Consider the following 144179-nt stretch of genomic DNA (forward strand, 5'->3'; position numbering starts at 1 on the left):
ATTTTGGAAATTGTAACCCTCAGTGAATTAATCTATAGGAGCAGTGACTACTTTGACTCCACATTCTCTTACTATAAATTAGCATACAGTGGATGTTGGAGAGTGAAAATTGCACATTTGCCATTTTACTGCCCAACACATAGTGCCCAGATTGTGCTCCAGGAGACACACAGCGTAAATTAAGTGGGATCTCCTCACTGTACAACCCCTGGCAAAAATTATGGAATCACCGTGCTCGGAGGATGTTCATTCAGTTGTTTAATGTTTTTTGAAAAAAAGCAGATCACAGACATGGCACAAAACTAAAGTCATTTCAAATGGCAACTTTAGAGCTTTAAGATACATTAAAAGAAATCAAGATTAAAAATGTGGTACTCAGTAAGGGTAATTTTTTTCAGACCAAGCAGAGGGAAAAAATTATGGAATCACTCAATTCTGAGGAAAAAAATCTGGAATCATGAAAAACTAACACACAAAAAAGCACTCCAATACATCACTAGTATTTTATTGCACCACCTCTGGCTTTAATAACAGCTTGCAGTCTCTGAGGCATGGACTTAATGAGTGACAAACAGTACTCTTCATCAATCTGGCTCCAACTTTCTCTGATTGCTGTTGCCAGATCAGCTTTGCAGGTTGGAGCCTTGTCATGGACTATTTTCTTCAACTTCCACCAAAGATTTTCAATTGGATTGAGATCCGGACTATTTGCAGGCCATGACATTGACCTTATGTGTCTTCTTTCAAGGAATGTTTTCACAGTTTTTGCTCTATGGCAGGATGCATTATCATCTTGCAAAATGATGTCATCATCCCCAAACATTCTTTCAATTGATGAGATAAGAAAACTGTCCAAAATATCAATGTAAACTTGGGCATTTATTGAAGCTGTAATGACAGCCATCTCCCCAGTGCCTTTACCTGACATGCAGCCCCATATCATCAATGACAAACAACAACCTTGCACAGGCACCTCCATTTTGGAGGAGGTGCCTTATATAGGGGAAGTCCTCCGGCCATTGGCCGGGGACTCTTTAGGACTGCGCGCGAGGCCCCTTTAAGAGAGATGGAGCGTGCGCGCCCTAAGCTCAGTGCCCAGGAAGCTGCGCGCACCAGCAGCAGCAGGGGAGCAGGAGGACGCCGGACCGGGACCGCGGCGGTAAGGGGGTGCTACAATCACCTTGCCCAATGCAGATTCGTGATTCATCACTGAATATGACTGTCATCCAGTCATCTACAGTCCACGATTGCTTTTCCTTACCCCATTGTAACCTTGTTTTTTTCTTTTTAGGTGTTAATGATGGCTTATGTTTAGCTTTTCTGTATGTAAATCCCATTTCCTTTAGGCAGTTTCTTACAGTTCGGTCACAGACATTGACTCCAGTTTCCTCCCATTCGTACCTCATTTGTTTTGTTGTGCATTTCCTGTTTTGGAGAAATATTGCTTTAAGTTTCTGGTCTTGACGCTTTGATGTCTTCCTTGGTCTACCAGTATGTTTGCCTTAACAACCTTCCCATGTTTGTATTTCGTCCAGATTTTAGACACAGCTGACTGTGAGCAACCAACATCTTTTGCAACATTGCGTGATGATTTAACTTCTTTTAAGAGTTTGATAATCCTCTCCTTTATTTTAATTGACATCTCTCATGTTGGAGCCATGATTCATGTCAGTCCACTTGGTGCAACAGCTCTCCAAGGTGTGATCACTCCTTTTTAGATGCAAACTAACGAGCAGATCTAATTTGATGCAGGTGTTAGTTTTGGAAATGGAAATTGACAGCGTGATTCCATAATTTTTTCCTCAGAATTGAGTGATTCCATAATTTTTTCCCTCTGCTTGGTCTGAAAAAAATTACCCTTACTGAGTACCACATTTTTAATCTTGATTTCTTTTAGTGTTTCTTAAAGCCCTAAAGTTGCCATTTGAAATGACTTTAGTTTTGTGCCATGTCTGTGATCTGCTTTTTTTCAACAACATTAAACAACTGAATGAACATCCTCCGAGCCCGGTGATTCCATAATTTTTGCCAGGGGTTGTAGTAATGCCAAATACATGGATGCTAAATGTGGTTTGGGCACACTGCAAGGCTCAGAAGTGAGAGGGAGATTTGACTTTGGGAGGGTGGATATTACTGTATTGGTTTATGGAAGCCATGTTGCTTTTCAAGAGCCTTTGAGACACTAATAATGTGGAAACCTCTGTTTTTCCACTGACAGATGATGGACCTGAGTGGGGGCTTGTTTTTTTGTGAGAGGAGTAGAAGTTTTTATTGGTATTATTTTCACCTACATAACATTGTTTGGTGACTTTTTATTCCATATTTGGGAGGCAGAATGAACAAACAGTTGGACACCATGCTCTACTGGTTCATCCTATGAGGTTTTATTAGACTGTGACCTGTCATTGTCTTGGTGAATAGTTCAGTTTTTTACATACTGTAGCTTACAATTTTTACAGACAGTTTAAGTAGAAATGCTCAAAAATATAAAACTCAAGGATATTTTATTCAAAAGTAATAATTGGTTTTATTCTTAGCAGATGACTGTACCAGGAAATCAGAGGGACAGCTGACATCTTCAATTTTTAAATCAGATGATCTTGAGATCCCACAGGATACAATTGAAATGAATGCCATTACTCCAGATATACCATCATCCCTTCACAGCAAAGATCTGTCATCTGATCCTTTGAAACAGGTCCTGTCTTCTGATTCATTACCGACTACTAAGGAAAATCAAAGTCACAAAATAAGCATTAAAAAGCGAACTGCTTCTAAAGCAAAGAAGCCATTATCACATTCAGAATATGGAAATAGTTTTCCCCTTGAAAAATCTTTTCTTAAACATCAAAAAATCCACACAGAAGAGAATAGATTTTCTTTTTCCAAGTGTAGGAAAAGTCTTAACCAGAAATCAGATCTTGTTAGTCACCAGAGAACTCACACAGTGGAGAAGCCATTTTCATGTTCAGAATGTGGGAAATGTTTTAACCGGAAAGCGCATCTTGATAGCCACCAGAGAACCCACACAGGGGAGAAGCCTTTTTCCTGTTCAGAATGTGGGAAATGTTTTAACCGGAAAGCGCATCTTGATAGCCACCAGAGAACCCACAGAGGGGAGAAGCCTTTTTCCTGTTCAGAATGTGGGAAACGTTTTAAACAGAAATCCGATCTTGCTATTCACCAGAGAACGCACACAGGGGAGAAGCCTTTTTCTTGTTCAGAATGTGGGAAATGTTTTAACCGGAAATCAGTTTTTGTTAGTCACCAGAGAACCCACACAGGGGAGAAGCCTTTTTCCTGTTCAGAATGTGGGAAACGTTTTAAACAGAAATCAGATCTTGCTATTCACCAGGTAACGCACACAGGGGAGAAGCCTTTTTCTTGTTCAGAATGTGGTAAATATTTTAACCATAAATGGAATCTTATGATACACCAAAGAACTCACACAGGGGAGAAGCCTTTTTCCTGTTCAGAATGTGGGAAATATTTTAACCATAAATGGAATCTTATGATACACCAAAGAACTCACACAGGGGAGAAGCCGTATTCATGTTCAGAATGTGGGAAATGTTTTAACCAGAAATCAGATTTGGTTAAGCACCAGAGAACCCACACAGAGACGAAGCCTTTTTCCTGTTCAGAATGTGGGAAATATTTTAACCATAAATGGAATCTTATGATACACCAAAGAAGTCACACAGGGGAGAAGCCTTTTTCCTGTTCAGAATGTGGGAAATGTTTTAACCAGAAATCAGATTTGGTTAAGCACCAGAGAACTCACACAGGGGAGAAGCCTTTTTCATGTTCAGAATGTGCAAAATGTTTTAACCAGAAATCAGATTTGGTTACGCACCAGAGAAACCACACAGGGGAGAAGCCTTTTTCCTGTTCAGAATGTGGGAAATATTTTAACCATAAATGGAATCTTATGATACACCAAAGAACTCACACTGGGGAGAAGCCATATTCATGTTCAGAATGTGGGAAATGTTTTAGCCAGAAATCAGATTTGGTTAAGCACAAGAGAACTCACACAGGGGAGAAGCCTTTTTCCTGTTCAGAATGTGGAAAATGTTTTGTGAAGAGATCCTCTCTTCTTAGTCACCAGAGCAGTCACGCAGGAGAGAAGCCTTTTTCATGTTCTTAATGTGGGAAATGTTTTACACTATAATCAACTCTTAATAAACATCAGCTTAATAAACATCAGAGTGTCTTGGATGCTGTGACTGACACCTCAGTCGTCCATTCTGGTGCAGGGGTGTGCTCAGCTGTCGATGCTTTGATGGACAGCTCAGCTGTCCAATCTGGGTCTGAGAGGTGCTGAGCTTCTTTCAGGTGTTCCCTGTTCCAGGTGATTACCCAGTTACTTAGCTGAGCTGTTATTCTCAGACCTCTGCCAGACTTACCATCTGCTCAGTGGTTTGTCTTGTATTTCAATGCTCTGATTGTTTATCCTTTGCTGTCTGACCTTGGACGTAGTTCTGACAATTTCTTTGTCTAGCCTATTTGCTCTGATCCGCTATCTTCCTGGTATTATGACCTCAGATCATGACTTGACTTCACCTTTGTCTTTTCACTTTAGTTTTCTATGTGCTTTCTTGGTATCTGACCTCAGAATGTTTGACTACCGTGTCTCACTGCCTGTCCATGAGTGACATTACGTCTGGCCGATACTTTTTTTTCCCCACCAATGGATCCAGTTTGTACACTCTGTGATCACGTGGCAAATTTGACCCAGATGGTCCAGGATCTGGCCCAAACCAGTAGTATGTGGAAAGGAAAGAAAAGTGGAAAATCCGTGCTGCTAGTAGATAACAGTAAATCCAGTTCCACACTAGAATAATATATATATTTTTTTATTGTCTAAGCGTTTTGAAGTAGCATACTAGCGACTCATGACAAATAAACATATGCCAAGTGACAGAACGCAGCCATATACAGTATATACACTGGTGAATTTGAAAAAATGTGGAGCCAAAAAAGAACACATGATATGTGAAAGTTCATCTTGGGCAGTTTAACATTGTAAATAATTTAAGACGAAATGATAAAAGATTTCAAAATATATAATTACATATTGTTTATAAGATGAATGAAGTTGAGAAAATAATAATAAAATGCATGTGATAAGTTTCATCCAAAAATAAATATAGCATGATGTAAAAATATCAGTAAGTAAGTCGGACTAGAAGTCACAGAATCAAAGTATCAAAATTTGTGTGAGTGATGTGATGTTGGCGTGCCACGGAGAAGAGTGAATGAACCAGAGGATTAAAAAAGAAGGGGGGTTGGGATGTATAGAACCTATTGATGAGCGAGCAATAAAATGGACGGGTGCTCATTGCTTGGGTCAGGCAAATCATAATGCTTGGGCGCTCGACCCGAGCAACGAGCCCAATGTAAGTCAATGGGAAACTCGAGTATTTTTCTGGCGGTCCCCCCCCCTCCCCCAGAGGTCTGGAGGGGGCCTAAAAATTGGTCAAATCGATGGGAACAGTGCTCAAATGATATGGGAACAGCATGAGCATCTCTGACTCCCGGGCTACTGCTGTGAACAATGTTGTCAGAGTATTGCGTCACTTTTACAGACTCACAATAAAACATACAAAAATGAAGCCAAAATGGATTTTCCTGGAAAAAATGTAAAGGAACATTCTTTCTAGGGTAATGACTTGTATATAAGGCAAAATAAATAACCAAAAACAAAAATGCTCCTCGACACCTTGGGCTATGTTTACACGTACTGTTTTTGATGCGTTTTTCACTTTTTGCCTTCAACGGTGAAAAATATATTCACCGGTAAATGTAATTTTAACATTTTACTACCTTATCTGGTCATGTAGTGTGTGAGACATGATCAGACACATCCTGTTTCATTTATGAAGGAGGGACTGTGAAAGTCACAAAGCCTATTTTCACAAGGCCATCAGCCGGCCTTTACTATTGTTAGAGGGCCAGCAGTCGTCCCTCACTATTGTTAGAGGGCCATCAGCCAGCTATGCTTTGTTGTTCCCATTATTAAGGAGTGGGTCTGCTATAGTGGTAATGCCCATGCTGTGACTGCAAGGGCTGCCAAAAATTGGACGCACTCAAATACCCCTTTAAAGAGACGTAGAGGAGGTCTTCATTAAAAAAATTGTTCCTATGGGCATCATAAACAACACCCTTAAGAAAAATTATGTGGGTGTTGCATCACGTTCAACCTGGTGATATGGTGGTGGAGAAGGAGGAGGACAACAGAAAATGGACAAAATCAGGAAGCGAATACCCATGTCTGGGTGTGTAGAGGTGCATGGGAGTAGACCTCAAAAAAACACTGCTATCATCCGGTGGTGTTGAGAAGTCCGTCCCAATCCAGCTTTTGTTCATTTTTATAAGAGGTAGCCTGTCAGCATTTTCAGTTGAAAAACAGATGTGCCTATCAGTTATAATGCCTCCGGCGGCACTAAAAACCCGCTCTGACAAAACGTTAGCGGCAGGGCAGGCCAAGACCTCCAAGGCGTAGAGAGCAAGTTCATGCCACGTGTCCAGCTTGGATACCCAATAATTATAAGGCACAGAGGAATCAAGGAGTAGGTTGGTACGTTCGGCAAGGTACTCCTTAAGCATCTTCCAAAAATGTTTCCTCCTTTGTCAGAGTACCCCGCGCATCAGGACTTGGGCGCTGGGAGGGTCTGAGAAAACTGTCCCACCCCTTTGACATTGTTCCCCTGCCTCTGCTGGATTGGATTTGTGTCTCTCTCTCCTGTACTCCTTGGATGTCCAACGAACTGTGACGTCTGCCCCCAGCGTTTTCAGATAGCAATTTTTTTAATAATTCCTCAACAAGGGCCTTCTGGTACTGCAACATTCTATTACACCTCTCCGCCACAGGAAGGAGAGTTAGAAAGTTCTCCTTGTAGCGTGGGCCTTGAAGTGTGGCCAACCTGTAATTACTGTCATCCAAAATGCATACAACGTAAAGGGTCACGGGAAAGGCAGCGGAACATAAACTCAGCCATGTGTGCCAGACTGCCAACAGGCAAGACTTCACTGTCCTGACCAAAAGGACGACTGTCCATGTTCTCCGCCTCCTCCTGGTCCTCCTCCTCATTCTCCCTCTCCTCAGGCCATCCACGCTGAACAGACTATATGAATGTTGTGTGGGTATTACCATCTGTAGCGCAAGAAACCAGCTCCTGTTCCGCCTCCTTTTCCTCCTCATTATCACCCAATCTGCACTGAGATGAGGCTGGTTGTGTGGCATCACCCTGCACAGTTCCTTGCTCCATCTCATCGTGCTCCGCCTGCAATGCCTCCTTTTTAATTGTGAGCAGCGAGCGTTTCAGTAGACAGAGAAGCGGGATGGTGATGCTAATTATGGCATCATCGCCGCTCACCATCTTGGTGGAGTCCTCAAAGTTTTGGAGGATGGCACAGATGTCAGACATCCATGTCCACTCATCAGCTCTTATGTGCGGAGGCTGACCTGAATATCGACGGGCGTGTTGAAGCTGGTACTCAGCAACTGCCCTCTGCAGCTCACAAATCCTTCTCCACATATGCAAGGTTGAGTGAGTATGTTCTATTAACCCTTTCGCCAAGTATGCTTGGGCCGAGCTCCGAGTATTTACAGTTGCTCGGTGATGTGTTTGAATCGCTCTCGTGTGCATGATTTGCAACTGTTTGACAGTTTTACTACATGTAAGGAATGTCTATTTCTTACACATTCTTCACATGTAATAAAGCTGTCAAACAGTTGCAAATCATGCACACGGGAGCGATTCAAACATATCACCGAGCAGCTGTAAATACTCGGAGCTCGGCCTGAGAATACTCGGAACAGAACATACTCAACACTAGTGGTGACATCGCACACCAGTTGGGTGAGCTGGAAGCTGCAACGCTGCTGAAGCACGTTCCCGCCATTGCAGTGCTCACTGCTTATCCACAACGTTAGTTTATACGGTTTATTTTGTGCAATCTGTTGTACTGATGAAGGTCTCTTGACTGAAATGTCTTCACTTGTTGGATTGCAGCACTTTAAATAAATATATTCATAATATTCTTTGATTCACTACGAGTGAAAAGTCTTTTTCTACAGTTTTCAAGGGATTGGATCCTACTTGTGCACCATACATAGGAGTGCCATGGTACCACTTTACTGCCAATAGAAGGCTGACATGAACCCCAACCCTATTATCCCACTTGCCATCGCTACATGGCAGTGGGAACAGCGGAGGCTAAGTGCCAGATTTGGCGCATCTTGTGGATGCGCCTTTTCTGGGGCAGATGAGAGCTGATGTTATTAGCCTCGGGGGGGGGCTAGTATCCATCGCCCCTTCCCTGGCTATTAATATCGGCCCACAGCTGTCTGTTTTGCCTTTACTGGTTAGATTTTATAGCGGGAGCCTACCTCAATTTTTTTTCTGGGGTCCCCCTGTAAACTATGTATCTATTATCCATTTATCTATTAATCTATTATCTATCTAGCAGTCTATCTATCATCTATATATCTATTACTTATCTATCTATATAACTATCTATCCATCTACTGATAGACTGATAGATAATAGATAGATAGATATATGGATAGATAGATATCTAGATGGATATATGGATGGATAGATAGATATCCAAAAAGAGAATGGAGGCAGCACACAAACGGATGATGAAAAAATTGTCTTTTAATAGCCCATGTGGCTGTAGCAACATTTTGGTCCAAAGATGTGGACCTTTCTCAAGCAATGTGAAAGTACAATGTGCAGAGTATTTAAGCCTGCTTAATCACACAAATTGATTGGCAGTAATTAATATAGCATATACATTTTAGATATGATACAAATACCATCAATACATCATTTATCATGATTCATATAATATGTGCAATATATAAAGTGCATAAGTGCTAAAGAGACAAAAAAAGTTCAGATCATCATTATAAAAACCATTTCTACTAGTAATTGATCACCAGCTGTACATATTTAAAAAGCCACATGACTCACTCCATAATGTAAACATGAGAAGCGCCGAAATCTCGGCGTCCCCGCTATCTCTATTGCGCATGTCTGGAAGTAATATAATGGTTCTGGAGTGCAATTGCGTTCCAAAGACCGGAAATGCCGGCGCCGTGATAGAAACCCATACAAAACTGACCACGCATACGCGAGAAGGCGCAGACACGTCCCACTCTGCGGTCAAAGGCAGACTCATAACCTGGGCATCCATGTTTATTAAGGGCAGCTCGCCCACATCTTGCTACATCAGAGCGCAATACGCATATATATACATTATACAGCTGTAGGGGACACAGCACTACAGTGCTCATTGTGACAGAGTCTTACACTCATTTAAAGGTAGGAGTTACAGATATTTATGCCTGAGAGGCATGGGAACGCCCCTCATTAGCTGGGGATGGCAACCCAGTGGCCTTACTGGGATGGGAGAAAGGTACCCATAAGGCAGTGGTGGGCAATTAATTTTCCCGAGGGGCCACATGAGAGACCGTGACTGTTGGGGAGGGCCGAACCAATAGGCTGAAATTAATTCTGCTCAATATTAATATTAACATGAGCATGAGCCCCACACAGCCTCCCCATGTCCAGCATGAGCCCCACAAAGCCCCCCATGTCCAGCATGAGCCCCACACAGCCCCCCCATGTCCAGCATGAGCCCCACACAGCCCCCAAGTCCAGCATGAGCCCCACACAGCCCCCCCATGTCCAGCATGAGCCCCACACAGCCCCCCCCATGTCCAGTATGAGCCACACACAGTCCTCCCGTGTCCAGCATGAGCACCACACAGCTCTCCTGTGTCCACCATGAGCTCCACACAGCTCTCCTGTGTCCACCATGAGCTCCACACAGCCCCCCCATGTCCAGCATGAGCCCCACACAGCCCTCCGGTGTCCAGCATGAGCCATACACAGCCCCCCATGTCTAGCATCAGCCCCACACAGCCTCCCATGTCCAGCATGAGCCCCACACAGCCCTCCCATGTCCAGTATGTGCCCCAGAGAGTCCTCCCGTGTCCAGCATGAGCACCACACAGCTCTCCTGTGTCCACCATGAGCCCCACACAGCCCCCTATGTCCAGCATGAGCCCCACACAGCCCTCCCGTGTCCAGCATGAGCCATACACAGCCCCCCATGTCCAGCATGAGCCCCACACAGCCCTCCCAAGTCCAGCATGTGCACCACCCACCCCCCCATGTCCAGTATGAGAGCTCGAGAGCCTCCTCATGTCCAGCATGACAGTCCTTCCAAGTGTCCAGCATGACAGACCCCCAGTGTCCAGCATTAAAGCCCCCCAGTGTCTAGCATTAAAGCCCCCCATGTCCAGCATGAGAGCCCCCCCTGTGTCCAGCCTGACAGCCCTCCCTAGTGTCCAGCATGAGAGCCCCTCTGTGTCCAGCATGACAACCCTCCCTAGTGTCCAGCATGAGAGCCCCTCTGTGTCCAGCATGACAACCCTCCCTAGTGTCCAGCATGAGAGCCCCCATGTGTCCAGCATGACAGCCCTCCCTAGTGTCCAGCATGAGAGCCCCCCCTGTGTCCAGCATGAGAGCCCCCCTGCGTCCAGCATGAGAGCCCCCCTGTGTCCAGCATGAGACCCCCCCTGTGTCCAGCATGAGAGACCCCCCTGTGTCCAGCATGAGAGCCCCCCCTGTGTCCAGCATGAGAGCCCCCCCTGTGTCCAGCATGAGAGCCCCCCCTGTGTCCAGCATGAGAGCCCCACTATGTACAGCATGAGAGCCCCCCTGTGTCCAGCATGAGAGCCCCCCCTGTGTCCAGCATTAAAGCATCTCTTGTGTCCAGCATTAAAGCCCCCGTGTCCAGCATCAAAGCAAAGCCGTCCCTGTGTCCAGCATTAAAGCCCCCCCTGTGTCCAGCATATACTTACTTCACTCCCCGTTTCCCTACGCTCCTGTCTCTGATGCACTGACTCTCCACAGTGTGCAGGCTGATGCCATTGTGTCAGCTGTTTCTAACGCTGATTGGTGGAAGAGGGAAGTGGCGGCCCCTCCTCCACCAATGCATTCACCGCGGATTGAGACCACGGATTGAGACAGCGGTGACGGTGTGCAGGCGGGCAGTGACGGCGAGCGGTGACGGCGTGCGGTGCAGTGTGGCCCGTGGGCCACTGTTATCAGCCCTTCGGCTGTCTCGGTCCGCGGGCCGGACTGGAACAGCCAGAGGGCCAGATGTGGCCCGCGGGCCGCACGTTGCCCAGATCTGCCATAAGGGCACCAGTCTCAACCCCCCCATTACACAGGCTACCTCATAGACTGTAAGCTTGATAGCAGGGCCCTCACTCCTTTCGATATGAGATATGCTTATTCTGTATTGTCTGTATAAGTCCCCCCTAAAATTTGTAAAGTGCTGCAGAATATGTTGGCGCTATAAAAATAAAAAATTATTACTATTATTACCTACTGGTCCATATACTCCCATAGATAATTGTGTAGCAACCCCTCGGTACATTGTAAATAAAGGATTTATCACATGGAGCCCAATTCATATCTTTTATCATCATATTCGTATACAAACATTGCGCCATTTTAGATGAAAACTATCAATTTTAATAAGGATGAATCATGTTCTCAAACATAAGACAGTGGTGGTAGATCTATAAAGAAAAATAAGGAAAAAATATAGGTATTAATAAGAATTCTAAAAAATAACCACATCATGTATGACTAAGAAACAATCACAAGGAGGAAATGGGCAAGCAAGCATCCCTAAACAGTTACATTCAACTTATAATCAACATTTAATCCATTAGGTTTAAAGTTCTAAGTCTCTTAATCCATTACATAGTAGTTACATAGTTACATAGTTAGTAAAGCCGAATAAAGACTTGCGTCCATCAAGTTCGACCTGTTAGTTCTGTAATTGCTAAAGTTGATCCAGAGGAGGGCAAAAACCGCAAATGATTTAGCCAATCTTCACCTGAGGAAAAATTCCCTCCCGACTCTGAAACCAGCAGTCAGAATAAATCCCTGTATCAACCTACTATTTTATTCTATTTTTAAGTATATGCAGAAATCTGCCTGGTATCTAGAAAAGCATCCAGTCCCCGCTTGAACTGGTGTAGTGAATCCGACATTACCGTCTCCTCACTCAGTGAATTCCATATTCTCACTGCTCTTACCGTAAAGAACCCCTTCCTATGCTGGTGCTGAAACCTTTTCTCTTTCAGTCTTAGTGAATGCCCTCTTGTTACCGTAATATCCCTCCTTTTGAACAAATCCCGGGCAAGGTCTCTATACTGTCCCCTAACATATTTGTACACATTTATTATGTCCCCCCTCAACCTTCTCTTTTCCAGGCTGAATAGTCCTAGTTTTGCCAACCTCTCTGGGTATTGCAGTCCCTCCATTCCCTTTATTAATTTTGTTGCCCTCCTTTGTACCTTTTCAAGCTCATTTATATCCTTTCTATATATTGGGGCCCATAACTGAGCACAGTATTCCAAGTGTGGTCTGACCAGTGCTTTGTACAGTGGAAGAACAATGTTCTCATCCTTTGCAGCTATACCTCTTCTGATACATCCCATTACCCTGTTTGCCCTTACAGCAGCCACCTGACTTTGGGCACTCCAATTTAGTTTGCTATCAATCAAGATGCCCAAGTCCTTCTCCATCTCTGAATTCCCCAATGGTTTCCCATTCAGTGAGTACTGGTGACTTCCATTTTTCCTTCCCATATGTATGACCTAACATTTCTCCTCGTTAAACCTCATTTGCCATTTAATGCTCCACCTACCCAGCTTATCCAAATCCCTCTGTAGGTCTTCACTAGCCTCTTTTGTATTAATTGTTTTACATAACTTTGTGTCATCTGCAAATATTGATATTTTACTATTTATCCCGTTGACTATGTCGTTAATAAAGATATTAAATAACATTGGGCCTAGTACAGACCCCTGTGGTACCCCACTAGTGACGCTTACCCAATCTGAGTATATTCCATTTATAACCACCCTCTGCCTTCTATCCTTTAGCCAGTTAGCTACCCACTTGCAGACATTTCCCCCAGCCCCATCATTCTCATTTTGTATACCAACCTATTATGTGGCACGCTATCGAACGCTTTTGAGAAGTCGAGATACACGACATCCACTGGTTCCCCCTGATCTACTCGAGAGCTAACCTCCTCGTAGAAGTCAATTCGGGAGCCAATATCTGCCCGAATCAACCTATCCTTGATGTTTTTGGCATGTTTGTAAGACATCAGGGGAGGCAATTGAAATTCTTTGATTTCGGGTAGACATTTATTTAGCATTGGCCAATGGCGTTTAACAATATTAGCCACCATCTTACTTTCCTCACAAAAAGACATTACCATCGGTATTCTATTCAAATTTCCATGTTTTTTCACTGGTTTATTCAGCAGGCAATTGCGGTCCACTCCCTTCACTTTATCCTTCCATTTATCTAGGAGTTTGCATGGGTAATTCCTCACCTTAAATTTATCAATCATTGAATCCAAAGAAGCCTCCAACATACTATCCTCACTTACAACCTCCTAACTCTCAACATCTGGCTATAGGGAAGCGACTCAACCATTTTGCGTGGATGGTGACTATCATATTTCAATAAATTATTTCTATCCGTAGGCTTAATAAATAGTTCTGTACTCAATCTATTGTTATTATATTTAATCAATACATTAATAAATTGTATCTCTCTATCCGAATGCACCAAAGTAAACCCAATGCCCTCAATCAGATCATTAAGAAAGACATGAAAATCCAACAGTTCCTCCAAGGAATCGGACCATAGGAGGAGGACATCATCTATGTATCTCCACCACCCACATACATGACGGAAGTGGTGGGACACATAGATAAGGTCCTCCTCCATGATTCTCATCACCAAATTTGCATAAGCGGGCGCCATCCTGGTGCCCATCGCTGTTCCTCTGCACTGCATGTAATATTTGTCACCTTATCTATGTGTCCCACCACTTCCGTCATCTATGTGGGTGGTGTGGGCACCCTTACTGAGCAAGTTTCTGGATGCGTAGAGGGTGTTCTTAAACCCCTGTTAAATAATACACCCAGCTACATTCAGGACACAACGGACCTGAATAAACTAGCAGCAATAGGTCCTCTTCCAGAAGGAACCATCTTGGCTACCATGAATGTGGAATCTTTGTACTCTAATATCCCACACCAGGAGGGATTAAATGCCTGCAAAATCTTCATGGTAAATACAGGAATTGATGCTTATTTTGTGGTGAAACCTACAAAATTCATCCTCACCCACAATTATTTGAATTTGATAACAACATATATCTACAGGAAAATGGTACAGCGATGGGAAGTAAAATGGTTCCACAGTACACAAATCTCTTCATGGCCAAGCCTCTGGCCTACTATGGTTACATTGACAATATTTTAATCATCTGGACGGAATCCGAGGAACAGCACCATGAACACTTTAATCAATTTCATCCCACCATCAATCTAACACTCAACTACTCCTGCACTGAAATTAACTTTTTGGACACCGCCATCAAGCTACAGAACAATGAAATAGAGACATCCCTGTACCGGAAGCCAATCGACTGTCCATTATACCTTAAATGGGACAGTTTCCATCCAAAACACATAAAAAACTCTATTGTCTACAGCCAAGCCATCAGATACAACCAGATATGTTCCAACCCTATGGATAGAGACAAACACCTTGATGGCCTCAGAAAGACCTTTTTGAATCAGGGCTACCATCCAAGAACAGTTGAGAACCAGATTACAAGAGCCAACACAATATCAAGGAATCATCTCCTACATTACAAAACCAAACAAGAAAGCAACCGGGTGCCTCTAGTAGTCACCTACAATCCTAAATCTGGAGGCGCTAAGGGGAGCTGCACGGAAACTACAACATTTACTACAAAAAGATGCCTGATTACAATCCATATTTCCAGACCCCCCACTTCTGTGTTTCAGGCAGCCCCCAAATCTAAGAAGCATCATTGTCAGAAGCTCCCTGTCATCTCCACCAGCTACAGGAACCTTTCCCTGCAACCAGAAAAAATGTAAAACCTGTCCATTTATAATGACCACAGACAAGATGAAGATACCCAACTCACATCAGGACCACAAGATCCCAGGTACTTTTCAGCTGCATCACATCTAATGTGGTGTGCTTAATTATATGTACCAAATATCCAGCTGTGGGTCTGTAGGGGAGACAGGGCAAAAACTTAGAACTTAGCATCAAGGACATGAAATTACTCGTATTAAAAGGTAATTTCAAATCTCAGAGAGACAGAAAAGTTTGGGAATATAGAGTCATCATGACCTTTGACACCTTCAGAGCTGGAATGAATGTGTTGCATTGATTTATGTCATTCTACATCAATTAAGGAATGTGCTCCTCAGACTTGTGGGGTCATCACAACCCTGGACCAGACCTCAATCACAAGATAATAAAACTTTCACACTCCTTATCTATGAACTATTCTAATATTTATGGCCACAACTGTTTATCCCTCTCCTATAGTAATACTTCTGCTTTACGTCATTTGTCTCATCTATTGCATTATTTCTGTGTCTTGCTGGGTATAAATATGTGACTCTTCAAATTCTGTTATACTATGCTTGCAATTTGTTACCATCTTTTCAGTTAGCCATTAAAAGGTATCAACCACTGAGGACTCTTAAACCTAAATATTCTTCATACTTAACCAGTAGTGATGAGCGAGCACTAAAATGCTCGGGTACTCGTTGCTCGGGTCGAGCAAATTGGAATACTCGGGTGCTTGACACGAGCAACAAGAACAATGTAAGTCTATGGGAAACTCGAGTATTTTCCAGGTGGCTCCCCCCGGCAGTCTGCAGAGGGTCTAAAAATTGCCCAAATCGACGGGAACAGTGCTCAAATGACATGGGAACAGCATAGGGAAGACCCCTGGAAACATTTCTGACTCCCAGGTCACTGCTGTCAACAATGTTGTTAGAGTATTACGCCAGTTTTATGGACTCACAATAAAACATACAAAACCAAAACCAAAATGGATTTTCCTGGGAAATATGTTAAGGAACATCCTTTCCAGGGTAATGACTTGTATATAAGGCAAAATAAATAACCAAAACCAAAAATACTCCTCCACACCTTGGGCTATGTTCACACGTAGTGCTTTTGATATGTTTTTGCACTTTTGCATTGCTTTCAACCAAGACAAAAGCATTCACTGGGAAATATAATTTTAACATTTTACAACCTTATCTGGCCATGTGGTGTGTGACACATCATCAGACACATGCATACAGTGCTGAAAAGACACGAGAACAGCATGGGGAAGACCTCTGGAAGCATTTCTGACTCCCAGGTCACTGCCTAAAAGTGTGCGCATCATAAGTGATCCTTGGCGCATGCGAAGATACCTCCCGCCATGCACCTGTCATTGCAGACTTGCAACAATCACAGTCCACGTCCTTGTCCCAGTGCAGCGTTCAGTTGTCCCTACCCCATTCCTTGGAATGCAAGCGCAAGTATGCAGCCAGCCACCCACCCTCCCACAGGTTGCAATACTATACTGCCAAATTTTTGACAGCTGCTTGCACTTGAAATGTGGCCTTTTAGGCTCGTGGAGGTGGAAGCTGTCCACAATTTTATGAGTATCCATACTCGGTCCCCAGCCACCACTATTTTTCCTGGTATCATCTCTGCCTTCCACAAGCACGGGTCCCACAACATTACCCCAGTGCACTTACTGGGAAGGAACACATGGACAGGTAAATGTGGCCAGGGACGGTACAGTGCCAGTCCACAACTTTTTTTTCTGAGTTGTATTTCACCACAGCCATATTCTGTAACTTGGTGAAAGGACTTGGGAAACCATATCTACCCAGCTGTCATTTCTCCCAGGAAGTCCACTAAAGCTGCTTTCACTTGAAATGTGGCCTTTTAGGTTCATGGAGGCGGAAGCTTTTCATAACCTCATGACGGCGGCGGCCGGGTGTCCATACTCGGTCCCCAGCCGCCACTATTTCTCCCGGTATCGTCTCCGCCTTCCACAAGCACGGGTCCCACAACATTAAAATTGCCCTCCCCAGTGCACTTACTGGGAAGGACCACCTAACCACAAACACGTGGACAGGTGAATGTGGCCAGGGACGGTACGGAGCCAGTCCACAGCTTTTTTTGCTGAGTTGTATTTCACCACAGCCATATTCTTTAGCTTGGTGAAAGGACTTGGGAAACCATATCTACCCAGCTGTCATTTCTCCCAGGACGTCCTCTAAAGCTGCTTTCACTTGAAATGTGGCCTTTTAGGCTCGTGGAGGCGGAAGCTTTTCATAACCTCATGCCGGCGGCAGCCGGGTGTCCATACTCGGTCCCCAGCCGCCACTATTCCTCCTAGTATCATCTCCGCTTTCCACAAGCATGGGTTCCACAACATTACCCATGCCCTCCCCAGTAGTGCACTTAACAACCTAACCACAAAACACATGGACAGGTGAATGTGGCCAGGAACGGTACGGAGCCAGTCCACGGCTTTTTTTGCTGTGTTGTATTTAGCTCGGTGAAAGGACTGGCATAGAGGGAAACCGTATCTACTCTGGGTGTCATTTCTCCCAGGAAGTCCTCTAATGCAGCTTGTTGCAGAAGCAATGGCAGCACGTCCAACATCAACTCGCACTTGTCGGTGGTGCTTTGACACACAAACATCTTTCTTTGCGCATTTAATTTCATGACTACAGAGTTGGGCAATGGCCTGATCTGCAATGCGGTTTGAGAAATAACATGCATAAGCACGTCCGATCCACATTAAAAAAGCAGCCATAGAGTGTCCGGGAACCTTCCCCCACACTTTTCTTAGCCAGGGCTGCTTCACGGCAGGGATGGATGGGCCCACCAGAAAACCAGAGACTCCTTCGGTGGGCCCTGGCTTCTCCTTCAGGAAAGTTCATAGTGCTGAGGTGAGGCCATGATGATGATAGAGACCACCATCTGCTTAGTTTTCTGTTACTTGGAATGCAAGCGCAAGTATGCAGCCAGCCACAATCCTCTGGTGTGTCCTGGCTTCTACCTCAGGAGAGTTCATGATAGCGCTAACTTTGCAGCAGCTCTTGAGCGGGGGAGAAAGGTGAGCCCTCAGCATCAAATCCTCTGGTGGGCACAATGTTTTTCAACCTGAAACAGCTTCTCAGTGGGAGTTGTATTTCACCACAGCCATATTCTTTAACTCAGTGAAAGGACCGGCATAGAGGGAAACCGTATCTACTCTGGCTGTCATTTCTCTGTCAACATGTTCCGCCCATTGTCACACATGACCATGCCTGGCTGTATGTTCAGCAGTGAGAGCCACAGATCAGGCTGTTGTGTTACAGCTTTCAACAACTCTGCAGCGCTGGGCGGTTTCTCACCTAACCATTAAGCATGTTATATTCAGCACAGCCTGTTGCCGCTTGGCCAAGGCAGTGCTGCCAGCTTGTGACTGATGTGGTCATTTCGGAGATGGAGGAGGAGGTGCAGGAGCTGAACAATGTGATTACATTGAGGTTAAATTGGCGACGCTGTTTTTTATACTAAAGAAAGATCCTATTGTTTTGGGGCTTTTTTACGTTATTTTTTAAGACAAATGCATTCACCGGGAAATGTCATTTTAACATTTTACAACCTTATCTGGCCATGTGGTGTGTGACACATCATCAGACACATCCTGTTTTATTTATGATGGAGGGACCCTGAAAGTCATAAAGCCTATTTTTATAGGCCCATCAGACGGCCCTTACTATTTTTAAAAGGCCAGCAGTCGGCCCTCGCTAGCGAGCCATCAGCCGGCTATGATTTGTTGTTCCCATTATTAACAATTGGGTCTCCTATACTGTTATTGCGTATGCAGTGACTGCAAGGGCTGCCAAAAATTTGGACACAACTCAATACTCCTTTGAAGAGACATAGAGGAGGTAAAAAAAATGTTCCCATTATAAAGGAGCGGGTCTCCTATAGTGGTAATTCCCAAGGGCTGCCAGGGCCCTTGGAAGGGCTGCCAAAATTTGGGAAAAGCCCCACTAAGAATTTAAAGACACATAGAGCAGGGCCACAGTAACGACAAATTCCCATTAGAAAAGAGAGGGTCTCCCATAGTGTTGGCCTATACAGTGAATGCAAGGGCTGCCAAAAATTGGGAGACACTCCAATTCCCCTTGGAAGAGACTTAGAGGGCCTCATAAAAAAATGTTCCCATTAGAAAGGAGTGGGTCTCCTATACTTGTAATGCCCATGCACTAAGTGTATGGGCTGACAAACATTTACCCCTGGGGGGTATACATGAACATACTGTATAATTTTTTTTTTAAGGGCATCATAAACACCCTTTAAAAAAATTATGTGGGTGTTGCATTATGGACCACGGTCACTCTGGTGATATGGTGGTGGAGGATGAGGATTAGGATAAGGAGGAGGACAAGAGCAAATAGCCAAAATCAGGAAGCGTATACCCATGTGTGGGTGTGAAGAGGTGCATGGGAATACACCTCCCAAAAAAAGACACTGGATTTGAGTTTATGTTACGCTGCTATCATTCGGTGGTGTTGAGAAGTCTGGCCCAATCCAGCCCTTGTTCATTTTTATAAGAGTCAGCCTGTCAGCATTTTCAGTTGATAGGCAGATGCGCTTATCAGTTATAATTCCATCAGCGGCACTAAAAACCCGATCTGATTAAAACGCTAGCGGCAAGGCAGCCCAGAACCTCCAAGGCATAGAGAGCCAGTTCATTCCACGTATCCAGCTTGGATACCCAATAATTAAAAGGCACAGAGGAATCACGGAGTACATTGGTACGGTTGGCAAAGTACTCCCTCAGCATCTTACCAAACTTTGCACTCCTTGTGAGAGTACCCCGCACCTCAGGGCCTGTGCGATGGGAGGGTCTCAGAAAACTGTCCCAGAACTTTGACAGTGTTCACCTGCCTCTGCTGGATTGCATTTGTGCCTCTCTCGCCTGTACTCCTTGGTTGTACAACAAACTGTGACCTCTGCCGCCAGCGTTTTCAGATGGGAATTTTTTTAATAGTTCCGCAACAAGGGCCTTCTGGTACTGCCCCATTTTTGTAGACCTGTCCGTCACAGGAATAAGACATATGAAGTTCTCCTTGTAGCGTGGGTCTAGAAGTGTCACCAACCAGTAATGACTGTCACACAAAATTTTGGGAAAGGCAGCGTAACATAAACTCAGCTATGCGTGCCAGACTGCTAACAGGCAAGACTTCCGTGTCCTCATCAAGAGGATGACTGACCATGCTCTCCTCCTCCTCTGTCCTCTGGCCATCCACACTGAACAGACGGTATGACAGTTGTGCAGGTAGTACCGTCTACAGCGCATGAAACTAGATCCTGTTCTTCCTCCTCCTCCTCTTCCTCATTGTCACCCAATCCACGTTGGGATGAGATGAGGCTGGGTTGTGTGTAATCACCCTGTATGGTTCCTTGCTCCATCTTATCGTGCTCCGCCTGCAATGCATCCTCTTTGATTGTGAGCAGAGAGAATTTCAGAAGACAGAGAAGCGGGATGGTGACCCTAATTATGGCGTCATCGCCACTCACCATCTTGGTGGAGTCCTCAAAGTTTTGGAGGATGATATATATGTCTGACATCCATGTCCACTCCTGAGGTCTTATGTGTGGAGTCTGAACTGAATACCGACGGCCTTGTTGATGCTGGTACTCAACAACTGCCATCTTCTGCTCACAAATCCTTCCCAACATCTGCAGTGTAGAGTTCCAACAAGTGGGGACATCACATATCCGTCTGTGAGCCGGAACCAACAAACACTGCTGAAACACGACAAGGGCGGCGGAAGCTGTAGGTGACTTTCTAAAATGGGCATATAGGCGGCGTACTTTACCAAGCAGATCTGGCAGCTCCGGATAGGATTTGAGAAACCGCTGAACAACGAGGTTAAGCACATGGGCCAGGCATGGTACATGTGTGAGCTCGCCTCGCCTCAGAGCCGCCACTAGGTTCCGGCCATTGTCACACACGACCATGCCTGGCTGTAGATTCAGCGGTGTGAGCCACAGATCTGCCTGCTCTTTCAGAGCTGTCCACAACTCTTCAGCATGTCCATGGCTAGGTGGACTTTCCCGGTAACTGAGTTGTTGAGGGCACAGCTAATGTTTTGGGACACGTGCTTGTGTAATGCGGGGACGGCACACCAGGAGAAATAGTGGCGGCTGGGGACAGAGTACAAGGGACGGCCGCCGCCATCAGGTTGCGGAATGCTTCCGTCTCCACGATATTTCGAGTGCAGGCAGTCGTGAAATGTGGAAATTTAGTACTGTGGCCTGTGGGGCGTTGGCTGCGTATTTGCGCTTGCATTCCAAGGACTGGGGTATGGACAACTGAACGCTGCGCTGGGACAAGGATGTGCTCCCTGATGCTGCTACTTGAGAGTGTGCAACGACAGGTGCAAGGCAGGAGGCATCTTCGCATGCACCATGGACAGGGGATTGGCTTTCATGTACAACAGCGGAAGAAGCAATGGTGCCACCCGCAGACACTGTTCCTGGACCCTGGGGTTCGGCCCACAAAGTCGGGTGCTTTGCTGCCATGTGCCTGATCATGCTGGTGGTGGTCAGGCTGGTCGTTTTGCCACCCCTGCTGATGCTGGCCTGGTAGGTGGTGCAAATGGCATTTTTGGGGTTATCGGCAGAGTCTTTAAAAAACAACCAGACTCGGGAAGACCTAACAGTTGTACTGGCAACTTCCTTCGTGTTGGTGTTACGGGGAATGGTTGCCTGCCTTTTTCTGCGGCCAACACACTGCTTCTTCCTGCCTGTTGGGGTGCTCTGCCTCCCTACCCGTGTGCTGCTGTCCTCGCTCTGCATGTCTTCCTGCCAGGTTGGGTCAGTTACTGTATCATCCACCACCTCGTCTTCCACTTACGCACTCTGGTCCTCCTCCTGACTTTCTGGCAATTGTGTCTTATCATCGTCCACCTCTTGTGATACTTTCCCACCGTCGCCTTCGTGTGACTGTGGCTTCTCAAATATTTGGGCATTGCTACATCTCCTCTTGCCCCGCTTCAATTGGATCGGGCGAGAGGCCCGAATCTATAAATGGGAAAGTGAACAGCTCTTCGGAGTGTCCAAGCGTGGGATCAGTTGTCTCTGGGCACTCTGAATGGTGGGACGAATGAGGTTCAGGGTGAGGAATATGCAGTCCAGACTCACAGCTATTGACACTTGACCGTGTGGAAGACAAGGTGGTGGTGGTGGCTAAGTGACTGGAAGCATTATCTGCTATGCAACCAATAACCTTTTCACACCGCTCTCTGTTCAATAGTGGTGTTCTGCGGTCCCCTATTAATTGGGACAGGAAGGTCGAACGAGAAGATGTGGGTAGTTTGTTGTGGAACAATTTCAGCTTGCCCACGGCCTCGGCCTCTGAATGTACCTTCATCACCATCATGTCCAGTTCCCCGTCCCTTGCCCATTTTAAATGGAGGACAATATCTTCCACGCTCACAACAAATGACTGAATTTGGAGCGAACTTACAGTACAGACCAAAAGTTTGGACACACCTTCTCATTTTAAAGATTTTTCTGTATTTTCTTGACTATGAAAATTGTACATTCGCACTGAAGGCATCAAAACTATGAAATAACACATGTGGAATTATATACTTAACAAAAAAGTGTGAAACAACTGAAAATATGTCTTATATTCTAGGTTCTTCAAAGTAGCCACCTTTTGCTTTGGTGACTGCTTTGCACGCTCTTGGCATTCTCTTGATGAGCTTCAAGTGGTAGTCACCGGAAATGGTCTTCCAACAATCTTGAAGGAGTTCCCAGAGATACTTAGCACTTGTTGGCCCTTTTGCCTTCACTCTGAGGTCCAGCTCACCCCAAACCATCTCGATTGGGTTCAGGTCTGGCGACTGTGGAGGCCAGGTCATCTGGCGTAGCAGCCCATCACTCTCCTCCTTGGTCAAATAGCCCTTACACAGCCTGGAGGTGTGTTTGGGGTCATTGTCCTGTTGAAAAATAAATGATGGTCCAACTAAACGCAAACCGGATGGAATAGCATGCCGCTGCAAGATGCTGTGGTAGCCATGCTGGTTCAGTATGCCTTCAATTTTGAATAAATCCCCAACAATGTCACCAGCACCCCCACACCATCACACCTCCTCCTCCATGCTTCACGGTGGGAACCAGGCATGTAGAGTCCATCCGTTCACCTTTTCTGCGTCGCACAAAGACACGGTGGTTGGAACCAAAGATCTCAAATTTGGACCCATCAGACCAAAGCACAGATTTCCACTGGTCTAATGTCCATTCCTTGTGTTCTTTAGCCCAAACAAGTCTCTTCTGCTTGTTGCCTGTCCTTAGCAGTGGTTTCCTAGCAGCTATTTTACCATGAAGGCCTGCTGCACAAAGTCTCCTCTTAACAGTTGTTGAAGAGATGTGTCTGCTGCTAGAACTCTGTGTGGCATTGACCTGGTCTCTAATCTGAGCTGCTGTTAACCTGCGATTTCTGAGGCTGGTGACTTGGATAAACTTATCCTCAGAAGCAGAGGTGACTCTTGGTCTTCCTTTCCTGGGGCGGTCCTCATGTGAGCTAGTTTCTTTGTAGCGCTTGATGGTTTTTGCAACTGCACTTGGGGACACATTCAAAGTTTTCCCAATTTTTCGGACTGACTGACCTTCATTTCTTAAAGTAATGATGGCCACTCGTTTTTCTTTACTTAGCTGCTTTTTTCTTGTCATAATACAAATTCTAACAGTCTATTCAGTAGGACTATCAGCTGTGTATCCACCAGACTTCTGCACAACACAACTGATGGTCCCAACCCCATTTATAAGGCAAGAAATCCCACTTATTAAACCTGACAGGACACACCTATGAAGTGAAAACCATTTCTGGTGACTACCTCTTGAAGCTCATCAAGAGTGTGCAAAGCAGTCATCAAAGCAAAAGGTGGCTACTTTGAAGAACCTAGAATATAAGACATATTTTCAGTTGTTTCACACTTTTTTGTTAAGCATATAATTCCACATGTGTTATTTCATAGTTTTGATGCCTTCAGTGTGAATGTACAATTTTCATAGTCATGAAAATACAGAAAAATCTTTAAATGAGAAGGTGTGTCCAAACTTTTAGTCTGTACTGTATATGTGATCCGTGTGACAGAGAAAAGACAGTTTTAAATACCTGGCCTGTAGGCAACTATTTTGAACAGCAATCTGGTGTCAATTGCATCACTGACACACTGCAACAAACCTTTAATGGAGGTCAGAAATGGCAGTATTTTCTGAAAACGCATGTGTGATCCGTGTGATGGAGAAAATACAGTTTTAACCCCTTAACAACATTAGACGTACTAATACGCGTCTGTGCCCTGGGACTTAAGAGCCAGACCCGTATTAGTACGTCATATCTTTAATGCGGCACCACGACTTAAGTCGCGGTGACAGCATTAATGTTACAGTGCCATCTTACCTCTTGGTAGATGGCGTCATCATCCCGGGGAGTGTCGCCGCCCCCCCGCACCAGCTATCGCTGTGATTGGCTGTTCAAATCTGAACAGCCAATCACAGCATTTCTCACTGTTTCCGGCAATGTGATAGCCGGAAACAGTGATCTGCAGCCTAGGATCGGTGCTCCTAAGAGCACCGATCCTAGGCTGTTGCTAGGACACCCCAGCCCTGGCCCCAGACTGCTATGATCGGTGCGATCGCCGATCACATCGATCGCACCGATCGTAGCGCGACCGCGCGGTGACAGGGCGGTCATGGGGTGGTGACCGGCTCGTGACCTGCCTGTCACCGCCCCATGACCCCCTGTAATGTGATTCAAGCCCCCAGACTGCTGTGATTGGAGCGATCGATAATGACATTGATCGCTCCAATCAGAGTACCTGAATACAGCCATGTCTGATTGGTGCAATCAGTGTCACCAATCAGATGGCTGGGGCACAGCATGCACCACAGGGGGTCACAGAGAGGTGACACCTCCCTGTGACCGCCTGGTCACCTGTATTCAGGAACTCTGATTGGAGCAATCAATGTCATCAATGATTGCTCCAATCAAATTACCTCCACCTGTCACCACCCCATCATCACCCTGTGACCACCCTGCAGACCCTCACACTTGGTGAGGATTTCTACAGAGTGGTCACATCTGATGTGTCTGTGCTGGGCCTTGTAGTGCCACAGAATATTCTGTGACACCACAAGACCATCTTCTCACCCATTCCAGTCGCTGCTGCTGCTGCCGCTGCTCCTGAATCTTCTGCTCCAGCGTCCTGGATCTTCTGCTCCTGACCTGCTGTGGTTCCTGCTCCAGAGCCTGCTGCTGATCCTGCTGCTGATCCTGCTGCTGATCCTGCAGAGAAGACTTTGGTAAGTCTGTTCTCCCCTCATCCACCCCAATCCCCCCTTACCTTTTTTTCTGCGTCCTGCACCGGTCTCCAGCTCTAGTCCGAGTCTCCAGCTCCGCTCCCGGTCACCAGCTTCAGGCTCCTGGTCACCAGCGCCGGGCTCCTGGTCACCAGCGCCGGGCTCCCGGGCTCCTGCTCCGGTCTCCTGCTCTGGGTCTTCTGTTCCAGTCCTGCTGACTCTTTGGTAAGTCCATCTCTGATCTCCCCTCATCCACCCCAATCCCCCTCTTCCCACTCCCCTGTCTTTTTACCCCTCTTCCCACTCCCCTGTCTTTTTACCCCACTTCCCACCCCAATCCGCCTCACCCCAGTGTCCCTGTTAATTCTTTTGGTTCTGATCTCCAGCTCCAGTACCGGTCTCCTGCTCCGGGCTCCTGGTCTCCTGCTCCGGCCTCCTGGTCTCCTGCTCCGGGCTCCCGGTCTCCTGCTCCGGGCTCCTGGTCTCCTGCTCCGGGCTCCTGGTCTCCTGCTCCGGGCTCCCGGTCACCAGCGCCGGGCTCCCGGTCTCCTGCTCCGGGCTCCCGGTCTCCTTTTCCGGGCTCCTGGTTTCCTGCTCCGGGCTTCCGGTCTCCTGCTCCAGGCTCCCGGTCTCCTGCTCCGGGCTCCTGGTCTCCTGCTCCGGGCTCCTGGTCTCCTGCTCCGGGCTCCCGGTCACCAGCGCCGGGCTCCCGGTCCTGAAAGAAGAACAGAGAGGACTTTGGTAAGTAATCTCTGATTTGCCCTCATCCAACCCAATTCCCCTCTTCCCATTCCCCACACATCTGTGCGCACATCCAGCAGCTGCCGAGTATTGATCGGTGACATAGTTCACCAATCCACACTCGTGCTCGCTGTTTGCACCACATACAGTATTTCCTTTTTCCACACACTCTAAATAAAGTACTGACACACACGCACCACATACATAACAAACAATGTCCTGCTCATCCCAAACTCAGTATTCAGCGGAGGAGGCATACGCTATTCTTGCCTCCGACACTGACAGCGAGGATGAGGATCCCACATTTCTTTGCTTTTCCGACTCCTCGTCGTCTTCCTCCTTCTCTTCTTCCTCCTCTTCCTCAGGTTCTGCTGGCCCGCCCCGCCATCGTCGCAGGAGAGATGTTCCAGAGCCCCCCACTACTGAGCCTATATGGACTTCGCCCCCCGAAAATTATGAGCCGCTGATTCCTGATTTCGTGGCGGAATCAGGAATCAAGTTTGACACCACCGGCCTCACAGAAATAGACTTTTTCATATAAACCTCATGGTGGGCCAAACTAATTTATACGCTCATCAATTTTTAGAACAAAACCTCTCTTCATCATTTTCTAACTGGTCTCCTGTAGACGTAGTAGAAATGATGAAGTTTTGGAGCCTGGTCCTTCTTATGGGGATCTTGAAGAAGCCCGAGCTTCGGCAATACTGGAGTGTTGACTAGAGATGAGCGTTGTTCTACTCGAACTGTTCGCCAATCTCAAATTCGAGCTGTTTTGGGCGGTGTTCGAGCCGTTCGGCGAACACGAACAATTTGAGAAAAATTCGGCTGTTCGAGGTTATGTTCGATAACTGTTCGTGCACCAAAATCATAACTGGATTTTTTCTCAGTAATGATGAAAATTAATGTTAATACGCAGTTTGAGTGTACAGCGGGGTGGGGGGAGGGGCAGGGGATGGATCTCTGCAGGAACAATGAAGATCTCCATTTTTTTTTCTCTTTCCCGCATTTACAGTGGGGAGGTGCAATCTGTCAGCCTATCAGCAGCGCACACACGGAGCGAACTGCTGTTTTTCACACAAGCAAGGGCATGTGTCATTGGCAGTGTATGTCACATGTCCTTGCCCTATAAGACCAAGCCATTTTCCCCGTCGCCACCATTTTCTCACTGCTGCAGCTGCGTGTTAGACGGCACCGCTGTTGCTGTGTGCGCTATACCTTGTTAATTTCAAGCCAATTTTCGCACAAATCTACAGATAGCTTGGGAGTAGGGAATAGTTGTGATTGCAGTCCTTTTAAGGACTAGGTTACAGCATTTCCTACGACTTTTATCAGGCAGGTCTGTGCTCTTAAATAGATAGGTTGTGGGAGTAAAGACTAATTGTAATTGGAGTCCTTTTCAGGACTAGGTTACATCAGTTCCTATCAGTTTTTGCCAGGCAGGTCTGTGCCAGTGCTGTGCAAGTTTTTTTCACAGCATTTGGCTGAATCTAGCAAAGCTAATCCTTTTTGTCCTATTGCAGAGTGTGTTAGTCAGTGGAGTAGCCTATCTGTGTTGCAAGATATACCACCTGTGTATAGAATACCAATTTTTTTACTGCACCTAGTGAAGTAAAATCTTTTGGGCATAGCATCATTCTATTAGTCCATCTATACTGACCTCCATCAGGTTGCAAATTGAATATAATTTTTTTCTGCATCTAGCTCTGAAAAAATATTGGGCTTCTAGCTTTGTGTGGGACTTGTTCTATTAATCCATCTATACTGACCTCCATCAGGTTGCAAACTGAATATATTTTTTTCTGCATCTAGCTCTGAAAAAATATTTGGCCTTCTAGCAGTGTGTGGGACTTTCTCTATTAGTCCATCTATACTGACCTCCATCAGGTTGCAAATTAAAAATAATTTTTATCTGCATCTACCTCTGAAAAAATATTTGGGCTTCTAGCTGTGTGTGGGACTTGTTCTATTAATCCATCTATACAGACCTCCATCAGGTTGCAAACTGAATATATTTTTTTCTGCATCTACCTCTGAAAAAATATGTGGCCTTCTAGCAGTGTGTGGGACTTTCTCTATTAGTCCATCTATACTGACCTCCATCAGGTTGCAAACTGAATATAATTTTTTTCTGCATCTAGCTCTGAAAAAATATTTGGCCTTCTAGCAGTGTGTGGGACTTTCTCTATTAGTCCATCTATACTGACCTCCATCAGGTTGCAAATTCAAAATAATTTTTTGTCTGCATCTAGCTTTGAAAAAATATTGGGCTTCTAGCTGTGTGTGGGACTTGTTGTATTAGTCCATCTATACTGACCTCCATCAGGTTGCAAATTAAAAATAATTTTTATCTGCATCTACCTCTGAAAAAATATTTGGGCTTCTAGCTGTGTGTGGGACTTGTTGTATTAGTCCATCTATACTGACCTCCATCAGGTTGCAAACTGAATATATTTTTTTCTGCATCTACCTCTGAAAAAATATTGGGCTTCTAGCTGTGTGTGGGTCTTGTTCTATTAATCCATCTATACAGACCTCCATCAGGTTGCAAACTGAATATATTTTTTTCTGCATCTACCTCTGAAAAAATATGTGGCCTTCTAGCAGTGTGTGGGACTTTCTCTATTAGTCCATCTATACTGACCTCCATCAGGTTGCAAATTCAAAATAATTTTTTGTCTGCATCTAGCTCTGAAAAAATATTGGGCTTCTAGCTGTGTGTGGGACTTGTTGTATTAGTCCATCTATACTGACCTCCATCAGGTTGCAAACTGAATATATTTTTTTCTGCATCTACCTCTGAAAAAATATTGGGCTTCTAGCTGTGTGTGGGACTTGTTCTATTAATCCATCTATACAGACCTCCATCAGGTTGCAAACTGAATATATTTTTTTCTGCATCTACCTCTGAAAAAATATTGGGCTTCTAGCTGTGTGTGGGACTTGTTCTATTAATCCATCTATACAGACCTCCATCAGGTTGCAAACTGAATATATTTTTTTCTGCATCTACCTCTGAAAAAATATTGGGCTTCTAGCTGTGTGTGGGACTTGTTCTATTAATCCATCTATACAGACCTCCATCAGGTTGCAAACTGAATATATTTTTTTCTGCATCTACCTCTGAAAAAATATTGGGCTTCTAGCTGTGTGTGGGACTTGTTGTATTAGTCCATCTATACTGACCTCCATCAGGTTGCAAACTGAATATATTTTTTTCTGCATCTACCTCTGAAAAAATATTGGGCTTCTAGCTGTGTGTGGGACTTGTTGTATTAATCCATCTATACAGACCTCCATCAGGTTGCAAACTGAATATATTTTTTTCTGCATCTACCTCTGAAAAAATATGTGGCCTTCTAGCAGTGTGTGGGACTTTCTCTATTAGTCCATCTATACTGACCTCCATCAGGTTGCAAACTGAATATAATTTTTTTCTGCATCTAGCTCTGAAAAAATATTTGGCCTTCTAGCAGTGTGTGGGACTTTCTCTATTAGTCCATCTATACTGACCTCCATCAGGTTGCAAATTCAAAATATTTTTTTGTCTGCATCTAGCTTTGAAAAAATATTGGGCTTCTAGCTGTGTGTGGGACTTGTTGTATTAGTCCATCTATACTGACCTCCATCAGGTTGCAAATTAAAAATAATTTTTATCTGCATCTACAGTACCTCTGAAAAAATATTTGGGCTTCTAGCTGTGTGTGGGACTTGTTCTATTAGTCCATCTATACTGACCTCCATCAGGTTGGAAACTGAATATAATTTTTATCTGCATCTAGCTCTGAAAAAATATTTGGCCTTCTAGCAGTGTGTGGGACTTTCTCTATTAGTCCATCTATACTGACCTCCATCAGGTTGCAAATTAAAAATAATTTTTATCTGCATCTACCTCTGAAAAAATATTTGGGCTTCTAGCTGTGTGTGGGACTTGTTCTATTAGTCCATCTATACTGACCTCCATCAGGTTGCAAATTGAATATAATTTTTATCTGCATCTAGCTCTGAAAAAATAATTGGCCTTCTAGCAGTGTGTGGGACTTTCTCTATTAGTCCATCTATACTGACCTCCATCAGGTTGCAAATTAAAAATAATTTTTATCTGCATCTACCTCTGAAAAAATATTTGGGCTTCTAGCTGTGTGTGGGACTTGTTCTATTAATCCATCTATACAGACCTCCATCAGGTTGCAAACTGAATATATTTTTTTCTGCATCTACCTCTGAAAAAATATTGGGCTTCTAGCTGTGTGTGGGACTTGTTGTATTAGTCCATCTATACTGACCTCCATCAGGTTGCAAACTGAATATATTTTTTTCTGCATCTACCTCTGAAAAAATATTGGGCTTCTAGCTGTGTGTGGGTCTTGTTCTATTAATCCATCTATACAGACCTCCATCAGGTTGCAAACTGAATATATTTTTTTCTGCATCTACCTCTGAAAAAATATGTGGCCTTCTAGCAGTGTGTGGGACTTTCTCTATTAGTCCATCTATACTGACCTCCATCAGGTTGCAAATTCAAAATAATTTTTTGTCTGCATCTAGCTCTGAAAAAATATTGGGCTTCTAGCTGTGTGTGGGACTTGTTGTATTAGTCCATCTATACTGACCTCCATCAGGTTGCAAACTGAATATATTTTTTTCTGCATCTACCTCTGAAAAAATATTGGGCTTCTAGCTGTGTGTGGGACTTGTTCTATTAATCCATCTATACAGACCTCCATCAGGTTGCAAACTGAATATATTTTTTTCTGCATCTACCTCTGAAAAAAAATTGGGCTTCTAGCTGTGTGTGGGACTTGTTCTATTAATCCATCTATACAGACCTCCATCAGGTTGCAAACTGAATATATTTTTTTCTGCATCTACCTCTGAAAAAATATTGGGCTTCTAGCTGTGTGTGGGACTTGTTGTATTAGTCCATCTATACTGACCTCCATCAGGTTGCAAACTGAATATATTTTTTTCTGCATCTACCTCTGAAAAAATATTGGGCCTTCTAGCAGTGTGTGGGACTTTCTCTATTAGTCCATCTATACTGACCTCCATCAGGTTGCAAGTTCAAAATAATTTTTTGTCTGCATCTAGTTCTGAAAAAATATTGGGCTTCTAGCTGTGTGTGGGACTTGTTGTATTAGTCCATCTATACTGACCTTCATCAGGTTGCAAACTGAATATATTTTTTTCTGCATCGACCTCTGAAAAAATATTGGGCTTCTAGCTGTGTGTGGGACTTGTTCTATTAATCCATCTATACAGACCTCCATCAGGTTGCAAACTGAATATATTTTTTTCTGCATCTACCTCTGAAAAAATATTGGGCTTCTAGCTGTGTGTGGGACTTGTTCTATTAATCCATCTATACAGACCTCCATCAGGTTGCAAACTGAATATATTTTTTTCTGCATCTACCTCTGAAAAAATATTGGGCTTCTAGCTGTGTGTGGGACTTGTTCTATTAATCCATCTATACAGACCTCCATCAGGTTGCAAACTGAATATATTTTTTTCTGCATCTACCTCTGAAAAAATATTGGGCTTCTAGCTGTGTGTGGGACTTGTTGTATTAGTCCATCTATACTGACCTCCATCAGGTTGCAAACTGAATATATTTTTTTCTGCATCTACCTCTGAAAAAATATTGGGCTTCTAGCTGTGTGTGGGACTTGTTCTATTAATCCATCTATACAGACCTCCATCAGGTTGCAAACTGAATATAATTTTTTTCTGCATCTAGCTCTGAAAAAATATTTGGCCTTCTAGCAGTGTGTGGGACTTTCTCTATTAGTCCATCTATACTGACCTCCATCAGGTTGCAAATTCAAAATAATTTTTTGTTTGCATCTAGCTTTGAAAAAATATTGGGCTTCTAGCTGTGTGTGGGACTTGTTGTATTAGTCCATCTATACTGACCTCCATCAGGTTGCAAATTAAAAATAATTTTTATCTGCATCTACAGTACCTCTGAAAAAATATTTGGGCTTCTAGCTGTGTGTGGGACTTGTTCTATTAGTCCATCTATACTGACCTCCATCAGGTTGCAAATTGAATATAATTTTTATCTGCATCTAGCTCTGAAAAAATAATTGGCCTTCTAGCAGTGTGTGGGACTTTCTCTATTAGTCCATCTATACTGACCTCCATCAGGTTGCAAATTAAAAATAATTTTTATCTGCATCTACCTCTGAAAAAATATTTGGGCTTCTAGCTGTGTGTGGGACTTGTTCTATTAATCCATCTATACAGACCTCCATCAGGTTGCAAACTGAATATATTTTTTTCTGCATCTACCTCTGAAAAAATATTGGGCTTCTAGCTGTGTGTGGGACTTGTTGTATTAGTCCATCTATACTGACCTCCATCAGGTTGCAAACTGAATATATTTTTTTCTGCATCTACCTCTGAAAAAATATTGGGCTTCTAGCTGTGTGTGGGTCTTGTTCTATTAATCCATCTATACAGACCTCCATCAGGTTGCAAACTGAATATATTTTTTTCTGCATCTACCTCTGAAAAAATATGTGGCCTTCTAGCAGTGTGTGGGACTTTCTCTATTAGTCCATCTATACTGACCTCCATCAGGTTGCAAATTCAAAATAATTTTTTGTCTGCATCTAGCTCTGAAAGAATATTGGGCTTCTAGCTGTGTGTGGGACTTGTTGTATTAGTCCATCTATACTGACCTCCATCAGGTTGCAAATTAAAAATAATTTTTATCTGCATCTACCTCTGAAAAAATATTTGGGCTTCTAGCTGTGTGTGGGACTTGTTGTATTAGTCCATCTATACTGACCTCCATCAGGTTGCAAACTGAATATAATTTTTATCTGCATCTAGCTCTGAAAAAATATTTGGCCTTCTAGCAGTGTGTGGGACTTTCTCTATTAGTCCATCTATACTGACCTCCATCAGGTTGCAAATTGAATATAATTTTTATCTGCATCTAGCTCTGAAAAAATATTTGGCCTTCTAGCAGTGTGTGGGACTTTCTCTATTAGTCCATCTATACTGACCTCCATCAGGTTGCAAATTAAAAATAATTTTTATCTGCATCTACCTCTGAAAAAATATTTGGGCTTCTAGCAGTGTGTGGGACTCATTGTAATAGGCCATCTATACCAAGCTCCACCAGCTTTGAAATTAATAATAATTTTTAGCTGCATCTAGCACTGAAAATAATTTTTCCCAATAGTGGTAGCAATAGAAATATGGGGCGCGCGCCTGGCTAACAAAAATATACGCTTCATAACACAAAACACCAGCCTAGCGCACTGCATTAATAAGATGGCATCATCGTCTCTCCCAGTGCTAGGCCTACTACGCAGGCTAGCATTCCTGTGCCTAAAACACAATGTATGGGTCCGCGCTAGCCACTATGCTGAGGGGTATAAAGCTGCTGCTAACGCTTTATAACAATTCAATTGGCAGATTTTCACAGAGCTCTTCCACAACGCCCACCCATCGGGCAACAGTTGCCCACCCTCCCTATGGGATCTAGTGGCGAATAGTTGATGCCATTAATCAGAGCGTCAGTTACACCGTCAACGTGGCAAGCATACGGTAAGGCATGGGAAGAGTGGACACGACTAGTAGCAGGCAGACGGGTTGACTAATGTGAACAAGCCAGATCACAAGTCACCATAGAATTTCTCCACCAGCTAATGATGAGGGGCATATCAGGGGCGTCAGCGCAGCGGTGTCTGACCGGAGTAGCATTTCACTTCCAACTACTGAATTGGGGAGATGTGACAAAGATTCTTCATCAGACAATCCATAAAAGGGTGGAAAAGGGGTCAGCCAAGTCAGGAATGTAGACGTCCCGTCCCGTGTCACTAAAACTGATTTCTCACATCTTATCCCTAACACCATTAACATGACACTCACAATTTGAAGCAACACTAATGTCTACTGCATTTGTGATCGCCTTCTTCGGGGCGCTATGTATAAGCGAATTAGTCCCTCAATCCAAAATTACCACCAGTGGACGCTTATTACACCAGGAAGTAGTCATAGCCAATAATGCAATACGTGTACGCATACACCAATCGAAAACGGTTCCAGCGGGCAGGGGTACTTGGGTACTTCTACAACCCACAAACGGTACACTGAGTCGGGTAACAATAGTAAAAACATATCTAACCATCAGATCACAAAGTAATTTCTTCGTATCACACATTGATGGAACGCCATTATCAAGATACCTGTTCCAAGCTATATTTAATAAATGCATAACATCGGCAGGGAACCACCCCAAAGATTACGGGACACACTCATTCCGCATAGGTGCGGCCACGGAAGCAGCAAGAGCAGGACTGGCAGAAACGGAAGTTCAGAGGATAGGGAGATGGCGATCCACGTGTTTGGCGAGATACATAAGACCGGACTTGTTATCCTAACGTGGTTTGTTTCTTTTACAGGTGACGCTAAGCCAACAGTGTGAGTGATAGGCCACTCGTATATATATTGGGCACAAAAAAGGGCGAAAATCCGCCCAGGCGGGAGGAAGTTAGAGTTTCATAACACATATTTCAACTGGAGAGGTATTAGAGGCCTGCTATGGCCACAGGTACTAATGGAGGTAATCAAGGTAGGGAGAGAGGCAAGAGGTCCGGTCATCTTAGTTATACAGGCCGGGGGAAACAACCTAGGTCATCACAAGAGTGCATAACTAATGGCAATAATGAAACTAGACACTGAGCGCTTCAGAGAATTTTTCACAAAATTAGCTATAGTATGGTCAGAGATTGTGCCGATAGCGGTATGGCAAGGTGCGCGAGAAATCACGGCCATCGAATGGACAAGGCGGGTAATAAATATTCGGATGGCAAAATTTAGAAGAGACAGAGGCGGTGTAGTGATACGACACCGACAACTGGAAGGAGATAAAGCAGGCCTCATACGGCCCGACGGTGTTCACTTAATAGATATTCGACTGGACATATTCCTGTCAGGACTCCAGGACGGAGTGGAACAAGCGTTAAGAGTGATGGGTGGGGGTCAGAGTCCTGCATACGAGTACGCTGGATCCTCCGTGGCCTGGAAATAGAAAGGACATGTTGGAGAGTTACACTTGTTGGCCAACTTGCCGGAGTGGGGACCCAGGGCATGCTGCAACAAGCTGAATTATTTTAGAAATAAAATGCCTTTCTAATGGAATGAGTATAAAGAGTTAATAAAGCTGTGACCGATCCTCACCCATCCAGTTGTAAGAGTTACATTATTGGGTTGTCCATGAAAGGGGGGCGGTAGGGGGGCTGAGCATCTGGGTTTGGTTGGGGGTCCCCACAGTCTGCCTAGGCTAGATTAATTTAAAAATTCTTATTAGATACACAGGCGGTGCAGCTTGCTTCGCAGCTGGGCTACTACACCCAAAGTATTGCCTAGGCTAGATGCAGTTAAAAATTCTACGCTGACTAGCAGACACTGAAGATTTGGAGCAGACCTCTGAGTAAACAGCTCTTCAGACTCAACCATCTGTGTTACCCCAAGCCATAGTGTATGTAGTTTCTTACAGTTAAAAGGGGGGGGTGCAACCCAACCCACCTGGAATTGACGATGCCAACGTCACGTAAGACACAGCAAGGGGACTCCCAAAATTGTGGCACAGACACCACTTAACCCTAGAACGCATACCTGTGGCCTTGCAGGCCCGCCCAGTTAATTGTTTTCTATTTTCTGCAAGATTGCTTTAGTTAGAATTTTGAAACTCTAGGTATTCTTCATGTATATAGTTGTTTGTCATTTGAGTTTGAGTTATTCCATGTTATTTGCACACGGGCCTAAAGGGCCCCAGGTATGTGAAAGTGTAGATTTTTATGGTCATGCGTTCTAGGGTTAAGTGGCATCAATTGCCCCACTGTTGCTTAAAACGGTTGGTGAGGTGATTTTACCAAATCCCCAAGCTTTTAGTCTCCCAAGGATGACACAGGGGTAGAAATGTCCTTGCGAATCCATGATTTGATCATCTTTATGAACGTGAGTCTGTCTACATTCTCAGTGGACAGCCGCGTGCGCTTATCTGTCAGCACACCACCAGCAGCGCTGAACACACGTTCAGAGAGAACGCTGGCTGCATGGCATGACAAGATCTCCAAGGCGTGAGTGGCGAGCTCCGGCGATTTTTCAAGATTGGAATACCAAAATGAGCAAGGGTCCAGTGACACAGTCATGGCTTCGATGTTCACTTGGAGATTCTCCTGTACCATCCTCTCTAGGCATTGACTATGTGTCAGACTTCTTGTCTCCTGTGGCCTTGCAAAGGATGGTCTAAAAAAGTGGTGAAACGATTCCACAAAATTGCTGTTACCAGCAGATACTGTGTTACTGTTACTGTTTGAGTGATGAAGACTCGACAGTCCCACCGTTGGCAAGTTAGAACTGTGAGATTCACTACGTGCACCACTGGTGTTTTGTGGAAAAGCACATGTAAGATTCTGCAACAGATACTCCTGCATTCGTCAATACCTTTTTATGGCAGGAATTATTTCGGCAAATATACTTTTGTACCGGGGATCTAAGAGTGTGGCAACCCAGTAGTCGGGATTACTTCGAATTCTGACAATCCGGGGGTCATGTTGCAGGTAGTGCAGCAAGAAGGCACTCATGTGTCTTGCGCATCCAGAAGGACCAAGTCTTTGTTGTGTTGGTAGCGAGGTAAGAATCATGCTTCCTTCCTCTGCCCTCTCCCTCCAACCTCGCACAACAGAAATGTGATCAAGGTCTCCCTCATCTGATGAGTCTTCCATGCCCATTGCCACTTCGTCCTCCACTTCTTCCTCGGCTCCTGCACCTTCCTCAACAGTTTGGCTGCTACCATGCGCCCTGGTTAATCCCTCTCCCCCACCCTCCCATGCCTGCCGCCTTGGTGCTGCCAACCGTCTGGACCTTGGAGATGTTATCCCTTCCGCATACGACTCCTCCTCTACTTCCTCCACCTCCTCTTGTCCCACCACCTGACTCCGAATTCTGTTTAACATGTGCTCCAGCATGTAAATCACCGTAATAGTCATGCTGATAATGGCATCGTCAACACTAAACATCTTCGTCGCCATTTCAAGACTGTGCAGAAGGGTGCATAGGTCCCTGATCTGAGACCACTCCTCCAGCGTGATTTGCCCCACCTCTGGATCTCGTTGGCCCAGGCTATACGTCAGAACGTATTGCACCAGGGCTTGTCGGTGCTGCCACAGTCGCTGCAACATGTGCAGAGTTGAATTCCACCGTGTCGGCACATCGCATTTCAGCCGGTGAACTGGCAGGCCCAACGACTTCTGTAGAGATGTAAGTCGTTGAACTGCGGGATGCGAACGGCGGAAGTGAGCACACAGCGACCGTGCACTCTGCAGAAGGCCATCTAGTCCGGGATAGTGGGCTAAAAATTGCTGGACAACCAGGTTCAACACGTGAGCCATACAAGGCACGTGTGTGACATTGCCCCGGCGAAGTGCCGCACCCAGGTTTGCAGCATTGTTGCACATGGCCTTCCCTGGTTGCAGGTCCAGTGGAGACAACCTTTCATGAAACTGGGTCTCCAGAGCTGACCAAAACTCCTCAGCTGTGTGACTCACATTTCCCAGACATTTCAAAGTAAACACTGATGCGTTGAGCCCTGCTGCCAGCATAGTAAGGAGGTGTGCAGGATTCCTTCTGCGCAGTTAGAAAGCAGGTGGCATTACCAGACAGGCTTTGGGTGCAGGTGGAGGACCGAGAGGAGGTTGAGGAGGCAGAAGCAGTGGAGGAAGTTCGAGATAAAGAGGATTAACACACAACTCGTGGGGACAGTAAGACTTGGACAGCAGCCCCTTGTCCTGCTGTCACCATAGTTACCCAGTGCCCAGTCAGCGACATGTAACGCCCCTGTCCATGCCTTCTCGTCCAAGTGTCTGTGGTGAAGTGCACCCTGTCACACACAGAGTTTCTCAAAGAAGCGGTGATGTTGTGTGCGACATGCTAGTGGAGCGCAGGCACACCTTTCTTTGAGAAGTAGTGCCGACTGGGCATCTGGTACTGGGGCACTGTGACGGACATAAGGTCTTGAAAATCCTCTGTGTCCTCCAGGTGGAAAGGCAGCATTTCTGTAGCCAACAGCTTGCAGATGGTGAAATTCAACCTCTTAGCTTTCTCATGGCTAGGAGGAAATGGTCTTTTACTTTTCCACATCTGAGGGACCGAGGGCTGGCTGTTGTGCTTAGACGGTGTTGAGTAGGATGTCCCCGGCAACTGCCGGTCTGTGAGGAAGATGCAGGCGGACATGTTAGGTTGCCTTGATCCAAAGGTGGTGCTCTCGATGTCGGAGAGCGCTCAACACTAGCAGGTGTTTCCACTTCCCAATGAACTGACGACCTGCCAATCACACTGGCTGTTGCGGGTAAAGAGATGGCAGGTCTGCGTCCAAAAACATGTGTGACTGCTGTCCCCCCAGTCACAGAGGATGAAGAGGCTGCGGATGCACAAGATGGGGCAGACGGTGGTTGGCCCAGCCTGCTAGGCCGCATTGTAGCACAGTGAGCTTCCCACTGCAACTTATGCTTCATATCCATGTGACGGTACATGCATGAAGTACTCAAACTATGTATTTTTTGGCCTCTACTTAGCTTTTGCTGACAAATATTACAGATAACACGAGTTTGGTCATCCTTATCGATCTGAATAAATTCCCAGGCTATGCAAGGCTTAGAGCCCATGTGACCTGAAGAGCCACTACGACTTGTGGTCAGAGGCAGAGTTGTGGTTGAGGATGCAGTTGTTGACGTGCTTCCAGTACTCCGTCTCTGTTCAGGAAGGCGCAACCTAACCTCGTCGTCAATAGCATCTGTGATGCCCCGCTGCGCTTGGTATCACAGATCCTACAAGAGTGCATTGATGGAATCCTCCGCAAGAGGCCCCCATAAACATTCACACATCTCCACCTTCCACCTCAGACCAGCAGAGGGAGCCCGTTAGGGATATAAATAGGGAAGGTGGAGCTAGGCAGTTCAGTTCCTCTGAAGAGTTCCTGCAGTAGAGAAGCCTAATAGAGGTCAGTCTGCAGTAGAGCTCAGTCTAGTCTAGAGAACGCAGTTAATAGTTCAGCAGTGGAGCACGAGGCTCCTGCTTGCTAGATTCAGGGAGCCCAGATAGAGCTTAAGGTGTGCCGGTGCCGTAAGATCAGTGAAGCGCGGCAAGCTGCCGTTAGTGTGTATAGCCTAGTGAGGGCCCGAGTAGGCCGAAGGCGAGTGGCGAGTTAGTACATAAGGGGCAGAGGAGCTTAACCAGCTCACCCCGAAGCATTTACCGGACACAGGATCCGAGCTTACCGGTATCTCTATGACCCAGTAAGGCATAACCGGAATCCCTGGAGAACTACAAGTCCCAGGATCGCTAAGGTGCTGATATGTAACAGAGCCAGGAGACGCTTAGGCCCCGCATACTGGGAGCGTGAACTCCAAGAGAAGGCCCTACCACAAGGTCAGCCAGCGCAGGACAGAGACAAAGTTAGGCCTAGCTCCAGGCAGGTCAGAAACTTACTACGCAGAGGCAAGAAACAGGAGGCCCTACACCCGCTCATTGGGGAGGATCCTGATATGCACCCTTCACCCTACAGTGCTCCGGGATGTGCCTGAATTTCCACCAGTAAAAGGTACTGAAGTGACTACCGTGTCCGTTCCCGTTCTTGCTCTGACCCAGCTGGGTCTCGCCTGTCCTGCATTCCCCCTGCATACGCTGCCCTGAGACCTAGCTCCACCTGTGGGGAGCTATACCATCGAGCTGCCTTATCACCGGCCTCAGTGGACTGCTGCAGCGCTGGTGCTTGTCACCAGATACCACAGGTGGCGTCATGAACTCTTATAAAATTAACAATTATCCACCCTTTTAAAGAGAGACCCCAGGGTACGGGCCAGGGAGCCGACCACCGCGACATCCCCAAGGCCAGGCAAATGCCCGGGTACCGAGTCATCCCCATCCCCAGGGCTAGTCACATCCTCCTCCACCTCCTCTGTTGACCTCATCGACTGTCTGACTGTGGGTTGACAGTAAGTGGGATCTCCAACCTCGTCATCATCACCCTGTGTGTTATCACACCCGTCGCCCTCAGAGCCAACCTCTTCCTGCCCTGACCGAAAAGTCAAGTTGTCGCTCCAATCAGGTATTTGAGTCTCATCATCGTCTTCATCATTGTCTCCACCAACAGGAGTTACAGTTTGGGAACAAGGGTCTACATTATGCTCAGAACCTTCTTCATCTGGTCCTGGATCCAACTTATAAAGATTCTGGGCATCGGATCAGATCATTTCCTCATCTGGATTAACAGAAGCTCTGGAGCAGACCTCCTTTTCCCAGGCTATAGTATGAGTAAACAGCTGGGCAGACTCAGCCATCTGTGTTACCCCATAGTCAGACGGGCAGCTGGAGACTTGGGAGCTGTGAGGAAGCAAGTGCGATTGGGGTGACACCTCTGAGGACTGGAGTATTTGTGATGTTGAAATTGAGGTGATGGAGAGCCCACTTGAAGGAGCACTTGATATCCGTTGAAGCACCTGCTGTTTTTGTGCCTCATCTAGAATTTGTAGCGATGGGCGTGTCCGTAAGAATGGGATCGTATCACATTGTCCACGAAAAGAAGTCGACATCTTAGTTTGGCTGGAAGATGGTCTTTCTTCTGCAGATGTTACTCCCCCCCCCCCCACCGTGGGGGGCCTCGACCCACCGGCGGACAGGCACCAGTATTGGGATAGGGGGGCTGGCCGTCAGGGTCCACCGCGGCTCTGGCACAAACCCGGCGACACAGAGGTGGCACAGGCAGGAACGGACTGGCCGTGTCGGCTTCTCACTTTTTGGATTTTAGAAGGGCATGACATGCCTATATCTGTGTCTCCCCCTCCTTTTACTCCTCCACCTCTTTTCTTTTCGCATGACTATATGTACTTGTCACTTTTCCATGTGTTAGTTGTGTCTTCTGAGCAGTTTGTCAGCTTTTGGACACCTTTGAAGGTGTTTTCTATGTGTTTCTATGTGTTTTTGTTTGCCTGCCATTGGTTTTAACGGTGTTCGAAGGTGTTCGACGAACAGTTCGACGAACAGTTCGGCGAACACACGGGTGTTCGACGAACCGAACCGAACTCGAACACTACGGGGGTGGCTCAACACTAGTGTTGACGTTTTGTATAACACTCCAGTGTTCCGAATGGTCATGCCCCGGACACGCTTTCAGGCCATCTACAAGTTCTTGCATTACCAAGATAATGCAAGGTGTCCTGCACGCGATGACCCGAACTTTGATCGTCTTTTCAAAGTTCGGCCGGTCATCGAACACTTCAACAACAAGTGTGGTGAAGTGTACGTGCCCCAAAGGGACATCTGTGTGGATGAGTCCTTAATTTCTTTTAAGGGGCGGCTTGGATTCCGGCAGTACCTGCCCAGTAAGAGGGCAAGGTACGGGATCAAGCTGTATAAACTTTGTGAGAGTACCTCAGGATACACTCACAAGTTTATGAAGGGAAGGACTCCCGGATTGAACCCCCTGAATGCCCCCCTGTTCTGGGAGTGAGTGGGAAAATTGTGTGGGACTTGGTGCACCCACTGCTTGATAAAGCTAATCACCTCTACGTGGATAACTTTTATACAAGTATCCCGCTCTTCAAGTCCCTCTCTGCGCGACGTACCGCAGCCTGCGGTACTGTCCGCAAAAATCAGAAAGGCCTCCCAAAGACGCTAATTGGGCAGCTGCTCAGAAGGGGTGAGAGCAGAGCCCAATGTAGCGACCACCTGTTGATCGTCAAGTACAAGGACAAGAGGGATGTCCTTTTCTTGACCACCATACATGGTGATGGCAGCACCCTCAGCACTGTACGAGGTTCCACTACAAAGGTCGCCAAACCAGACTGTGTAGTGGGGTACAACAAGTACATGGGGGGAGTTGATCTCTCCGATCAAGTCCTCCAGCTGTACAGTGCTTTGAGAAAGGCCAGAGTGTGGTACAAGAAGCTGGCCGTGCACATTGTACAGATGGCAATGCACAACACTTTCCTTCTGTCACGATGTGCTGGCCAGACTTCTGCGTCGTATCTTCAGTTTCAGGAAACAGTTATCAAGGCCCTGATATTTGGCAGTGGTGACGGAGCGGGCCCCAGTACTTCTGGAATTGAAGGACCGAGAATTGTACCAGGCCAGCATTTCCCAGGGCAGATCCCTCACAGCGGAAAAAAAGGAAAGTCACAAAAGAGGTGCCGAGTGTGTTATAAAAGTGGAATACGCAAGGACACCATTTATCAATGTGACACCTGCCCTGACAAACCTGGCCTGTGTATGAAAGACTGCTTCAAAAGGTACCATACTTCGATGGACTATTGAATTAATTTCTGACGTATGACAACCTGACGAACACTACACAGCTGACGTAGTGTTCATCAGGTTGTCATACTTCAGTTGTGTAGTGTTCGTCAGGTTGTCCTACACAACTGACGTATAACACTACATGATAACATTCAAAAATCAACTACCACTACCAAAAAGGGGGCACTTGATGGGCATTTCCACTGTTTAGGCACATCAGGGGCAATTTCTCCTGGTACTCTTGTGAAAATATTTTTTTTTTGCATTTTTGTGGAAAAAATGTTTTTTTTTTATTTTTACAAGTCAACATTATAATTTTCTGTGACGCACCTGGGGGTTCAATGGGCTCACCACATATCTAGATAAATTCATTGGGGGGTCTAGTTTCCAAAAAGGGGGCACTTGTTGGGCATTTCCACTGTTTAGGCACATCAGGGGTTCTGAGAACATGACATGACGCCCGCAGACCATTCCATCAAAGTCTGCATTCAAAAGCGTCACTCCTTCCCTTCCGAGCCCTGCCGAGCGCCCAAACAATGGTTTACCCCCACATATGAGGTATCAGCATACTCAGTAGAAATTGCACAACAACTTTTGGAGTCCAATTTCTCCTAGTACCCTCGTGAAAATAAAAATATTGCGGCTAAAAGATCATTTTTGTGGAAATTTTTTTTTTTTTTTTCACGCCTCTAGGTCATAAACCTTTGCAAAACATTTGGGGGTTCAAAGTGCTCACCACACATCTAAATAAGTTTCCTGAGGGGTCTAGTTTCCAAAATGGGGTCATTTGTGGGGGGTTTCCACTGTTTAGGCACATCAGGGGCTCTCCAAACGCAACATGGGGTCCGCTGGCAATTCCAGCGAGTTTTACATTGAAAACGTCAATTGGCGCTCCTTCCCTTCCGAGCCCTGCCGTGTGCCCAAACAATGGTTTACCCCCACATATGAGGTATCAGCATACTCAGGAGAAATTGGAGTACAACTTTTGATGTCCAATTTGTCCTAGTGCCCTTGTGAAAATAAAAATATTGTGGCTAAAAGATCGTTTTTGTGGAAAAAAAATGATTTTGGCTCTACATCATAAACTTTTGCAAAACACTTGGGGGTTCAAAGTGCTCACCACACATCTAAATAAGTTCCTTAAGGGGTCTAGTTTCCAAAATGGGGTCACTTGTGGGGGGTTTCCACTGCTTAGGCACATCAGGGGCTCTCCAAACGCAACATGGGGTCTGCTGTCAATTCCAGCAAGTTTTACATTGAAAACGTCAATTGGCGCTCCTTCCCTTCTGAGCCCTGCCGTGTGCCCAAACAATGGTTTACCCCCACATATGAGGTATCAGCATACTCAGTAGAAATTGCACAACAACTTTTAGAGTCCAATTTCTCCTAGTACTCTCGTGAAAATAAAAATATTGCGGCTAAAAGATCGTTTTTGTGGAAAAAAATTTTTATTTTTTTTTCACGCCTCTACGTCTTAAACCTTTGCAAAACACTTGGGGGTTCAAAGTGCTCACCACACATCTAAATAAGTTCCCTGAGGGGTCTAGTTTCCAAAATGGGGTCATTTGTGGGGGGTTTCCACTGTTTAGGCACATCAGGGGCTCTCCAAATGCAACATGGGGTCCGCTGGCAATTCCAGCGAGTTGAAAACGTCAATTGGCGCTCCTTCCCTTCCGAGCCCTGCCGTGTGCTCAAACAATGGTTTACCCCCACATATGAGGTATCAGCATACTCAGAAGAAATTGGAGAACATCTTTTGATGTCCAATTTGTCCTAGTGCCCTTGTGAAAATAAAAATATTGTGGCTAAAAGATCGTTTTTGTGGAAAAAAATGATTTTGGCTCTACATCATAAACTTTTGCAAAACACTTGGGGGTTCAAAGTGCTCACCACACATCTAAATAAGTTCCTTAAGGGGTCTAGTTTCCAAAATGGGGTCACTTGTGGGGGGTTTCCACTGCTTGGGCACATCAGGGGCTCTCCAAACGCAACATGGGGTCTGCTGTCAATTCCAGCAAGTTTTACATTGAAAACGTCAATTGGCGCTCCTTCCCTTCCGAGCCCTGCCCTGTGCCCAAACAATGGTTTACCCACAAATATGAGGTATCGGCGTACTCAGTAGAAATTGCACAACAACTTTTGATGTCCAATTTCTTCTACTACCCTCGTGAAAATAAAAATATTGTGGCTAAAATATCATTTTTGTGGAAAAAAAATGATTTTGGCTCTACATCATAAACTTTTGCAAAATACCTGGGGGTTCAAAGTGCTCACTACACATCTAAATAAGTTCTTTAAGGAGTCTAGTTTCCAAAATGGGGTCACTTGTGGGGGGTTTCCACTGTTTAGTCACATCAGGGGCTCTCCAAACGCGACATGGGGTCCGCTGGCAATTCCAGCAAGTTTTACATTGAAAACGTCAATTGGCGCTCCTTCCCTTTCGAGCCCTGCCGTGCGCCCAAACAATGGCTTACCCCCACATATGAGATATCTGCGTACTCAGGAGAAATTGCACAACAACTTTTGGGGTCCAATTTCTCCTAGTACCCTTGTGAAAATAAAAAAAATGGGGTCTAAAATAAAATGTTAGTGAAAAAAAGTTAAATGTTCCTTTTTTCCTTTCACGTTCAATTAATTGGTGTGAAGCACCTGAAGGGTTAATAAAGTTCTTGAATATGGTTTTGAGCACCTTGAGGGGTGAAGTTTTTAGAATGGTGTCACTTTTGGGTATTTTCTGTCATAAAGGCCCCTCAAAGTCACTTCAAATGTGATGTGATCCCTAAAAAAAATGGTTTTGTAAATTTTGTTGTAAAAATGTGAAAGTAGACATGTGGGAAATGTTATTCATTAACTATTTTGTGTTTCATATCTCTCTGATTTAAGGGAATAAAAATTGCAAAATTTTCAAAAATTTTTTCACAAATAAACGCAAGTGATATCGAAGAAATTTTACCACAATCATGAAGTACAATATGTCACAAAAAAACAATCTCAGAATCAGGGGGATCCGTTGAAGCGTTCCAGAGTAATTACCTCATAAAGTGACAGTGGTCAGAATTGTAAAAATTGGCCTGGTCATTAACGTGCAAACCACCTTGGGTTGTAAAGGGGTTAATATGATCATTTTATGGATATGACGTCAAAGAAACTAATGAAGTGATTTGCAAAGTGCCATAATTTTCACAATTCTGAAAATAAATTGTAAGTTTAGTTCCACTATAAGTGATGTTAATTCTGTTATGAGAGCTAACCTTCTGAGACAGTTTATCAATGCGGTGTGTGAATTGTCACATGAAGCTTTGCTACATCTATACATAGTGAAGTTCAGGATCAAAATGCTGCAGGTTCCATCTCTTCTACAGAACAATCCCATGGAAATAAAGCTGATCATTTTATCAGACGGGATCATTAGAACTTACCTGGTTGGATCCTTTGTTTCTGGTGGTTTCTTTCCCAGGTCGTCATTAAGACCCTTTACAATAAGCTCCAAAAACTCATCGGACTTTCTGAATCTTTCAAGCGTTTTCTCCATCACAGAAAGGACAGAAAGGAGGCGCTTATCCTGGCAGAAGAGAATCACAGATATATTGTTCTACATCTTCCAGATGTTTGGATTTATCTACAGACTAATGATTAATCTCGCATGAAGAATGAGAATATTATAAGACATCACAATTTTGGGGTAAAATTATTCAATTTTAAAAAAATATATATATATAGCAATTACATTATTCTGACAAGACCAATTTTTTGTTTTTTTCCTCCCCTTTTTCCCAAAAAATATAACTTTGTTTTTTCATTCACATAGACGGAGGGCTTGTGTTTTGTGGGACTAGTTGTTGTTTGGAATGACAACATTCAATTTACCACATAAAGTATTGAAAAATGGGGAAAATCAAAATTATTTTTGTTTGTTTGGTTTTTTTTACGAACATTTAATAAAAAAATGTAGTTTGTGAGACCATTTTCATCTTGCGAAGACCTAATTGTATAAAATGATCCCATTAATGGAGTTGTCGGCCTTTTCTTGTGGAGAGATCAGTAGTTACAAGTTTCTGATTGCATTTTTGGGAGGGAAGTAGAGTCACCCAAAAACCACAACCACAACCCTGGCACTTTACTGTCCTTTACAGCATTGACCCGACGTGTAATAGATTTATATATAATGAAAGATTGTACTTATGTCAATGCAGCAGAAACAAATATTGTTTTACGCTTTTTCTTTTTTATAGTTGGCCAGAAAACCGCAGAACCTTAAGCAGAAAATGACATGAACTAGAACATCTGCCCGGCTTGTACCGGATCCAGGGGTGTTACGTACAAGGCGAAGGTCCCAGAATAAGGATTTGCTTCATTTTGGTGCAGAGTTTCTAGTAGTTTCTGGTTACTACTGTTACAGGCAGATGCCGTCTACATAATACAGCCAGCACCGCCTCAACCCCCTCCATGCATGTGGACCCCGGCACAAACACTCAGGTACATCCTTTTATGCTAAGACATTAATAATTCTACAATTATCACACACAACTTATATACAGAAACCTCCCAACCGTCCCCGATCCAATGGGACTGTCCGGCTGTCGCTGGAGGTCGGGGCCATGTCCTGATGAGCTGTGTTCTGTCAGGACAGTCTGTGTAGTACAAGAATGTCTCATGCCGTGCTGCTGTGATCGCTCCTGGAGAGGGGCAGCATCCGCTCCGCACGCCTCATACACGCGCGGCTCCGCTCCGTACGCCTCGTACACGCGCGGCTCCGCTCCGTACGCCTCGTACACGCGCGGCTCCGCTCCGTACGCCTCGTACACGCGCGGCTCAGCTCCGCACGCCTCGTACACGCGCGGCTCCGCACCGCACATCTCGTACACACGCGGCTCCGCTCCGTACACCTCGTACGCGCGGCTCCGCTCCGTACACCTTGTACACACGCGGCTCTGCCCCGTACACCTCGTAGACACACGGCTCTGCTCCGTACACCTCGTACATGCGCGGCTCTGCTCCGTACACCTCGTACACCCACGGATTTGCTCTGGACACTTCGTACACGCACAGCTCCACTCCGGACACCTCGTACACACACGGCTCCGCTCCGGACAGGTCATACACACGCGGCTCCGCTCAGTACGCCTCGTAAACACGCAGCTCTGCTCCGTATGCCTCGTAAACACACAGCTCTGCTCCATACACCTCGTACACGCGCGGCTCCGCTCCGTACGCCTCGTACACGCGCTGCTCCGCTCCGTACGCCTCGTACACGCGCTGCTCCGCTCCGTACGCCTCGTACACGCGCGGCTTCGCTCCGTACGCCTAGTACACGCGCGGCTCCGCTCCGTTCGCCTCATACACGCGCGGCTCCGCTCCGTACACCTCGTACACCCACGGATTTGCTCTGGACACTTCGTACACGCACAGCTCCACTCCGGACACCTCGTACACACACGGCTCCGCTCCGGACAGGTCATACACACGCGGCTCCGCTCAGTACGCCTCGTAAACACGCAGCTCTGCTCCGTATGCCTCGTAAACACAAAGCTCTGCTCCATACACCTCGTACACGCGCGGCTCCACTCCGTACGCCTCGTACACGCGCTGCTCCGCTCCGTACGCCTCGTACACGCGCTGCTCCGCTTCGTACGCCTCGTACACGCGCGGCTTCGCTCCGTACGCCTAGTACACGCGCGGCTCCGCTCCGTTCGCCTCGTACACGCGCGGCTCCGCTCCGTACGCCTCGTACACGCACTGCTCTGCTCCGTACGCCTCGTACACGCGCGGCTCCGCTCCATACACCTCGTACACACGCGGCTCCGCTCCGTACACTTCGTACACACGCGGCTCCGCTCCGTACAACTCGTACACGCGCGGCTCCGCTCCGTACACCTCGTACACGCGCGGCTCCGCTCCGTACACCTCGTACACGCCCGGCTCCGCTCCGTACACCTCGTACACATGCGGCTCCGCTCCGTATACATCGTACACACGCGGCTCTGCTCCGTACACCTCGTACACACGCGGCTCCGCTCCGTACACCTCGCACACACGCGGCTCCGCTCCGTACACCTCGTACACACGTGGCTCCGCTTCGTACACATGCGGCTCCCCTCCGTACACCTCGCACACATGCGGTTCCGCTCCGTACACCTCGCACACACGCGGATCCGCACACCTTGTACACGCGCGGCTCCGCTCCGTATGCCTCGTACACGCGCAGCTCCGCTCCGTACACCTTGTACACATGTGGCTCCGCTCCGTAGACATCGTACACACGCGGTTCCGCTCCGTACATCTCGCACACATGCGGCTCCGCTCCGTACACCTTGTACACACGCGGCTCCGCTCCGTATACCTCGTACACACGAGGCTCCGCTTCGTACACATGCGGCTCCGCTCCGTACACCTCGCACACATGCGGTTCCGCTCCGTAGACATCGTACACACGCGGCTCGGCTCCGTACACCTTGTACACGCGCGGCTCCGCTCTGTACGTCTCGTACTAGCGCAGCGCAGCTCCGTACGCCTGGTACACGCGCGCCTCCGCTCCGTACGCCTGGTACACGCCCGGCTCCGCTCCGTACGCCTGGTACACGCGTGGCTCCACTCCGTACGGCTGGTACACGCGCGACTCCGCTCCGTACGCCTCGTACACGCGCGGCTCCGCTCCGTACGCCTCGTACACGCGCTGCTCCGCTCCGTACGCTTCGTACACGCGTGGCTCCGTTCGCCTCGTACACGCCCGGCTCTGCTCCATCCGCCTGGTACACACGCGGCTCCGCTTCGTACACACGCGGCTCCGCTCCGTACACCTCGTACACATGCGGCTCCGCTCCGTAGACATCGTACACACGCGGCTCCGCTCCGTACACCTCGCACACACGCGGCTCCGCTCCGTACACCTTGTACACACGCGGCTCCGCTCCGTATACCTCGTACACACGGGGCTCCGCTTCGTACACATGCGGCTCCGCTCCGTACACCTCGCACACATGCGGTTCCGCTCCGTAGACATCGTACACACGCGGTTCGGCTCCGTACACCTCGTACACGCGCGGCTCCGCACACCTTGTACACGCGCGGCTCCGCTCTGTACACCTCGTACACGCGCAGCTCCGCTCCGTACGCGTCGTACACGCGCGGCTCCGCTCCGTACGCCTCGTAAACGCGTGGCTCCGCTCCGTACGCCTCGTACACTCGCGGCTCCGCTCCGTACGCCTGGTACACGCCCGGCTACGCTCCGTACGGCTGGTACACGCGCGACTCCGCTCCGTACGGCTGGTACACGCGCGGCTCCGCTCCGTACGCCTCGTACACACAGCTCTGCTCCGTACACCTCGTACACGCGCGGCTCCGCTCCATACGCCTCGTACACGCGCTGCTCCGCTCCGTACGCCTCGTACACGCGCGGCTACGCTTCGTACACACGCGGCTCTGCTCCGTCCTCCTCGTACACGCGCGGCTCCGCTCCATACTCCTGGTACACGCCCGGCTCCGCTCCGTACGCCTCGTACACACGGCTCTGCTCCGTACACCTCGTACACGCGCAGCTCCGCTCCGTACGCCTCGTACACGCGCGGCTCCGCTCCGTACGCCTCGTACACGCGCGGCTCCGCTCCGTACGCCTCGTACACGCTCGTCTCCGCTCCGTACACCTCGTACACATGCGGCTCCGCTCCGTACACCTCGTACATGCCCGGCTCCGCTCCGTACACCTCGTACACGCCCGGCTCCGCTCCGTACACCTCGTACACATGCGGCTCCGCTCCGTACACCTTGTACACACGCGGCTCCGCTTCGTACACACGCGGCTCAGCTCCGTACACCTCGTACACACGCAGCTCCGCTCCGTACACATCGTACACACGCGGCTCCGCTCCGTACACCTCGTACACACGCGGCTCCGCTCCGTACACCTCGTACACACGCGGCTCCGCGCCGTACGCCTGGTACACGCCCGGCTCCGCGCCGTACGCCTGGTACACGCCCGGCTCCGCTCCGTACGTCTCGTACACGCGCGGCTCCGCTCCGTACGTCTCGTACACGCGCGGCTCCGCTCCGTACGTCTCGTACACGCGCGGCTCCGCTCCGTACGTCTCGTACACGCGCGGCTCCGCTCCGTACACCTCGTACACGCGCGGCTCCGCTCCGTACACCTCGTACACGCGCGGCTCCGCTCCGTACACCTCGTACATGCGCGGCTCCGCTCCGTACACCTCGTACACACGCGGCTCCGCTTCGTACACATGCGGCTCCCCTCCGTACACCTCGCACACATGCGGTTCCGCTCCGTACACCTCGCACACACGCGGATCCGCACACCTTGTACATGCGCGGCTCCGCTCCGTATGCCTCGTACACGCGCAGCTCCGCTCCGTACACCTCGTACACATGCGGCTCCGCTCCGTAGACATCGTACACACGCGGCTCCGCTCCGTACATCTCGCACACATGCGGCTCCGCTCCGTACACCTTGTACACACGCGGCTCCGCTCCGTATACCTCGTACACACGAGGCTCCGCTCCGTATACCTCGTACACACGGGGCTCCGCTTCGTACACATGCGGCTCCGCTCCGTACACCTCGCACACATGCGGTTCCGCTCCGTAGACATCGTACACACGCGGTTCGGCTCCGTACACCTCGTACACGCGCGGCTCCGCACACCTTGTACACGCGCGGCTCCGCTCTGTACACCTCGTACACGCGCAGCTCCGCTCCGTACGCCTCGTACACGCGCGGCTCTGCTCCGTACGCCTCGTAAACGCGTGGCTCCGCTCCGTACGCCTCGTACACTCGCGGCTCCGCTCCGTACGCCTGGTACACGCCCTGCTACGCTCCGTACGGCTGGTACACGCGCGACTCCGCTCCGTACGGCTCGTACACGCGCGGCTCCGCTCCGTACGCCTCGTACACACAGCTCTGCTCCGTACACCTCGTACACGCGCGGCTCCGCTCCGTACGCCTCGTACACGCGCTGCTCCGCTCCGTACGCCTCGTACACGCGCGGCTACGCTTCGTACACGCGCGGCTCCGCTCCATACTCCTGGTACACGCCCGGCTCCGCTCCGTACGCCTCGTACACACGGCTCTGCTCCGTACACCTCGTACACGCGCAGCTCCGCTCCGTACGCCTCGTACACGCCCGGCTCCGCTCCGTACGCCTCGTACACGCGCGGCTCCGCTCCGTACACCTCGTACACGCGCGGCTCCGCTCCGTACACCTCGTACACGCGCGGCTCCGCTCCGTACACCTCGTACACGCGCGGCTCCGCTCCGTACACCTCGTACACATGCGGCTCCGCTCCGTACACCTCGTACACGCGCGGCTCCGCTCCGTACACCTCGTACACGCGCGGCTCCGCTCCGTACACCTCGTACACGCGCGGCTCCGCTCCGTACACCTCGTACACGCGCGGCTCCGCTCCGTACACCTCGTACACATGCGGCTCCGCTCCGTACACCTTGTACACACGCGGCTCCGCTTCGTACACACGTGGCTCCGCTCCGTACACCTCGTACACACGCGGCTCCGCTCCGTACACCTCGTACACACGCGGCTCCGCTCCGTACACCTCGTACACACGCGGCTCCGCTCCGTACACCTCATACACATGCGGCTCCGCTCTGTACACCTTGTACACACGCGGCTCCGCTCCGTACACCTCGTACACATGAGGCTCCGCTCCGTACACCTCGTACACACGCGGCTCCGCTCCGTACACCTTGTACACACGCGGCTCCGCTCCGTACACCTCGTACACACGCGGCTCCGATCCGTACACCTCGTACACACGCGGCTCCACTCCGTACACCTCGTACACACGCGGCTCCGCTTCGTACACACGCGGCTCCGCTCCGTACACCTCGTACACATGCGGCTCCGCTCCGTAGACATCGTACACACGCGGCTCCGCTCCGTACACCTCGCACACACGCGGCTCCACTCCGTACACCTTGTACACACGCGGCTCCGCTCCGTATACCTCCTACACACGGGGCTCCGCTTCGTACACATGCGGCTCCGTTCCGTACACCTCGCACACATGCGGTTCCGCTCTGTAGACATCGTACACGCCCGGCTCCGCTCCGTACGCCTCGTACACACGCGGCTCCGCTCCGTACACATGCGGCTCCGCTCCGTAGACATCGTACACACGCGGCTCCGCTCCGTACACCTCGCACACACGCGGCTCCGCTCCGTACACCTTGTACACACGCGGCTCCGCTCCGTATACCTCGTACACACGGGGCTCCGCTTCGTACACATGCGGCTCCCCTCCGTACACCTCGCACACATGCGGTTCCGCTCCGTAGACATCATACACACGCGGCTCCGCTCCGTACACCTCGCACACACGCGGCTCCGCACACCTTGTACACGCGCGGCTCCGCTCCGTACGCCTGGTACACGCGTGGCTCCGCTTCGTACGCCTGGTACACGCGCGGCTCCGCTCCGTACTCCTCGTACACACGCGGCTCCACTCCGTACGCCTCGTACACGCGCGGCTCCACTCCGTACGCCTCGTACACGCGCGGCTCCACTCCGTACCCCTCGTACACACGCGGCTCCGCTCCGTACACCTTGTACACACGCGGCTCCGCTCCGTATACCTCGTACACACGGGGCTCCGCTTCGTACACATGCGGCTCCCCTCCGTACACCTCGCACACATGCGGTTCCGCTCCGTAGACATCATACACACGCGGCTCCGCTCCGTACACCTCGCACACACGCGGCTCCGCACACCTTGTACACGCGCGGCTCCGCTCCGTACGCCTGGTACACGCGCGGCTCCGCTCCGTACTCCTCGTACACACACGGCTCCACTCCGTACGCCTCGTACACGCGCGGCTCCGCTCCGTACACCTCTTACACGCGCGGCTCCGCTCCGTACACCTCTTACACGCGCGGCTCCGCTCCGTACACCTCTTACACGCGCGGCTCCGCTCCGTACACCTCTTACACGCGCGGCTCCGCTCCGTACACCTCGTACACGCGCAGCTCCGCTCCGTACGCCTCGTACACGCGCGGCTCCGCGCCGTACGCCTGGTACACGTCCGGCTCCGCTCCGTACACCTCGTACACGCGCGGCTCCGCTCCGTACGCCTCGTACACACGCGGCTCCGCTCCGTACACCTCGTACACGCGCGGCTCCGCTCCGTACACCTCGTACACACGCGGCTCCGCTCCGTACACCTCGTACACGCGCGGCTCCGCTCCGTACACCTCGTACACACGCGGCTCTGCTACATCCACACTGTAAACCCCTCCTGACCCCACACATAAACTTCAGCTCATCCAGCAGCATGACAACCAGCACAGCAGAGTCCTGCATCCACTGAGGCCCCTGATCATGTGACCCCTGACTCCTCCCCTCCTGTGACCTCATCACAGCTCCTGTGCGCACAGAGCAGCCATATATGTGGTGGCGGCTCTGCAGGTGGAGGTATGTGGAGACCCCATTACTGGGCGCAGGGGGCATTAACCCCTTCAGCACGGAGACTCTTTTGGGGTCTTGTGTTGCCTCTTTATAAGAATCATAAGGTTTATATGGAGACAGGAAGGGAGGAAACGTATTGTTCTCATAGTACAGGACCCCTTTACTGGCCCCACAGTGTAATGCCCCCATTATGCCCCTTATGCAGGATGTATGATGCCCACACAGTGTAATGCCCCCATTATGCCCCTTATGCAGGATGTATGATGCCCCCACACAGTGTAATGCCCACATCATGCCCCTTCTGCAGGATGTATGATGCCCCCCACACAGTGTAATGTCCCCATTATGCCCCTTATGCAGGATGTATGATGCCCCCACACAGTGTAATGCCCCTTATGCAGGATGTATGGTGCCCCCCATAGTGTAATGCCCCCATTATGCCCCTTATGCAGTATGTATGATGCCCCCACAGTGTAATGCCCCCATTATGCCCCTTATGCAGGATGTATGATGCCCCCCACAGTGTAATGCCCCCATTATGCCCCTTATGCAGTATGTATGATGCCCCACACAGTGTAATGCCCCCATTATGCCCCTTATACAGGATGTATGATGCCCCCATTATGCCACTTATGCAGGATGTATGATGCCCCCACACAGTGTAATGCCCCCATTATGCCCCTTATGCAGGATGTATGATGCCCCCACACAGTGTAATGCCCTCATTATACCCCTTATGTAGTATATATGATGCTCCCCACACAATGTAATGCCCCCATTATACCCCTTATGCAGGATGTATGATGCCTCACACAGTGTAATGCCCCCATTATGTCCCTTATACAGGATGTATGATACCCCACACAGTGTAATGCCCCCATTATGCCCCTTATGCAGGATGTATGATGCCTCCACACAGTGTAATGCCCCCATTATGCCCCTTATGCAGGATGTATGATGCCCCCACACAGTGTAATGCCCCCATTATGCCCCTTATGGAGGATGTATGATGCCCCCACACAGTGTAATGCCCCCATTATGCCCCTTATGCAGTACGTATGATGCCCCCCACACAGTGTAATGCCCCCATTATGCCCCTTATGCAGGATGTATGATGCCCCCACACAGTATAATGCCCCCATTATGCCCCTTATGCAGGATGTATGATGCCCCCACACAGTGTAAGGCCCCCATTATGTCCCTTATGCAGTATGTATGATGCCCCCACACAGTATAATGTTCCCCCAGTAGCGTCTGAGGTCCTGCAGTTGGAATAATCCCTCTGGAGTTGGTTTTCCCTTTGCCTGCTCCCCTACATGTATACCCTCGAGCATGTATACAGGCATGTAGGGGAGCAGGCCTTACTAGATATCGAGGCTTTGTACAGTAATATTCCGCATGAGGATGGTATCAAAGGAGTAAGACATTTCTTGAAATCGAGATCAGTAGAGTGTAGCAGACATAATGACTTCATGGAGGATCTTCTAAAATTCACTCTTACTCATAACTTCTTTCTTTTTGACAGGAAGTACTTCCACCAGCTCAGGGGTACTGCGATGGGGAGCCCCTGTGCCCCCTCGTATGTTAACCTTTTCCTATGCTGGTGGGAGGAATCCACAATATTCAGGGATGATCATAAGTGGTGGCATCCATATATTGGGGTATGGTACAAATATATAGACTACATTTTAATCATCTGGTCAGGGACGAGTGAACAATCTTTTGAGTTTGTCAGGGAACTCAACATCAATAGAGTGGGCCTTAGATTTACATCAGAGTTTAATTATAACCAGTTGACTTTCCTGGATGTACTAATCTAGATAGAATGGGATGGGACCCTAGGAACACTCAACTACCATAAACCTACTAGCACTAATAAACTATTGAAGTGGAATAGCCACCACCCCATCCCCATAAAAAGAGGAATACCCAAGGGTCAATTTTTATGGTTGAGAAGGTACTGCCATAATGTCACAGATTTTAATATACAGGCAATAGACCTGAACACCAGATTAAGGGATTATAGGGTACTCCTGGTACATTTTGGATTCCGCATCATCGTTTGCAGATAAATGGGAGAGACAGACACTCCTCCATACCTAATCAAGAGACCAAGAAAAAGATGGGATAACACAAGTAAGAAAAACTTATGACAATCAGAGTGACCTGGGATATACTTGTGGCCGACCCGGACCTGAGGGTGCTGTGTGATCTACTCCCACAATAACTTTCAGAAAGGGTTTGTCAATTAGGGACCGTTTAGTGCATAGTTTCTACAAAAAACCTGCACCCAAGGGGACTTGGCTAGATAGAAGAATCTGTGGTTTCTTTAGATGTGGAGAATGTTGTACATGTAATTGGATGAGACCATGTAAATCTTTCTCGAGTTCCTCCACGAATAAAAACTTTTTTCAGAGGGGTTATTCCAACTGTAAAACCTCAGGACTTGTATATATGGCCACATGCACCTGCCCCCTAGATTATGTAGGCAACATGTAAGCAAATAAGAAGAAAGGATAGCACTCACCGGTCAGTAAAACGTACTCCTTTATTGTATCACTTTAAAAGCAACATGCGGGCTAGACAGCGGTACACTATTCCTGGACCAATTTTCTTCCCCGTACAAAGGTGCCGGTTCTTGTTTTCTTTTTTGTGTTTGGACAGATTATGCAGGCAAGACTAAGAGGGAGTCTAGGAGAAGTGTGGGGGGGGCATTTGGGCGAAATACGCCATGGTCAGGACACCCGATTAGCGAGACACATGAATAGTGTACATCGAGGTGAAACCAGAGACATCTCCTTTTGTATCATTGATGTGGTTAAACCCAATGTGATAGGAGGTGATCACAATAGATGTATCCTCCAAAAAGGAAAGTGAGTGGATTTCCATACTGGATTCACGAGCCCCTAAGGGACTGAATGAGCTAATTTCCTATGCTTGTTTTGTGTGAATACAGCCCCATTCTGGATTACATTTTTGGATTTTATACTCTACCCATTGCTACTCAGTTCCCAGTGATTGGGGTTCACATATTATTGCACTTCATCGAGATATCTGAGCTTCTATATCAGAATTATTTCTTATCAGTTATATCCTACATATACTATTTAGTAACTAACAAGTCTGGTGATCCTTGTGTATCTCTATGCAATAGGGGACAAATTTGATCATTTCGGAATATACTGTGGGCCACCATCCCATATTTTATGTAGTGATAAAGTAGATCTACATGCCTATTGCATGATGGGAGGATGTTCAATACTTGTTTTTAGTCTCCCATAATGCTGATCTCAGAGCTAGGATTTTTCTATGTTGGTGGTATACAATCCAATATCATATGCGTGAAACACATGCTTCCGGACATGCGCATTCGCAGATAGGAGACTGTGATGCACTCCGGCATGGAACGCACATGTCCGGGCACATTTGAGATTCTTCCGGCCTGTTGTTTTGTGCTGAATTATGGGGAATACTTGAGAATTTATTTTTGTTCCATCTGTCATTAGTCGATCCCACTGATACATCAGATAAGTCCTCAGAGAATTATAATTAGAGGAACCCATGGACACATTGGGATTTGTGAAGCTGACCTCCACTCTCCTCTATTTCCTTTGCTCTTGGTAGCTCTTGGTTTGTTTCATTTCCATGTGTAAATTGAATTTGACTCGTTGTCTTTGATATCTCTTTCAAACTTAGTTTTTTTGATGTCTGAGATCCATCCTCCAGACTTTGTAAATTCTTTTGCATATTTTGTTTGAGTTTTGTATCCAAAAAGGCTTCTACACCAGATGTGGGCAACGTGCGGCCCGCGGGCCACATCTGGCCCTCTGGCTGTTCCAGTCCGGCCCGCGGACCGAGACAGCCGAAGGGCTGATAACAGTGGCCCACGGGCCGCACTGCACCGCACGCCGTCACTGCCCGCCTGCACACCGTCACCGCTGTCTCAATCCGTGGTCTCAATCCGCGGTGAATGCATTGGTGGAGGAGGGGCCGCCACTTCCCTCTTCCACCAATCAGCGTTAGAAACAGCTGACACAATGGCATCAGCCTGCACACTGTGGAGAGTCAGTGCATCAGAGACAGGAGCGTAGGGAAACGGGGAGTGAAGTAAGTATATGCTGGACACAGGGGGGGCTTTAATGCTGGACACAGGGACGGCTTTGCTTTGATGCTGGACACAGGGGGGCTTTAATGCTGGACACAGGGGGGGCTCTCATGCTGGACACGGGGGCTCTCATGCTGTACATAGTGGGGCTCTCATGCTGGACATAGTGGGGGGCTGTCATGCTGGACACAGGGAGGGCTGTCATGCTGGACACAGGGAGGGCTGTCATGCTGGACACAGGGAGGGCTGTCATGCTGGACACAGGGAGGGCTGTCATGCTGGACACAGGGAGGGCTGTCATGCTGGACACAGGGAGGGCTGTCATGCTGGACACAGGGAGGGCTGTCATGCTGGACACAGGGGGGGCTCTCATGCTGGACACTAGGGAGGGCTCTCATGCTGGACACTAGGGAGGGCTCTCATGCTGGACACAGAGGGGCTCTCATGCTGGACACAGGGGGGGCTCTCATGCTGGACACAGGGGGGGCTCTCATGCTGGACACAGGGGGGGCTCTCATGCTGGACACTAGGGAGGGCTGTCAGGCTGGACACAGGGGGGGCTCTCATGCTGGACATGGGGGGCTCTCATGCTGGACATGGGGGGCTTTAATGCTGGACACTGGGGGGCTTTAATGCTGGACACTGGGGGGCTGTCATGCTGGACACTGGGGGGCTGTCATGCTGGACACTGGGGGGCTGTCATGCTGGACACTGGGGGGCTGTCATGCTGGACACTGGGGGGCTGTCATGCTGGACACTTGGAAGGGCTGTCATGCTGGACATGAGGAGGCTCTCGAGCTCTCATACTGGACATGGGGGGCTGTGTGGAGCTCATGGTGGACACAGGAGAGCTGTGTGGTGCTCATGCTGGACACGGGAGGACTGTGTGTGGCTCATACTGGACATGGGGGGGGCTGTGTGGGGCTCATGTTGGACATGGGGGGGCTGTGTGGGGCTCATGCTGGACATGGGGGGGCTGTGTGGGGCTCATGCTGGACTTGGGGGCTGTGTGGGGCTCATGCTGGACATGGGGGGGCTGTGTGGGGCTCATGCTGGACATGGGGGGGCTGTGTGGGGCTCATGCTGGACATGGGGAGGCTGTGTGGGGCTCATGCTCATGTTAATATTAATATTGAGCAGAATTAATTTCAGCCTATTGGTTCGGCCCTCCCCAACAGTCACGGTCTCTCATGTGGCCCCTCGGGAAAATTAATTGCCCACCCCTGTTCTACACTCTGCGGAAAACTTTCCCTAGTTTTTTTTCAAGAAACAAATATCAAACGCAATGTGACTTGATTATCCTTTATAAATTTATCTTTATTAAGTTTTGAACAGGAAATACAAATACAAACACCAGGTACTAGTTGTGCAACAAGTAGTAGGTCAAACATGACCCCATAACAATAACCAGTATTTCCAAAACATTTGAAAACAAAATGAAAGAAGTTAACACAATCCAAAGTAGAGTCGCTGGTAGAACATTGGTTCAATGTGTTTTAGGATATACCAGCGTGGTGACTCAGACTTAAACATTAAGTCATTACATATTCATGTGGTTTAACAAATAAGGGCTATAAAAGAAAAAATGAGTAGTTAAAACCAAAAACACAAATACACACAAAGACAAAGGGAAGTGGGGGAAGGTATGTATGGGTAAAAGGGTTAGGGTAACTTCAGAGAGGCTCCTGAAGTATAGACTTAGCTTTCCCCTATGAGGTCAAGGTAATCAGCGGAAGATTTAAACTCCAGTAGAACCATGTTTTATAAAATTTATCATGGAAGTTACTGATCGTGGAGGTGAGCTCCTCGGTTAACATAATCTCATTTATTTTGGAGAACCATAGTGAGATTGTCGGATAGTGTTACTTTTCCATAGAGAGGGAATACATGCTTTAGCAGACGTGATCAAGAGTCTCAGTATCAAATTTTTATATGTTTTTAAAGGGATGTTGCTGTGATGGAGAAGGACGAAAGCTGGGTCATGTCTTGCTCCATCCACGTCACGTTACAACACAAACTGTCCAGGAGTTTGCGGAACCTCATCAGTAGCATGCCCAGGCGTTGTAGGGAGGTTATACAGGCACGTGGAGGCCACACACAATACTGAGTCTCATTTTTGACTTGTTTTAAGGACATTACATCAAAGTTGGATCTGTTATGAACTGCTACAAACACTAAGGAAAAGAAAGGAAAACTGTCCCTACAATAGGACTAAGCTGATTCCCTACGATGCAGCGGGGGACCTGTTCCTTGTGAACAGGCCCGCCTAAGTCCTCGGCTAGTCTGAACGCAGACCTATAGATATAAGGGAGGTGTCCCTACAAGAACTAAGGACTGGGATATAGTTGGACACCTCCTAGCAGAAATTGTAGCAGAGCAAAGACAAACAAAAGTACAAGTGGTCAAAGACCAAGCAAACTACAGAGTAAGGTACAAAGCACCTGGCTAGCTTAAGAGTAAATGTAACACTGAAGTCCAGCAAGGCCAGGAGGGTGGAGCTGGATTATATAGGCAAAAAGTCATGTGACCAGCAAAATAGAAAAAAGTAACAGGAGGGTTCTAACAGTACCCCCTCTTCTATGAGGATCCTCCGGATCCTCCAGGCCCAGGTCTATCAGGAAACCTCCTGTGAAACGCTCCGACAAGTCTAGGAGCAGAGACATCATCCGCCCTTACCCAGGAGTTATCCTCGGGACCGAAACCTTTCCAAGCGACGAGATACTGCAATCTCCCTCTATGCCATCTAGAATTAAGAATGCGAGAAATTTCATATTCACCGTCTGCCTCCACCGGAGGAACAGAAACAGTGGCGTCCCTATCAGAAACATCAGCTTTTTTCAATAAGGAAACATGAAACACCGGATTAATCTTCCAGGAGGTAGGAACCTCCAACCTAACAGCAGATTGGTTAACTACCTGAAGCACCTTAAACGGACCTACAAACTTCGGGCCCAATTTCTTAGAAGGAATCCTCAACCGCAGATTCCTAGAGGACAACCAAACCATGTCACCAACAGTAAACAAAACCTCTTGACGTTTCCTGTCAAAGTACCTCTTGGATTTTTTGTTAGCCTCTTGAAGGTTACGACGTACATCAGTCCAAACTCTCTCCAAATCACCGGAAAAATTCTCCTCCTCCGGCACAGCCGATACCAATTTGGAGAATGACCCAAACGACGGATGTCTCCCAGTACAACAAAAAAAAGGAGAACACCCAGCAGAAGAGAATGTATGGTTGTTAAGAGCAAATTCAGCCAGTGGCAGAAACTCAGACCACCCCTCTTGATTGTCAGCCACAAAACAACGCAAAAGTTATGGGCCCCAATATATAGAAAGGATATAAATGAGCTTGAAAAGGTACAAAGGAGGGCAACAAAATTAATAAAGGGAATGGAGGGACTGCAATACCCAGAGAGGTTGGCAAAACTAGGACTATTCAGCCTGGAAAAGAGAAGGTTGAGGGGGGACATAATAAATGTGTACAAATATGTTAGGGGACAGTATAGAGATCTTGCCCGGGATTTTTTCAAAATGAGGGATATTACGGTAACAAGAGGGCATTCACTAAGACTGGAAGAGAAAAGGTTTCAGCACCAGCATAGGAAGGGGTTCTTTACGGTAAGAGCTGTGAGAATATGGAATTCACTGAGTGAGGAGACGGTAATGTCGGATTCACTAAACCAGTTCAAGTGGGGACTGGATGCATTTCTAGATACCAGGCAGATTTCAGCATATACTTAAAAATAAAATAGTAGGTTGATACAGGGATTTATTCTGGCTGCTGGTTTCAGAGTCAGGAGGGAATTTTTCCTCAGGTGAAGATTGGCTAAATCATTTGGGGGTTTTGCCCTCCTCTGGATCAACTTTAGCAATTACAGAACTAACAGGTCGAACTTGATGGACGCAAGTCTTTATTCGGCTTTACTAACTATGTAACTATATGTAACTGTTCAACATCCTGGTTCTTTCTTTCTGTCTGTCCATTAGACTCAGGATGATAACCAGATGAAAATGACAAATGTACTCCCAACCTGTCACAAAAGGCATGCCAAAAACGAGCCACGAACTGAGGTCCCCTATCGGAAACAATGTCGGTAGGAACGCCATGGAGCCTGACAATTTCTTTCACAAAAGCCTTAGCGAGTGTCTTGGCGCAGGGCAGTTTGATGAAGGGAACCAAGTGACACATCTTGCTAAAACGGTCCACGACCACCCAGATAACAGTGAAACCCTCAGAGGCAGGAAGGTCAGTAATAAAATCCATAGCAAGATGCGTCCAAGGTGCACTAGGAACCTCCAGAGGGCAAAGCAACCCCGCAGCAGGAGCATGTGAAGACTTAGATCTAGCACACACAGTACATTGACGCACCCACTTAATGACTTCCTTCTGCCACCCAGGCCACCAAAAACTGCGACCTACAAGTCTCTTAGTCTCCGAAATTCCTGGATGACCTGCCAACCGAGACTCGTGACACTCCACAAACAAATCTCTCCTAAAGTTCTTAGGCACAAACAACCTCCCATGGGGAGTGTTAGATGGGGCATCCTCCTGGGCTTTCAGAATCCCATCTTCCAAAACGGAGTCCAATGATGCTATCACAACACCTTCCTGTAAAATGCTCTCCTCCTCCTCGGTACCAACCATGGGAGAAAAACTGCGAGATAAAGCATCAGCTTTTACATTCTTGGTACCCGGGATGTAAGTAACAGAAAAATTAAACCGCAAAAAAAAAGTGCCCACCTAGCTTGACGGGCATTCAAGCGCTTGGCAGCATCAAGATAGATCAGATTCTTATGATCAGTAAAAACCTGAATGGGAAATTTAGCTCCTTCCAAGAGATGACGCCAATGTTCAAATGCGAGTTTAATCGCCAGCAATTCCCGATTACCGACATCTTAATTAAGTTCGGTCTCAGAAAATTTTTTTGAAAAAAAAAAAAAGCAAAGGGATGTACTCCATCCTTGTTTTCCTGAGACAAAACAGCACCGACCCCCACCGAAGAAGCATCATCCTCGACCAAGAAAGGCTTGGTCTCATCAGGCTGCATAAGGATGGGGGCAGAACTGAACCTCTCCTTGAGATACACAAAAGCTTCAATGGCCTCAGTAGTCCACTGGACAGTATTCGCACCTTTCCTGGTGAGATCGGTCAGCGGCTTAACAATTATAGAAAAATTCTTAATGAATTTTCTGTAATAATTGGCAAAACCTAAAAATCTCTGTATTGGTTTTAAACCAATAGGCCTAGGCCATTCCTGCACCGCCTGAACCTTCACCGGGTCCATCTCAAAGCCCTCGCTGGAGATAATGTAGCCCAAAAAACTAATTCTCTGCACAGCGAACTCACATTTCTCCAGCTTAGCAAAAAGTGAATTGTCGCTTAACAACTGCAATACCTCACGTACGCTTAAGAGTAAATGTAACACTGTAGCCCAGCAAGGCCAGGAGGGCGGAGCTGGATTATATAGGCGAAAAGTCATGTGACCAGCAAAAATAGAAAAAAGTAACAGGAGGGTTCTAACAGGATCAGCCTGTAGTGTGTTTTTCCACTTTAATTTTGGGGGTGACTCAAAATCCAGGCCTCCATTGGTTAATAAATTTGATTTCCTTTGATAATTTTTGTGTGATTTTGTAGTCAGCACATTCAACTTTGTACAGAACAAAGTATTCAATGAGAATATTTCATTGATTCAGATCTAGGATGTGTTATTTGAGTGTTCCCTTTATTTTTTTGAGCAGTGCATTTAATAGAATGTATAGAGAGTAAACTAAAATATGTGGGATGCACGTCAGAGTCGCAAAAAAAATGTATTAGAAGACATTTATCTGACGCAATCAATCCCACAACATTAAACGTTTGTGGTTTCAAGACGCTTCACCATGACATATGATTCAAGCCGTGTTAGTTTCCTTGATACCGTGGTGATCAAGGATACACAGGGCCACCTAACAACTGACCTCTATTCTAAGCCCACCGATCGCAATGGCCTATTACACTTTTCTAGCAATCATCCAAGGTCGATGAAGAAATCTATACCTACATCACGATTTCAGAGGGTCAAACGGATTGTGTCCAGTGAAACTATCCACAATCAGAGGTTACAAGAAATGTCGACCAAATTCACTGAACAAGGCTATCCACCTAGCTTCTTGCATCCCCAGGCGTCGAATTCCAGAACTGATCGTCCAAACACTAAGGACAGAATCCCTTTCGTTCACACGTTACACCCCTTCGCCTACATCTTACATAAAACCATTAGGAAACACAGGAACATCTTACAAACCGGCTATCCCACGATCCCTGCGTTCCAACAACCCTTCCTACCGTGTTTTAAGAGAGCAACCAATATTAGAGACTCCCTAGTACGTGCCGATTTGGGCGCAGTGCACCAAGGTCCTAAACAATGGTTTTTGCAGAATCCCAAAATGGGCACATTCCCATCTCTCCAATGTCGTCAATGCAACAATGTCCTCAGGGGTAGCATTGTTCATCACCCACAAACTGGCAAAATATGCAACATCAAAAGGTACTTTACATGTGACAGTTCATATGTGGTATATCTTATTAAATGTCCATTCGGCCGAATCTATGTGGGGGAGACGGCACAGCCCATAAGGGATAGGATTTCAAAGCACAAGTCCACAATTTGGTGCAAAAACCTAATGTTACCCATTCCCCAACAGTTTTTCACGGCAGGACATAGTATTTCTCAATTCAAGTACCAGGTATTGGAACAAGTTTTGACACCACGTCGGGGGAGCGACTGAGTGAGCCTTCTCAAACGTACAGAAGCCTACTGGATTCATGAATTACAGTCCTTAGAGCCGAAAGGCCTTAATAGGGACTATGACCTACTGGCTTTTTATATAAGTTTTTTTTATGTTTGGAGTTTGGTTCTCATTGAACAATTGGTATAGAGAAACTTGTCACCCAGGGATCTTATGTGACCCTATGTTGAAATGTATTTGACATTTGGAAATGTGGTCTTCAATTTGAATAGGTCAATAATATACATTATTGATCTCCATATCCTACTCCTATATTGTCTCCTTTATTGCAGATTATTCCTCTCTGGCACACTCTTGTCCCCCCTCCTGGATCCTTCTCCACTCCAACAAAGGCTCTGGCTCATGCCCATTGGGTCTTATGCTCTATACTGGTGGAACGCACGTTCTCTCTCCCTGGCACTCAAACTTCCGGCTCACTGGAACGCATTTACACCAGCCTGCGGATCGCACAGCTTCCTGGGAGCAGCGCGTCACTTCAGGTGATGTCACACGTGCACTTCCGGAGTTCACACTACACAACACTGCGGGATTGGCGGTGATTGGTCAGCCGATACCATCCTGCCCCTGACAACTCTCACAGCACGAGGAACTAGCGGTGGACACTGCGTTCCTCTAACCCACTACATGCAGTACCACCTTATAACCAGGAACTAGGGGTCACAGGTATGCTACGTCCAGCTCTATTTGGTCTATCTCTGCCTCCACAGTCCCTCTCAGCTGTTAACTCTGAGTCTCCCACTCTCTGCTCTTTTCTGCAGACCCAAGCAACCAGAGTCACCATATCTCCACACTTTTGAATTCCTACCTTTGAATACCATCCAGCAGTCTAGTAGGTGTCACCTCTCTTCAATTTGTATATATATTTGCTCTATACTATGATGTTGTATCCGCATTAATGGGGTTTGACGAAATATTATACACTGTTTAAGAGGGGTTTGGGAGAAATTGTTAATATTTTCTCAATATTTCCCTGACAGTGTGTCTATGAGAAACGTATTCAGCTGCAGACTCCAAGGAAGAAACTGCTTGTTGTCTGTGTCCTAAAATATATAGGTTTTATTACTAGATGTAAAGAAGAAAACGAAATACTGTCAAATAATAAATCTCCTTATATGTTTCCTCTCATTATCTCCAATAGATGTATTATTACACAGGATTTTTATGATGTTCCATCAACTTATCTTTTTCTCCTTCCGGTGTCTACAATATCGGATCCTCCTCAGTGGAGATCTTCTATATAAGAAAATTTTTCTGATTTACCCATCAAAGATGGAAATGGACAGAGACAAGATGGCAGAGAGGATATTACACCTCACCCTAGAGATCCTCTTCCGGCTTACTGGAGAGGTGAGAGATTCTGATGACGTCACATTACATCATTCTTATCTATGGGAATAACAGATGGACAGAACTGGAGAGGTGAGGACTCTGGAAATGTCTGGAGTGAGATTTATTAATGTGTCTCTCCATAACCAGAGATTAATCACAGGACCTCCACCTCACCCCCTGATACATGAGGACATCAATGACCAGATCCTAGAACTCGCCTACAAGATGATTGAGCTGCTGACTGGAGAGGTGACACTGCTAGGAATGAGGAATGCTGGGAGATTATACAGTAACGCTATGAAGGGATCGGGGGGATGACTGTATCATTGTGTGTGTCAGGTTCCTATAAGGTGTCAGGATGTCGCTGTCTATTTCTCCATGGAGGAGTGGGAGTATTTAGAAGGACACAAAGATCTGTACAGGGACTTCATGATGGAGGTTCCCCAGCCCCTCACATCACCAGGTAATAGACAGGACTAAATACACACGGCCTATAATTATCTGTATGTAAAGAATGAATTCAGTCCCTGTATGTGTTTCCTCCAGATCTATCCAGTAAGAGGACAACACCAGAGAGATGTCCCCGTCCTCTTCTTCCACAGGACTGTAAACAAGAAGATCCCAATGTCCCTCAGGATCATCAGGTAGATGGAGAGAAGGTGTCATGAGATCTCCCCTATGATGTGTAGACAGCTGTGAAGGTCTTGTGTTCAGTCTTGTTTTATCCACCAGTGTTATATGTTTTATACTTGTGTAATGAGAACGGTGGAGATGGCAGGATTAGAGCTGATCTTAGATGTGACTTCTCCATCTGTCTTTGACTTTTATAATATTTATTTGTTTAAGGGTGAAGATCTGACCCATATTAATACTACAGAGACATATGTGAGGGGTGATGAGCGGTGTAAAGAGGAGATTCCTACATATGACTACCCAGGTGAGTAGTAACCACTAAATGCAGAGAACTTACAGATTCTTCTCAGTCACCGGGTGTGACTGCTTTATCGGTGGTGTAGTCCGGCCGAATCACAATCTTGTGGTCACCATTTTGCTGCTAGATCACAACATTCTCCTCCGTCCGAAAATGTTCAGAATACTTTGGGAAATTGTGAAAGCCCTTTTCTATAGAACTTACAACCTGGAGGATCCATCTCCCCCTGGGATTAGATGATGCTGACCGTTACCTGCCCATGTCTATGTCTGTAAACTACAAAGCTAAATGACAGCGTGCGTAGAATGTGCAGATGATCAGACCCCATTTTTCAAATCTGACGTGTGTCACTTTATGTGGTGAAAACTTTGAAATTTTTCACAAAGGATAATAAGAAACAAATGGACCTTACAAATTATTTTCCAACTTCTTTTGAATTTGACAATACCCTATATACGGTTGTACACTACTGTCTGGGCACATGGCAGGTTAAGAAGGGAAGGAGCGCCATTTAGCTATTAGGAATGCAGATTTTGCTGGAATAGTTCCCAGACACAATGTATTGGGGGCGCTGTTCATGGTCACCTGGAAGCTCAAAAGATGGCTACCACGAAGAGGCTTGCCTTATCTACCCCGTTTACATATTTCACAAATTACTTTCCTCATCACCCTTTAACCCCTCTACATAGATCTGGACTTACACAGAGACCCCTAGGCTTGGGCCATGGTGTTACCTGCTGTTCTGTGGAGTGAGATGGGAAGAAGAATAGTCAGGTAGCCGGGTCACAACCAGGAGGACAGAGAAAATACAAAATCAGAAGACACAGGAGTAGTCAGTAAATGGGCCGGGATCACAACAGGAAACAAATACACAAGCCGGGAGCTGAGCACAGAGGACTGAACCAGAGGAGAACAAGGCTGGATCTGGCAGCTTCCGGCAATATGCTTCCAGCTTTAGTAGGGTGTGATGCTCTCCAAATGGCTAAAGCAGGGAGCAGATTACTCCAGCTGGATAGCACAGACACCCACACTGCAAAACTGGATGGTACTACTGGTCCCAGCAACCCTAATCTTAGTGGCTGGACAGAGCCTGCAGCACCCAGAGCTTCTGGTTTTGACGTCTCTTCCATTACCAGCGCTGCCCGCAGAATGAATAAGGCGGCTCCTGGTGACAGAAGCAAACATCACACAAGTCGAAGCAGGAGAAGTAGACGTCCCAGAGGAGATGGGACACATCTTTTGCAGAAGCCCTAATATGACAAAATGGCAGAAAACCAGAGCAGTAGAAATCCCCATAAAGTGACTCCATTTTGGAAATTATAACCCTCAGTGAATTAATCTATAGGAGAAGTGACTATTTTGACTCTCACAGTCACTCTCCAGAAATTAGTATACAGTGGATGTTGGAGAGTGAAATTACAAATATGCCATTTTATTACCCAACACATAGTGCCCAGATAGTGCTCCAGGAGACACACACCATAAATTAAGTGGGTTCTTCTCATTATAGTAATGCCAAATACATGGATGCTAAATGTGACTTAGGCACATAAACTACTGCAAATCTCAGTGAGGGGGAGATCTGACATTGGGAGAGTGGATATTGCTGGATTGGTTTATGGAAGCCATGTTGCTTTTCAAGAGCCTTTGAGCCACTAATAATGTGGAAACCTCTGGTTTTCCACTGAAAGATGATGGACCTGAGTGGGGACTTGTTTTTTGTCAAATAAGTAGAAGGTTTTATTGGTATTATTTTTGCCTACATATCATCATTTGGTGGCTTTTTATTCCATATTTGGGAGGCAGAATGAAAAATCAGTTGAACACCACGCTCTACTGGTTCATCCTATGAGGTTTTCTATTAGACAGTCATTGTCCTGGTGAATAAGTGATTTTTTTTATATAACTTGCCTTTTTTACAGACAGTTTAAGTAGAAATGTTCAAAAATATAAAATTGAAGGATTTTTTATTAAAAATAATAATTGGTTTTATTCTTGGCAGATGACTGTACCAGGAGATCTGAGGGGCAGTTGACATCTTCAATTTTCAAATCAGATAATTTTCAGATCCCACAGGATACAATTGAAGTGAATGCTATTGCTCCAGATATACCATCATCCCTTCACAGCAAAGATCTGTCATCTGATTCTTTGAAACAGGTCCTGTCTTCTGATTCATTACTGACTACTAAGGAAAATCAAAGTCACAAAATAAGCAATAAAAAACAAACTGCTTCTAATGCAAAGAAGCCATTTTCACATTCAGAATATGGAAATAGTTTTCCTCTTAAAAAGTCTTTTCTTAAACCTCAAAAAATTCACACAGCGAAGAATAGATTTTCTTGTTCCAAGTGTGGGAGATGTTTTAATCAGAAATCAGATCTTGTTAGGCACCAGAGAACTCACACAGGGGAGAAGCCATTTTCATGTTCAGATTGTGGAAAATGTTTTACAGAGAAATCAAATCTTATCGCACATCAGAGAACTCACACAGGAGAAAAGCCATTTTCCTGTTCAGAATGTGGGAAATGTTTTACAGAGAAATCAACTCTTACCAAACATCACAAAACTCACACAGGGGAGAAGCCTTTTTCATGTTCAGAATGTGAGAAATGTTTTTCAGAGAAATCAAATCTTATCGCACATCAGAGAACTCACACAGGGGAGAAGCCATTTTCATGTTCAGAATGTGGGAAATCTTTTGCAAAGAAATCAAATCTTATCAAACATCAGAGAACTCACACAGGGGAGAAGCCTTTTCCATGTTCAGAATGTGGAAAATGTTTTAACCATAAATGTAGTTTTCTTAAGCACCAGAGAACCCACATAGGGGAGAAGCCTTTTTCATGTTCAGATTGTGAAAAATGTTTTGGACACAAATCATATCTTAATAAACATCAGAGAACTCACACAGGAGAAAAGCCATTTTCCTGTTCAGAATGTGGGAAATGTTTTACAGAGAAATCAAATCTTATCACACATGAGAGAACTCACACAGGGGAGAAGCCATTTTCCTGTTCAGAATGTGGGAAATGTTTTACAGAGAAATCAAATCTTATCGCACATGAGAGAATTCACACGAGGGAGAAGCCTTTTTCATGTTCAGAATGTGGAAAATGTTTTACAAAGAAATCAATTCTTATCAAACCTCAGTGAACTCACACAGGGGAGAAGCCTTTTTCATGTTCAAAATGTGGGAAATGTTTTAAACAGAAAGCGCATCTTGATAACCACCGGAGAACCCACATAGGGGAGAATGCTGCAACTACACCCAACTAGTCTCTATACAGAGTAGAAAGGCCCTAGCTGCACAACTAAAAATGCCACCACACACCTAACTAACTAATAAGCCGTTGAGGAGTTTCTCATACCTCCTGAGGAACCAGAGAGGAGGCTGCAACACACTATCAACAAGGGGAAAGGAAAGTATGAAGTAAAATATGAAAACTCTGAATCAGAAACAAAAACACATTCATATAGGGCAAAGAAGGCAAGGTAAGGAGAACCAAAAATAAAAGGAACAAGTATAATCTGCCAGAAACCAAACATTGTTAGAATGAAAAGATACTGGGAGGGAAAGCAAACTGACCGGGAGGATAGTTTCACCTTTGTGGTGAAACTTACAAAATTCATCCTGACCAACTTTAAATGTAAACCTGTCCGTTTATAATGACCATGGACAAGATAAAGATTCCCAACTCACATCACGACCACAAGATCCCAGGTACTTTCAGCTGCATCACAACTAATGTAATGTACTTAATTATATGTAGCAAATGTCCAACTGGGGGTCTGTATGTAGGGGAGACAAGGCAAAAACTTAAAACTAGGATGAATTCTCATCGCCACACAATAAAAGAAAAAAAGAATAGATCTACTTGTGTCCACACATATTTACGGCCACAACTGCTTCTCCCTCTCCCATACTGATAGTTCTGCTTCACGTCACTTGTCTTATCTATTGCATTATTCCTATGCCCTGTTGTGTATAAATATGTGACTCTTCAAATTTTGTGTTATACTATGTCTGCTGAAGAGATCTGAGTAGTCTCGAAAGCTTACTGACTAATGGCTAACTGAAAAGATGGAATCAACCACTGAGGACTCTCAAATTTTAATGTTTTTCTCCAAACAGCAATTTTAAGATCTCTCCACAGGTGTTCAATGGGATTTAGACCCAGACTCATTGCTAGTCAGAACTGTCCAGCACTTTGTTTCCATCCATTTTCTGGGTGCTTCTTGAAGTATATTTGGGGTCATTGTCATGCTGGAAGACCCATGACCTAGGACGCAAACCCAGCTTTCTGACACTAGGCACTACATTGTGCCCCAAAATCCTTTGCTAATCTTCAGATTTCATGATTCCTTGCACACAGTCAGAGGCAGCAAAACAACCCCTAAACCTCTTTGAAGCTCCACCATATTTGACTGTATGTGTTGTAAATTTATTGATTATGTTGCGCACCTTGGACATAGGAATATCCGGATCTCTAAAGATGGACTTATAACCTTGAAATTATTGATATTTTTCAACAATTTTGGTTCTCAAGTTCTCAGACAGTTCTCCTTCTTCTGTTTTCTCCATGCTTAGTGTGCCACACATATGCACACAATGCAAAGATTGAATCAACTTCTCCCATTTTTATCTGGTATTAGTTGTGATTTTCATATTACCCACACCTGTTACTTGCCACAATTGCGTTTGAACAATCTTCACATGCTTGAAACAAAGTTGTTTACCCACAATTTTGGCTAGGTGTCAATAATTTTGTCCGACCTATTTTATGTGGTTTTGTTTGAAATTATGTTCAATTTGCCTTTTTTTTCTGTGTTTTCTTGTGTTGTTCCAATACATGCCAAGGAAATAAACATGTAATTGCAATAATTTTCTGGGAGAATTACTTCATTTTCTGGAACAATTTCAAGGGAGCCAACAGTTTTGACTATGACTTGTTTTTGTTGCCTTTTTAATTTGTTGCAGCATATCATCCTCTTCATGTTCAGCTATATTAGGAAGCTTGTAGCAAAGTCCAATTATCAGCTTTCCATTATTGCCATTTCCATGTACTTTACCCATACTGATTTTACATCAGGGATGTAAAGCTCAAAACATGCAGAGGGCCAAAATGAAAAACTTGGACAAAGTTGTGGACCAACCAGTATACAGTATAATGGGCCCCACATAGTCCTCCATACAGAATAATGGGCCCCACAAAGTCCTCCATTCAGTATGATTGGCCCCACATAGCTTTCCATACAGTAAAATGGGCCCCACAAAGTCCTCCATGCAGAATAATGGCCCCACATAGGTGTGGTGGTTCTGGTGTCGTGAGTCAAATATAATCACCAAGAGTTGGGCATGTGTGCTGTACATTGTCGAAGCTGCCCCCCATGTCGTCATTGAGCTTGAGGTCTTAAGTTGGTTTTAACGAAAATACACACCCATCTACCTATTTTTCTTTCCTATCCGTTTCAATGTAGTGTAACCCTCTATGTTTGTCACCCAGTCATGGCTTTCATCCAACCAGGTTTCTGTAATCTGTGGCTGACCTAAGAGTCTCTGATTCATTCATTTTGTTTTCAAGACTTCTTTCATTTGCCTGCAGACATTTAATACTATTAGCACATTTATTACTGCTACTCGCCTCCTTAATTTCCTTGAATGTCTCACTCTCTGTCTACTCTATCCCCTTATTTGCACGGCTACCCTCCCTCCCCCAGATCCTAGGTTGAAAGCTCCTCCATCCATCTGACCATTTTTTTCCCCAGCACATCTGCATTCTCCCCATTGAGGTGCAGCCTGTAGCCGACAGAGAAGTCAGCCCAGTTCTCCATGAACCCAAACCCTTTCTTCCTGACAATTATCTCCTTAAGTTCCCGCTGACTTTCTAGTGACGTAGTGGAATCAGCAGTATTTCTGAAGACACCACCTGTACTTCAGCTTCTCTCCTAATTCCCTGTAATCATTTTGAAAGACCTTTCACCTCCCTCTAACTTTGTCATTGGTACCAACGTGTACCATGACTACTGGGTTTTCCCCAGTCCCACCCAATAATCTGTATCTGATCGCATGAAGATCCCCCTGTTAGTGGCACACAAAATGTGTGTGTTTCGTCTTAGTTGTCTGCCACCAAATTGTATATAGGATCTATTTGTCGGAGAAATCACAAATGAACACTGAGTAGTGTCTCAAATAGGCTTTTTATAGGAAAAATCAGGAACCTTTCCACACATTACCTCATTGTCTTATCTCATAATTATGGCTGACATCTGTCGCTAATGGGTCATTATTTTAATATGTAAATTTAGTTAAGCTGACTCTCAAATCAATTAAGTCCGTCTTGCACATAAGGTTCAAAGGTCAATCAGTATAGTCACTTATCTTTTATTATTCTGTAATTTCCCTTAAAGAAATAAAGATCATCAGCAAGCTCTTATTATCAGATTAATATGTTAGTCAATAATCGTTAGGAATTTTCCATAATTCCATGTTCCACGTAGTATGTGGATCTTTGATCAATATGAGGTTGTTGGTACAATGTGGTACGGGGAGGAGGAGGGCATTTTGGATTGTCTGTAATTCTTAATACATAAAAGTATGGAGTTCCATTTTTATATAACTTCCATAATCATACAGTATATTTATCTATAACACCCCAAATTAACTTAGGAATTATCTTAAGGACCATAATCTTCCACTTGACGAGATAATGCAAAAAAGTACCTGACCCACCTGGAACCAAGAATTCACCTTACTTCATACTCCCGATTCCCTTCCAAATCCACCTCAATTATGTCTTGAGGTCCCCTCAAATTTTTTTAAAAGAGAAGAATGGAAAGAATTATTGATTTTCCAGGCAATAGGAAGCTGCAACTTAACTGTCACAGGATTTAAATTTTAATAATTTTATAAGGACCTACAAATTTAGGTGCAAACTCTCTAGATATTATCTTTAAGCGCAGATTTTTTTAGGACAACCACACAAAATACCCCACCCTAAAGACAGGAGCCTTCCTACGTCTGCGGTTAGCAACTCTTTTGGTCCAGTCACTATCTGCCAAAAGATACCTTTCGACATCCCTCCAGACCTTAAAGAGGTTGTCCACTACTATTAACAATGCCCCTGTTACGCTCACGCCCGGACTGACTGGTGTGAGGGTGGTTAGTGGTCCCACTGGGCCATGAACCGAGGAGTGCATGGAGGGGCGTGACTAAGGGCCTCGCTATATCCGACCACGAATACACTGCGGCTTAATCGACTCTGTGGTCTGAGGAGGGACGTGGGAGGTGGCCCAGGTGCTACTCCAGGTCAGACCCCGGACACAGCTGTTGACCCACACCGGGGAATGCAGAAACGGGCAGGCACAGCTGGTATGCAGACAGGCGAGTACTGGCAGGCACAGCTGGTATGCAGACAGGCGGGTACTGGCAGGCGCGGCTGGTATGCAGACAGGCGGGTACTGGCAGGTGCGGCTGGTATGCAGACTGGCGGGTACTGGCAGGCATGGCTGGTATGCAGACAGGCGGGTACTGGCAGGTAGGAACGCAGGCTGGATAGGGACCAGTACAGACTGGGATACAGGAACAGAGCCGCAGGTGTGGTGGACAAGCGGAGCAGAACCGCAGGTGCGTTGGACAAGTGGAGCAGAGTGAAACCGCAGGTGCGGTGGACAAGCAGAGCAGAGCAAAACCGCAGGTGCAGTGGACAAGCAGAGCAAAACCGCAGGTGCGGTGGACAAGCGACGCAGAGCAGAGCGAAACCGCAGAGCAGAGGGTGCAGGCAGACAGGATAAGGCTCTGTTCACATGGAACAGACTGGGAAACACAGCAAGATAGTTAGAACACAGGAGGTAGAGACGGAGGCAGGGAGATGGGACAAACAGAACCAGATACACACAAGGTACTTACAATGAAGTAGCGAGTGGACACAAAACTCACAAACAGAAGTACAGAGACCATGAGTTGGAGTTAGGTGCAGGTTCAGACACTGCAGGAAAAGGGCAGGTACGGACATAGAGACAAACAGGTAATGGGCTAGGACACCGTTCATACATGAACTGAACCTGAAACAAGATACAGGAACGAGCCTGGGAACTCAGCCCCCAGGGTGGCGGAAACAGACTAGAAGTCACAGATACAGGTAACGGGCCTGGGTATACAGCCCCTAGGGTGGTGGAAACAGACAAGATACAGGACAAGACTTGGCAACTCAGTTACACAGAACACACCGAAAGAAAGTGTTGCTCAGGCACCTCCTACTGGGTGGAGGGGGTTTAAGTATCCAGTGACTCACAGCAATAGGCTGGGGACGCATTAGGAGTGCGCACACTGTAACTTTAAGAATCAGGCAGTAACGGCGCCGCCGCCCTAAGCAATTAGACAAGAGACATGCACACAGCAAGTACTGAAGCAAAGTGTGCAGCCTGGACTGATAGGTAAGTTGGCGGTCTTGCATGGTGGAAGATGGTAAGCCATGCCAGCATTCCGCCTGGGATATTACAGTCCCCATGGAATTAAATTGTGCCAACAAGTCTTTTTGTAAATGCCTTGCTTGTTCTTTATTGCCTGTGAGCGGCGTTATTGCTGGCCTCTCACCAGGCATCACGTGACCCCGGCTGCAGCCGGCTCCGACATCTGCTGATGTCACGTCAAGTTCCGGCTGCAGTCGGGCATGAGCACGTGATGCACTCCCCCTTGATTGATGGGCTGTGGGCAGGGTTGCATCGCACATCGCAGCCCAGCATCCACCGCACGCTTTCCCTCTCTGCTTTAGTTGGGAAAGAGCAATAAAAAATCAAATTGCACTCGGACCAATGTTAATGAATGAGTGACATCTCATCTGCGATTTTTTTTTTCTCAGCTGAAATCAGGCTGAGAAAAAATTCACAGCATGCTGCGATTTGCCACGTATCTCAGGCGGCGAGACTTGCCAATGCAAGTCAATGGGTGTGTGAAAAAAATCGCACATCACTCGGACCATGCGAGTGCCGTCCGATTTTCACGCCCCCGTCTCTTTAAAAGCCGGCAATTCATCAGCCGCATACAGTTAACAATACATCGGTACCTGACAATATGAAAATAGAAAGAATAGCTATACACATAGAATAGATAGAAAGGTGTCAGTGATGTATATAATTAGTACAGTGACAGTGTTGGCTACTGTACTTGTCATTTATTGTTAAATTAAAGGATTTATTAAAAAAATTTGGTGTGGGGTCCCCCGTAATTTTATTGTCTAGCAGAGGTTAAGCAGATGGCTGGGGCAGATTTTTGAAGCCTGGGAAGGGGGTAATACCCACAGAGCTTCCCAGGCTACTAATATCAGCCCCCCAGCTGAATACTTAGCCTTTACAGGCTATTAAAATGGGGGATCCACAAAAAATGACTTGCTAGCAAAGGCTATGCAGACAGTTGGGGACTGATATTAATAGCCTAGGAAGGGGCCATGAATATTGGCCCGCTCCGAGGCTAGAAACAGCAGCAATCAGCCGCCCCAGAAGTGGCGTATCCATAGGATGCACCAATTCTGGCACTTAGCCTCCGCTCTGCCCACTGCCCTGTAGCGATGGCAGTGGGGTTATAGGGTTGGGGTTGATGTCAGCTTATAAGGCCAGCTGACAACAAGCCCAGGTTAGTAATGGAGAGGCGTCTATAAGACGCCCCCATTACTAACACCATAGTGAAAGTGATATGTGAAATAACTACAACAACACCATGAATAAAATATTTTATTTGAAATAAACACAGAGACCTTTTATTGTTCTAAATTAAACCCTACCTACCATAACGCCCATTCCAGCTGAAGCCAATGTCACCTGCAATGAAAGTTAAATAATAAAGCAACCTCATCCTTACCTAACTAGAAACACTAGCGATCTTAGGCCACGGCCCAACTATCAGTATTCGGTCAGTATTTTTTCTCAGGAGTTGGAGCCAAAACCAGGTGAGTAACAATCAGAGAAAAGGTATAATGGAAACAAGTCACCAATTCTGCATTTATCCCCCATTCCTGAGAAAAAATACTGACCGAATACTGATAGTGGGACCGGGGCCTTAGAATAAAAAACTGCATTGTATTGACATCAGGGGTATAGATTTGAGTAACTAACTCAAAACCAACGAGGAATAAAGTGCAGATTTTTGGGGGCAGATGATACAATACATACAGTTGAAACCAGAAGTTTACATACACTATATATAAAAAGACACATCTGCATGTTTTTCTCAATATCTGACATGAAATCAAAATAAAACTTTCCCGTTTTAGGTCCATTAGAATTACCATCATTTTTTATATTTGCCAAATGCCAGAATAATGAGATAATGTTTTAAGGCATTTTTATTACTTACTGCAAAGTCAAAAGTTTACATACATTTCATTAGTATTTGGTACCACTGCCCTTAAACTAAATGACTTGGGTCAAACATTTGGTACATCCTTCCACAAGCTTCTCACAATAGCTGGTCGGAATTTGGGCCCATTCCTGCTGACAAAATTGATGTAGCTGATCCAGGTTTGTAGGTCGCCTTGCTCGCACCTGCCTTGCCCATAAATTTTCAATAGGATTGAGATCAGGGCATTGTGATGGCCACTCCAAAACATTGACTTGTTATCCTTAAGCCACTTTGTTACCATTTTGGCAGTATGCTTCGGGTCGTTGTCCTTTTGGAAGACCCATTTCCACCCAAGCTTTAACTTCTTGGCTGATGTCTTGAGATGTTGCTTCAGTATTGCCACATAATCTTGTTTGCTAATGAAGCCATCTATTTTGTGAAGTGCACCAGTCCCTCCTGCAGCAAAACAACCCCACAACATGATGCTGCCGCCCCTATGTTTCACAGTTGGGATGGTGTTCTTAGTAGTGTTGAGCGAGTATGTTCTATTAACCCTTTCGCCGAGTATGCTCGGGCCGAGCTCCGAGTATTTATAGCTGCTCGGTGATATAGTTGAATCGCTCCCGTGTGCATGATTTGCAACTGTTAGACATTCCTCACATGTAATAAAACTGTCAAACAGTTGCAAATCATGCACACGGGAGCGATTCAACCATATCACCGAGCAGCTATAAATACTCCGAGCTTGGCCCGAGCATACTCGGACAGAACATACTCACTCAACACTAGTTCTTAGGCTTCCAAGCTTCTCCCTTTTTCCTCCCAACGTAACAATAGTTATTATGCCCAAAAAGTTGAATTTTAGTTTCATCAGACCACAGAACGTCTCCAGAAATTAAGGTATTTGTTCCTGTGTGCATTTGCAAACATTAAACTGACTTTTTTATGTTTCTTTTGGAGTAATGGCTTCTTCCTGGCAGAGTGACCTTTCAGCCCATGTTGATATAGTACTCGTTTCACTGTGATAATTGACACAATCTTACCAGCTTCTGCCATCATCTTCACAAGGTCTTTTGCTTTTGTTCTTGGGTTGATATGCACATGTCGGACCAAAGCACATTCATCGCTGGGACACAGAACCCGTCTCCTTCCTGAATGATATGATGGCTGGACATTCCCATCTTGTTTGTACTTGCGTATAATTATTTGTACAGATGAACGAGGCACCTTCATGTATCTTGAAATTGTACCCAAGGATGAGCCAGACTTGTGCAAGTCCACAATTCTCTTTCTGATATATTGGCTGATTTCTTTAGACTTTCCCATGATGCTGCACAAAGAAGCAGTGTGTTTCAGGTGTGCATTAAAATACATCCACAGGTGTGTCTCAGAAGCTTCCAAAACACATGACATCATCATATAGGCAGTCCAGAATTGTTTAAAGGCATAGTAATCTTAGTGTATGTAAACTTTTGACTTTGCAGTAAGTAATAAAAATTCCTTAAAAAATTCTCTCTCATTATTCTGGCATTTGGCAAATATTAAAAATTATGATAATCCTAATTGACCTAAAATGGGAAAGGTTTAATCTGATTTCATGTGTCTTTTTATATAGTGTATGTAAACGTCTGGTTTCAACTGTAAATACACCGACTCTGCTAAAGGACAACATGTCCCAGCAGTCCCAAAAAACATACACCAATGAGGACACGGCAAACATGGCCAGCAATGTAACTCAAGTACCACAACGTCACCACAAGTAAGAAATGATTATATCTGCCTAAAAAGCAAACTATACGGGCGGCCTGGATGAACGGATCTGCCGGCACCATACTGGAACTGCTGTGGAACAACTGGTCCCAGAAGTCCTGGCTGAGGAACCATTGCTACCAATGCAGCAGACATGACAGGTGAGTGGAATGAATGGGAAGAATTGTAAAGCAAAAGCCAACGATCCAATGGACCGGCCGTCTACACTACTGCGATAGATACAGATGGAAATATATACAAATTCCATAAGGGAGTTTTATCGTCTCTTACTAAACGCATTGCCAGATAATTATTAGGAGAAAATACAAGTGTGAATGGTGAATCAGATAGTGATTCACAGGAAGCAGATAGATCATTTACAAAAGAAAACTGAACGTGTGCACAGGGTCCGACTGTAGAATACATATAGTGAATCACAACTGATCATTAAACATTATGTAAATTGTATGTCCACATTCCTGAATAAGGAAACACATTGTTTTGATGTAAAATTGAAATTAAATATACATCGCCAAGCCGAAAAACAAGGAAATATTAGTAGATGAAAAACAAATCATTTTTGAAGTTCACGCCATGGGGGGACTCCATGTTTAGAGTCCGGATCCAATAGGCTTCCCTCAGGGCCGGCTGCTTTTTCCAGCTGCCACCACAGGCCACAAGATTGATCTTTTCGAGTCCGAAAAATGATTAACATGAAGTGTCCTGTTTATGTATTATGGTAAAATGTTAAACCGCACCAGAATACCCGGAGTTGTTGGTGATGTTGATGTGTTCGGCGATCCTCTTCTTCAGTTTACGTGTGGTATAGCCAATATACTGAAGGTGACGGCTACTGCAGAATATACCGTATACCACATGACTGGTCTCGCAATTTATGTCCCCTCACAAGATTTTGACCTATTTCAAACAATAAGAAATGTAAATCCCTTTATACGGTTATTAACAGTTACAAAACATTTCTTCAATGAGTCCGAAGAGTCTTCCACTCCAAATAACATGACGGCAGAGATTATGGAACATAATGATGCTACACTTACAGTCGTTGAACAGATTGCCTTACTAACTTTGTCTTCATTGCAGGATCCAGATTTTTCTTTGAATAAACCACAAGATCGAGGAATTAACATCATCCCATCTAACCCTGCATACTATCCTCTGCAATCCAGGGTTCCAACTTTAGGTTTATTTCAAACTCTAGTTGAAAATGACCTTAAAAATTACATGGTGGTATCTGTAATATGAAGCATAATAGTAATTTTGATATGCTCCAGTGGTTAGAGAACTTCAACAAAATGTTAGTATAACCATACAGCATTTAGACAAATGTGGATGTGTTGTGGTATTGGACACCGAATTGTATTGTAACATGGCTCTTTCCATCCTCAGCGACACAAACACCTACACCAGCTTAAGGTCTGTTCGTACTAATGCATTTAAATCTGAGTTACCAGAATGTCTGTGTCAAGGATTCCACACGATCCCGATTACTCATAGAGACCACCCACTGTGATCTCTGGAGTGAACAGCTCTCTGCTGCCCCCTATTGTCCGGACAATTGCACGATTAGCTGACGATCAATATAGGCGGCTGCAGGCTGTTCTCACTACGTAGGTATTGGCAAGCTAGCAGTGAACGTACGACGTACACACCACCTTCCAACACATGGAATATATGTATACACCATTGTACGATCGCTGTCACTTCACAATAACCCAAGAAAGATTATTCTTTGCCACCACCAATCTGTTTTTCTGGCCGATTGGACGCCTTATAGGTAGCGTGTGGCTTCGGAAGAGGAACTATTACAGAGCAAAAGAAACAGCTATTAAATTTTATATTTAAAGAAGTTGTCCACTACTTTCACATTGGTGCCCTATCCGTAGGATAGGGCATCAATGTGTGATTGGCTGGGGTCCCGCACCAGGCACCCCTGCCGATCAGCTGTTATCGGTGACGGCGGCTGTAAGTGCTTGCCTGCGGTGCTTGGCCGTCCATCTGTAGTGGCTGTCGCGGGGTACTGAACATCCACCTCAAATTGAATTGAATAGGAGGCAGATGTGCAGTAACAAGCACCGGCCACTACAGCTTGAAGGCCAAGCACCGCAGGTAAGCACTTCCTGCCGCCGCCGGCCGCCACCACCGATCGCAGCTGATTGGCGGGGGTGGCGGGTGCGGGACCCCGGCTGATCATACATTGATGCCCTATTCTAAGGATAGGGCATCAATGTGAAAGTATTGGACAACACCTTTAATCCAAAGGGAGGCAATGTTTATGAAAAAAATCTACAAAAGATTTTACAAAGGGGGACAAAACAATACAGCATATACAGTTACACAAAATAAATGGGATTAATAGAAGAACTTACTATACAAATCACAGAGACGATTCAGTTTAGCCGAAGGAGAGCACTTCGATTGATTTGGCCGTTACAGTGAAAGTGATCCCTGCTTACATGAAAATATGTATCTCCCAGCATGAGCATATATCAATATTCGGCTTGGTGTTTTATGACGAAGTAGGTCCTGCCCGCACACTCCACTGTGATGGCATCACATGGGTTGGTCACCGCCCTTCATGGTTTTATTAAATCTCTAATTTCTGTGATATCTCCTCGCTCGATGATCGCAGAAGTAAGCGAATGATGCCATATTTTTTATTGCGATTTTACCTTTCCTTAGAGATCAAACATGATGCTGTCGGTTATCTCTGCACTGTTGTGTTACAGCTCATCGGCAGGGCTCACAGATACAGAAGAATATGCATACTGTTCCTTATTTAGTCCCGCCACTAAAAATATATGTCCTATCACAGTTGGAAATATAGAAATGCCGCTATTCCATATTTCATTTCGGTGCCTCAGAGTCTGGAGATCGAATTCATATGCAGCTAGGAATGTCCTGGCTATTGTAAGGAGTGTGATAGATTTCCTTTGAAGCCTTAACGAGATATTTACTATCTCTTTCAGGTGTCATACTTGTTATTTCTGATCAAACGCACAACTCATTCAGTCTCTGGCCCATATGTTCAAAGGTGTCTATTTGTCACACATGTCTCCTTTACCAGAAGCTCCATTTCGTTTCGTAATTAGCCTGGATAATAAAGTTTGTCACTTCTTTTGTACACTGCTATTTTGCATAGAAGCAGCTTTTTAGATTGCTAGCTCTTCTTACTCCAAATGGGATAGGGGAGGTGGGGACGGATAAAGACTTGGGAGGGAGAGATTTGAGAGATGTTTAATATTTCCTGACAGTCTGGATATAGCAGACTTGGTATTTTGAACCCTAAATTACGAAAACTGTTGATTCCTGAATACCCCATCATTCTTATTTTCCACGGACTCCCTAAGGTTCACAAGGGGGTTTTCCTCCCTCCGCTCAGACCAATAATTTCTGGTATTGGATCCCTGAACGAGAACCTTAGTGAGTGGGTGGATGTCATCTCCAAATACTCCATTATTAGAACCCCAGGTTTTTTGAAGGACACTTCTACTGTCCCTAAGGTTTTTGATCATTTCAAATGGCATCCTAACTATTCTTTTGCTACATTTGATATGGTCAAATTATACTCATCCGTACCTCACAATAGAGCTATGGTGGCTATTGCATACCATTTAGAGAAGTATAGTGCCTATTCGGTAAATAAACAAAAAAGCAGCCTCACCATGTCCTATTTATATGACTCAGTCCGTTTTGCAATGCTGTGGGTCTCCAACCAATAGCCGTGACTTTAAGGCTTCACATAGTAAAAATAATTATGGTGAGTCCCAAAAATAATTAAAATCCTCAATTTATTGCAAAATAATTAAAAGATCATACAGGTTGGGAATACATCTCAACGCGTTTCTGGAAAAAAGCCATTATTCACTGATTCCGATTCCTTATGATATATGGTATAAAAACAAATGATGACCAACCGTTGATCAATAAACACATATGTTAGCAATCAATCACATTTGAGAATAATTAGCATAATCACAAGGCTAAATCACAAGGAAACCAGAAGGAGAGGGGATGAAAAAACCACAAAAAACCACAGGCATTTAAATCTCTAAGATTTAATATAGATAAAGGGTATCATTCCTATAGTTCATGCCGTTGGGGTATTTTGTATCCAGTTCAATATGTTGTGTATTGCATATTTTGCAAAGAATGTAAAATAAAATACATTGGCTGCACAATACGTAAATTAAAGAAAAGGATGGCAGAACATGTTACCAACATCAAAAATAAAAAAGCATCCTATTCAGGAGCATGCAAGCATTTTGTATAGAGACATAAAGGGGAATTAAATAATTTTTCATTCTATGGGATAGAAAAAGTGGATATTCCTATTAGAGGAAAAAACTCCTCCTAAGAGAATTATTTTGGATTATTAAACTGGATACAAAATACCCCAACGGCATGAACTATAGAAATGATACCCTTTATCTATATTAAGTCTTAGAGATTTGAATGCCTGTGTTTTTTTTCCCCCCTCTCCTTCTGGTTTCCTTGTGATTTAGCCTTGTGATTATGCTAATTATTCTCAAATCAAATCTGTATCTCAGTGAATAAGGGCTTTTTGCCAGAAACGCATTGAGATGTATTCCCAACCTGTATGATCTTTTAATTATTTTGCAATAAATTGAGGATTATTTTTGGGACTCACCATAATTATTTTTCCTATCTCTACACGTGAGCTGGCATTAGCATACATACATCTCAATGGCTAAAGGTAATTCTGTCTACATCCTGCTGAACAGTCTAGGTGTGTCTCTCACTTAGGTTTTGTTTCTCAATTATGTCTTCTCTAAGTCCGTTAAACAAAGACATTTGTAAGGGACCCCTTATGACAAAACACACATACTGGCTCAAACTCTATCTTGGAAAGCAGGAGATACACATACTAAAATCAAAATCAAGTCAGGATAGATGAAATAACTCATGCTCTCACAATTCCCTTCTCTTGTGGCAGTGGGTGGCTGTTCCAGACAAAGTGCCCGTCTACAGACTTCCCCAGATACATTCCCCCACCCCTAATAGAAGAAGCCGGTCTTCTACACCGCTTCACCAGATTCTCCAGATCGGTTTGCCTGTCACACCATCGGATGGACACACACAAGACACAACAAGCAAGGGAACTATACGGGTGCCACATTCATGTCAGAGTTAGCACCCAACAGTTGGTCGTAGTAGATATAATTTTTCTAGTCCACATTTTTATTTGCTGTAACGATGGGGAATAGCGAATTCAAATGCCACTGCTACTTGATCTCTGGCTTTGAATTCGTCTGGCACTCCTCTTGGGACTCCAATAGCGTGGATGGACACGTGAATGTCGAAAGAAGTAGGAGTGCTGGAGTCACGCTTGTGTCTCTGGTTTCCCATTGCATATTCATGGAGCTTGTCTATATTCGGAGTCACCATCTGGAATGGTAACAGGAAATTAACAATAGCACATGTGCCATTCCATCCCACTAGCAGTATTGGATAAAAGTCACCATTTCCACACACCCATCACAAGTCAGCCTTAGCTACCATCTGATTCAGGAGGACATAGACTTGTACCAAGTTAGTGGCGGTGGTGGGACTGCGGTACAAGGAACTTAATTGCTTTAGGTCAATGTTACCTATTAAAATCGGGAAACACGTGTTATTCCTCGGATAGGGTCTAACTCCATTAGCCTTTATGTTTTTAGGGTCTAGAAGGGGATAAAACTGCTGTTGCAGATTACACTTCGAAGTATTTTCTCCTTCTACAGCAGAAAATACCTGAATTAGGCAGGAGAAATAAATGAGGTTTGTCTAGTCGCTTATAGGGAAGTACACCAGCGATAAGTCTTGGAAGCTTAGGTTGCAGGGTTTCAGTCTTATTTAGAATAGGTCAGTCCCTGATATCCTTAAGATAAATGTCCTAAATGGTCAGTGTCCCCCGGGATATTTATGCCCATCACATCTATAGTTCTGCATCTGTAACAGAGCGGTTCTCTATTGTCAAGCATAGGGGAAGACAGTTGTCAGACTTACTGTACAATGTTTGGACATGTATTCTGGTTGTAGCCGAGTCATTCTACAGTCATGGCCAAAAGTTTTGAGAATGACACCAAAATTATATTTTCACATGATCTGCTGGCCTCTGGTTTTTATTAGTGTTTGTCTGATGTTTATATCACATACAGAAATATAATTGCAATCATATTATGAGTACCAATAGGTTATATTGACAGAATGAGTTAATGCAGCAAGTCAATATTTGCAGTGTTGCCCCTTCTTCTTCAAGACCTCTGTAATTCTCCCTGGCATGCTCTCAATCAACTTTTGGACCAAATCCTGACTGATAGCAGTCCATTCTTGCATAATCAATGCTTGCATTTTGCCAGAATTTGTTGGTTTTTGTTTGTCCACCCGTCTCTTGATGATTGACCACAAGTTCTCAATGGGATTAAGATCTGGGGAGTTTCCAGGCCATGGACCCAAAATCTCTATGTTTTGTTCCATGAGCCATTTAGTTATCACCTTTGCTTTATGGCAAGGTGCTCCATCATGCTGGAAAAGGCATTGTTGGGCGCCAAACTGCTCTTGGACGGTTGGGAGAAGTTGCTCTTGGAGGACATTCTGGTACCATTCTTTATTCATGGCTGTGTTTTTAGGCAAGACTGTGAGTAGCCGATTCCCTTGGCTGAGAAGCAACCCCACACATGAATGGTTTCAGGATGCTTTACAGTTGGCATGAGACAAGACTGGTGGTAGCGCTCACCTCTTCTTCTCCGAATAAGCTGTTTTCCAGATGTACCAAACAATCAAAAAGGGGATTCATCAGAGAAAATGACTTTGCCCCAGTCCTCAGCAGTCCACTCCCTGTACCTTTTGCAGAATATCAGTCGGTCCCTGATGTTTTTTCTGGAGAGAAGTGGCTTCTTTGCTGCCCTCCTTGAAACCAGCCCTTGCTCAAAGAGTCTCCGCCTCACAGTGCGTGCAGAAGCACTCACACCAGCCTGCTGCCATTCCTGAGCAAGCTTGGCACTGCTGGTAGTCCGATCCCGCAGCTGAAACAGTTTTAAGATACGGTCCTGGCGCTTGCTGGTCTTTCTTGGGCGCCCTGGAGCCTTTTTGACAACAATGGAAGCTCTCTCCTTGAAGTTCTTGATGATGCGATAGATTGTTGACTGAGGTGCAATCTTTGTAGCTGCCATACTCTTCCCTGTTAGGCCATTTTTGTGCAGTGCAATGATGGCTGCACGTGTTTCTTTAGAGATAACCATGGTTAACTGAAGAGAAACAATGATACCAAGAACCAGCCTCCTTTTAAAGTGTCCAGTGATGTCATTCTTACTTAATCATGACTGATTGATTGCCAGCCCTGTCCTCATCAACACCCACACCTGTGTTAATGGATCAATCACTAAAACGATGTTAGCTGCTCCTTTTAAGGCAGGACGGCAATGATGTTGAAATGTGTTTTGGGGGTTAAAGTTCATTTTCTGGGCAAATATTGACTTTGCAAGTACAGTAATTGCTGTTAAGCTGATCACTCTTTGACAATCAGGAGTATATGCAAATTGCCATTACAAAAAATGAAGCAGTAAACTTTGGAAAAATTACTATTTATCTCATTCTCAATACTTTTGGCCATGACTGTAGTAAGGAGGCTTCTACCCATGCTGTCTGTCTTTTTGCGGGCTACAGAAGGGTTGTCTTTCCCAATGTTCCAGCCTACCATAGTCCAGAACTCACAATCAGACCCATAGCCAGTGTTGGCATTGGTGACACATATATACTTTTGGGTGAGTCTACAGATGTCCCCACGCTGCCACTCCACCCTAGGGCAGCAGACCATGTTACACAGGTCAAATTTGTAACTGATTACATGGTCTGAGGTATTAAACCAGAAAGTGCTAACTAGCTCCCCATTCTTTATATCTTGGGACATAGTCTTCGATGAGCCCCCATTTATCAAAGTTAAAGGATAAGGCACAAGGTGTACTGTACATCCACATCAATCAGTGGCTTTCTTGGGTCAGCTGTCATCCTGCAGTGTGAGTCATGGATCCAATTGGGCTTTCTCTCGAACAGCCGTCTCAGTTGTCATCAGACCTTGGAAGGATCCATCAAATTGAGGCTCAATGGCTCTTCTGATGTGTCTTTTGACCACCACCCAGTCTTCGGGCTGCAAGGGGTGGCTCCCTTCCACAGAATCTGGATCTAGAAAGGAAGAGTAAACTCGAGAGTATACAGTTATATGAAAAAGTTTGGGCACCCATATTAATCTTAAGCTTAATGTTTTATAAAAATTGGTGTTTTTGCAACAGCTATTTCAGTTTGATATATGTAATAACTGTTGGACACAGTAATGTTTCTGCCTTGAAATGAGATTTATTGTACTAACAGAAAATGTGCAATCTGCATTCAAATAAAATTTGACAGGTGCATAAGTATGGGCACCTCACCAGAAAAGTGACATTAATATTTAGTAGATCCTCCTTTTGCAAAAATAACAGCCTCTAGTCGCTTCCTGTAGATTTTAATGATTTCCTGGATCCTGGATGAAGGTATTTTTCACCATTCCTCTTTACAAAACAATTCCAGTTCAGTTAAGTTTGATGGTCGCCGAGCATGGACAGCCCTCTTCAAATGATCCCACAGATGTTCAATGATATTCAGGTCTGGGACTGGGATGGCCATTCCAGAACATTGTAATTGTTCCTCTGCATGAATGCCTGAGTAGATTTGGAGCGGTGTTTTGGATCATTGTCTTGCTGAAAGATCCATCCCCTGCGTAACTTCAACTTTGTCACTGATTCTTGAACATTATTGTCAAGAATCTGCTGATACTGAGTGGAATCCATGCATCCCTCAACTTTAACAAGATTCCCGGTGCCGGCATTGGCCACACAGCCCCAAAGCATGATGGAACCTCCACCAAATTTTACTGTGGGTAGCAAGTGTTTTTCTTGGAATGCTGTGTTTTCTTGCCGCTATGCATAACACCTTTTTGTATGACCAAACAACTCAATCTTGGTTTCATCAGTCCACAGGACCTTCTTCCAAAAAGAAATTGGCTTCTCCAAATGTGCTTTTGCATACCTCAGCCGACTCTGTTTGTGGCGTGCTTTGCAGAAACGGCTTCTTTCGCATCACTCTCCCATACAGCTTCTCCTTGTGCAAAGTGCGTTGTATAGTTGACCGATGCACAGTGACACCATCTGCAGCAAGTTGATGCTGCAGCTCTCTGGAGGTGGTCTGAGGATTATCCTTGACTGATCTCACCATTCTTCTTCTCTGCCTTTCTGATGTTTTTCTTGGCCTGCCACATCTGGCCTTAACAAGAACTGTCCCTGTGTTCTTCCATTTCCTTACTAGGTCTCTCACAGTGGAAACTGACAGGTTAAATCTCTGAGACAGCTTTTTGTATCCTTCCCCTGAACAACTATGTTGAATAATCTTTGTTTTCAGATCATTTGACAGTTGTTTTGAGGAGCCCATGATGCCACTCTTCACAGGAGAGTCAAACAGGAGAACTTGCAAGTGGCCACTTTAAGTAGCTTTTCTCATGATTGCATACACCTGGCTATGAAGTTCAAAGCTCAATGAGGTTATAAAACAAAAAAAAGTGCTTTAGTAAGTTAGTAAAAAGTAGGTAGGAGTATTTAAAACAAGAAAATGATAAGGGTGCCCATACTTATGCACCTGTCAAATTTTGTTTGAATGCAGATTGCACATTTTCTGTTAGTACAATGAACCTCATTTCAAGGCAGAAACATTACTGTGTCCAACAGTTATTACATATATCAAACTGAAATAGCTGTTGCAAAAACGCAAATTTTTATAAAACATTAAGCTTAAGATTAATAGGGGTGCCCAAACTTTTTCATATAACTGTATGCTAGACAAGCATTTTGTAAGTGAAATATCATAAGAACACAGCCTATCATGTTGCATCTGGAGCTGCTATGGAAAATACAACCCTAGCCTAGGGGCTGACCCAATAAACACCTCATATAGGCAGAGGCCTGTTTTTTTTGTTGGGAGTGTACCTGATTAAAAAGAGTGCAAGGGGCAAGCATTCTGTCCATGGTCTGCCCGTTTCAGCCATGGCTTTCTAGATTTTGAGTTTCAGGGCCGAATTCAATGTCTCTACACTACCTCTACTCTGTGGATGGTACATAGTATGAAAGGCCTTTTCCACTCCCAGGGCGGACATTATTTCCTGCATTACTTCTCCGGAAAAGTGGCGCCTCTGTCACCGTCTATGGCCTCGGGCACCCCGTATCTGCTGATAAGTTCTAAGATTAGTTTCTTTGCTGTAGCCTTGGCAGTGGCTTTACACATGTGGTACGCCCCGCATGTTTGTCACTTTTTAGACAGCCAAAAATCATGTGGGGATTTCCTACCAGTCACTGTAATGCCGTAGCCACCCTGGTTGTGGCGTTACTGTGATTGACTGGCCGCATAGTGTCATCAGGTCTATATAAGACACTGTATCCCGGAAACAGGCAGAGTAAGGAGAGCTGAAGATGAGAGAGGGACAGAACTGTAGCTGCATAAAGTCAGGGATAAAACCACATTTCTATTTCTTTGAACTACAGGGCTAATTATAATCAAGATTAATACTGCTGTTAGCAGTGCCTCAGGAGAGATTGTGCTGAAGGGATCGTGTAGGACAAGATAGGGTGAATTGTACGTCCTATATGCTTCAACTGATACGAAAAGCCCTTCTCAGGCATAATAGGCATAATTCTCAGGCATAATAATAATATTTTTGCTCTTAATCCTGCAAATTTTTCTGAGCAGGAAATTATTATACACCATTTTAACTAAGGAAGTTGTGTGTCAAAAGCATACAGCCAGACTTGGTTGGATCGCAATATGATCGCTATATTGCTCCTACAGTGAAACCAGTCCATCTGAAGTGGGTAAATTTTCCTGCCATTGTAATACAATGCATTTTTTTCACCAGTGAAATTTTTTATGGTATTTATTGTGCTGCAGTTGTGGCTCAAACACAAAAATAAATTGTTTTCCTGCCATTATAATACTGCAACGTTTTCTCAACAGGGGTATATCATATGTAATTTAAAATGGGCAGGGTGCGGGGTAAGGGACGGGGTAGTGGACGTGATGCTGATGGTGAGAGAAAAGGCCGAAGTCATGGGCAAGGTGAAACTGTGGCTGCTGTGGGAGCACAACTAACACACTTATCATGTCAATCTAGCTTCATCTCTTTGTACGTGGGTGTGGCGTGGAACACCACTCTTTTCATGCCAAACCAGAGTGAAAAGGTTGTTAGATTGAGAACAGATAATGCTTCCAATCACTTTGCCAGCGCCACCCTGTCTTCCACACGGTCCAGTCTCAGTAGCTGTGATTTTGGACCACATAATTCTGACCATGATCCTCCTTTCTCCCACCATGCAGAGTGCCTAGAGACAGAGTGTCTGCGCTTGGACACTCCAAAGAGCTGTTCACATGTCCATTTATAGATTCTGGCCTCTCGCTCTGTCCATTTCAAGCGGGACATGAGGAGTTCGCAGGTAGCAATGCATAAATATTTGAGCAGCCACACTCGCAAGAAGACAATGGTGGAAAAAATGCAATTACTATCGCAAGAGGTGGATGATGATGAGACACAATTGCCAACACATGGCGTTTCAATGTCAGCAAGTCAAGAGGAGGACCAGGGTGCAGAAGTGGAAGACAAGATGGTGGATGATGCTGACTGACCCAACCTGGGAAGGTGACATGCAGAGTGAGGACAGCAGTGCACAGGGGAAGGGAGCTGCAGCACCACAACAGCCAGGAAGATGCAGTTGAGTGGACAGAGACACAAGGTGGGCAACTGTTCCCCAGAGTATCAACAAGGGTGAAGTTGACAAGCCAAGAGTTAGGTCTTCCCAAGTCTGGCGCTTTTTTGAAGACAGTCCAGTTAACCCAAAAAAGGCAATTTAGAACATCTACCATGCCAGCATCAGCAGGGCCAGCACAAGTACCAGCCTGACCACCACCAGCATGCTCAGGCTCATCCAAGCGAAGCACCAGACTACTTTGGGCCGAACGCCAGGGGCCAAAAGCTGTGTCTGCGGGTGACATCATTGCCTCTTCCCCTGTTGAACATGTACACTAATACACTGTCCATGATGTTGGTGAAGATGCCTCCCACCCTGCACCTGTCATTGCACACTTGCAAACACCGTCAGCATCCATTTCCATGTCCTTGTCCCAGCGCAGCGTTCAATTGTACCTACCCCAGTCCTTGGAACGCAAGAGTAAATACACAGCCGCTCACCCATAAGCCACAATACTAAATGGCCACATTTCCATACTGCTTGCCCTGGAAATGTTGCCGTTTAGGCTTGTGGAGACGAAAGCTTTTCGCAACCTCATGGCGGTGGCCATCCCCAGCCGCCACTACACAGCCTCACTGCGCATGGGCGGGGAGCCGCTCATCACAGTGCATGCATGGCTCACAGCACAGTAAGCTTTGCTGGCTGGCTATGTTATACTGCGCAAGTGCAACATACTTACTTCAGCGCGAGCTGGGAGCAGAATTCAAATGCGTGAGTGGCACCAGCCCTGATTGAATGCAAGGATCACACCCCTATGACTAAACGAGCAGGTATGATATAACTATATAAAGTGCTATATACTCATGATATTAGCGCCAATTTTAATGAAAAAAAGAGTGTTACTGATGACATTGACAGGTTCCCTTTAAAAAGATACAATTTCTGGATAAAATATTTTCAACATTCTAAACATGAAAGCGACTTCTCCCCTGTGTGACTTCTCTGATGTTCATTAACAGTTGATTTACAAGTAAAACATTTCCCACATTAAGAATCTAAAAAAGGCTTCTACCCTGTGTGACTGCTCTGGTGACTAAGAAGAGATGATTTCCACAGAAAACATTTTCCACATTCTAAACATGAAAAAGGCTTCTCCCCTGTGTGGGTTCTCCGGTGTCTGGTAAGCTTTGATTTTTCTGCAAATTTTTTTCCACATACTGAACAGGAAAAAGGGTACTCCCCTGTGTGGGTTCTTTGGTGTATAACAAGTTGCTCTTTCCGATTAAAACCTTTCCCGCATTCTGAACATGAAAAAGGCTTCTCCCCTGTGTGAGTTCTCTGATGGGCAATAAGACTTGGTTTCCCTGCAAAGCATTTCTCACATTCTGAACATGAAAATGGCTTCTCCCCTGTGTGAGTTTTTTGATGCTTAACAAGATTCCATTTCTGGTTAAAACATTTTCCACATTCTGAACAGGAAAAAGGATTCGCCCCTGTGTGAATTATCTGATGCTTGATAAGGCTTGGTTTCACTCTAAAACATTTCCCACATTCTGAACATGAAAATGGCTTCTCCCCTGTGTGAGTTCTCTGGTGACTAATAAGGTGTGATTTCTGGTTACAACATTTCCCACATTCTGAACATGAAAATGGCTTCTCCCCTGTGTGAATTCTCTGGTGAGTAACAAGATTTGATTTGTAGTTAAAACATTTCCCACACTTGGAACAAAAAAATCTATTCTCCGATGTGTGAATGTTTTGACGTTTAAGAAAAGACTTTTCGAGGGGAAAACTCTTTCCATATTCTGAACATGAAAATGGCTTCTTTGCTTCAGGAGCAATTTGTTTAATAATGCTTATTTTGTAACTTTGATTTTCCTTAGTAGTCGGTAATGAATCAGAAGACAGGACCTGCTTCAAAGGATCAGATGACAGATCTTTGCTGTGAAGGGATGATGGGATATCTGGAGTAATGGCATTCACTTCAATTGCATTTTGGGGGATCTCAAGATCGTCTGATTTCAAAATTGAAGATGTCAGCTGTCCCTCTGATCTCCTGGTACAGACATCTGCCAAGAAGAAAATAAATTATTTTTAATAAAAAAAATTGAAATTTATATTTATTAACATTTCTATTTAAACGGTCTGTAGAAAAGGCAAGTTATGTAAACATATTGAATTATTCACCAAGACAATGACAGGTCACAGTCTAATAGAAAACCTCATAGGATGAACCAGTGGAGCGTGGTGTTCAATTGTTTGTTCATTCTGCCTCCCAAATATAAAGGCACCAAACTGTGTTATATAGGCGAACATAATACCAATACAACAACTACTCATCCTGCAAAAAACAATCCCCCACTAAGATCCATTATCTGTCATTGGAAAAATAGGTTTCCATATTATTAGTGGCTCAAAGGCTTTTGAAAAGCAACATGGCTTCCATAAACCAATCCAGCAATATCCGCTCTCCCAAAGTCAGATCTCCCCCTCACTTCTGAGCCTTGCAGTGCGCCCAAACCACATTTAGCCGCCATGTATTTGACATTACTATAGTGAGAAGAACCCACTTAATTGATGGTGTGTGTCTCCTGGAGCACAATCTGGGCACTATGTGTTGGGTAATGAAACTATATATTTGTAATTTTCACTGTCCAACATCCACTACGTGCTAATTTCCGGGAAGTGCCTGAGGAGTAAAAATAGTCACTACTCCTATAGATTAATTCACTGAGGGTTATAAAATGTATTCACTATATGGGGATTTCCACTGCTCTGGTTTTCTGATATTTTATCATATTAGGGCTTCTGTAAATGGTGTGTCCCATCTCCTCTGGGATCTGCTCCTGTGACGTCTGCTTCTCTCAGCAGGAGCCGCCTTATTCATCCTGCAGGTGGCGCTGGTGATGGAGGAGACGTCAGAACCAGAAGCTCTGGGCGGCGCAGGCTCTGTCCAGCCACTAAGATTATGGTGCCTGGGACCATTAGTACTATCCAGTCTGGCAGTATGGGTGTGTGTGCTGTCCAGCTGGAGTAATCTGCTCCCTGCTTCAGCCAACTGGAAAGCACCGCACCCTACTAAAGCTGGAAGCATATTGCCGGAAGCTGCCAGATACAGCCTTGTTCTCCTCTGGGTCAGTCCTCTGTGCTCAGCTCCCGGATTGTGTATTTGTTTCCCCTTGTGACCTCGGCCCGTTTACTGACTACTCTTGTGTCTTCTGATGTTGTATGTTCTCTGCCCTCCTGGTTCTGACCCGGCTACCTGACTATTCTTCTTCCCATCTCACTCCACAGAACAGCAGGTAACACCGTGGCCCAAAGAACTACGGAACGCAAGCATCCATTCAGCATCAAACCTGAGGACATTGGTTTTAGTTATATATCAACATTAGTTGCTTTACTGTTATATATTATATAAAAATAACTTTATTTTAGGTTTGTGCATAAATGTTGCTAAGATTTCTACCATTGAGGCAGCATGTCGATATATGGATTATCGCTATGCGATTCTGCAAGTATCACTAAGGAAGATTGTTATGATACTCATCATTGAAGCAGTATGCTCACATATGGACTATCGCCATGCGACTCTGCAAGTGTCACTAAGGAAGATCGCCAAGATACTTACCATCGAAACAGCATGCTGACATGTGGACTATCGCTATGCGATTTTATAAATATTATTTGGGAAGTATCTTTGAAAGGCGGTAAGCTCTATATGTATTCTCCTTAGGTGACAATACAGATTGCTGCTATGCGATTTTACAAATGTCTTTGGGGGAATAATTTTTGAAAATTGAAGGTCACATATATGCCCTTCGCATATTGATATATATAAATTCTCGTGTTATGTGACGATATGGATCGTTGCCACATAATTTTGTAGATATTTGTAAGGGAAGTATGTTTCGAACATGGAGGGCTACATATGTGCCCTTTTTTGTATTTTTGCTGTAACCTATCTTTGTAAGCATCTGCATGGCAATACTTTTTGAGTATGAGTGGTTATATATATGTCCCTCCCATATCGATATTTTATTATTCTTCAGGAGGGATCTACTATCTGCCATCTCCTATGATCATGCTGTCGGTATTAGATATATAGCAAGTTTGGAATATTTACCATTAATGACTCAGCCATGTACCTTCTGGCAGTGGTATACTTAATAGGATATACGCCCTCATCTCTATCCCTCTAAGCCATTATAAATCTACCAGAATTATTTATTAAACCTAATCTTTAATTCTTAAATATTTGGAATCATCTGTGGCTTTACCTTAGTGGTGCAGACACACCTCGCACATGTGCTGTTTGTCCCCTGTGGCGCCGCGGGCTGGATTCGTTGCCGGGACGACGGGAGTGATGACATTGTCCTCCCTCCCATTGTTTCCGGCATGCGCTGGCCGGCCGCGCCCTGAGGGGAGTAACAACATGACGAGCGGTGCGCCGATTCGCCAGCCACCCGGACATACTCATTTATATAGTGCCCCTTTTTAAATTCTCCCCACGCCTCCTGACAAAGCCGGAAGGAGAAACGCGCGTCGAGGCGCTTACTTGGACCTCCTACCCGCTCTAGGACACGCCAGCATGTCTTCAGGTATAGCACTTCATATTTAATGTTTGCAATGCTCTGATAACCCATGAGAGGATGATGGGAGTGATGCTTCACGCAAGATTACGATGTAAGACACAGATGAAGTAATTCTTTCCTTATCTGGACATTTAGACTGACGCCCGGAAACTAGATTGTAACCTGTTTTTAGCTGTCTCAGTAACCTTCTACTGCTATGAATTAACACTTTTTATGAAACTTTCTTATTAACATTCCACTGTAATGAATCATTATTTCGCTGCTTGTAGAACAAAGGCATTTTACTGCGCATGTATGACAACAAACTAAGATTATTAGTATAAATAAAAGGGACAGCTCCAATAGAGGCAGACGCGCTCAGGGGCTTCCCAGTACTTGATTATACACTACGTGTCTGTGTATTTCTTGTTACGGGGATACCCCGACTCCAACAAGGACCCTCCATGGCTGAATGATCCTAACATTTCCTGGCGCCCGAAACAGGGACCCGAGGTCTGCGTATTCCTTCAAGTTCATCGACCGGCACGAGTAACCGCTGAGATTGGGACATCGGAACAGCAGATGACAAACCTGGCCAGGTAAGAGACACTGTTAGTTCTCTTACATCTGCTCTGCGATAGTCCGTAAATTTCATGCATATCTTGTGTTGGGATTGAGGAACTAGTAGAGAAGGATACCTATAGCTCGGGTCATTCATGTATATACTGTAGGATCTGCCGAAGGAGAGGTCAGAGAAGGTTATGAAACGGATGGTATGAAAGAGATGTGGATGTCGGGAATAGCCTCATAAGCCGCACTAAGGTAGATGACATAAGTATTACGGAGATTGCCTAACTGAGTCATAAGGTTGTGTCCTTTCGGGGAAACCTTCGCTCACGCTTAACTCCCGAACCTTTGTCCTCCTTTTTGACGGATAAGAGATTGACAGAATGAGCCCATGGAAGTAATGATAATACTCCAGGGACACGATATATAATGGAGACTGTATGGTTCATTTTATGTATTGTTGGTCTTGCCCTTGTTGCCATATATATGTGTGTTAGAATTACTCTACACTTCAGACAAAACGGTCCAGAGAAACCGTTTCAGATACTGGCTCCTTAGGACAGAATAGGTAACGAGGAAAGGTAGAATATAGAATATATTTTATCTAACCCAAAAAGCCTCCTAAGGTAGGAATAGTCAGGAAAAATGGGCAACAAGATACTGGCTCCTTAGGACAGAATAGGTAACGAGGAAAGGTAAAATATAGAATATATTTTATCTAACCCAAAAAGCCTCCTAAGGTAAGAATAGTCAGGAAAAATGGGCAACAAACAGACTAAGACCACAAATGATGAACAAGATGTCTATACAATCGTGAAAGAAAGGTGTGGTGTAGAAGCAACTAAGAATTTAGGGAAAGTTTGCAAAACTTTTCAGGTAGCAAGGCATGACAGGTTTAACAGGAAACTATGGGAGGACATTCGGGTTAGAAAAGCAGGAGTGATAAGAGACAAAGGATGGTAGAGTCCAAATTTTGGTGCCTGATGACCAAGAGTCTCTAGAAAACATTGTAAAAGTCCAAGCCTTAGAGGATGAGAAAGATCCTGCCCCTACCCAAATTATTTTAGATCTTTCTGAGGTACCAGAAAAATTATGGGCACAACATGACACCGATGTAGGACTAATGCCAATAGCTCCTGTAAAAGTCACTCCTGTTCCAGGTGTGACACTACCCCAATTGAGACAGTATCCTATTAGTGCCCAACAAGAACACGCCATAGGAGAACAGATAAAAGATTATCTAAAAACTGGAGTACTGATAGAAGTAAAGTCACCAGCCAATACACCGTTGTACCCCGTAAAAAAGAAATCTACTGAGGGGTCAGCTGCTAGGTACCGGATGGTACATGATTTAAGAGAGATGAATAAAATTTTGGAACCTATTACTCCTGTTGTGCCAAATCCACACACGTTGCTATCACAGATCCCAGCAACAGCACGAGTATTTTCTGTCATAGACTTATCAAATGCATTTTTTTCAGTACCATTACACCCAGACTGTTACAAACTGTTTGCATTTACATTTAAGAATAGACAATTAGCATGGACAAGATTACCACAGGGTATGATACATTCACCTACCTTGTACTCAGAAGCTATGAGATCAGTTCTTCAAAATTTCAAACCTACGGATGAGGTTGTAATTCTCCAATATGTTGATGACCTATTGTTATGTGCCCCTGCTCAAGAGTCCGCAAACAGCAACACAATAAGGTTGTTAATATTTCTAGCAGACATGGGCTGTAAAGTTAACAAGAAAAAAGTACAACTTTGTATGACTACGGTAGTATTTCTAGGACACTGCATTTCACAAGGTATTCGGCACCTCACCGCCGACAGACTAAAAATCATTAGAGATCTTGTTCCTCCCAAGAACTACAAAACATTAAGAGCATTTTTGGGAATAGTATCACACTGCAGACAATGGGTTATACATGCTAGTCAGCTTATGCAACCTCTATATGATTGTTTAAAAATCGAGCCTTTCCAGTTAACTGAATTAGCGCTCATAGCCTTTCAAGACCTCAAGAAAGGTCTCATGTCAGCCCCGGCCTTGGGAATCCCAGACTACGCCAAACCATTCCAATTAATGGCTGCGGAAATGTCTAATCATGCTACAGGAGTACTAACACAGAAACATAAAAATAAACAAAGACCTGTTGCATACTATTCTGCTCAATTAGATAATGTTACCAAAGCTGCACCATCATGTGTCAGAGTAGTAGCAGCTGTCTCTCTTTTGGTAGAAAAAGCCTCAGAAATAGTACTAGACCATGCCTTAATAGTACAAACTACACATGATGTACATGGCATACTGAATCAGGTATTGCCAAAACACATTTCAATGGCTAGACATCTTAGATTACAATGCTCCTTACTAATGCCACCAAACCTCACTTTTCGCCGCATATTGTCTCTAAATTTAGCCACTCTGTTACCACTAGAGACAAAGGGGGGAGTGGAAGGAGGTCAGGAAGACGAAGATGAAAATTTTTTACAATACCACGAACAAGACAATATAATACATGATTGCTTACAGTGTATAGAACAAGAAACACAAGGGCTACCTAATGTACAGGACACCCCTCTTGACAATCCAGACCTACATATGTATATAGATGGTAGTAGGTATGCAGATGAAACTGGTAACTTTCACACAGGTTATGCCATTGTATCAGATTATGATGTTATTGAAGCTGAGCCAATGCAGGCCAGCTGTTCAGCCCAGGAAGCTGAACTATTAGCTCTAATAGGAGCATTACAGTTAGCAAAAAAAAAAAAAAAAAACACTAATATTTTTTACTGATATGCATATGGTATTGTACATGATTTTGGATGTATATGGAGAGCTAGAGGTTACATGACAGCTTCAGGTCAACCAGTAAAACATGGACAAATGATTAGACAAATCCTAGAATCAGCTGCCTTAACCAAACAAGTAGCAGTAATAAAAGTACCTGCACATGTAAGACTCGACACCGAGATAGCTAGGGGTAATGACCGAGCCGACAAGGCTGCTAAGCGAGCTGCAGTAAAACCTCTGACAACTGACCACACTATTAGTGCAGTATCAGAATTTGACTTAATTACACGGCTCAAAGAAGCCCACCAGCAGGTGAGTAGAGAAGAAAAAGAAGAGTGGCAGAAACAGGGGGCAGAAGAAAAAGAAGGACTATGGAGAAAAGGAGATGAGCTTTGTCTCCCCCGAGCATGGTACCCTGTTGTGGTCAGTGAAGCCCACGGACCTACACATGTGTCTGCAAACGGTATGATACAGAGGGTCAGACAGAAGTGGTTAGCCCCAGGGTTCGGCCAGGTAGCTCGAGCAAAATGTGGTTCTTGTGAAATCTGTTTAGCCCACAATCCAGGACAGACTGTTAAGACCCCCCAGAAGCACCATGTAAGACCACTATATCCGTTCCAGAGACTTCAGATCGATTACATCCAGATGCCTAAGCATGGACACTATAAGTATGTACTGGTATGTGTGGACATGTTTTCGGGGTGGCCAGAGGCTTATCCAGTTCATACAGCCACGGCTAAAGTCACTGCAGTAAAAATAGCACATGAACTGGTACCCCGTTATGGTATCCCAGAAGTGATCGAGTCAGATAGACGTACACATTTTACTGGAGAGATCTTTCAGAATGTAATGAAAATGTGTATAAAAAGTGAACTACACACCCCTTACCACCCACAGAGTTCTGGTAAGGTTGAGAGAATGAATGGAACACTTAAGTTAAAAATACAGAAAGCCATGGCAGAAACACAGAAACCATGGACTGAGTGTCTCCCAATAGCATTGTATTCAGTCAGAAACACCCCCCAGGGAAAGAGCAAACTCACCCCCCATGAAATATTGTTTGGTAGAGTTGCCAATACAGGATTGTATTTCCCACAGACTTTAATGTTAGAAACTGAAAGCTTAACTGCTTATGTACAAAATTTATGTAAGCATGTGTCTAAAATACACTCTTTAGTGTTCTCTTCCATTCCAGATCCAGATTCCATTGAGGGAACGCACAAGCTGCAACCAGGAGACGAAGTCTACGTAAAAAGACATAACAGAAGAACGCTAGAACCCAGATTTGAGGGTCCATATCAGGTGTTATTGACAACTCCAACTGCAGTAAAATTGGAAGGAAAATCAGCATGGGTACATGCAAGCCATTGCAAAAAGAAATAGTGGTGATTGTACTTGTGTTAGCTATAACGATAGATCAGGGAGACCTGTGGGATAAACTAAGTTCCCCAAAACCTACAGATAATAAATTTATAAAACATCATGAGACATTGGTAAACGGGCTGCTCGATGGCGGACAGAAAATAGCAGACTGTTGGATTTGTACGCATTCTCCAATATCAGCCACGAGCATACCCTTCCTGGCCGTACCCATGACCCCTGAGGAAGTGTCTACATGGACTAATTGCTCAGACAAATTAGCAAATAACCAAACCGTTAATTCTAGATTATGGAACACCACTGTTGCCATCCCAGTTGTGGGGTGGGTGGGATTTCCCTGGTGGCAAGGTAATATGACCGGAAAAATAAACAACTTACAATATTTAGCGTTTAAAGGAGGTGTATGGGTTCCTAGAAATAAGACGGGACTAACAGACTTAGGGTTAATTCCTACAGAAAATATACAACTCAGTTTTAGTAGCACAGTATCTTCTTCTCAACCTTTTAAACCTGATATAGTAGAAAAATACATACACAATAATGGTTGGAAATATTCACAATTATTCCCCGATGGAAACAATGATACATGTTCAAAGATACCAGGTAATATATTATGTAATGAGTCAAGTGCATATGACCCAGGTACACCGACTTGTGAAAATCCAGATGCAGGATACTGTAGTCCATTAGGTCAAAAACCCCCTTGGTGTATACTTCAGAATGTATCTAAATTTTTAGATTTGGTACATAGGTTGGTGCTCCAACACTCTGCAATATGGGATCTGCCTGAAGGAACCTTCTGGATTTGTGGAAATGGAGCATACAAATGGCTCCCAGTAGGAATAAAAGGTACATGTACTCTAGGACGCTTAACACCGGCCACATTTATAGTTCAGAATCAGCAGGTAGATATGCAAGCAGTACCTAAACACACACTATACAAAAGAGCAGCCGACAACTCGCCTAGACCTTCAGGTAGGCCACATGTGGTCCAAATGGGAATTCCTAATAAAATATTCAGCACTTTTTTTGTGTATCCAATGTTGATGCAGATGTGGGATGAATATGACAGACACAATGACCAAAATAAAGATAGCTGGTGGTCAGACACCTTCTCCTTTCTCAACCCAAAGAACTGGTTTAAGGGTATTGGAGGTTGAGTGGCTGGAATTCTGCAAGGTATATTACAGATTGTGCTAATTATAGTAGTCATATATGTAGTGTTTAAAATAGGATTAAAATTATTTTAATATGCATAAATAAGCTTTGTAACACGGACTCAAGAATATGAAAGAAAAGAAATCCCGGACCAGGTCTTCTACCAAAAGTCCATAAGGAAGAATCAAAGGGGGGACTGAGAGGATGATGGGAGTGATGCTTCACGCAAGATTACGATGTAAGACACAGATGAAGTAATTCTTTCCTTATCTGGACATTTGGACTGACGCCCGGAAACTAGATTGTAACCTGTTTTTAGCTGTCTCAGTAACCTTCTACTGCTATGAATTAACACTTTTTATGAAACTTTCTTATTAACATTCCACTGTAATGAATCATTATTTCGCTGCTTGTAGAACAAAGGCATTTTACTGCGCATGTATGACAACAAACTAAGATTATTAGTATAAATAAAAGGGACAGCTCCAATAGAGGCAGACGCGCTCAGGGGCTTCCCAGTACTTGATTATACACTACGTGTCTGTGTATTTCTTGTTACGGGGATACCCCGACTCCAACAAGGACCCTCCATGGCTGAATGATCCTAACACCCATTAGGTGCTTGTGTGCAATTGCGCACAAGTTATCTGTATAATATTCTGCACTGCACCTATCCCTGAAGGAGAACATGTTCCTTTGCTGCCTATCCTATAATCCCAAGTGATTAGGGTTGGGGATCCAATGTGTTCTTATGGGTTTTTATCTGCACACTATTGCTTTAAATAATCCTAGCAATTTATTCTGTCTCACCTTTCATGGGTTTTCTACTTATATGAATATATATTCTCAATAAAAATTTGTTATATGTATAATTAAACTGATCCCACAGTTTTTTTCTGATAAGAGTCCTCTGGCCTCTTCTATCTGACTTTAATAATCATTAAGAACCTCTAGATACTTTTATTACATTACTACTTTTCTGGGGGGTTTCTTGAACTGACTATACATTTCAGATCATAGGACTCTGTCAACTTTTCGTTTTAACACCGTGGCCCAAGCCTAGAGGTCTCGGTGTAAGAACAGATCCATGTAGAGGGGTTAAAGGGTGATAAAGTAATCCCTGGCATCTCGAAAATGGAGTAGATAGCACCAAGCCTGTTTGTGGTAGCCATCATTTGAGCTGCCAGGTGACCATTGTCTGCAAACTATTCCAGCAAGATCTGCATTCAAATAGCTAAATGTCGCTCCTTCCCTTCTTAACCTGCCATGTGCCCAGACAGTAGTGTACAATTGCATACAGAGTATTGCCGGATTCAAGAGAAGTTGGAAAATAATTTGTAAGGTCCATTTGTTTCCTATTAAGTTTGGAATTATTCACAAAGGATATCACCATATAAAGTGACACACGTCAGATTTGAAAAATGGGCCCAGATAGGAACACAAAACTGGCTGCAGGAAGGGATTAAATCAGAGTATTTTGGGCACTAACTACTGTAGTCAAAACTGTGTGTATAGACCATAACACATCTACTGAAATGATCAAACTCAGCACTTCATCAGTAAGTAGTGAGTAACTAGTGGTGAAACCTCTCTGGGGTAATTGGAGTATGTGGCTCGGTGGCTCTTGGGAATCTAAACTATCGTAAGGAACAATATTTTCTGTCAGATGAGTTTCAAAAAGAGAACTTTTTATAATAGTGCAGAGCTGAGGTGTCTTAAATTTGGACCTCTGGGATTTGGAAAAGGCATTATTTTAAAGACCACCAAGGAGTTATATATTCACATAAGTGAGGCAGGCCGATCCCACCACAATCAAACTATCATGCAGAATGAAGTTGTAAAAAAAGAGATAGAATAAAAAATGTTACATCCCCAACAACAAAGTATGTATGAGGGGAGAAATCCAACACTAAACCGGAGTCGCACTCATTTATGGTGGACCACTGGAGCTACTATGAGTCCTGATCAGAAGAGTAGAGAAAGTATTAGCACCCCCATTTCAGGAGAGATTTTGCAGTAATCTGAATTCCTTAGGATTGAAAACATAATGGAATTTATGATGTGGAGTGAATCCATGAAACCAGGGCTCGAGCCATGCCAACACATCTCCTGCAGGCGTGAATAAATGTATATTACAGCCATCAGCCACGCACAGCTTAGAGATATATCATGGCACAGGTGTAATGTTTTCTGTATAGTTTATCACAATTATGTTTGAAGTTAGTTGGTTTTAAAAGAAATTGAAAAGTCAGGATAAAGGGAAACTCTGTTGTTATTGTACAGAAATTCACAGTTGGCCTCACTGCACATTTAATGTTGTAGATCATAAAAGCAAAGTTTGGTCAGAAAGACTGGACCTGGTCTTGTAGGGACCATATGAGCACATTCAGCAGCACAGATGGGAGAGAAGGTAGATTCATCCAATAAGATATCAGGGTTCTAGGAAGCCAACAGCATCATTACCCTCCGCTTTCTCTTACAGGCCCATCATAATATTTTTCTTCAAGTGATTTTTTAACTTGTCAACACATTCTACATACGCTGTCATTTGGCTTTTTAGTTTACAGATCTGGGCAGGTAAGGAGGTAAGGGTCAGCATCTTCTAATCCCAGGGGGTAGGTGGATCCTCCAGATTGTAAATTCTATAAAAAAGGGCTTTCAATACCCAAAGTCATTTGAACAATTTTTTGGTGGATGAGAATGTTATGGGTTGGTAGCAAAATGGTGGTCACACGATTGTGATACGGCCGGACTACACCACCGATAAAGCAGCCACAGCCGGTGACTGAGAAGAATCCATGACTTCTCTGCATTTAGTGGTCACTACTCACCTGGGTAGTCATATGTAGGAATCTCCTCTTTACACCACTCATCACCCCTCACATATGTCTCTGTAGTATTAATATGGGTCACATCTTCACCCTGAAACCAGTATTGTAAAAGTCACAGACACATGGAGAAGTCACATCTATGATCAGCCCTAATCCGGCCATCTTCACCGTTCTCATTACACAAGTAGAAAGCATATAATAATGGTGGATAAAACAAGACTGAGCACAAGACCTTCACAGCCGTCTACACATCATAGGGGAGATCTCATGACACCTTCTCTCCATCTACCTGATGATCCTGAGGAACATTGGGATCTTCCTGTTTACAGTCCTGTGGAAGAAGAGAACGGGGACATCTCTCTGGTGTTGTCCTCTTACTGGATAGATCTGGAGGAACCACATACAGGGACTGAATTCATTCTTTACATACAGATAATATAGGCCATGTGTATTTAGTCCTGTCCATTACCTGGTGATGTGAGGGGCTGGGGAACCTCCATCATGACGTCCTTATACAGATCTTTGTGTCCTTCTAAATATTCCCACTCCTCCATGGAGAAATAGACGGCGACATCCTGACACCTTATAGGAACCTGACACATACAATGATACCGTCACCCCCCCGATCCCTTCATAGCGTCACTGTATAATGTCCCAGCATTCCCAGCAGTGTCACCTCTCCAGTCAGCAGCTCAATCATCTTGTAGGTGAGTTCTAGGATCTTCTGGTCATTCATGTCATCATGCATCAGGGGGTGAGGTGTAGGCCCTGTGATTTGGCTCAGGGGTCTTCCCCATCCCTCAGACACAGGGTCCTGACAGCGCTCACTAGAGGTCTTCTTCACTACTGTGTAATCCTGGTTATGGAGAGACACATTAATAAATCTCCCTCCAGACATTTCCAGAGTCCTCACCTCTCCAGTTCTGTCCATCTGTTATTCCCATAGATAAGAATGATGTAATGTGACGTCATCAGAATCTCTCACCTCTCCAGTAAGACGGAAGAGGATCTCTAGGGTGAGGTGTAATATCCTCTCCACCATCTTGTCTCTGTCCATATCCATCTTTGATGGGTCCATAAGGAAAATTCTCTTCTATAGAAGATCTTCACTGAGAGGATCTGACATTGTGCGGACCTGAATGAGAAGATGATGAGCCGATGTAACATCATAAAAATCCTGTGTAATAATACAATTACTGGAGATAATAAGGGGAAACCCATGAGGAGACATATTATTTTACAGTATTTAGTTTTCTTCTTTACATCTAGTAATAAAACCTTTATATTTTAGGCCACAGACAACAAGCAGTTTCTTCCTCGGAGTCTGCAGCTGAAGACTCTTCTCATAGACTCATCTTCCATAAAGCTAATTCTGGAATCATTTACTGATATTTTAATAATACAAGTACTGGACACAATAAGGGAATTCATATGAGGAGATATATTATTTTATGGCATTTTGCTTTCCTCTTTACGTCTATATATATATATATAAATCAGTAAATCTGTGTGTTGAGCCCGTTAAATACAAAACCACATTTTTCACAAGGTTTAAGTGAAATTTTGCACGGCCCGTCTTTAACACCAGACTAAAAATATTGCAAACACTAAAACTCAAAATTTCCCCCTTTCATGGGATTTGGCCCTCTGAATTTAGGCTGGAAAGGTATAAAGGAGAAAATGGGTGTCTGTCTGTTGAATGCAAAACTACAGTTTTTGCCCAAAGGATTTTAAAGAATTAGAGCGACAGCGATCAAAGAGTCACTCTTTACAGAAGAAGGAAACGTGAACAGCGAGGATATACTGCAACAATCAGATTTCAAAGGGTTAATCAGTACACAGATAATGAAATAATCAGTGGGTTGTATCTTTGAAAAATGTTTGACGCGCACATTAACGTGAAATATTGCAATTCTTTGGAGTCAAATATACTTGCAAATCAGCTAACAAAGGCAGTGATATGGCAGTGTTTCCGTTACACAAACAAAAATGGGGAGGTATATAAGTAGTAACGAATCCATGTGGTGATTACTCAATTTTGCCATCTATGAAAAACATCCGACTGTAGTTCATCTCAGAGTCCATCTTGAAAATGGACAAGTTTATTTCACTACCAATAATTTAAAAGAAAGAGCGGCTCGACCACCTAATACAACATTAACAGCTTTCTTTCTCCCGTGTCAAGCAGATCCATTTGCGAGAACTTTATTATATTCAGAAGTTCCAAAAATATTATACATGGAATAAGTTGAGAAAAGTATTTTGCAAAAGGAAACAAGGTGCAAGGGTCCAAGGATGGGACGGAAGTTGCAGTGATGCTCTTGGACGCGTGTATACACTTCATCCAAACAACGCAGAGTGTTACCACCTACGTTTACTGCGTCACACTGTCCGCGGGCCAGAGTCTTTCACAGATTTAAAAACAGTTGGTGGTGAGCTGTGTCAATCTTACAGGGAGGCATGCCAAAAGCGTGGTCTGATCGAAGATTATCAACACTGGGACATGACATTGCAGAAAATGTCCCTCACTCACTTTCCACCTCAACTTCGAAACCTGTTCGCTATAATAATTACAACCTGTGCACCTTTCAATCCCCGAGCTCTTTGGGAAAAACACAAAGAATATCTTAGCGAAGATATTCTGAGAGTGCACAGGAGAGTTAATCCGGATTTAGGCTTAAATTTCACTGCCGACATATTCACCAAAGTCCTCTTGACGCCAGAAGAAAGGTGCAAGTGTATCAATAGTAAAACTCTAATAGAATTTTTTTACGAGCACCAGTTCGACCATCCTTTGATGTTATGGGCTGTGATATTCTGCAAAACAAAAGCTATGATTTGGAAAGGTTGAAAGAATTTGTCACATTGAATAAGCCTCATTTGGTTGATGACCAAAGATCGGCGTATTTGGCAATTACAGATCCGATTTCAAGTGGAAATGGGAGACTGTTTTTCCTTGATGGACCAGGAGGTATCGGTAAAATATTCTTAATTAATTTCCTGCTCACAGAAATTCGCTCAAACAATAACATTGCTCTGGCCGATGCTTCATCTGGAATTGCGGCCACTCTTAAAGATGGAGGGCGCACGGCTCATTCAGTACTAGGATTGCCCTTGAATCTAGTGCTGTTGGAAACTCTTGGCTGTAATATCACTAAAGGCTCAGGGAAAGCTAAAGAATTACAGATTTGCAAATTAATTGTCTGGGAGGAATGTACCATGGCGCACAAGAAAGCTGTTGAGGCCCTCGATCGCACCTTGAAAGATCTGCAGGGATCCAATCGCTTAATGGGGGAAATTGTACTTTTTACAGGTGACTTCTGCCAAACGTTACCTGTTCTTAAGGGAGCAACGCCAGCAGACGAGCTGAATGCCTGTTTAATATCTTCTCATCTATGGAGACATATGCAAAACCTACAAGGAACAAAGTGATCATAAACCCTGCTGTAACTAAATAAGTAAAAAAGCAAAAGTGCATTTAAATAACATAGGGTCCTTAGTGAACACAGTTTTTGATCAAAAAAGCATAACAGCCATCCCACCATGGCAAGGTGACCCTTTTCAGGATGGAGACATATTCAGAAGCTTCTCTGACTACTAATATGTGGGTTCACTTGATGGAAAATTCTACTGCAGACGAATTTACACCCCACGTACTATGCCTCAGAAACGACAGGTTCCCTACAGATTCCACTACCGGCTTAATCTCCTTCCCGGAAAACTTTTACAAAATGGCGTCCTCAGTACTGGAGATTATTGACCAAGTATTCCCTGATATTTGTAACAATTTTAACAACTATCAGTGGCTTTGTGAACGCACAATCCTACGCCCTAAACACTATAGTGTCAGCTCCATAAACCTACAAATACAGAAGAGACGGCCGGTCCAGAGACCACATACATGTACAATGACTCAGTCATGGATGGTGAACGAGCCGTAATGTCCCCATTGGGGTTCCTGAATTGTGTGGAGCCTCCTGGATGTCACCGCATAGACTCACTATAAAGAAAGGCGCCCCGATAATGACCCAACACAAGGGAATGTAATGTATTATGTCCTAGAGAAACTGCAGAGAAATAATCATCTAATGCTGCGATTCCAGGATTATTCTAGAGGGAATCGGCTGCGATATCCCCTGTGCAATATATATCTAGTATTAATGCTCCAGTAATGGGGGTCTCCACATACCTCCACCTGCAGAGCCGCCACCACATACGTCCACCTGCAGAGCCGCCACCACATACCTCCACCTGCAGAGCCGCCACCACATACCTCCACCTGCAGAGCCGCCACCACATACCTCCACCTGCAGAGCCGCCACCACATACCTCCACCTGCAGAGCCGCCACCACATATATGGCTGCTCTGTGCGCACAGGAGCTGTGATGAGATCACAGGAGGGGAGGAGTCAGGGGTCACATGATCAGGGGCCTCAGTGGATGCAGGACTCTGCTGTGCTGGTTGTCATGGTGCTGGATGAGCTGAAGGTTATGTGTGGGGTCAGGAGGGGTTTACAGTGTGGATGTAGCAGAGCCGTGTGTGTACGAGGTGTACGGAGCGGAGCCGCGTGTGTACGAGGTGTACGGAGCGGAGCCTCGTGTGTACGAGGTTTACGGAGCGGAGCCGCGTGTGTGCGAGGCGTACGGAGCGGAGCCGTGTGTGTACGAGGCGTACAGAACGGAGCCGCGTGTGTACGAGGTGTATGGAGCGGAGCCGCGTGTGTACGAGGTGTACGGAGCAAAGCCGCGTGTGTACGGAGCGGAGCCGCGCGTGTACGAGGTGTACGGAGCGGAGCCGCGCGTGTACGAGGTGTACGGAGTGGAGCCTCGTGTGTACGAGGTGTACGGAGCGGAGCCGCATGTGTACGAGGTGTACGGAGCGGAGCCGTGTGTACGAGGTGTACGGAGCGGAGCCGCGTGTGTACGAGGTGTACGGAGGGGAGCCTCATGTGTACGAGGTGTACGGAGCGGAGCCGCGTGTGTACGAGGTGTACGGAGCGGAGCCGCTTGTGTACGAGGTGTACGGAGCGGAGCCGCGCGTGTACGATGTGTACGGAAAGGAGCCGCGCGTGTACGAGGCGTACGGAGCGGAGCCGCGTGTGTACGAGGTGTACGGAGCGGAGACACGTGTGTACGGAGCAGAGCCGCATGTGTGCGAGGTGTACGGAGCGGAGCCGCGTGTGTACGAGGCGTACGGAGCGGAGCCGCGTGTGTAAGAGGCGTACGGAGCGGAGCCACGTGTGTACGAGGTGTACGGAGCGGAGCCGCGTGTGTACGGAGCAGAACCGCGTGTGTACGAGGTGTACGGAGCAGAGCCACGAGTGTGCGAGGCGTACGGAGCTGAGCCGCGCGTGTGCGAGGCGTACGGAGCGGAGCCACGCGTGTGCGAGGCGTACGGAGCGGAGCCGCGCGTGTACGAGGCGTACGGAGTGGAGCCGTGTCTGTACGTGGTGTACGGAGCGGAGCCGCGTGTGTACGAGGTGTACGCAGCGGAGCCTCGTGTGTACGAGGTTTACGGAGCGGAGCCGCGTGTGTGCGAGGCGTACGGAGCGGAGACGTGTGTGTACGAGGCGTACAGAGCGGAGCCGCGTGTGTACGAGGTGTATGGAGCGGAGCCGCGTGTGTACGAGGTGTACGGAGCAAAGCCGCGTGTGTACGGAGCGGAGCCGCGCATGTACGAGGTGTACGGAGCGGAGCCACGCGTGTACGAGGTGTACGGAGCAGAGCCTCGTGTGTACGAGGTGTACGGAGCGGAGCCGCATGTGTACGAGGTGTACGGAGCGGAGCCGTGTGTACGAGGTGTACGGAGCGGAGCTGCGTGTGTACGAGGTGTACGGAGGGGAGCCGCATGTGTACGAGGTGTACGGAGCGGAGCCGCGTGTGTACGAGGTGTACGGAGCGGAGCCGCTTGTGTACGAGGTGTACGGAGCGGAGCCGCGCGTGTACGATGTGTACGGAGAGGAGCCACGCGTGTACGAGGCGTACGAAGCGGAGCCGCGTGTGTACGAGGTGTACGGAGAGAGCCGCGTGTGTACGGAGCAGAACCGCGTGTGTACGAGGTGTACGGAGCGGAGCCGCGCGTGTATGAGGTGTACGGAGCGGAGCCGCGTGTGTACGAGGTGTACGGTGCGGAGCCGCGTGTGTACGAGGTGTACGGAGCGGAGCCGCGTGTGTACGAGGCGTACGGAGCGGAGCCACGTGTGTACGAGGTGTACGGAGCGGAGCCGTGTACAGAGCGAAGCCGCGTGTGTACGAGGTGTACAGAGCGGAGCCGCTTGTGTACGAGGTGTACGGAGCGGAGCCGCGCGTGTGCGAGGTGTACGGAGCGGAGCCGCGCGTGTGCGAGGTGTACGGAGCGGAGCTGCGTGTGTGCGAGGCGTACGGAGCGGAGCCACGCGTGTACGAGGCGTAAGGAGCGGAGCCGCGTGTGTACGAGGTGTACGGAGCGGAGCCACGTGTGTACGGAGCGGAGCCGCGTGTGTACGAGGTGTACGGAGCAGAGCCGCGTGTATACGAGGCGTACGGAGCGGATCTGCGTGTGTACGAGTTGTACGGAGCGTAGCCGCGTGTGTACGAGGCGTACGGAGCGGAGCCGCGTGTGTACGAGGTGTACGGAGCGGAGTCTTGTGTGTACGGAGCAGAGCCGCTTGTGTGCGAGGTGTACGAAGCAGAGCCGCGTGTGTACGAGGTGTACAGAGCGGAGCCGCATGTGTACGAGGTGTACGGAGCGGAGCCGTGTGTGTATTAGGCGTACAGAGCGGAGCCGCGTGTGTACGAGGTGTATGGAGCGGAGCCGCGTGTGTACGAGGTGTACGGAGCAAAGCCGCGTGTGTACGGAGTGGAGCCGCGCGTGTACGAGGTGTACGGAGTGGAGCCGCGCGTGTACGAGGTTTATGGAGCGGAGCCTCGTGTGTACGAGGTGTACGGAGCGGAGCCGCATGTGTACGAGGTGTACGGAGCGGAGCCGTGTGTACGAGGTGTACGGAGCGGAGCCGCGTGTGTACGAGGTGTACGGAGGGGAGCCGCATGTGTACGAGGTGTACGGAGCGAAGCCACGTGTGTACGAGATGTACGGAGGGGAGCCGCGTGTGTACGAGGTGTACAGAGCGGAGCCGCGTGTGTACGCGGTGTACGGAGCGGAGCCGCTTGTGTACGAGGTGAGCGGAGCCGCGCGTGTGCGAGGTGTACGGAGCGGAGCCGCGCGTGTGCGAGGTGTAAGGAGGGGAGCCGCGTGTGTACGAGGTGTACGGAGCAGAGCCGCGTGTTTACGAGGTGTACGGAGCGGAGCCGCTTGCGTACGAGGTGTACGGAGCGGAGCCGCACGTGTACGTGGTGTACGGAGAGGAGCCACGCGTGTACGAGGCCTACGGAGCGGAGCCGCGTGTGTACGAGGTGTACGGACCGGAGCCGCGTGTGTACGAGGTGTACGGAGCGGAGCCACGTGTGTACGGAGCAGAGTCGCGTGTGTACGAGGTGTACGGAGCGGAGCCACGTGTGTACGGAGCAGAGCCGTGTGTGTACGAGGTGTACGGAGCGGAGCCGTGTGTGTATGAGGCGTCCGGAGCAGATCCGCGTGTGTACGAGGTGTACGGAGCGGAGCCTCGTGTGTACGAGGTTTACGGAGTGGAGCCGCGTGTGTATGAGGCGTACGGAGCGGAGCCGCGTGTGTACGAGGCGTACGGAGCGGAACCGCGTGTGTACGAGGCGTACGGAGCGGAGCCGCGTGTGTACGAGGTGTACGGAGCGGAGCCGTGTGTGTACGAGGTGTACGGAGCGGAGCCGCGCGTGTATGAGGTGTACGGAGCCGAGCCGCACGTGTACGAGGTGTACGGAGCGGAGCCGCGTGTGTACGAGGTGTACGGAGCGGAGCAGCGTGTGTACGAGGCGTGTGGAGCGGAGCCGCGTGTCTACGAGGCGTACGGAGCGGAGCCGCGTGTGTACGAGGTGTACGGAGCGAAGCCGCGTGTGTACGAGGTGTATGGAGGGGAGCCGCGTGTGTACGAGGTGTACGGAGCGGATCCGCTTGTGTACGAGGTGTTCGGAGCGGAGCCGCGCGTGTGCGAGGTGTACGGAGCGGAACCGCGCGTGTATGAGGTGTACGGAGCCGAGCCGTACGTGTACGAGGTGTACGGAGCGGAGCCGCGTGTGTACGAGGTGTACGGAGCGGAGCAGCGTGTGTACGAGGCGTACGGAGCGGAGCCGCGTGTGTACGAGGCGTACGGAGCGGAGCCGCGTGTGTACGAGGTGTACGGAGCGAAGCCGCGTGTGTACGAGGTGTATGGAGGGGAGCCGCGTGTGTACGAGGTGTACGGAGCGGAGCCGCGTGTGTACGCGCTGTATGGAGCGGATCCGCTTGTGTACGAGGTGTACGGAGCCGAGCCGCGCGTGTGCGAGGTGTACGGAGCGGAGCCGCGCGTGTGCGAGGCGTAGGGAGCGGAGCCGCGTGTGTACGAGGTGTACGGAGCGAAGCCACGTGTGTACGAGATGTACGGAGGGGAGCCGCATGTGTACGAGGTGTACAGAGCGGAGCCGCGTGTGTACGCGGTGTACGGAGCGGAGCCGCTTGTGTACGAGGTGAGCGGAGCCGCGCGTGTGCGAGGTGTACGGAGCGGAGCCGCGCGTGTGCGAGGTGTACGGAGCGGAGCCGCGCGTGTGCGAGGTGTACGGAGCGGAGCCGCGCGTGTGCGAGGTGTACGGAGCAGAGCCGCGTGTGTACGAGGTGTACGGAGCGGAGCCGTGTGTACGAGGAGTACGGAGCAGAGCCGCGTGTGTACGAGGTGTACGGAGCAGAGCCGCACGTGTACGAGGTGTACAGAGCGGAGCCGCGCGTGTGCGAGGTGTACGGAGCGGAGCCGTGTCTGTACGTGGTGTACGGAGCGGAGCCGTGTGTGTACGAGGTGTACGGAGCAGAGCCGCGTGTGTACGAGGTGTACGGAGCGGAGCCGTGTGTGCGAGGAGTACGAAGCAGAGCCGCGTGTGTACGAGGTGTACGGAGCGGAGCCGCGCGTGTACGAGGTGTACAGAGCGGAGCCGCGCGTGTACGAGGTGTACGGAGCGGAGCCGCGTGTGTACGAGGTGTACGGAGCGGAGCCGCTCGTGTACGATGTGTACGGAGCAGAGCCGCGTGTGTACGAGGTGTACAGAGTGGAGCCGTGTGTACGAGGAGTACGGAGCAGAGCCGCGTGTGTACGAGGTGTACGGAGCAGAGCCGCACGTGTACGAGGTGTACGGAGCGGAGCCGTGTCTGTACGTGGTGTACGGAGCGGAGCCGTGTGTGTACGAGGTGTACGGAGCGGAGCCTCGTGTGTACGAGGTTTAAGGAGCGGAGCCGCGCGTGTACGAGGTGTACGGAGTGGAGCCGCGCGTGTACGAGGTGTACGGAGCGGAGCCGCGCGTGTACGAGGTTTATGGAGCGGAGCCTCGTGTGTACGAGGTGTACGGAGTGGAGCCGCGCGTGTACGAGGTGTACGGAGCGGAGCCGCGCGTGTACGAGGTTTATGGAGCGGAGCCTCGTGTGTACGAGGTGTACGGAGCAGAGCCGCTTGTGTGCGAGGTGTACGAAGCAGAGCCGCGTGTGTACGAGGTGTACGGAGCCGCGTGTGTACGAGGTGTACAGAGCGGAGCCGCATGTGTACGAGGTGTACGGAGCGGAGCCGTGTGTGTATTAGGCGTACAGAGCGGAGCCGCGTGTGTACGAGGTGTATGGAGCGGAGCCGCGTGTGTACGAGGTGTACGGAGCAAAGCCGCGTGTGTACGGAGTGGAGCCGCGCGTGTACGAGGTGTACGGAGCGGAGCCGCGCGTGTACGAGGTTTATGGAGCGGAGCCTCGTGTGTACGAGGTGTACGGAGCGGAGCCGCATGTGTACGAGGTGTACGGAGCGGAGCCGTGTGTACGAGGTGTACGGAGCGGAGCCGCGTGTGTACGAGGTGTACGGAGGGGAGCCGCATGTGTACGAGGTGTACGGAGCGGAGCCGCGTGTGTACGAAGTGTACGGAGCGGAGCCGCGTGTGTACGATGTGTACGGAGAGGGACCGCGCGTGTACGAGGTGTACGGAGCGGAGCCGCGTGTGTACGAGGTGTACGGAGCGGAGCCACGTGTGTACGGAGCAGAGCCGCATGTGTGCGAGGTGTACGGAGCGGAGCCGCGTGTGTACGAGGCATACGGAGCGGAGCCGCGTGTGTACGAGGCGTACGGAGCGGAGCCACGTGTGTACGAGGTGTACGGAGCGGAGCCGCGTGTGTACGAGGTGTACGGAGAGAGCCGCGTGTGTACGGAGCAGAACCGCGTGTGTACGAGGTGTACGGAGCGGAGCCTTGTGTGTACGGAGCAGAGCCGCTTGTGTGCGAGGTGTACGAAGCAGAGTCGCGTGTGTACGAGGTGTACGGAGCGGAGCCGCGTGTGTACGAGGTGTACGGAGGGGAGCCGCGTGTGTACGAGGTGTACGGAGCGGAGCCGCGTGTTTACGAGGTGTACGGAGCGGAGCCGCTTGTGTACGAGGTGTACGGAGCGGAGCCGCGCGTGTACGAGGTGTACGGAGAGGAGCCACGCGTGTACGAGGCGTACGGAGCGGAGCTGCGTGTGTACGAGGTGTACGGAGTGGAGCCGCGTGTGTACGAGGTGTACGGAGCGGAGCCACGAGTGTACGGAGCAGAGTCGCGTGTGTACGAGGTGTACGGAGCGGAGCCGCGTGTGTACGAGGCGTACGGAGCGGAGCCGCGTGTGTACGAGGTGTACGGAGCGGAGCCGCGTGTGTACGAGGTGTACGGAGCGGAGCCACGTGTGTACGGAGCAGAGTCGCGTGTGTACGAGGTGTACGAAGCGGAGCCACGTGTGTACGGAGCAGAGCCGTGTGTGTACAAGGTGTACGGAGCGGATGCCGTGTGTGTACGAGGCGTCCGGAGCGGATCCGCGTGTGTACGAGGTGTACGGAGCGGAGCCTTGTGTGTACGGAGCAGAGCCGCTTGTGTGCGAGGTGTACGAAGCAGAGTCGCGTGTGTACGGGGTGTACGGAGCGGAGCCGCATGTGTGCGAGGTGTACGGAGCGGAGCCGCGTGTGTACGAGGTGTACGGAGCGGAGCCTTGTGTGTACGGAGCAGAGCCGCTTGTGTGCGAGGTGTACGGAGCGGAGCCTTGTGTGTACGGAGCAGAGCCGCTTGTGAGCGAGGTGTACGAAGCAGAGCCGCGTGTGTACGAGGTGTACGGAGCCGCGTGTGTACGAGGTGTACAGAGCGGAGCCGCATGTGTACGAGGTGTACGGAGCGGAGCCGTGTGTGTATTAGGCGTACAGAGCGGAGCCGCGTGTGTACGAGGTGTATGGAGCGGAGCCGCGTGTGTACGAGGTGTACGGAGCAAAGCCGCGTGTGTACGGAGTGGAGCCGCGCGTGTACGAGGTGTACGGAGCGGAGCCGCGCGTGTACGAGGTTTATGGAGCGGAGCCTCGTGTGTACGAGGTGTACGGAGCGGAGCCGCATGTGTACGAGGTGTACGGAGCGGAGCCGTGTGTACGAGGTGTACGGAGCGGAGCCGCGTGTGTACGAGGTGTACGGAGCGGAGCCGCGTGTGTACGAAGTGTACGGAGCGGAGCCGCGTGTGTACGATGTGTACGGAGAGGGACCGCGCGTGTACGAGGTGTACGGAGCGGAGCCGCGTGTGTACGAGGTGTACGGAGCGGAGCCACGTGTGTACGGAGCAGAGCCGCATGTGTGCGAGGTGTACGGAGCGGAGCCGCGTGTGTACGAGGCATACGGAGCGGAGCCGCGTGTGTACGAGGCGTACGGAGCGGAGCCACGTGTGTACGAGGTGTACGGAGCGGAGCCGCGTGTGTACGAGGTGTACGGAGAGAGCCGCGTGTGTACGGAGCAGAACCGCGTGTGTACGAGGTGTACGGAGCGGAGCCTTGTGTGTACGGAGCAGAGCCGCTTGTGTGCGAGGTGTACGAAGCAGAGTCGCGTGTGTACGAGGTGTACGGAGCGGAGCCGCGTGTGTACGAGGTGTACGGAGGGGAGCCGCGTGTGTACGAGGTGTACGGAGCGGAGCCGCGTGTTTACGAGGTGTACGGAGCGGAGCCGCTTGTGTACGAGGTGTACGGAGCGGAGCCGCGCGTGTACGAGGTGTACGGAGAGGAGCCACGCGTGTACGAGGCGTACGGAGCGGAGCTGCGTGTGTACGAGGTGTACGGAGTGGAGCCGCGTGTGTACGAGGTGTACGGAGCGGAGCCACGAGTGTACGGAGCAGAGTCGCGTGTGTACGAGGTGTACGGAGCGGAGCCGCGTGTGTACGAGGCGTACGGAGCGGAGCCGCGTGTGTACGAGGTGTACGGAGCGGAGTCGCGTGTGTACGAGGTGTACGGAGCGGAGCCACGTGTGTACGGAGCAGAGTCGCGTGTGTACGAGGTGTACGGAGCGGAGCCACGTGTGTACGGAGCAGAACCGTGTGTGTACAAGGTGTACGGAGCGGATGCCGTGTGTGTACGAGGCGTCCGGAGCGGATCCGCGTGTGTACGAGGTGTACGGAGCGGAGCCTTGTGTGTACGGAGCAGAGCCGCTTGTGTGCGAGGTGTACGAAGCAGAGTCGCGTGTGTACGGGGTGTACGGAGCGGAGCCGCATGTGTGCGAGGTGTACGGAGCGGAGCCGCGTGTGTACGAGGTGTACGGAGCGGAGCCTTGTGTGTACGGAGCAGAGCCGCTTGTGTGCGAGGTGTACGGAGCGGAGCCTTGTGTGTACGGAGCAGAGCCGCTTGTGTGCGAGGTGTACGAAGCAGAGCCGCGTGTGTACGAGGTGTACAGAGCGGAACCGCGTGTGTACGAGGTGTACGGAGCGGAGCCGCGTGTGTACGAGGCGTACGGAGCGGAGCCACGTGTGTACGAGGTGTACGGAGCGGAGCCGTGTACGGAGCGAAGCCGCGTGTGTACGAGGTGTACGGAGGGGAGCCGCGTGTGTACGAGGTGTACAGAGCGGAGCCGCTTGTGTACGAGGTGTACGGAGCGGAGTCGCGCGTGTGCGAGGTGTACGGAGCGGAGCCGCGCGTGTGCGAGGTGTACGGAGCGGAGCCGCGTGTGTTCGAGGCGTACGGAGCGGAGCCACGCGTGTACGAGGCGTATGGAGCGGAGCCGTGTGTGTACGAGGTGTACGGAGCGGAGCCACGTGTGTACGGAGCGTAGCCGCGTGTGTACGAGGTGTACGGAGCAGAGCCGCGTGTATGCGAGGTGTACGGAGCGGAGCCTTGTGTGTACGGAGCAGAGCCGCTTGTGTGCGAGGTGTACGAAGCAGAGCCGCGTGTGTACGAGGTGTACGGAGCCGCGTGTGTACGAGGTGTACAGAGCGGAGCCGATTGTGTACGAGGTGTACGGAGCGGAGCCGCGTGTGTACGAGGTGTACTGAGTGGAGCCGCGAGTGTACGAGGTGTACGGAGCGGAACCGCGTGTGTACGAGGCGTACGGAGTGGAGACGCGTGTGTATAAGGCGTACGGAGCGGAACCGCGTGTGTGCGAGGCGTACGGAGCGGAGCCGCGTGTGTGCGAGACGAATGGAGCGGAGCCGCGTGTGTGCGAGGCGTACGGAGCGGAGCCGCGTGTGTACGAGGCGTACGGAGCGGAGCCGCGTGTGTACAAGGCGTACGGAGCGGAGCCGCGAGTGTACGATGCGTACGGAGCGGAGCCGCGAGTGTACGAGGCGTACGGAGCGGAGCCGGGTGTGTACGAGGCGTACGGAGCGGAGCCGCGTGTGTACGAGGCGTACGGAGCGGTGCCGCGTGTGTACGAGGTGTACGGAGTGGAGACGCGTGTGACGAGGTGTACGGAGCGGAGCCGCGTGTGTACGAGGTGTACGGAGCAGAGCCGTGTGTGTACGAGGTGTACGGAACAGAGCCACGTGTGTACGAGGTGTACGGAGCAGAGCCACGTGTGTACGGGGTGTACGGAGCAGAGCCGTGTGTGTACGAGGTGTACGGAGCAGAGCCGCGTGTGTACGAGGTGTACGGAGCGGATCCGTGTGTGTACGAGGCGTACGGAGCGGAACCGCGTGTGTGCGAGGCGTACGGAGCGGAGCCGCGTGTGTGCGAGACGAATGGAGCGGAGCCGCGTGTGTGCGAGGCGTACGGAGCGGAGCCGCGTGTGTACGAGGCGTACGGAGCGGAGCCGCGCGTGTGCGAGGTGTACGGAGCGGAGCCGCGTGTGTGCGAGGCGTATGGAGCGGAGCCACGCGTGTACGAGGCGTATGGAGCGGAGCCGTGTGTGTACGAGGTGTACGGAGCGGAGCCACGTGTGTACGGAGCGTAGCCGCGTGTGTACGAGGTGTACGGAGCAGAGCCGCGTGTATGCGAGGTGTACGGAGCGGAGCCTTGTGTGTACGGAGCAGAGCCGCTTGTGTGCGAGGTGTACGAAGCAGAGCCGCGTGTGTACGAGGTGTACGGAGCCGCGTGTGTACGAGGTGTACAGAGCGGAGCCGATTGTGTACGAGGTGTACGGAGCGGAGCCGCGTGTGTACGAGGTGTACTGAGCGGAGCCGCGAGTGTACGAGGTGTACGGAGCGGAACCGCGTGTGTACGAGGCGTACGGAGTGGAGACGCGTGTGTATAAGGCGTACGGAGCGGAACCGCGTGTGTGCGAGGCGTACGGAGCGGAGCCGCGTGTGTGCGAGACGAATGGAGCGGAGCCGCGTGTGTGCGAGGCGTACGGAGCGGAGCCGCGTGTGTACGAGGCGTACGGAGCGGAGCCGCGTGTGTACAAGGCGTACGGAGCAGAGCCGCGAGTGTACGATGCGTACGGAGCGGAGCCGCGAGTGTACGAGGCGTACGGAGCGGAGCCGGGTGTGTACGAGGCGTACGGAGCGGAGCCGCGTGTGTACGAGGCGTACGGAGCGGTGCCGCGTGTGTACGAGGTGTACGGAGTGGAGCCGCGTGTGACGAGGTGTACGGAGCGGAGCCGCGTGTGTACGAGGTGTACGGAGCAGAGCCGTGTGTGTACGAGGTGTACGGAACAGAGCCACGTGTGTACGAGGTGTACGGAGCAGAGCCACGTGTGTACAGGGTGTACGGAGCAGAGCCGTGTGTGTACGAGGTGTACGGAGCAGAGCCGCGTGTGTACGAGGTGTACGGAGCGGATCCGTGTGTGTACGAGGCGTACGGAGCGGAACCGCGTGTGTGCGAGGCGTACGGAGCGGAGCCGCGTGTGTGCGAGACGAATGGAGCGGAGCCGCGTGTGTGCGAGGCGTACGGAGCGGAGCCGCGTGTGTACGAGGCGTACGGAGCGGAGCCGCGTGTGTACAAGGCGTACGGAGCGGAGCCGCGAGTGTACGAGGCGTACGGAGCGGAGCCGGGTGTGTACGAGGCGTACGGAGCGGAGCCGCGTGTGTACGAGGCGTACGGAGCGGTGCCGCGTGTGTACGAGGTGTACGGAGTGGAGCCGCGTGTGACGAGGTGTACGGAGCGGAGCCGCGTGTGTACGAGGTGTACGGAGCAGAGCCGTGTGTGTACGAGGTGTACGGAACAGAGCCACGTGTGTACGAGGTGTACGGAGCAGAGCCACGTGTGTACGGGGTGTACGGAGCAGAGCCGTGTGTGTACGAGGTGTACGGAGCAGAGCCGCGTGTGTACGAGGTGTACGGAGCGGATCCGTGTGTACGAGGAGTACGGAGCAGAGCCGCGTGTGTACGAGGTGTACGGAGCAGAGCCGCACGTGTACGAGGTGTACAGAGCGGAGCCGTGTGTACGAGGAGTACGGAGCAGAGCCGCGTGTGTACGAGGTGTACGGAGCAGAGCCGCACGTGTACGAGGTGTACAGAGCGGAGTCGCGCGTGTGCGAGGTGTACGGAGCGGAGCCGTGTCTGTACGTGGTGTACGGAGCGGAGCCGTGTGTGTACGAGGTGTACGGAGCAGAGCCGCGTGTGTACGAGGTGTACGGAGCGGAGCCGTGTGTGCGAGGAGTACGAAGCAGAGCCGCGTGTGTACGAGGTGTACGGAGCGGAGCCGCGCGTGTACGAGGTGTACGGAGCGGAGCCGCGCGTGTACGAGGTGTACGGAGCGGAGCCGCGTGTGTACGAGGTGTACGGAGCGGAGTCGCTCGTGTACGAGGTGTACGGAGCAGAGCCGCGTGTGTACGAGGTGTACGTAGCGGAGCCGTGTGTACGAGGAGTACGGAGCAGAGCCGCGTGTGTACGAGGTGTACGGAGCAGAGCCGCACGTGTACGAGGTGAACGGAGCAGAGCCGCATGTGTACGAGGTGAACGGAGCGGAGCCGTGTCTGTACGTGGTGTACGGAGCGGAGCCGTGTGTGTACGAGGTGTACGGAGCGGAGCCTCATGTGTACGAGGTTTAAGGAGCGGAGCCGCGTGTGTACGAGGCGTACGGAGCGGAGCCGCATGTGTATGAGGCGTACAGAGCGGAGCCACGTGTGTACGAGGTGTACGGAGCGGAGCCGCTTGTGTACGAGGTGTACAGAGCAGAGCCGCGTGTGTACGGAGCGGAGCCGCGCGAGTACGAGGTGTACGGAGCGGAGCCGCGCGTGTACGAGGTGTACGGAGTGGAGCCACGCGTGTACGAGGTGTGCGGAGCGGAGCTGCACGTGTACGGAGCGGAGCCACGTGTGTACGAGGTGTACGGAGCGGATCCGCGTGTGTACGAGGTGTGCGGAGCGGAGCCATGTGTACGAGGTGTACGGAGCGGAGCCGCGTGTGTACGAGGTGTACTGAGCGGAGCTGCGTGTGTACGAGGTGAACGGAGGGGAGCCGCGTGTGTACGAGGTGTACGGAGGGGAGCCGCGTGTGTACGAGGTGTACGGAGCGGAGCCGCTTCTGTACGAGGTGTACGAAGCGGAGCCGCGCGTGTGCGAGGCGTACGGAGCGGAGCCACGCGTGTGCGAGGCGTACGGAGAGGAGCCACGAGTGTGCGAGGCGTACGGAGCTGAGCCGCGCGTGTGCGAGGCGTACGGAGCGGAGCCACGCGTGTGTGAGGCGTACGGAGCTGAGCCGCGCGTGTGCGAGGTGTACGGAGCGGAGCCGCGCGTGTACGAGGCGTACGGAGCGGAGCCGCGCGTGTACGAGGTGTACGGAGTGGAGCCGTGTGTGTACGAGATGTACGGAGGGGAGCCGCGTGTGTACGAGGTGTACAGAGCGGAGCCGCGTGTGTACGCGGTGTACGGAGCGGAGCCGCTTGTGTACGAGGTGAGCGGAGCCGCGCATGTGCGAGGTGTACGGAGCGGAGCCGCGCGTGTGCGAGGTGTACGGAGGAGAGCCGCGTGTGTACGAGGTGTACGGAGCAGAGCCGCGTGTTTACGAGGTGTACGGAGCGGAGCCGCTTGTGTACGAGGCGTACGGAGCGGAGCCGCGCGTGTACGTGGTGTACGGAGAGGAGCCACGCGTGTACGAGGCGTACGGAGCGGAGCCGCGTGTGTACGAGGTGTACGGACCGGAGCCGCGTGTGTACGAGGTGTACGGAGCGGAGCCACGTGTGTACGGAGCAGAGTCGCGTGTGTACGAGGTGTACGGAGCGGAGCCACGTGTATACGGAGCAGAGCCGTGTGTGTACGAGGTGTACGGAGCGGAGCCGTGTGTGTACGAGGCGTCCGGAGCAGATCCGCGTGTGTACGAGATGTACGGAGCGGAGCCTCGTGTGTACGAGGTTTACGGAGCGGAGCCGCGTGTGTATGAGGCGTAAGGAGCGGAGCCGCGTGTGTACGGGGCGTACGGAGCGGAGCCGCGTGTGTACGAGGCGTACGGAGCGGAGCCGCGTGTGTACGAGGTGTACGGAGCGGAGCCGTGTGTGTACGAGGTGTACGGAGCGGAGCCTCGTGTGTACGAGGTGTACGGAGCGGAGCCGCGTGTGTATGAGGCGTACGGAGCGGAGCCGCGTGTGTACGAGGTGTACGGAGCGGAGCCGCGTGTGTACGAGGTGTATGGAGCGAAGCCGCGTGTGTACGAGGTGTACGGAGCAGAGCCGCATGTGTACGGAGCGGAGCCGCGCGTGTACGAGGTGTACGGAGCGGAGCCGCGCGTGTACGAGGTGTACGGAGCCGAGCCGCGCGTGTACGAGGTGTACGGAGCCGAGCCGCACGTGTACGAGGTGTATGGAGCGGAGCCGCGTGTGTACGAGGTGTACGGAGCGGAGCCGCGTGTGTACGAGGCGTACGGAGCGGAGCCGCGTGTGTACGAGGCGTACGGAGCGGAGCCGCGTGTGTACGAGGTGTATGGAGGGGAGTCGCGTGTGTACGAGGTGTACGGAGCGGAGCCGCGTGTGTACGAGGCGTACGGAGCGGAGCCGCGTGTGTACGAGGTGTATGGAGTGGAGCCGCTTGTGTACGAGGTGTACGGAGCGGAGCCGCGCGTGTGCGAGGTGTACGGAGCGGAGCCGCGCGTGTGCGAGGTGTACGGAGCGGAGCCGCACGTGTGCGAGGCGTACGGAGCGGAGCCGCGTGTGTACGAGGTGTACGGAGCGAAGCCACGTGTGTACGAGATGTACGGAGGGGAGCCGCGTGTGTACGAGGTGTACAGAGCGGAGCCGCGTGTGTACGGAGCGGAGCCGCTTGTGTACGAGGTGAGCGGAGCCGCGCGTGTGCGAGGTGTACGGAGGGGAGCCGCGTGTGTACGAGGTGTACGGAGCAGAGCCGCGTGTTTACGAGGTGTACGGAGCGGAGCCGCTTGTGTACGAGGTGTACGGAGCGGAGCCGCGCGTGTACGTGGTGTACGGAGAGGAGCCACGCGTGTACGAGGCGTACGGTCCGGAGCCGCGTGTGTACGAGGTGTACGGAGCGGAGCCACGTGTGTACGGAGCAGAGTCGCGTGTGTACGAGGTGTACGGAGCGGAGCCACGTGTGTACGGAGCAGAGCCGTGTGTGTACGAGGCGTCCGGAGCAGATCCGCGTGTGTACGAGGTGTACGGAGCGGAGCCTCGTGTGTACGAGGTTTACGGAGCGGAGCCGCGTGTGTATGAGGCGTACGGAGCGGAGCCGCGTGTGTACGAGGCGTACGGAGCGGAGCCGCGTGTGTACGAGGCGTACGGAGCGGAGCCGCGTGTGTACGAGGTGTACGGAGCGGAGCCGTGTGTGTACGAGGTGTACGGAGCGAAGCCGCGTGTGTATGAGGTGTACGGAGCCGAGCCGCACGTGTACGAGGTGTACGGAGCGGAGCCGCGTGTGTACGAGGTGTACGGAGCGGAGCAGCGTGTGTACGAGGCGTACGGAGCGGAGCCGCGTGTGTACGAGGCGTACGGAGCGGAGCGGCGTGTGTACGAGGTGTACGGAGCGAAGCCGCGTGTGTACGAGGTGTATGGAGGGGAGCCGCGTGTGTACGAGGTGTAAGGAGCGGAGCCACGTGTGTACGCGCTGTATGGAGCGGATCCGCTTGTGTACGAGGTGTACGGAGCGGAGCCGCGCGTGTGCGAGGCGTAGGGAGCGGAGCCGCGCGTGTGCGAGGCGTAGGGAGCGGAGCCGCGTGTGTACGAGGTGTACGGAGCGAAGCCACGTGTGTACGAGATGTACGGAGGGGAGCCGCATGTGTACGAGGTGTACAGAGCGGAGCCGCGTGTGTACGCGGTGTACGGAGCGGAGCCGCTTGTGTACGAGGTGAGCGGAGCCGCGCGTGTGCGAGGTGTACGGAGCGGAGCCCCGCGTGTGCGAGGCGTACGAAGCGGAGACACGCGTGTACGAGGCGTACGGAGCGGTGTCGCGCGTGTACGAGGCGTACGGAGCGGTGCCGCGCGTGTACGAGGCGTAAGGAGCGGAGCCGCGCGTGTACGAGGTGTACGGAGGGGAGCCGCGTGTGTACGAGGTGTACGGAGCAGAGCCGCTTGTGTACGAGGTGTACGGAGCGGAGCCGCGCGTGTACGAGGTGTACGGAGAGGAGCCACGCGTGTACGAGGCGTACGGAGCGGAGCCGGGTGTGTACGAGGTGTACGGAGCGGAGCCGCGTGTGTACGAGGTGTATGGAGCGGAGCCACGTGTGTACGGAGCAGAGTCGCGTGTGTACGAGGTGTACGGAGCGGAGCCACGTGTGTACGGAGCAGAGCCGTGTGTGTACAAGGTGTACGGAGCGGAGCCGTGTGTGTACGAGGCGTCCGGAGCGGAGCCTTGTGTGTACGGAGCAGAGCCGCTTGTGTGCGAGGTGTACGAAGCAGAGTCGCGTGTGTACGGGGTGTACGGAGCGGAGCCGCATGTGTGCGAGGTGTACGGAGCGGAGCCGCGTGTGTACGAGGTGTACGGAGCGGAGCCGCGTGTGTACGGAGCAGAGCCGCTTGTGTGCGAGGTGTACGAAGCAGAGCCTCGTGTGTACGAGGTGTACGGAGCGGAGCCGCGTGTGTGCGAAGTGTACGGAGCGGAGCCGCGCGTGTACGAGGTGTACGGAGAGGAGCCACGCGTGTACGAGGCGTACGGAGCGGAGCCGCGTGTGTACGAGGTGTACGGAGCGGAGCCACGTGTGTACGGAGCAGAGTCGCGTGTGTACGAGGTGTACGGAGGGGAGCCACGTGTGTACGGAGCAGAGCCGTGTGTGTACGAGGTGTACGGAGCGGAGCCGCGTGTGTACGAGGCGTACGGAGCGGAGCTGCGTGTGTACGAGGTGTACGGAGCGGAGCCTTGTGTGTACGGAGCAGAGCCGCTTGTGTGCGAGGTGTACGAAGCAGAGTCGCGTGTGTACGAGGTGTACGGAGCGGAGCCGCGTGTGTACGAGGTGTACAGAGCGGAGCCGCATGTGTACGAGGTGTACGGAGCGGAGCCGCGTGTGTAAGAGGTGTACTGAGCGGAGCCGCAAGTGTACGAGGTGTACGGAGCGGAGCCGCGTGTGTACGAGGTGTACGGAGCGGAACCGCGTGTGTACGAGGCGTACGGAGCGGAGACGCGTGTGCACGAGGCGTAAGGGGCGGAGCCGCGTGTGTGCGAGGCGTACGGAGCGGAGCCGCGTGTGTGCGAGACGTACGGACCGGAGCCGCGTGTGTACGAGGTGTACGGAGCGGAGCCACGTGTGTATGGAGCAGAGTCGCGTGTGTACGAGGTGTACGGAGCGGAGCCACGTGTGTACGGAGCAGAGCCGTGTGTGTACGAGGTGTACGGAGCGGAGCCACGTGTGTACGGAGCAGAGCCGTGTGTGTACGAGGTGTACGGAGCGGAGCCGTGTGTGTACGAGGCGTCCGGAGCGGATCCGCGTGTGTACGAGGTGTACGGAGCGGAGCCTTGTGTGTACGGAGCAGAGCCGCTTGTGTGCGAGGTGTACGGAGCGGAGCCGCGTGTGTACGAGGTGTACGGAGCGGAGCCGCTTGTGTGCGAGTTGTACGAAGCAGAGCCTCGTGTGTACGAGGTGTACGGAGCGGAGCCGCGTGTGTGCGAAGTGTACGGAGCGGAGCCGCGCGTGTACGAGGTGTACGGAGAGAAGCCACGCGTGTACGAGGCGTATGGAGCGGAGCCGCGTGTGTACGAGGTGTACGGAGCGGATCCGCGTGTGTACGAGGTGTACGGAGCGGAGCCACGTGTGTACGGAGCAGAGTCGCGTGTGTACGAGGTGTACGGAGGGGAGCCACGTGTGTACGGAGCAGAGCCGTGTGTGTACGAGGTGTACGGAGCGGAGCCGCGTGTGTACGAGGCGTACGGAGCGGAGCTGCGTGTGTACGAGGTGTACGGAGCGGAGCCTTGTGTGTACGGAGCAGAGCCGCTTGTGTGCGAGGTGTACGAAGCAGAGTCGCGTGTGTACGAGGTGTACGGAGCGGAGCCGCGTGTGTACGAGGTGTACAGAGCGGAGCCGCATGTGTACGAGGTGTACGGAGCGGAGCCGCGTGTGTAAGAGGTGTACTGAGCGGAGCCGCGAGTGTACGAGGTGTACGGAGCGGAGCCGCGTGTGTACGAGGTGTACGGAGCGGAACCGCGTGTGTACGAGGCGTACGGAGCGGAGACGCGTGTGTACGAGGCGTAAGGGGCGGAGCCGCGTGTGTGCGAGGCGTACGGAGCGGAGCCGCGTGTGTGCGAGACGTACGGAGCGGAGCCGCGTGTGTACGAGGTGTACGGAGCGGAGCCACGTGTGTACGGAGCAGAGTCGCGTGTGTACGAGGTGTACGGAGCGGAGCCACGTGTGTACGGAGCAGAGCCGTGTGTGTACGAGGTGTACGGAGCGGAGCCACGTGTGTACGGAGCAGAGTCGCGTTTGTACGAGGTGTACGGAGCGGAGCCACGTGTGTACGGAGCAGAGCCGTGTGTGTACGAGGTGTACGGAGCGGAGCCGTGTGTGTACGAGGTGTCCGCAGTGGATCCGCGTGTGTACGAGGTGTACGGAGCGGAGCCTTGTGTGTACGGAGCAGAGCCGCTTGTGTGCGTGGTGTACGAAGCAGAGTCGCGTATGTACGAGGTGTACGGAGCGGAGCCGCGTGTGTGCGAGGTGTACGGAGCGGAGCCGCGTGTGTACGAGGTGTACGGAGCGGAGCCGCGTGTGTACGAGGTGTACGGAGCGGAGCCTTGTGTGTACGGAGCAGAGCCGCTTGTGTGCGAGGTGTACGAAGCAGAGCCTCGTGTGTACGAGGTGTACGGAGCGGAGCCGCGTGTGTACGAGGCGTACGGAGTGGAGCCGCGTGTGTACGAGGTGTATGGAGTGGAGCCTTGTGTGTACGGAGCAGAGCCGCTTGTGTGCGAGGTGTACGAAGCAGAGTCGCGTGTGTACGAGGTGTACGGAGCGGAGTCGCGTGTGTACGAGGTGTACGGAGCGGAGCCGCGTGTTTACGAGGTGTACGGAGCGGAGCCGCTTGTGTACGAGGTGTACGGAGCGGAGCCGCGCGTGTACGAGGTGTACGGAGAGGAGCCACGCGTGTACGAGGCGTACGGAGCGGAGCTGCGTGTGTACGAGGTGTACGGAGTGGAGCCGCGTGTGTACGAGGTGTACGGAGCAGAGCCACGTGTGTACGGAGCAGAGTCGCGTGTGTACGAGGTGTACGGAGCGGAGCCGCGTGTGTACGAGGCGTACGGAGCGGAGCCGCGTGTGTACGAGGTGTACGGAGCGGAGCCTTGTGTGTACGGAGCAGAGCTGCTTGTGTGCGAGGTGTACGAAGCAGAGTCGCGTGTGTACGAGGTGTACGGAGCGGAGCCGCGTGTGTACGAGGTGTACAGAGCGGAGCCGCATGTGTACGAGGTGTACGGAGCGGAGCCGCATGTGTACGAGGTGTACTGAGTGTAGCCGCGAGTGTACGAGGTGTACGGAGCGGAGCCGCGTGTGTACGAGGTGTACGGAGCGGAACCGCGTGTGTACGAGGCGTACGGAGCGGAGACGCGTGTGTACGAGGCGTAAGGAGCGGAGCCGCGTGTGTGCGAAGCGTACGGAGCGGAGCCGCGTGTGTGCGAGACGTACGGAGCGGAGCCGCGTGTGTACGAGGCGTACGGAGCGGAGCCGCGAGTGTACGAGGCGTACGGAGCAGAGCCGAGAGTATACGAGGCGTACGGAGCGGAGCCGGGTGTGTACGAGGCGTGCGGAGCTGCGTGTGTACGAGGCGTACGGAGCGGAGCCGCATATGTACGAGGTGTACGGAGTGGAGCCGCGTGTGACGAGGTGTACGGAGCGGAGCCGCGTGTGTACGAGGTGTACGGAGCGGAGCCGTATGTGTACGAGGGTGTACTGAGCGGAGCCGTGTGTGTACGAGGTGTACGGAGCGGAGCTGTGTGTGTACGAGGTGTACGGAGCAGAGCCGTGTGTGTACGAGGTGTGCGGAGCCGTGTGTGTACGAGGGTGTACGGAGTTGAGCCATGTGTGTACGAGGGTGTAGGGAGCGGAGCCGTGTGTGTACGAGGAGTACGGAGCGGAGCCGAATGTGTACGAGGTGTACGGAAAGGAGCCGAGTGTGTACGAGGTGTACAGAGCGGAGCCGCATGTGTACGAGGTGTACAGAGCGGAACCATGTGCACGAGGTGTACGGAGCGGAGCCGTGTGTGTACGAGGTACACGGAGCGGAGCCACGTGTGTACGAGGTGTACGAAGCGGAGCCGCGTGTGTACGAGGTGTACGGAGCTGAGCTGCGTGTACACGAGGTGTACGGAGCTGAGCTGCGTGTACACGAGTTGTACGGAGCTGAGCTGCGTGTGTACGAGATGAACGGAGCGGAGCGACGTGTGTACGAGAAGTACGGAGCGGAGCCGTGTGTGTACGAGGTGTACGGGGTGGAGCCGCGCATGTACGGAACGGAGCCACGCGTGTACGAGGCGTATGGGGCGGAGCCCCGCGTGTGCGAGGCGTACGGAGCGGAGCCCCGCGTGTGCGAGGCGTACGGAGCAGAGCCCCGCGTGTGCGAGGCGTACGGAGCAGAGCCCCGCGTGTGCAAGGCGTACGGAGCAGAGCCCCGCGTGTGCAAGGCGTACGGAGCGGAGCTCCGCGTGTGCCAGGCGTGCTGAGCCGCGTGTGTGCGAGGCGTATGGGGCGGAGCCACGCGTGTGAGGAGTACGGAGCGGAGCTGTGTGTGTACGAGGTGTGCGGAGCCGCTCGTGTACGAGGTGTACGGAGCGGAGCCGTGTGTGTACGAGGTGTATGGAGTGGAGCCACGTGTGTACGAGGTGTACGAAGCGGAGCCGCGTGTGTACGAGGTGTACGGAGCGGAGCTGCGTGTGTACGAGATGTACGGAGCGGGGCCGTGCGTGTACGAGAAGTACGGAGCAGAGCAGTGTGTGTACAAGGTGTGCGGAGCCGCGCGTGTACGAGGTGTACGGGGCGGAGCCGCGCCTGTACGGAACGAAGCCACACGTGTACGAGGCGTATGGGGCGGAGCCGCGCGTGCGTGAGGCATACGGGGTGGAGCCCCGCGTGTGCAAGGCGTACGGAGCGGAGCACCGCGTGTGCAAGGCGTACGGAGCTGAGCCGTATGTGTACGAGGTGTGCAGAGCCGCTCGTGTACGAGGTGTACGGGGCGGAGCCGCGCGTGTACGGGGCGGAGCCGCGCGTGTACGAGGTGTACGGAGCGGAGCCGCGTGTGTACGAGGTGTACGGAGCGGAGCCGCGTGTGTACGAGGTGTACGGAGCGGAGCCGCGTGTGTGCGAGGTGTACGGAGCTGAGCCGCGCGTTTACGAGGCGTACGGAGCGGAGTCGAGTGGTACAAGTCGTACGGAGCGGAGCCGTATGTGTACGAGGGTGTACGGAGCGGTGCCTTGTGTGTACGAGGTGTACGGAGTGGAGCCGAGTGTGTACGAGGTGTACGGAGCGGAGCCGTATGTGTACGAGGGTGTACGGAACGGAGCCGTGTGTGTACGAGGTGTACGGAGCGGAGCCGTGTGTGTACGAGGTGTACGGAGCGGAGCCGTGTGTGTACGAGGTGTGCGGAGCGGAGCCGTGTGTGTGCGAGGGTGTACGGAGTGGAGCCGTGTGTGTACGAGGGTGTAGGGAGCGGAGCCGTGTGTGTACGAGGAGTACGGAGCGGAGCCGCGTGTGTACGAGGTGTACGGAACGGAGCCTCGTGTGTACGAGTTGTACTGAGCGGAGCCGCGTGTGTAGGAGGTGTACAGAGCGGAGCCGTGTGCACGAGGTGTACGGAGCGGAGCCGTGTGTGTACGAGGTGTACGGAGCTGAGCTGCGTGTACACGAGGTGTACGGAGCGGAGCTGCGTGTGTACGAGATGAACGGAGCGGAGCCGCGTGTGTACGAGAAGTACGGAGCCGAGCCGTGTGTGTACGAGGTGTACGGGGCGGAGCCGCGCATGTACGGAACGGAGCCGCGCGTGTACGCGGCGTATAGGGCGGAGCCGCGCGTGTGTGAGGCATACGAAGCGGAGCCCCGCGTGTGCAAGGCGTACGGAGCGGAGCCCCGCGTGTGTGCGAGGCGTATGGGGCAGAGCCGCGCGTGTGAGGAGTACGGAGCGGAGCCGTGTGTGTACGAGGTGTGCGGAGCCGCTCGTGTACGAGGTGTGCGGAGCGGAGCCGTGTGCACGAGGTGTACGGAGCGGAGCCATGTGTGTACGAGGTGTACGGAGCGGAGCCACGTGTGTACGAGGTGTACGAAGCGGAGCCGCGTGTGTACGAGGTGTACGGAGCTGAGCTGCGTGTGTACGAGATGTACGGAGCGGACCCACGTGTGTACGAGAAGTACGGAGCAGAGCCGTGTGTGTACAAGGTGTGCGGAGCCGCGCGTGTGCGAGGTGTACGGGGCAGAGCCGCGCATGTACGGAACGGAGCCACGCGTGTACGAGGTGTACGGAGCGGAGCCGTGTGTACGAGGTGTACGGAGCGGAGCCGCGTGTGCGCGAGGCGTGCGGGGCGGAGCCTCGCGTGCGCGAGGCTTATGGGGCGGAGCCGCGCGTGTGAGGAGTACGGAGCAGAGCCGTATGTGTACGAGGTGTTCCGAGCCGCTCTTGTACGAGGTGTACAGGGCGGAGCCGCGCGTGTACGGAACGGAGCCACGCGTGTACGAGGCGTATGGGGTGGAGCCGCGCGTGTTTGATGCGTACAGGGCGGAGCCGCGAATGTGCGAGGTGTACGGGGCGGAGCCCCGTGTGTACAAGGTGTACGAAGTGGAGCCGCGTGTGTATGAGGTGTACAGAGCGGAGCCACGTGTGTACGAGGTGTACGGAGCGGAGCCACGTGTGTACGAGGTGCACTGAGCGGAGCCACGTGTGTACGAGGTGTACGGAGCTGAGCCTCGTGTGTACGAGGTGTACAGAGCGGAGCCGTGTGTGTACGAGGTGTAAGGAGCAGAGCCGCATGTGTACGAGGTGTACGGAGCGGAGCCGCATGTGTACGAGGTGCACAGAGCAGAGCTGTGTGCACGAGGTGTACGGAGCGGAGCCGTGTGTGTACAAGGTGTATGGAGCGGAGCCGCATGTGTACGAGGAATACGGAGCGGAGCCGTGTGTATACGAGGTGTGTGGAGCAGCGCATGTACGGAACGGAGCCACGCGTGTACGAGGCGTATGGGGCGGAGCCGCGCGTGTGAGGTGTACGGGGCGGAGCCGCGCGTGTGCGAGGCGTACGGGGCGGAGCCACGCGTGTGCGAGGCTTACGGGGCGGAGCCTCGCGTGTGTAAGAGGCATACGAGGAGCCGCGTGTGAATGAGGCGTACGGAGCGGAGCCGCGTGTGTACGAGGCGTACCGAGCGAAGCCGCATGTGTTCGAGGCATACCGAGCGGAGCCACGTGTGTACGAGGCGTACCGAGCGGAGCCGCGTTTCCCTTCTGGAAAGTTGTGGATGCTCCAGGAAAGCTGTCGACTGCTCTTGTAAGGGCAGGAGTCATGGGGCATGTAGGGTTACGGTACTGACCTATATGGCAGAATAGAGCTAATTGCTCAGGTCTCTACCCTTCCCAGACCTAAGGAGGATTCTGTCCTTTGTTTGCCTTGGATGAGGAGGAACTTCCTATTCACTCAGTGGATCTGAGTTTTGGGTGAGAGATTTCCAATTTTATTTTCCACCCTGATTTGTTGACTGTAAAAAAATACTTCTTTCTGTATTTTTTCCTATTGAGGACTTCTTATCAGATGTGATTAATCAAAGACTATATTCTTATGAAAAAAATTTATAGATTTATTCTTGGATTGTCCATTAAAAAGAATGATTGCAGTAATTATATATAATAGTTAAATGGTTACAGAGTGATTGTCCATTTGTCCATAATTAGCTTAATAGTTGAGATTCTTTCCCTGGGATCCTGGATGGTAGATTGTGTCTGTCTGTGTCCAGCGCGTGTGTCAGTATGGCACCATGTGTCCGTTGGACCTACATCAGCAGCTGTTTCACACACAGACCCTCGTTCAGTGTCCTGTGGAATGGCCAGCACCCCCCTGTCTCTAACATGGGCTTTTATAGGCCCCCCCATAACACCTGTTCTTCTGTATATGGTAGTGAACTAAAAATACACAAATAGCGCATGTCATCTAGAAACCCTAGCACGATGGCTGATGCAATCTTATGCAATGTATGGTGCAGAATTCAGAATAAAATGAATATCCGTAATTAGTATTTAACATTGACATTTCCTCCTATACTTCATATGCATTATATGTGACCACTGTCATTTTCAGGCATTTGTATGACGCTTTTCTTCCAGGTCTATCTCCATTTACAGATATATTGTCCACCACTATAGCGCTCTGTTCATTTAAATCTATATTTATGAGAAACAGAGGTGTTCTTATTTTTATACTACTGAAGTCGTTTTTATCCACTTTAATCAAAAGTTATGTTTTATTATTGTTCTCACCTTGCTGCTATCTACCTCAAGCAAGTTATTGGTAGATTTGGAAAGAACAAAGGATGTGGGTGTGGGGCGTATAAGATCATTAATGTAGGCAAGTCCTTCTATAACAAAGCCCCGGGAGAAAAATATGTCATCAGATCATTCATAAATTGCAGAAGTGAAGGGGTCATCTATAAAGCCACTTGTGTCTGTGGTTTGGAATATGAAGGACTTTGATATAGAAGGACTTGCACGTCGTGCTATTATTTTGAGTCATGCGTTCCGGCAGTATGCAGATCGTTGACGCACCGGAAGTGACGCGTCGTGATGTCACACTGCAGAATAATGCGTTCCAATAAGAGGAAATGACGTTGTGGTGTTCAGAAATGAAGGGTTTTGCTTGGTACTTTTGAATTATTTAAGGGTGACCGGGGAACAGGCCGCTATTACACAGGAGGAGACTTGAAGACCTACACAATGGAATGGTTTAATTCCCTGGTGAATCCCACACAGGGAAGAAAAGTTTCATGAAAATAAGGACACCCTTACCTGGTTCCTTAACAGGATGATGGTTAGACATTTGTCTTTACTCCAGTCATGTGGATCTGAAAAGGATCTGATGCCTGAGAATTAACTACTAGAATTGGGGGAGACCGTTCCTTTTTCTCACGTATATGATGGCATGTGGGACACGTTGTTTGGATCGGTATATCTACCCATTGTGTTCAGAGGCGTTGCTTGAGATTTGTTAATGTATATGTAATACCTCTCTGTGCTGTGACATTCACACCTGCCCACCTGTGGTTTATATATATATATATATATATATATATATATATATATATATATATATATATATATATATATATATATATATATATATATATATATATATATATATATATATATATATCTTTTCCTCCGCTGCCGCCCCCCCTCCACAGCCAGAATGTATTATCCGGGCTATAAGATGCACCCCCCACTTTCCTCCAAAATTTTGGAGGAAAAAAGTGTGTCTTATAGTCCAAAAAATATGGTACTTTTGAGCTACAGTGCAAAGGTCAGAAGCGCCATATTGAAGTTCAGATTTTGCTGTACTGGTTTGAGAGTACCATGTCACATTGGCAGAGCCCTTGAAATGCCAGAACAGCAGACCCATCCCCATAAGAGACCCCATTTTACAAACTAAACTTATTAATGAATTCATCTAGGGGTGAAATGATCAAATTGACACCACAGGTGGGTCACAGAATTTTATACCATTGGGCAGTGAAGAAAAAAATAATTACATTTTTACCACCAAAATTTAGTGTTAGCCCCAGATTTTACATTTTCACAAGGGGAAATGACAAAAATGGCACCAAAATTTGTCCCACAATTTCTGCTGAATGTAGAAATACCCCATATGTGGCTGTACAGTACTGCTTAGCCATACCGAGACTCGGGAGGGGAGGATCGCTATTTTCCTACTGGAGCACAGATTTTCCTAGAATAGTTTGCGGACTCCATATACAGAGCCCCTTACTGCTAGAAAAGCAGAATCCCCTCTCAAATTACCCTATTTTGGAAATGACAACCCCTTTTGGGAATTTATCTACAGGTGTAGTGACGATTTTGACTCAATGGGTGTTTTCCAGAAACAAGCAGCAGTGGATGTTGCTGAATGAAAACTGCAAACTGCCATTGTATTCCCCAGTACGGTGTAGTGCCCATACATTGTGCCCAGCTCGTGCTTCTGGAGACATGCACCCTTAAATTAGGCGGGTTGTCATCACTACAGAAATGACAAACATATAGATGCTAAATGTGGTTTAGGCACACTGGGGCTCAGAAGGGAGGTGAGTACTTGGATTTGGGAGCGCAGAATTTACTGAATTTCCTTTGGGGGGGCGAGGAGCCATAGCGCTCTTCCAGAGCCTTTGTACTACCAATAACGTGGAAGCCTCCTATATTTCCATTGACAGATGACGGACCTGAGTAGGGACTCGCTTTTTTATGGATTGATTTGAAGCATTTTTTGGGAACATTTTACATAACATTTGGGATCACATTTATCCTGCGCTCTACGCTGAGCCCTTATATTGGGGTTTCCATGTAAATCTCCGAGAGACATGATTCAAATGAAACCCAGAGGGACCCATTAACTAAAAGGAGGCAGCAGAGTTACTCTGAACTCAGTCTGGCCTCAGTTCAGTGGTGTCCTTTTTTTCAGAAGTGCACAAAACTGTGGCAGACTTTGCTTTTATGCAGACCTAAAAAGACGGACACCGCCGGATCACAGGCCGAACGGTGTCCACAGTGCCTCCTTCTGCCTCATTGTAGGGAATCTTCTGCCAGGGGTTCTGTTTGAATCACGTATTTCAGAGATTTACACAGAAACCCTGGGTGTAACTCTGCGTGCTCAGCACAGAGTGCAGGATAGATGTGTACGGAGCCTTACTGAGATCTTTGGGAGACAGAATGAACAAATCAGCAGCAGCAGTGTACTGTCACACACTAAAAGACGCTATTTATTGTAAAAACTAGTTTTTTTATCGCCATATTTTGAGAACTATAATTTTTCCATATTTCTGCTAGCAGAGTAATGTAAGGGCTTGTTTTTTGCGGGACAAACTGACGTATTTATTGGTACCATTTTCGTACACATGACATTTTTGATCACTTTCTATTCCGATTTTTGGGTGGCAGAATGAACGAAAAACAGCAATTCAGGAGTTGTTTTTTTTAAGCCATTCAGAGTGTGGTAAAATTAATAAGGCAGCTTTTTCTTCGGGTCGGTACGATTACAGTGATACCACATTTATGATACCATCTTTTTTTTTGTTTTGACGCTTTTACCCAATGATACAAACTATTTTATAGATAAAATAATTATTTTTGCATCACTTTATCCTGAGAGCTGTAACTTTTTTATTTTTAGGCTAAGGGAGCTGTATCACGGCTTATTTTGCCAGACAAGATGATGTTTTCAGCGATACCATTTTTCTTTACATTCGTCTTTTCAATGGCGTTTTAATCCACTTTTTCTTGATCGCAGCATTTAGGGGTTAAAGTACTGGGAGTGGTGTGGGCACTGCTCTTGTCACTGAGTGCCGGGTGTCAGCTGTCAGAATTAGTTGACACCCGGCGGCGATCATGCGCACACAGTACCTACCGACCTGAACGTATGGATACATCCAAGGTCGTAAAGGGTTAAGAACCATCTGAGATAGACTTAGACACTAACAAAAAAAGAAGAATATCAGTTACACTAACTAAAACCACAGATAGACTAAACAAAAAAGAAAAAACAACCTTAAAGACAAGGAAGACAAATAAGAGGTCAATTATGTGACCTACTCAACCTGAGAGGCAGAAAACAGGATCTCAGTGGAGAGTATTTTGTCGATGCCGAGATAGGCCAAATACATGCCTAGGTCACCTCAGCCGTCTTTTCCTTTTTTCTGGAAGGGACAGTTTGCCAGTCATTCTCCCTGCCTCGTGGGTTCAAATTTTCCTCTTGAGGATGATCTGGGATGTTGAGGTCCCTTCGTCTCAGTAGGTCTCTACCCTCTTCGTATGTTGTGATGGAGTGCCAGGCATTGCTGTGGTTAATGAGGAGATATAAGGGGAAGCCCCATCTGTAAATGATCGAGTTCTCCCGGAGACTAAAGGTAATGGGGACAGATTCCTGCAAAAGCGAAGGCTAGTAGAGGACACATCAGAGAAAATCTTCACTTGGTTGAAGGTTTTGGGGAGTTACCCTTTCCTTCTTGAGCAGAAGAGCAGGTACTCTTTAACATGAAAGAAGTGGATTCTGGTTAGGACATCCCGTGGAGCAGTCTCTGGAAGGTGATTAGGGCACGGGACCCTAAGGCTTTGTCAATAATCATATCATGGCTGGAGCAGTCTGGTTATCATACCTGGGTAATGGGACAGTGCTAAATAAGGGCACGGGCTGCCAGTGCACTGCAGTCAAGGGGCAATCTTCTTCAGCTTCCAAGTCATGCCCCCCTCACTGTCAAATTTTAATTCAGAAAGTCAAAATCATTAAGAAATGGCTCATTTCATAACTAAACCTGACAACTTTTGAAAATATGTAAAACAATGTTACATGATCTGAAAGATCCTTGAGCTAGTCGGGTGGAAGGTCCTTCAGCTGCTCACTCAGGACAGGCAACCTCTGATGGTCCCGGTTCCTTCCTTTCCTGCACTGCACCAATCAGTTACATAAGTGTGGGGCTAGAGGAGAGAGAGCAGTTCTCTCAGTGATCAGAAAGGGCAGTGTCTCAGCGTTCTCCTCTGTCACAGGAAGCTGCCTCCAGTCTATAACACCCAATCACTTATTAGCAAGATTTGTTTCTTGCTAAAAATGTATCTTATAGGCCACGGGATCTGAGTATTAGTGTTTTTATTTAATCAAGGCAAATATGAGGAATGACAAGGGGTTGTGGTAGTAGTGGACAACCCCTTTAAGAAGATACAATTTTCAGTTAAAACATTCCAACATTCTGAACATTAAAAAATATTCTCCCCTGTGTGACTTCTCTGAAGTTTATTAAGAATTGTTTCCCCAAGTAAAAAATTTCTCAAATTAAGAAAATAAAAATGGTTTTTACCCTGTGTGACGTCTCTGGTGACTAAGAAGAGATTTATTCACAAAACATTTTCCACATTCTGAACTGGAGAAAGACTTTTACCCTGTGTGAGTTCTCTGGTGCCTAACAAAACTTGATTTCTGTGTAAAAGATTTCCCACATTCTGAGCATGAAAAAGGCTTCTCACCAGTGTGAGTTCTCTGATGTTGAATAAGACATAATTTCTCTGTAAAACATTTCCCACATTCTGAACATGAAAAACGCTTCTCCCCTGTGTGAATTCTCTGATGTTTGATAAGACTTGATTTATCTACAAAGCATTTCCCACATTCTGAACATGAAAAACTCTTCTCCCCTGTGTGAATTTTCTGATGGCCAAGAAGATGCGCTTTCTGGTTAAAACATTTCCCACATTCGGAACATGAAAACGGCTTCTCCCCTGTGTGAGTTCTCTGGTGAGTAACAAGATATGAATTCCAAACAAAACATTTACCACATTCTGAACATGAAAATGGCTTTTCCCCTTTGTGAGTTCTCTGGTGACTAACAAGGTCTGATTTCTCTTTAAAACATTTCTCACACTTGGAACAAGAAAATATATTCTCCGCTGTGTGAAATTGTTGATGTTTTAGAAAAGACTTTTGGAGGGGAAAACTATTTCCATATTTTGAACGTGAAAATGGCTTCTTTGTTTTAGGAGCAGTTCGTTTTTTAATGCTTATTTTGTGACTTTGATTTTCCTTAGTAGTCGGTAATGAATCAGAAGACAGGACCTGTTTCAAAAGATCAGATGACAGATCTTTGCTGTGAAGGGATGATGGTAAATCTGGAGTAATGGCATTCACTTCAATTGTATCCTGTGGGATCTCAAGATCATCCGATTTGAAAATTGAAGATGTCAACTGTCCCTCTGATCTCCTGGTACAGTCATCTGCCAAGAATAAAACCAATTATTATTTTTGAATAAAAAAGGCTTAAATTTTATATTTTTGAACATTTCTACTTAAATTATCCATATCCTGTGCTGGGCTGATTGTAAGCACTACAAGTCAAAAAACAACCAGCGAGGCTGCCGAGCGTGAAGAGGCTGGATTGAGCGTCCCAGAGGCTGCAGCTAAGTACAAAGGCGGCAGTAAAGTACATAGTTTAACACCAGAGCATAGTTTGGTGTTTTCCTTACTAACCTTCTATTTGTTTTTCTGCTTTTACTTGTATTGTTTATCACCGTATAGTATGTGCTCCATGGGCAATGCTACCAGGTGTGTGTCTTGTGAGATGTATGCATGCTTTGAACAGCCGTTTGAGGGTGAAAAAGTCTGCGCTCGATGTCAACGAGTTACATATTTGGAAGCCCAGATACCGGATCTAAACGTGCAGCTAGCAACACTCAGGAGCATTGCAAACCTGGACAGGAGTTTAGAGCTCACTGAGATTGTGCTGGTTAGGGCCAGTGATATGGAGGCGGGTGGAGGTGGGGAAGACCAGAATAGAGAAGTATGTAGCTGGGTAAATGTTACAAGAAGGGGTAGGGGGAAAAGTGCCAGGGAGCCCAGTCCTGATCTGGCACAACCTAGTAAATATGCCTGTTTGGCTGATATTAGGATTGCTATCCCAGGACTGGGATCACTAAAGCAGGACGCTCCTAGCAACCAGGAAGATGACTGTTGTAGGAAGGAGGGTAATAGGAGTGCAGCAAAGACCAGACAGATGGTGGTAGGAGACTCTATAAATAGGCGGACAGACGGAGTCATCTGCCGCCGAGACCGTGAATGCCGAACAGTGTGTTGTCTGCTGGTTGCTCGGGTTCAACATATAGCGGATCGGATACACAGATTGCTGGGTGGGTTTGGACAAAACTCAGCAGTCATGGTACACATTGGTACTAATGACAAAGTTAGAGGGAGGTGGAAGGTCCTTAAAAATGATTACGGGGAACTAGGAGAGAAGCTGAAGGCCAGGACCTCCAAGAAATACTGTCGGTGCCACATGCGTCACTAGATAGACAGCGGGAGCTTAGGGAGATAAACAAGTAGCTTAGACATTGGTGCAGGAAAGAAGTGTTTGGGTTCATGGAGACCAAGGCCGACCTTCTCACCAGTCCGGTGACAGGGAGCAGGTGGATGCTGGTTGACTTCAGTAATAATCTCTTTTACAATTAGATTTTTGCCCTAGTTTTTACTCAATATTTATTCCTGTACAAAGGACCTTTTTGAATGAATTAAATTTAATGTAATTGACTCCTGGATGTAATGGAATCATGTTATTTTCAAAAAGAGGTGATGTTTTGATTAAAAATGACTATGAATTATATATAATCATATGAAATAATCATGTTCAAAAGGGGATACTTAAAGGGACTATGAACTATATGTAATCATCAGACTAACCATTCATTAGTTACTAAATATTTTAGTGACATATCTGCACATCCTGTATATGTTAATTCTGATAGATATATATCACTTGCACTTTATATTTATATAATTATATACATATTCCCTTTACTATATCCCATTATGGCTAATAAGTAATACATCATACATACTCCCCTGTATGCGTTACCCCCTGATTCCCTCATTTGAGCTTCATTTTTATCTTATTTGTATTGTTGTATGTTTTTTAATTTGTCTATGCTTGTGCCCTTTTGAATTTTTATTACATTAATTGCTATAAAATAAAAAATATTTTTATATGACTTTTTTGTCCAGTGAATATTGTTTTGTTGGTCTATTGATCTTGTGTTTAGATATTGTGAATTTATTTTCTTGGTAACTCTGAGAAACTCCTTCTGTTTTGTAGGATTTATTCTACTGTAGGGAAGGGCCGCATCTCAATGGGGAGGGAGCAGCTATGCTGGGGGGAAAATGGTCAGACGGATGGAGGAGCTTTTAAACTAGGATCTGGGGGGAGGGAGGGTATGCGTGCTTATAAGGGGATAGATAGACTAGACCAGGGATCTCAAACTCAGCTGGGCATATGGGCCGCACACGGAAAAACATTTAATTTGGGGGGTCCGCATTATTTGCATGACAAAGTGACATTTTTAGTGATACCATTTTATTTTTTATACACCTTTTGAATTGGTCCTCATCTTGCAGACATGGTCTCCCATCCAGGTTCCCCATATTGCAGACATGGTCTCCCATCCAGGTTCCCCATATTGCAGACATGGTCTCCCATCCAGGTCCCCCATATTGCAGACATGGTCTCTCATCCAGGTCCCCCATATTGCAGACGTGATCTCCCATCCAGGTCCCCCATATTGCAGACGTGGTCTCCCATCCAGGTCCCCCATATTGCAGACGTGGTCTCCCATCCAGGTCCCCCATATTGCAGAGGTGGTCCCAATATAGCAGGCATGGTCTCCCATCCAGGTCCCCTTGCAGACATGGTCTCCCATCCAGATCCCCTATATTGCAGACATGGTCCCCCATCCAGGTCCCCCATATTGCAGACATGGTCCCCCATATTGCAGACATGGTCCCCCATATTGCAGACATGGTCCTCCCATCCAGGTCCCCCATATTGCAGACATGGTCCCCCATATTGCAGACATGGTCCTCCCATCCAGGTCCCCCATATTGCAGACATGGTCCCCCATATTGCAGACATGGTCCCCCATCCTGGTCCTTATCTTGCAGACATGTCCCCCATCCAGGTCCCCCCCATACTGCACACAGGGTCCGTCCGTCCCCCATACTGCGCACAGGGTCCGTCCGTCCCCCATACTGCGCACAGGGTCCGTCCGTCCCCCATACTGCGCTAAGGGTCCCCATCCCCCCATACTGCGCTAAGGGTCCCCATCCCCCCATACTGCACTAAGGGTCCCCGTCCCCCCATACTGCGCTCAGGGTCCCCGTCCCCCCATACTGCGCTCAGGGTCCCCGTCCCCCCATACTGCGCACAGGGTCTCTGTCCCCCATACTGCGCACAGGGACCCTGTCCCCCCATACTGCGCACAGTGCCCCCCCCATACTGAGCACAGGTCCCCTGTGCTGTATTTCACATGACAGAGAAAAAAAAAAAAAGATTCTCACCTGTCCTCCGTTCCCTCGGCGTCCTTTCTGCACCTGTGGCCCGCAGGCACAGACCCCGTAATGATCGCGGCTCTCTCCAGCAGCCGCCGACATCAGCGCTGTAATGCAGTGTATTGCCGCGCAGAGACCGGCTCTCTGCACAGCAATACCAGTATCAGCCGCCGGCCTATCAGAGGCCAGCAGCTGACATCTGCGTCCCAGCGCAGTAGCGTATGACGTCACTGCCATGCGCAGATGTCAGCTGCTGGCCTCTGATAGGCCGGCGGCTGATACTGGTATTGCTGTGCAGAGGGCCGGTCTCTGCGCGGCAATACACTGCACTACTGCGCTGATGTCGGCGGCTGCTGGAGAGAGCCATGATCGTTACGGGGTCTATGTGCCTGCGGGCCGCAAGAAGCAGCCGGAGGGGCAACAGTGTTTGAGACCCCTGGACTAGACAGAGAGAGTGGGACAGCAGGGGCAATAGAGCATCTAGGGTGGGGCTAGGATATGCAAGGAATGTAGGGAGCTGAGTAGGAGTAGCAAATGTGCTAATTGTATTAAATGTCTGCTGGCAAATGCAAGAAGTCTTGCAAACAAAATGGCTGAACTGGAGACTCTTATGTCGGTCATGAAATATGATGTGGTAGGTATTACGGAAACCTGGCTGGAAAAAGCCATGACTGAAGCCATGACTGGGTGACAAACATGGAGGGATTACAGAAAGGATAGGAAAGACAAAAAAGGTGGAGGGATGTGTATTTTCGTAAGATCCAACTTAAAACGTGTTCAATGATAACATTGGGAGAAGCTGCGACAATGTAGAGTCAGTTTGGGTAAATATACATGGGGATGGTCATAATGGAAAGCTGCTAAGAGGAGTTTGTTACAAGCCTCCTAATATAGCTGAACTGGTAGAGGACAAAATGATGGAACAAATTAAAAATGCAGCAAATAATAATAGGGTCCTTATTATGGGGGATTTTAACTATCCAGATTTTCAATGGGACACAGAATCTTCCAGTTGTGCTAAAAGCTACAAATTCTTATCCACAGTTCAGGACAATGACCTCTCTCAGCTGGTAGATGAACCAACCAGGGGAGGTAATCTGCTGGATCTGGTGCTGTCATATAGACCAGATACAATTTCAGATCTAGAGGTCCGGGAGCATTTGGGAAACAGCGACCATAATATGATAAGTTTCAATGTAATATTCAATAAAACATTTCAAAAAGGAAATGCAAAAACCTGAAACTTTAGGAAAGCTGATTTCAACAAATTAAGGGAAGAGCTTAACTGTGTAGACTGGGACCATGTCATGGTAACTGGGGATAGATACCAAACGTAAATGGGGCATGTTTAAGGAAATACTTTGGACTTTGCAAAGGCATTCGATACTGTATCACATAACAGCCTTATACTGAAGCTAGAGAAGAAAGGACTTAGATGGGTAAGGAATTGGCTAAATGATAGGAAACAAAGGGTTGTCATAAATGGCACATTCTCTAAATGGGACATAGTCAGCAGTGGGGTGCCGCAGGGATCTGTGCTAGGACCAATTCTCTTTAACCTCTATTAATGACCTGGGGGATGGGATTGTGAGTAAAACGTCAGTTTTTGCTGACGATATCAAACTATGTAGGATATTGAAATCTGATCTTGACATTACGATATTGCAGAACGATCTGGATAAGATGACTGAATGGTCAAACACTTGGCAGATGAGGTTTAATGTAGATAAATGTAGTGTAATGCACACAGGATGGAGTAATCCTATGGCTACATATACATTAAATGGGAGTATACTCAGGACTACAGAACAGGAGAAGGATTTGGGTATTCTGGTTACAAGTACTCAATGTCAAGCAGCTGCCACAAAAGCAAACAACATTTTAGGGTGTATAAAAAGAGAAATAAAATCCTGCGATCCCAACGTGTTACCCCTTTATAAATCACTGGTGAGGCCACATCTGGAATATGGAATCCAGTTTTGGGCTCCACATTTCAAAATGGATATTCAGAAGTTAGAGTCAGTTCAAAGGTGGCAACTAGATTATTACAAGGGATGTAGGCTTCTCATATGATGAGAGGTTGGAAAAGTTGAGCTTGTTTAGCTTAGAAAAACGACGGATCTCACTGACATGTATAAATATATGTGTGGTCAGTACAAAGGTCTAGCACATGACTTATTCCTTCCAAAGACTAAGGACCAGGGGGCAATCATTACTGGTGGAAGAAAGGCGATTCCGGCACCTAAACAGTAAAGGGTTCTTTACAGTCAGAGCAGTCGGACTGTGGAATGCCCTACTACAGGAGGTAGTAATGGCCGACACTATAACAGCTTTCAAAAAAGGGCTGGATGATTTCCTCGCTACAGGTAATATGGTGTCCTAGAGTTAAATTAGACAAAATGTTACACCTATAGTAGTACATTTGATCCAGGGTTCCTGTACTGATCGCCTTTCTCGGGGTCAAGAAGGAATTTTTCCCCATGATGCAAATTGGCTGAATGTATCCTTGGTTTTTTGCCTTCTTCTGGATCAAAAGATTTAGGTACAGGGATTTTAGTAATACAATAACAGTAATACAAAAAATAAAACTAATTAAAAATTATTTATGGTTATTTGTAATTGTAATAGTGCAGTAATAATAAAAATGGTAATCCATTTGTGAGGCCTAGTTCCAGTAAGTTAGTGTAGTGTTGGTATGGGGAGTACAATTGGGGGAGAAAGGTTGAACTTGATGGACCTAGGTCTTTATCCAATCTACGTTACTATGTTACACTATCTGACTTCCAAACAAGAACCCATGTATCTAGCTAATATCTTTCAGTACAAGGGCGCACACTCAGCAGCGTCTGTGTCCTTCAGTAACATGGATAAAATGGCGCTGAGGGAACATGGCCGGTTTTTATATCGAGAGGAAATGTGATTTCAGCAGCGAATTGCAGAAGCCCTTGTATCTGGACACTGTGGATGCTTCCTGCGCTCTGACTGGCTAGCCACGCATTCCTGACTTAAAGTTACCGGCTACAGGACAAAATAAATAAATAAAAAAATTACAAGCGCACCACTGATCTATCACCCCACTCATCTGCCACATCCCCCCGCTCATCATAAACAAGCACTATGCTAGCCAAACTGTTCAAAACGCTGTAGTTGCCCCGCAATCACGTTCCCGCATTTATTCCCCGAACTTTGCCGATTTTTTCCAATTTTAAGAAATTTTGCTTGCATTTCCGATCATGAATCCGAATGTGCCATATTCGTATCAAATTGAGGCTGCGTGCCCACAATGCGTTTTTCAAGCGTTTTTGC

At 48.1% G+C, this 144179-nt stretch overlaps 2 protein-coding genes, 1 long non-coding RNA gene and 1 pseudogene across 3 annotated transcripts; 3 read left to right on the plus strand and 1 right to left on the minus strand.

The window, feature by feature from the left end:
- The window catches only part of LOC141194452 (uncharacterized), a 9805-nt pseudogene extending 4322 nt beyond the window's left edge, over positions 1-5483 (plus strand).
- Positions 5484-53750: 48267 nt separating this feature from the next.
- Positions 53751-71594, plus strand: LOC141194446 (uncharacterized). The gene is made up of 9 exons (XM_073662367.1): positions 53751-53834; positions 64995-65385; positions 65481-65551; positions 65861-66069; positions 66199-66300; positions 66391-66514; positions 66598-66695; positions 66898-66988; positions 68985-71594. Exons 4-9 carry the CDS (start codon positions 65884-65886, stop codon positions 70136-70138), a joined length of 1755 nt encoding a protein of 584 aa, XP_073518468.1. The 5' UTR covers positions 53751-53834; positions 64995-65385; positions 65481-65551; positions 65861-65883; the 3' UTR covers positions 70139-71594.
- A 20118-nt stretch (positions 71595-91712) lies between these two features.
- On the minus strand, positions 91713-108551 carry LOC141194449 (uncharacterized). Its single transcript, XM_073662371.1, has 7 exons — positions 108462-108551; positions 105146-105295; positions 104837-105016; positions 104630-104753; positions 104450-104547; positions 104161-104251; positions 91713-92919 (listed from the first exon to the last, which is right to left on the minus strand). Exons 2-7 carry the CDS (start codon positions 105236-105238, stop codon positions 91919-91921), a joined length of 1587 nt encoding a protein of 528 aa, XP_073518472.1. The 5' UTR covers positions 105239-105295; positions 108462-108551; the 3' UTR covers positions 91713-91918.
- On the plus strand, positions 95585-101858 carry LOC141194453 (uncharacterized). The gene is made up of 2 exons (XR_012267101.1): positions 95585-96020; positions 99987-101858. It is a non-coding gene; the product is annotated as an uncharacterized lncRNA (long non-coding RNA).
- Positions 108552-144179: the final 35628 nt, after the last annotated feature.

The sequence above is a fragment of the Phyllobates terribilis genome, unplaced genomic scaffold (genome assembly GCF_046119375.1).
Source record: "Phyllobates terribilis strain yellow unplaced genomic scaffold, ASM4611937v1 Scaffold_71__1_contigs__length_7168151, whole genome shotgun sequence".
NCBI classification, from domain to species: domain Eukaryota; kingdom Metazoa; phylum Chordata; class Amphibia; order Anura; family Dendrobatidae; genus Phyllobates; species Phyllobates terribilis.

What these genes read in the sequence shown, in the direction of transcription:
- LOC141194446 (XM_073662367.1), top strand. Translation starts at nt 65,884, where the DNA reads ATGATGTTCCATCAACTTATCTTTTTCTCCTTCCGGTGTCTACAATAT. An exon ending in ATGTCCCTCAGGATCATCAG is followed by an intron (nt 66,696 to 66,897) that starts GTAGATGGAGAG and finishes TATTTGTTTAAG; the next exon opens with GGTGAAGATCTGACCCATAT. An exon ending in TCCTACATATGACTACCCAG is followed by an intron (nt 66,989 to 68,984) that starts GTGAGTAGTAAC and finishes TATTCTTGGCAG; the next exon opens with ATGACTGTACCAGGAGATCT.
- LOC141194449 (XM_073662371.1), bottom strand. Translation starts at nt 105,238, where the DNA reads ATGGACCCATCAAAGATGGATATGGACAGAGACAAGATGGTGGAGAGG. An exon ending in TCTTCCGTCTTACTGGAGAG is followed by an intron (nt 105,017 to 105,145) that starts GTGAGAGATTCT and finishes CTCCATAACCAG; the next exon opens with GATTACACAGTAGTGAAGAA. An exon ending in TCCTACATATGACTACCCAG is followed by an intron (nt 92,920 to 104,160) that starts GTGAGTAGTGAC and finishes TCTTCTTGGCAG; the next exon opens with ATGTCTGTACCAGGAGATCA.